The 144,179-nt window shown below is 44.0% G+C and overlaps 4 protein-coding genes and 1 long non-coding RNA gene across 16 annotated transcripts; 1 reads left to right on the top strand and 4 right to left on the bottom strand.

Annotated features, from left to right (window-relative positions):
- Positions 1-43,630: 43,630 nt before the first annotated feature.
- Positions 43,631-47,433, bottom strand: HOXB1 (homeobox B1). Its single transcript, XM_084808279.1, has 2 exons — positions 46,764-47,433; positions 43,631-43,962 (listed from the first exon to the last, which is right to left on the bottom strand). Exons 1-2 carry the CDS (start codon positions 47,431-47,433, stop codon positions 43,631-43,633), a joined length of 1,002 nt encoding a protein of 333 aa, XP_084664405.1.
- A 26,676-nt stretch (positions 47,434-74,109) lies between these two features.
- HOXB2 (homeobox B2) lies at positions 74,110-84,115 on the bottom strand. Its single transcript, XM_084804839.1, has 2 exons — positions 77,223-84,115; positions 74,110-75,689 (listed from the first exon to the last, which is right to left on the bottom strand). The coding sequence occupies exons 1-2, from the start codon at positions 77,599-77,601 to the stop codon at positions 74,995-74,997; spliced, it is 1,074 nt and encodes a 357-aa protein (XP_084660965.1). The 5' UTR covers positions 77,602-84,115; the 3' UTR covers positions 74,110-74,994.
- Positions 77,666-85,983, top strand: LOC146341153 (uncharacterized). The gene is made up of 3 exons (XR_014783845.1): positions 77,666-78,359; positions 85,137-85,201; positions 85,521-85,983. It is a non-coding gene; the product is annotated as an uncharacterized LOC146341153 (long non-coding RNA).
- Positions 84,163-139,512, bottom strand: HOXB3 (homeobox B3). 12 transcript variants are annotated; one of them, XM_084804830.1, is made up of 6 exons: positions 139,156-139,511; positions 117,465-128,319; positions 107,244-107,311; positions 106,926-106,976; positions 95,051-95,656; positions 84,163-90,269 (listed from the first exon to the last, which is right to left on the bottom strand). In XM_084804830.1, the coding sequence occupies exons 5-6, from the start codon at positions 95,526-95,528 to the stop codon at positions 89,494-89,496; spliced, it is 1,254 nt and encodes a 417-aa protein (XP_084660956.1). In that variant the 5' UTR covers positions 95,529-95,656; positions 106,926-106,976; positions 107,244-107,311; positions 117,465-128,319; positions 139,156-139,511; the 3' UTR covers positions 84,163-89,493. The 12 variants fall into 12 exon arrangements, 11 of the variants coding, with proteins under 11 accessions (XP_084660956.1, XP_084660957.1, XP_084660958.1 ...); XM_084804831.1 differs by lacking the exon at positions 107,244-107,311 and having other exon boundaries at positions 117,465-127,441; positions 128,087-128,319; XM_084804832.1 differs by lacking the exon at positions 107,244-107,311 and having other exon boundaries at positions 117,465-118,540; positions 128,087-128,319; positions 139,156-139,509.
- On the bottom strand, positions 128,328-135,653 carry HOXB4 (homeobox B4). Its single transcript, XM_084804841.1, has 2 exons — positions 133,742-135,653; positions 128,328-132,064 (listed from the first exon to the last, which is right to left on the bottom strand). Exons 1-2 carry the CDS (start codon positions 134,160-134,162, stop codon positions 131,733-131,735), a joined length of 753 nt encoding a protein of 250 aa, XP_084660967.1. The 5' UTR covers positions 134,163-135,653; the 3' UTR covers positions 128,328-131,732.
- Positions 139,513-144,179: the final 4,667 nt, after the last annotated feature.

Here is a 144,179-nt window from a genome sequence, read left to right as displayed (position 1 = left end):
TCAGATAACACAACAACCTGTGAGCAAGGGTTGCATTATGGAGCAGGCGCTCATGGGTGCCCAGCACGTGTCGCAAACCATAGTGGCTTATTTAAGCCACCATGGGTGACAATGATCATGCAAACCAGATCACTGAGTGGGGCTGATGGTAAAATCCAAGTAGACACTAATTAAAATGGAGCACAGCCAATGGGGAAGCTCTCATGCATATGCCTCCTTGAAATGTTCTTGCGTAGTTCCTGGTAATTTCAGTGGGGTTTGGGTGGGAGAATTTCCTAATGGCCTGTGTGTCAGATCTGTCTGTCTCCCACTCTGCCACCCAGTTAATGGGGACCCAAATCCCACTGCCTGAGGTGGTGCCTTGCTTGGCTTCCTCGTAACGAGGTCTCTGACGCTCTGCATGTTATAATGTTCGACAGATGGACAGAGACACTGAATTATGGCTACAATGTAAGGGCTGTGTAGAATTCCCCATTAACATTTATTGGAGATTGTCATCACTTTGGGCTGAATGAAGTCCAGATGTGGAAATCCTTACAAGGGAAATTCTAAAAGGGGAAGGTTAGACAACTTGTAATTTCCCCCACTTTCTCTCTGCCCCCGCCCCACCCCGCCCTAGCATTGCAGCAGTTCTCCTGATTTATTGTTATTAAACCTGACAAGATTTGGTAGAGGAGAAAATTGAAGAGAACAACATGTGGTTGAAGTTGCACAATGCTGAGCTGCCGAATTGATCCCTCTATTTTCTTCGAGGGGGGAGGGACTTTACAAAAAGAAAAGAAATTGCTGCTGGAAAACAACTGCTGAGAGTTTTTCTGACAGATTCAACATCTCCTTATCTGCTGGCAGATAAAAGAGGCCTAGAAAGTCATTACAAAACAGAAGTATTGTTCTGAGAAATCATATACAGCAATAAAGGATGTCAAGGTGGGTGTAAAGTTCCTTGCCATTTCTACACTCCCTGAGCAGTGTGAAGTCATCACTGTACATGTGAGTAGCTATGTAAGGGATGCTTTAGGAGAGGGTATGAGACGCGGAGGAGATGGAGGCTGCAATCCTATATTATTGTTACATTTATATCCCACCTTTTTTTCTCTTGCAAGGAACCCTAGGTGGCTTACATGGTCCTGCTCCTCTCCATTTTATCCTCACAACAACCCTGTGAGGTAGGTTGGGCTGAGAGTCAGTGACTGGCCCAGAGTCACCCAGTAAGCATCATGGCCAAGTGGGGACTAGAACCTGGGTCTCCCCAGCCCTACTCCAATGCTCTAATGACTATACTATATGCCAGTTTTCCTCAACCTAGTGCCCTCCAGATCTGTTGGACAGCAACTCCCAACTTTCCCAGCCAACTCCCAGTCCCACCCTCCCACCCCATGTTCCCCATCAACTGGCGTACATAAGCATACTGCCTCTGATACTGGAGGCAGAACATAGCCATCAGGACTAGTAGCCATTGATAGCCTTATCCTCCATGGATCTGTCTAACTCCCTTTTCAAGCCATCAAAATTGGTGGCCATCGGTACGTCTTGTGGTAGCAAATTCCTCTTTAACTATGTGCGCTGTGTGGAGAAGTCCTTCCTTTTATCTGTCCTGAATCTCCTACCAATCAGCTTTATGGGATGACCCCAGGTTCTAGTATTATGAGAGGGAGAAAAATATTTCCCTATCCACTTCCTTCACACCATGCACAATTTTGTACATTTTTATCATGTCTCACCTTACTTTCCTTTTTTCCACACTAAACAATCCCAGCTGTTATAACAATAAGTATTTCCAGGATGGTTCACATACAAAAAGATATAAAACCATCAATACATAATAAGAACAACCCATCAACAATAAAATGGTGGAATTACCCACCTTCAGAGAAGGCCAGCTCCTGTGTTTTTGCTTCTGGGTGAGCCTCCTCTGAGACATTGCTCCAGTCATGCGTAATGCAGATATGAGGCTAGGGATGTCAGAGAATTCCGCCACGGATCTCGGTGAGGCCGAATGCCAGTGCATTCGGCCCCCCGAACTCCGTGGCGGAACGGCCTGTCACCCCCCCGCCCCCCCGCGGATCCCCCCCGGGACGAGACTTACCTGGGGCGGATCTTCTGGGCGGCGGCGGCTCTGGCGGCGGCTGCAGCAGCGGCGGCGGTTGCAGCGGCTGGTCTTCTGACCGGCTGCCGCCACCGCCATTTGCAGTCTTGTAAAAAAAAAAAAACCCCGACGTGATAGGCTACGTAAAGATTTATGTAGCCTATCATGGCTGGGTTTAAAAAAAACAAAAACCGCATACGTAAATGGCGGCAGCTACGGCCGCCGCCATTTGCGTTCCTTATTTTTGGCCATCTAAGTCTTCGTAAATATTTACATAGGCTAAAACGGTGAATCAAAAAGGGACGCAAATAGCGCCCGCTACACTATTTGCGTTCCCCTTTATTTTCGCCATCATAGTCCACGTAAATATTTACGTAGATTAAGACAGCCAAAAATAAGGAATGCAAATGGCGGCGGCCATAGCCGCCATTTGCGTACATGGGTTTTTTTTTTCTTTTTCCCAGAGCCCTCCGTGGCCGGAAATCCTGCTGCGGGCGGCTCTGGCCTGGCCGGCTGCTCAGCGGAGCTGCCGCGGAGCACAGCCGGCCGTGGAGGATTCTGGGGGGTAGGAACGGATCGCCTCCCCGCCCGTCGAGGATTCCGGGGGGAGGGACAGAACGCCTCCCCCACCACCATCAACATAATCTGCGGAAAAGTAAGTGACTTTCGTACATCGCTATATGTAGCACAACAATTCTCCCCCAATGGAGACTGAGCCATGCAGCACATTAAGATATTCCCACTGTTTTAAAAGCCTGTGTAAAGTGGCCACTTCTGTTCTGAAGGAAAAGCAGTCACACACACACACTCCAGACCATGTTCCCCATTTGGACTGGGACCTCATGCCAGCTTCCTGCAGAAATCCTTCCACCACCACCCCACACCCTCAGTTGCTCTTCACACCAAAGGTGCTATTTCCACTAAAGTAAGCAGCAGAATTGTTGGAACTGCTAAGGATGCCAACACTAGACAAGCTAAGTCCAGGTTCAAGTGCCAGCTCAAGGTTCTGGCTTGAGCAAGTTACCCTCGGTGGGCTCTCTCCTTGAGTAAGAATATAAGACATAGACACTGAGTCGAAGCATGGATCCACCTAGCTCAGTACTGTCAACACTGACTGGCAGCAGCTCTCTAGCATTTCAGGCAGGAGTCTTCCCAGCCCTACCTGGAGATGCCGGGGATCGAACCTGGGACCTTCTGAAAGCAAATCTCTGCCACTGACCTACATTCTGGATTCACTTCCTCCTTACTTCAGTCCCTGCTACCCATTTACTTTCCCTCTCCCTCTGGGGCCCAATCTGTACAATCCTCCAGAGGAAGAAAGCAAGGCAAAGATGTTACTCCCTCTTTATTCTTCTCACTGTTTGCATATTCAAAGAGGGCAGATGAACACAAAGTGAAAGCAAGGAGGAGAAACAGCAGGGGCAGGAGACTCCAGGGATTGACAGTGGGGCCTCTTTGGGGGTCACGGCAGATGCCCACCTATGCCTATCTCTGAGGCTACCTCTGCCAAGTTTTTATGGGTCCTGGGCTAATGGAGTCCCCAACCACATCCGCATTTAATATTATAGAATGAATGAATATTCATCACCACCACCCGCACTCAGCCTTTTCACTTGGCCATTGTGACAGAGCTCCCAACAGAGGCAGAAGAAGGAAGATATTTGATACCTGCTCAGTTTGCAAAGAGCTCAGACACATTTAAGGTGGCTGTAACAGAAGAGTGAGTGGAGGAATGATTGACAGCAGAGGTCAGATTGGAATGATGGGTGGAGTTAGTATGGTTTGGAGAAAGTCAATCAGATGTAGGGCAGAGACATAGGTCCAGTTTGCTCAACACAGCTGCAAATTGTGGGTTAATTTACCCATGATTTGCTGGGATGTGCACTGTGCTTCCACTTTGCATAAACAACCTACGAACAAGGTTTGCCCCTGCAAAAGTTTGAGGACTACAGAGGCAAGGTAAAGAGACCTGGCATTTTTCCTGTTGGGAGTGGGGTAACCCTGAGAAGAGTAGTTTCATTTCCCTGGTTAGGTTTCATTTCTCCAGGTTTGAAATAGTACTTTTGGCTTGGGGAAGAAAGGGATAAAAAGGGAGAGATACCAGAGAGAGGAAGACTTCTGCAGGAAGAGAGCAGGAAGAAGCAGCCTGGAGAAGTCTAAGTGCAGCTAGGGTAGAGGAACTTGCATTTTTGCAACCTTTATTTTCTTTTAATGTCTTTTGTTTCACTCAGCTCTATTCTGTAAATACCTTTACTTGTAATTTTCTTGCTTTAGTTTACCAGTAAACTGTTGTGGTTAACACCCAGGTGTTTGAAGTGCCAAACACCCCACATCTACAGCCTAAACCCCATGTTATTGGGAAGGGAAAGTTTAAAAGAAGGAAGGTGGGACTGTTAAGGAGGCAAGAGATCCTTAAGGAGTTGCTCAGGTGGTCCAGGTCATAAGGGGAACCCTGGCAGCCCATTCATAGGTTTTTGCGTGACATGCGAACCTGGGCATTATGGGTTGTTTATGGGTTAAAGAACCCAGAGTTAACCTACAATTTGGTTTTAGGTTAACTCTGGGTTGTTTAACCCATAAACAACCTAGAGTGTCTGGGTTCACACATCATGAAATAACCTATGGGGTGTTCACATGTTGTTTTTCAAACCAGAAACAGCTTGCACATGGCTTACATACTCTGCTCATCCCCAACAAATTGTGGATTAATTAATTAACCCACGATTTGCCACTGTGATGTGTGAACCAGGTCAGTTAATGAGAGGTCAGAGACAATGACTGGAGTTAGGATGGAGAGAGACAGTGAGAGGAAATAGGGGGCAGAGTTAGTTAATGGTGCAATCCTATGCACATTTAGACAGAAAAAAAGTCAGAGAACTCCCAGCATGCTCCCAGAGTTAGTGAGCGAACAGAATCAGAGACAGGGATGGATAAGAAGTTATTGAAAGCAGAGATGTGGTGTTAGGGTTTTAGAACTATTACTAGTTAGACGACTGTTCTGAACGTTGACTTGTTACATAACCAGCCAGGTTATCCAGTTGAGCAACGAAAACTGAGATTTCTTCCAAAAACAATTATCCTCCTGTTTTTACTGGAGTCAAGGGAAGAAGGGAAAAAACCCTCCACAGGAACGATACAGTAGAATACAATTAAAATTTAAAAAAATCTGGAACATTATATAAGTGTGTCAGTCTATTTATTTTCTTTTCCCTTTCCCCAGCCCTTTCCCCCTTCAATTCATGTCTATCAGATTATAAGTCATTATTTTAAATTGTAAACCACTTTGAGTGCATTGGCAGAAAGGCAGTATATAAGTGGAACAAATAAAAATAATACAAAATATGTTGCTTTGATGTTCCTGATGTCTGCTATATTGATATTTAATATGTTTTTAAATTTGTTTTGTCGATTTTTAAACTACATTTTTAATGTATTTCAGTGTAAATCACTTTGAGAGACTACTTGGTCAGAAGAGGAGCATATACAACTGAAAAATAACAAAATAAATGGAAAGAGCCTGAATGTGGTTATATTCAGAATTATTTAAGATGGTGGTTGGTTAGTTGTCAGCTATCAAATGTGTTCATAAATTCATTTATTTTTTCCTGATTTATCTTCTGAAACGATCTACTCTTAACTATGCTTATGTAAAAGTGCATTAAAGGTTTATTAAATAATCATAGAAATATATGCCATAGCTGTGACTTATTTCCTTCAAAAACATACATCCTACTCTTTGTCAATTCAAGTACTCTGGACAGCTTTTAGTCAAGCAGGGATAAAAAGTTAACTTATTAAAATTAAAATAAGTTAAAAGTTATAAGGAGAATCACAATATTCATAAACAATATGAAAATATTAACAAAAACCAGCAGACTGATAATGTTTCAACAGCCCACTTGAAAAATGTGAGAGATTGGACCTAGTGAACCTCTCTTGAGAGGGAGAGCCACAACTGCAGTGCCACCACTAAAAAGGCGCTCTCCATGTAATGATCAATCTGACCTCCATCAAAGAAAGAACACGGAGCTAGCCCTCATTAAATGGAGGTTAATTCCCTAGTTGTGTTTTGCTAGGAGCCGCCAGGCCTAAAACAAGGAGCCCCCAGAAATAGTTGTAACAGGGAGGGCAGATCTTGATCTCAGTTGACTCTGTTGGGATTTAAACACTGACTTTAACAGGAGCACCTTCCATTAAAAGACAAACAAGAAAACTTACTAGGTGGAAAAGAAAACAATCAATTAATGAGAGATGTAATTATAAAGGCATTAAATCATTGTGCAGAATGTTGCCTCAACTATCCTAATGGCAGGCCATGGATTTTTAATTTTAAAAAAATCATTGAGCTTTGTTGATTACATTGATTTACTTTACTTTGCCTCAGTAACATTCATTTTCTTCTGCTGGGATGTCAGGGTTTGGGGTCAGGGAGCAGGACGTTTTCTCCAGTCAGAGTACAACAATTGTGTGGTGAGTGGGAGAGAGAGTCTAGCTGAGACTACATTTCCAAAGGCATGAAAGCACTCTTGTCTACCTCTTGTTGAGCTCACTTTCCATCACCTGCCTACCACTGCACTCTTGTCATTGGCAAACCAGTATTTCTGGGCCTTTGAAGGATCTCAGGAAGTGCCTACAAAAACCTACTTCAAAACTACGGCCATTGCTGCTTTTGTGCAAGTTATTTTTATTTATTTAGAAAGCAATCCTATGCTCCTGGGACAGCATCCCAGGGATCACAAGATTCTTTGGAGTCCCCCTCTGGGGCTGCAGACACTGCTATCACCTCAGAGGGGGGACTCTGGGATTCAGTCCTTCCTCCCACCCCCTCACAGCCACTGCAAAAAGAACTGCCTCGGCTGCTTCCTGAGGTCCCAAATGCAGCATCCAAGGGAAAGAAAAGGGGGCGTACTGCTGGGCAGGGAGGGGAGAGGAAAGGAGAAGAGAATAGAGGCCAGGATATGAGGAATCCCATGACCTCTCCAGCCCCAGGCCCATCTAGAGAAAAAAGCAAACGAACATGGAGGATGGAGAGGTGAAAATCACCTCCATCCTCCTCCTACCCAGCCAGCAGCAGTGCAGCAGGGCACTGGATAAATGGAAGCCTCTGAGTTTCCATCTCACAAGGATACAACCCATTGGATAGCACCCTTATTTTAAAATATGTTTAGCCCGCCTTTTAGGGTACAAAACCTTCTCAAGCCAGCAGACAAGATTTTTTTAAAAATACAACAATATCAGAATGAATAGAAGTCCATGTCAATAATAAAACAGACATCCCATCTCTAAAATACTAAAAAAAAAAATAATATATACATTACAGCCAAAACCATCAGTAGTCTCCTAAGAAACACAACTCAAGACAAGGAGTTTCTCCACACCAGGCTTTTTATCCTGCAACTTTACCGGGGCTTCCACTTCTGGATTCTTTGTGGGATTAAGACAGAGAAGACAATCTGCTGGTTCCCTCCATATGTATTGAAGGGAGCTGAAGTCCAAAATATCTGGAGGGCACCAGGTTGGGGAATTTGGCTGCTCTATGTTACGGATATTTGAGTTCTTTGTTCTTGGGCAGGAGTGGCATTCATTTCTTCAGACCAGGGCTGAGCAATGTGATGTCTCTGAGCACCAATGCACCACCGGACACCTTTCTTGGTGCTTGCCATGGTGCCTTACCATTTTTTTAAAAAAATAATTCATCTCTGTGAAATAGGTTTTTGTGGATGCTCAGAACTGTGGGTTCAAAGGAGTTGTTTAGTGTGTTGGGGCTCAGACCCCACCTCTGCCTTGTACTCAGTCTTCTCAGTATGATACTTGTCTTTTGCTGTGCCTCCCATGGCAGCCATTTTGTGGCAGTGCCCAGGACAGTTTATCAACTTGCTAAGTGTGCCCATGGCCCAGAAAGTTTGCCTTCCCCTGCTCCAGTCTGTGGTCCAGGGCCCAGAAGTGTATTCTGTTTAACCTCTTGAACTCCTCACAAGTGGTCAGGCACTTATGTTGCCACATCCAGCTGTCAGAGAGGGCTTAAGGAGCATTCAAGGTCCAGCAGGGATTGGGCACAAGCAGTCAAGCTTCGTGGCCAGGAGAGGGAAGCCAGGTGGCAGTTCAGTGGGGCCAGAGGTGAGTGACACGATCCAGAGCAGGTGACACTGAAGTTCCACAAACAGCAGCCATGATCCAGAGGGCCAGCGGCAGATAATGGGGTCCCAAACAGGAAGGAGGTCAAGTTCCAAAGGCAGCCATGTGCAAGAAGCAAGCAAGAGATTAGCTGGGTAGCATCCTGTCTAGTGAGTCAGATTAACAGATCACACTCTGAGGCTGGAGTTTGATAAAGTGTGGTGGAGCCAGATTTTTATCAGTGGGGGTCAGCTGAAGGAGTGCTAAGTCAGCTTGCACTGCAGCCCGGGGGTACCCTTGAGGAACACAGTTCTGTCTTCAAGTATTGTAGCAGCTACATTTCTGGTGGCCAGTAAGGAAAGCGCTAGAGCTACGGGGGCCCCATGTCCTACTTTAGAGAGGGCTGTCCTCTATTTGAAGGTGTTCTCTCTTTGAAGGGTTGTCCAGTCCAAGTTTGGCTTAATGTCAAAGAACCTTAAGAAGGAGAGGCACCTTAAGAAGGGAGAGATGACCCTTAAAGTTATCCATCAACAGTGAGCACCTGGACAGCAGACTGAGCCGGGAACTCAGGTCGCCTCTGGTCAGTCTCACCCACTATGGTGAGATGCATTGTATTTCTAGTCAAATTATAGTAATTATTTCTAAATTTGCACCAATACATATAATTAGCATATGTAAATGTGATGCAAATGGATGCCCTCTTTTGTCCTCTTTTTTGGGTATCGTATTCCCTCTTTTTTAGCAATGTGTAAGTGGCTACCCAAGGAACTCCAGGCTCGATTAGGCCTGCAAAACCTCCCCACTTCGCCCACAGATGCCTCTGCTGAGGCCCCTCCCCTTTCCAGAAGCCCCCCCTCCCCAAAGAGGATCCATGCACCCCTCATCTTTCGTTATCAGCAAGGCTGTGGGGCAGACGGAGCTGGATTTCTGCACTTCTCGCCTTTCCCATCAGGGGAGTGTGTGTGAGAGTGGGATGAGCCACTTTGGGCTCTGGCCATGACAGCATGTGGCTCACGGGAAGTTTCCTAGGTAGCAATCTGGTCCTTGAACTGAAAACGGTCCCCCAACTTTGTGCTAGACCATGGATGCTGGGAGCCCTGGTTTGAGACATACTCAGGGCCATACTAGTTGTGACACTAAATGCATCATTAGCAACCATGTCAGGTTTTTTTTAAATTAAACACAAGCACATGAATATCAACTGCAGAAGCTGGTAGGCCTGGACTTTCATCGGGACTGCAGCATGCAGGGAAGCTCAGTTTAATTCTTTCCTCCCCTACTATGGTACTGACCAAAAAAAAAATCCCCTCCCTCCGGCACCTGCTATTAGCTTTAGAAGGGAAGCTCCCATCCACACCATCTTATGGCAGCAAATTCATACGTTCTGTTGACCCTCAGCAGAGCAGCTTCATAAGCATGTTTTAGGACTGCAGCTGGATTCCACCCAAGAGGGACTTTGGGGCATAATCAGGGTTTCTGCCCATGTGGCATGCCTGTATGCAGCAGCTGTAGCACAGCCCATAATGCAATGCAGCTCAGAGGGATGTGTGCATATACATCCAAGGCCTGCTCATTGCTAAAAAGTACAAGTATCATAGCCTGGAGAGAAACAGCTAGAATCCAGATAACCAGACAGATTTTCCATAGAAAATCTGCGACCAAAGTAAGTGAAATTTATGATGGGACACTGGTGAGAGGTAGAGTTTTGCACATCCCTGTTCTGTACATCCAAGGGGATAGAGGGCTGCGGTTTTTATTTTTTTAATTGCTTCTCTGTAGCTGTGCCTATCCTATAGTCATCCTTAATCCCTCACCCGGGGGGCGGGGGGGTGTATGAAAAAGCTACATTTTCTCCAGTATGACAGATCAGAGTCGCTCCTGGCATCGTCTCCTATTTTCCTCCTTTTGTTCTAATCCCCCCTCCTAATCCCCCCTCCCAGCCCTTCACTTAATATTTATTCATGAGTATTTGGTGCTTTCAGAGCCACCAGGAGCAGCTGCGTATGATCTGATGGAATTCACTGAGAAGCGGAGACATCTTTTCATCTGTTCATCCCAGCCAGCTCTGTGGCTGACAAGCATCTGGTGCTTTGGATTGGGCTCCAAACCCAGAGACATTAACATGCAATTTTTGGTCATGTGCAACTGAGCACATGGATGGTATGTGATCAAAAATCTATGGCTTTGTTAACACAAACACCCTTCTTGTCTCAAAGCAACTACAGGAGGAGGGGAAGAGCAAAGCAATATTAAAAATGCAGGGAAAGAAAATAAAACAAAGTGTAGAGGGGTGGAGGGAGGAGGGATGACTGAAAAATAGATCCTAACATTTGTATAGACCAATGTGTCCATATGAACAAATGCTGTGGCTCAATCTCTGAAAATAAGCTGCTTTGGGACTCAGCTGTACCTGGGCAAAAAGCAGCCTGAGAAACCCATGAATCTGAGTTCCCTGGAGGAAGTGTGGGATACAGATAAATAAATCAGACAAGATAGATGTGCAAGCAAAGGTAGACAGAGGCAAGACTGTCAGATGTGTGGTTAAGAATATCGGGAGGTCTGCAGCTCCATGACAAAGCACCTGCTTTGTGTGTAGAAGGTCTCTGGCATCTTCAGGTAGGGCTGAGAAAGATCCCAGTCTGAAACCCTGGAGACCAGCTGCCAATCAGTGTAGAGACAATACAGAGCTAGATGGACCAATGGTCTGAACTGGTGTAAGGCAGCTGTCTATAGTGTAAGGCAGGATCAGACCAAGGGACCATCTAGTCCGGCAGCCTGTTTGTAGCAATGTCCATCAAGATGCCTTCTGGAAGCTCACAAGCAGGAGGTGAAAGTGACATCTCTCCCCCATTGCTATTACATTATCTCTGAAGAAACAACCTTTGTCTGCTCTAGAGAGCTCAACCAGCCTGAAGGCCACTGCTGTTCTCAGGAAGAGCATGGATGCCCCTGTGCTTCTGCGAGGAATTCCCATGTCACCAGTGCCGCCCCTCCCATTACACCTGGGTAGATTAAGAAGGTAGATTAGAAGGAGCACAAGAGAGAAAGGAGATATCTCCTTCAGTAGATATTAGAAGTGTCAGCTCCACGTTTTGGGGGGCCCTTGGGCAAGACACTGTCACTGCCTGCTTGCTCACTGGTTCTATACCCATCAAGCAAGCAAGTGGTAGCAATGGTGAGAAAGAGGATGAGAATCAATAGCAGCTGGTATTAGCAGTGTTAGCTCCAGGTTTTGGGGGGCCTTGTCAATGGGCCCCCTCCCTGAGTGAGACTACCTTCTCACTGCCATTGTCACCAGCTGCTATTTATTTATTTATTTATTATTTAATTTATTAATCGCCCATCTGGCTGGTCACCCAGCCACTCTGGGCGATGTACAACATACAATAAAACAATAAAATTCTACAATAAAAGCATTTTCTAAAATATCCTAACCCACCCCAAATGCTGCCTGAACAGCCACGTTTTTAATGCACGACGGAAGCTCATTAAAGAGGGGGCATGACGGAGTTCCCTAGGGAGGGAGTTCCACAGAGTGGGGGCCACCACAGAAAAGGCCCTCTCCCTCGTCCCCACCAGTCTAGCTGTCCTGGCTGATGGTACAGAGAGAAGGCCATCCGAGGCTGATCTTGTTAAGCGGCCTGTCTGGTGCTGCTGGAGGCGCTCCTTAAGATAGGCTGGGCCAGAACCATATAGTGTTTTAAAGGTCAAAACCAACACCTTGAATTTGGCCCGGAAAACAACTGGTAACCAGTGCAACTCCTTCAGCACTGGAGTGATGTGATCTCGCCGGCGGCTGCCTTTAATCAGGCGAGCCGCCGCATTCTGTACCAGCTGCAGCTTCCGAACCGTCTTCAAGGGTAACCCCACGTAGAGCGCATTACAGTAGTCTAAACGAGAGGAGACCAGGGCATGTACTACCGATGGGAGCAGATGGTCGGGAAGGAAGGGGCGCAGCCGCTGTATCAGATGGAGTTGATACAGCGCTGTCCGGCTCACAGCTGACACCTGAGCCTCCATGGACAGCTGGGAGTCCAAAATGACCCCCAGGCTGCGGACCTGGTCTTTCAAGGGTAGCCGTACCCCATTCAACACCAGGTCAACATCCCCCAGCCTCCTCTTATCTCCCACCAAAAGTACCTCGGTCTTGTCAGGGTTCAGCTTCAGCCTATTCCTCCCCATCCAGCCACTCACCGTCTCCAGACATTTGGACAGGGATTCTACGGCCAACCTTGGTGAAGATTTGAATGAGAGGTAGAGCTGCGTGTCATCCGCATATTGATGACACTGCACCCCAAACCTCCTGATGATAGCCCCCAGCGGCTTCACATAGATGTTAAATAGCATCGGGGAGAGGATGGAACCCTGTGGCACCCCACAAGTGAGTGGCCATGGGTGCGAAACCTCCTCTCCCAGTGCTACCCTCTGGTACCTGCCGGAGAGGAAGGACCGGAACCACCGCAATACGGTGTCTCCAATGCCCAACCCCTCCAGGCGGTCCAGGAGGATACTGTGGTCAACGGTATCAAAAGCCGCTGAGAGGTCGAGGAGAACAAGGAAGGAGCATTCACCCCTATCCAAAGCCCTCCTCATATCATCTACCAAGGCGACCAAGGCCGTTTCTGTCCCATGCCCAAGCCTGAAGCCCGACTGAAATGGGTCTAGATAATCAGTTTCTTCCAAGTGTGCCTTCAACTGCACCGCCACCACCCGCTCAATCACCTTGCCCCAAAATGGCAGATTTGAGACTGGGCGAAAGTTGTTCAGAACTTGAGGATCCAAGGAGGGCTTCTTTAAGAGTGGTCTTGTCACTGCCTCCTTGAGGGCTGATGGCATCACTCCCTCCTCAAGGGAGGCGTTCACCACCCCCCTGATCCCCTCACCTAGTCTCTCTCTGCAGCCCATAATGAGCCAAGATGGGCAAGGATCAAGTAAGCAGGTGGTCGGCCTTACAGATGAAAGCACCTTGTCCACTTCATCAGGAGGAAGAAGCTGAAACCGATCCCACAAAACCGGTTTGCCACAGGCCGCCTCTTGCTCCCTAACTGTATCCACAGCGTGCAGAGTAACACACCTAATCTGATCAATTTTATCTGCAAAGTGCCTTGCCAAGGCCTCACAGGAGGCCTTAGAATGCTCCAGTGGTTCCGGAGCCACAGGACCGACCAGGCTCCGGACCACTTGGAATAGCCTCCTGGGACAGCACTCTGCAGACGCAATGGAGGCAGCATAATATTCCTTTTTTGCTGCCTTCACCGCCACATGATAGGCTGAAGATACAGCTCTAGCCCGTGTCTGATCGTCTTTGGAGCGAGACTTCCGCCACTGGTGCTCTAGCCGTCTCACCTCCTGTTTCAGGGCTCGTAACCGCGGATTGAACCATGGTGCAGTCCGAGCCCTGTTCAGGGGGAGAGGGCGTTTCGGAGCCACCTGATCTAATGCCCCAGTGATTGCAGCATTCCAGCCACCCACCAGGGTCTCGACCGAGTGGCCATTGGCGTGCCCCAGAGAATCCCCAAGCGCGTTCAGGAATCCATTTGGATCCATAAGACGCCTGGGGCGGACCATTTTAATGGGTCCTCCACCCCTGCGGAGGGGTTGTGGAACCGAGAAGTCCAACGTCACCAGATAGTGATCTGGCCATGACAAGGGGGTGGTGGATATACCCCCGACTTCCAGATCACTCCCTGCTTCTCCAGAAACAAACACAAGGTCTAGTGCATGACCGGCTACATGGGTGGGCCCAGTTAGAATATGGTGCAGCTCCCAGGAGACCATGGTCTCCATGAAGTCCCGAGGTGCTCCTGTGAGGATGGCCTCCGAATGTACGTTGAAGTCCCCCAACACCAATAAGTTAGGGGACTGTACACGCACATCAGAGACCACCTCCAGCACCTCGGCCAGGGAGTCAGTCGTGCAGCGGGGTGGACGGTACACGAGCAGAATCCCCAGACTGCCCTTCGGGCCCAACCTCCAGTACATGCACTCAGCAACCTTGGTCTCCCGGAGAGGGGGCCTGGTGAAGACCAAGGACTCTTGGTAGATAACAGCCACTCCCCCTCCCCGATCCCCAGCCCTCGGCTGCTGTGCATACAAAAATCCAGCTGGACACATGGCTGCAAGGGTTGGAGCAGCAGCCTCGGCCAGCCAGGTCTCCGTAATACATGCCAGGTCTGCACCCTCATCCAGAATCATGTCATGGATGAGGGAGGTTTTCTGGGTAACAGGCCTAGCATTGCAGAGCAGCAAACGAAGGCCAGAAGATGGGGTCGCGCCTCCCCCAGCCATCCTTTGGCTCTGGACAGGCCCGGAGCAGGGGACAGATATTACACATCTCTCCCTTGTTCCCCTTACCTGGCATGGCCTGCCCCTAGCGCTCCGCCAGTGCCTGCCGCCCAGCCTCGGTATGTTCTGGCCCCCAACACTCCCCCCACTGCCTCCATCAGGTGGACACATGCCCCCTCGCTCCCACCTATCAGGCAGGCTACCCACCCCTAAAAACGCAACAAAATCCCCCAGAAAAACAAAACAAAACAACAATTAAAAATCCCCTTAAAAATAATGCCAGGCTAGAGTCCACAGGGAAGGCCTGGTGGTGGTGGTGGTGGTGGCGGCAGCAGCAGCGGGCCCGGCAGTAGCAGGCACGCCTCGTCCCCGGTGGTGGCCTCTCCTGCAGGCCCTGGCTCTCCCAGGCCACCTCAGCCAGCCCCTCCAGGGAGGGGCAGGTGGAGCAGCGCAGCTGGCTGGGTACCTGGGGGCCTGGTCCTGCAGGGACTGGCGGTCTGCCAGGCAGAAGTCTACAGGGAAGGCCTGGTGGTGGTGGCGGCGGCAGCGGCGGTGGCAGCAGCAGGCCCAGCAGCAACAGGCACGCCTCTTCCCCGGTGGTGGTGGCCTCTCCTGCAGGCCCTGGCTCTCCCAGGCCACCGCAGCCAGCCAGCTTATGTAGCCCCTCCAGGGAGGGGCAGGGGGAGAAGCTATTGCTTCTCATCCTCTTTCTCACCATTGCTACCACTTGCTTGCTGGATGGATACAGAACCAGTGAGCAAGCAGGCAGTGGCAAGTAGGCACCACCACCATTATCTGGGCCAGAGTGAGAAACAAGTGAACAAGTAAGTTGCAAAGGTGAAGAGGAGGAGCAAGTCCAGGGAGCTTCTTTGAGTGGGCCCCTGCTGGGGTGTGAGCCCTTGGCAGGTGCCCGACCATGCCTACCCTCAACATCAGCCCTGGGTATTAGTTCATGTAATCTCTACAAAGCTGAGATGGGTTTAGCTAGATGACTTCCATTATAAAAGCTATAAATTCTGCAGTGGGAACCTTCAGAAGCAGTAATTGGAGCTGATTATACAAATATGTACATGTGCTATTTTTCCTCTTCAGTCCACCATTGCCAAGAAGCATGATGATGACTTCCAGTTGACAAGATGTGGGTTGTTCAATCTGTTACTTTATAACAGGGCTGGGTAGACCTCAGGCTTGTGGGATCTACTTTGTTGGGGTATTTTTTTAGTGGAACCCACAGGTCTACCATCTGGAGCCAGGTGCAAAATAGTGGCTCAGGCAGGCAGGCTAAGAATGAAGGAACAGGGTGTTTCTGAGCATGTGCTCAGTGCAGGAATTCATGTTCAGTACCTGAACCAAGCTCACAAGTTCTTTCACACAAAAATCCACTCCTGGTTGTTCCCATCCCCACCCCAAAACAAGCATCACTTTTCAGCAACCTAACTGGGGTGGGGTGGGGTGGGGGTTAGTTGTTGCAATTGTTAAACAATTGGGAGTCAGAAATCCTTGCTGATCTACTGCAAATCACCCAGAGATCTACAAGTTGATCCTGATCTATCTTCTGTCACAGGTGGCACATACATTACCAGAAATGTTCCACAGTGCATGCATGTTTTCCTGTTGCTGCATTATCATCATCATCATCATTATTATTATTATTAACATTTTTATACCACCCCAAAGCCGAAGCTCTCTGGGTGGTTTACGAAGGTTAAAAACAACACACACACACACACAGGCTTGCCAAGAACTGAAGTCACCTACAGACTCCCCAGATATAAATTAATTTTATACTCCAAAATTAAGTAGAGTTTCAGATTTTAAGATCATTGGGTTTTAGGAACACCTCATGTAGTTAAGGCTGTGTGTATTCCATGCTTTAAAACAAATGGTTTTGCACCCAGGCAGTCCAGATTCTGTGCCCCAAAGGCCCGCTCCCAACCAACTGCAGACCTCAGATAGCCACTTCTCACACTGGATTCTGAAATTCCATCGGGCAGAGCACATAAACTTTGAAGCAGCCTTCCTCAATCTGGTGCCCTCCAGATGTTTTGGACTACAACTCCCATAAGCCCCAGCCAGCATGGCTGATAGTATAGGAGGTGATGGGAACTGTAGTCAACACAACAAGAGGATGTTGGAGAAAGATGCCATTTAAAGCATATTTTCAAAACCATAAACTTGGGTAGAAACTTATTTTGTCTTCTGCTTCTTTTTTTAAGTAAAAGTTGAAATTCTTAGGAGACCGAATTCTGCACCCAGTACCACATTTATAGTGTTTACTCAGAAGTAATCTCACTCTTTCTGAGGAGGCTTCCTCCCGGGTAAGTGTGCATAGGATTGCAGCCTTGGTACTTCTTCTGCATTCCCATGGTATTGCAACATACAGACAGCCCTGCATATGAGATAAATGCACAATTTGAGAAACGGAGGCGGGTGGGGTGGGGAGAATTCCACATGCATGTTTGAAATGTGAAAATATAAGTCAGAGGTTTGGCCTCACATTAGTTTATAGAATCATAATTGGAAAGGAATGAGATCAAAGAGCCATCTGGTCCAAACTTCTGTTAGGACAATCTATTCACCAGCTGCCCTCTGTTCCAACCCGCACAGAGCAACCAACACAGCAGGCCAATGGGCAGGGAGCAGGTTTGCCACAGAAAGTTGCAGATAGCTCCAGAAGACCTCTGCATTGAGGCCAAGTCACATACTACAGGGTAGGCCCATGCAGTTTATCCTGCTCCCCTGTCTCATTCGTAGCAGAGGAGAACACCTCTTCCCCACAATCTCACAAAACTCAGGAATCAGAATGCTGTGACAGCTACCATCTGGAATTCCACATTCATTCACTCTCAAAGTATGTACAACCTTGGGCCAGAGTTTCTTTCCAACATGTCAACTTGTGCCAGTGTCCTGGAGTTCCTCAGAAATGTAGATATGGTTCTACTTAGTGTTGCCTTCACATACATCTAGAAGCTGGGTGTTTCAAAGGTGCTGTCTTTTTAAGTCGCTTGTTAATAGGCTTTGGGTTGTGTTTCTACTGTAACTATAATTAGTGTGGGGAGGGGAAAGGGGGGTGATCTTTGTTTACTTAGGCAGAAGGCTTTAAGATAAATGACAGCTCTGAAGATGCTTTTCAGCACTTCATAAATCAACTACCAGCTGCCCAGTTTCAGCGGAGAAATGTCTTGTGTGCTTTTCTCCTCCTTCTCTTTCTTCTTCTTCCTCTTCATATATATATGAACTTTGGAGGGGCTGCAAAGAGAGAGGAAAATGTAGATAGGGAGGAGGGAGAGGGGGGAAATGACTTCATTCTTTTGAAAGCCTGGCTGCATTTGAAATGAAAACTGATTGCTTCATTTCAGTTTTGTGAATTAAAAGCTGTTAGAGGCAACCATGGAAAGCAGGGGAGACGCAGACGCCGGGCAGACAGGCTGACGGCTTGGCTCGCCCTCCTGTGTGGTGACAGGGGTATTTTCGGCCTTTAGTTTCATGCTTCTTTCCACTGTCTCACTCAACATGTCTGAAGATTTATGGGCAACTTTATTTTTAAGCAGGATATTTACAGTTTGCTGCCACTCCCTGCCTCTCCTGTGGGTTCCTAGGCCAAAGTCATGGTCTGTCAGGGCAAGCTGGATTCTTGGTCACTGATAGGCCACAGTGAGGTGGCCATTCTGGTTAATTTGTGCCTCCAAAACTTGTGACCTGATCACAGCCCACCAGCGTTGTGCGTTGGCCTATCAAGAGCTTGGTAAAACCCCTGGGGTGAACCTGGCGACCATGGGTTATGTGAGGGTTGTTTACTCCCTGCCAAAAGAGGTAAAGCAGGTGGCTACCAGGAAAAGGGCATTTTCTGCTGTGGCACCCCAGTTGTGCAACCAAGCCCCTAGAGGGGTTCTCCTGGCACCTGCATTGTACTCTTTCTGGTGCCAGGTGAAATCTTTGTATTTATTTTCCCAGGCATTTTTAGCATTTTAGCATTCCAGTTTTTTAGTTCTGCTGTCTTAACTTTGCTATTGCATTTTAAATATCTGCACTGCTGCTGGGTTTTACTCTGGTTGTATTTTTATTCTGTAGTTTTAATGTATTATATTTTATATTGTCTTTTCTGTTGTATTTTTGTGGTTTTAATTTTGTGAACCACCCAGAGAGCTTTGGCTATTGGGCAGTATAAAAATGAAACAAACAAATAAATAAATAAATAACCCGTGCCCGGGGGGTTCACATTACACGACAGCACCCGAGTGAGGGTTGGATATTCAAAATGGCACCCGTGGGCACCACACCTCATCGTGGATTAAATAATCTGGTCACTGAGTCAGGGGACACTGCTGAATCGGGCAAGGTCTAGTGCAGAGGGAACATAAGGTGGCCACTTATGCATTGCTAAAAAAGAAGAAATGCTTCACCAAAAAAGAGGACACTAATTTGCATTAAATTTGCATCCGCTTATGTGAATAGATGCAAATGTAGAAATAATTGCTATAATTTAAATAGAAATACAATACATCACATCAGAGTGGGGAAGATTGACTAAGTGACCTGTGTGGCTGCTCAGTCTGCTGTCCAAGTGCTAAGCGTTGATGGGCAGCTTCAAGGCCCCTCAGTGCTCTCCCTCCTTATGGTCCTTTGGCTTTAAACCAGGCTTGGACTGGACAAGTAGAAAACTGTCCTCTAACAGCTCTTCAAATGGAGGACTGCAAACTAGGACACATGGCCACCTGAAGGGAACCCCCAAATTTAGGTAGAGGACCCTCTGCAAGTGGATCCCTTCCTCTTGTGGAAGGCTGATCTTGGATCCAACCCATTGTTTTTCTGTCTGCATAGGACTGAAAAAACAAAAACAAATCAGAGCAGAATATCAAGTACCTTATTTATTTACTTACTTACTTACTTACTTACGGTATTTATATGCCGCTATTCAGGTGAACCTCAGAAAGCAGATCACATTTTTTAAAGCATTATTAACAATCATATAACACCATGGTAAAGACATGAAACGTCTTCTCCCCTCAGGGCAAGATGGTCCTCCTGTCACTGTGGTGGCAGTTGTGGGAGAGACAGGCTAGCTCAGCTGGAACAGCAGGAGTTAGAAGGTGGGATCTTCTGTCTTTTGTCTCTCCTCCCCTCAGGGCAAGGGGCCACAAAATGGCTGGAGGGCTGTGTTCAGTTTAGTGGATCACAAGTTGTGTCGGCCCGCATTACATGGTAAGAGGGGATGTATGATAAATCTGTTACTAAGCTGAAAACCAGTGTGATGTAGTGGTTAGAATGCTGTGACTAGGACCAGGGAGATTCAGGCTCAAATCCCGTTCGGTGCTGAAGCTCAGTAGGTAAACTTTGGCCAGCCACTCTCTCTCAGTTTAACCTACCTTACAGGTTTGTTATTAGGATATAATGTATATATGGGTAGGGAGAGAAACTTGTACATCACCTTGAGTTCTGTGGAGGAAGGGCAGATGGCAAAATCAAGAGATGTATGGCGCCTTAATCGGCAATTATACATGGTTGGTATACTCTGCTCTTCTTTGAGGGAAATGAGTTACACAGGCCTGTTTTGGTGCAGGTTTACCACAAAAACAGGCTGTAGTGATTTCTGATTGGCCCCAGGTCCCGAAAGTGCATTTTCATGGTGTACATTATAGACTGATATAAAACATATCTAATAGACCACTCCTATGCATGACTACTCAGAAGTAAGTTCCACTGAGTTCAATGGGACTTACTGCCAGGTAAGTGTGTATAGTAGAGGTGGACAATATGCAGCCTCTGCTGCCCCTGTGTTCCCCCTGTTACCTATTCCCCCCCCCCACGCTTTTTTTAAAGGAAGAATATGTCATAGCTATGGAGGCTTGGAATGGGCAGATTCAGCTTGTTTACCCCCTTTGTTTACTTTTTTTTCTTTTTTTGCAATGCAGGAATGGTGGCAGGGAGAGTGTGGCCCATGGTGGATCTGGGGAGAAGGATTGGTCCCTGGACTGCCTGAAGTTGCCCACCCCTAGTGTATAGGATTGCAACCTAAGTGTTCTGAAATTTCTTGAGATAAGACCTCACTCTGGATTATAAATATCTCACAATAATCAGAGCCAGCCTAAGACATTTTGTTTCCTGAGAAAAAGGCGCAAATGGCACACTGGGGTACATAGTATCCAAGGCCTGCCAAGTTATTTTGGCGCCTGAGGTAGAAAATCCCACAAGTGTCTCTCCCCCTTTATATTGATAGTCCTAAAGTGAAGAGATGCCATTTTGGCATGTGTCCTCCAAAACAAACAAACAAACAAACGAACAAACAAACCACTCCTTTAGGAAACAAAAGTGAACTCAAGTTTGCTTCACCACAAAGCAGGAGTGGAGCAACCTCACATCCATGTTTTGTACAAATGTCTGCCCCAATATGAGTGGCTGAACTTGGTGTTAATCTACCATAAGGTAATCAAAAGGCTTAGATAAGGAGAAGGGAATGGTACAAGTGTGTGTAGAACCTTGGGTGGAACATATGCAGAGATAGAAGCTTTCAATGAAGGTTCCACATCCTGGTCTAACATAACATAATAACTTTGCTAAAGCTAAGCAGATCTGGGCCTGGTCAGTGCCTGGATGGGAGACCAATAGGGGTGTTGAAGAAATCCGCAACAGATTCAAATGAATTTGGATTTTTATGAATCCAACCTGTGGGTTCTGCAGTAGACTGGCTTTTTAAAAGTAGTATGGATTCCATGGACTTGTGGACTGTTTTTTTTTTTACTTTGGGGGGGTGCACTAGTGTGCACAGTGTGCATCATTGCTAATATGCATTTGTGCTAATGCACAAGTGTGAATTAGTGCCACTGTGCATTAGCACAAGTAGAATGAAGTTCTCATACATTCCTTAAAAAGATCCGATTCCATCAGTGAGTGGATGACGGAACAAAAGACACCTGACAATCTTTAAAACATAGGTGGAACAGATTTAGCAAAATCTGTACATCTCTAGAGACCACCTAAGAACCATATGCTGCCTTAAGATCCATAAAAGTAAAGTTTGGATGTAAATGAAATAAATAATAAGCTCAAACTGGCAAGCTGGAGGACATGACACAACAGATCATGGGCTGCTCACTTGTCTAAGTTGACAATTTGAGTTTTGAACTTTTGAAATTCAACTTTGAAGGGTACCTTAGAAACATGAGTCCTGCTGACTAATTTTATCCTGAACAAATTCAATACTTTTGTCCCCCGTCCCCCCACTAAAATCCCTAAATCTAACAACATCCAGCAGTGAGAATGTTGAAAAACATTCTGTTCAGAATATTAATTTGAATGTTTGGAATGAACTCCAAATTAGAATCTGAGAATGATTTCACTGCAAAATTATTCCTGCTCTGTTTTTTGTTTTAAGCAAGGCTCATTTTTGGAGAACAAAAATAGTCAATAGTCATAAGGCCAGAAATTTGCATGATCTAACTGATCTGCTTAAAAACACACACATCCAGCCCTCCACCATGATTGTTAATTAATCATAGCATTTAATCGGTTAAAACTTGCAAGTATTGTTCTTGTGAGCTTTGAGAACTTGGAGTGGAACAAGGGGCTAGAGGGGGCCAAACAAAATGCAAGTGGTGACAGTTTATCTAGTGACAACTTAGTGTTCATTATGAGGGCTTCTTGTTTTTTATCTGTGCCTTGTCTGCAGAACAAGGTGTCCCGAAAGCCAATTGTCAGTTTGGAGAAGCTGCATTAGGCACAACCATTTAGTGCTTCCTTATATTTAGCTTCTGGCTGACAAATATAACTCCCTCCTAATCAACTTCCTGCTTTCCCCTGAATTTAGAATCATTTGGTTGGAAGATATCCAAATTCCATCTTAACCAATCCCCTTGCCCAGAATACAGGCACAAGCATCCAAGTCAACTCATGCAATCCAGGCCACAGTATGCTATAAACAAAAGGTGCACTTCAGATAAGACACTACCTGCAGAACAAATTGCTTCTGATGACTCTAACAGCCTAGTCACATGGTGCAGGGAGAGACAAAAAAAAGGAAGCTCTCATAACCAACCCCTTTCCTCCCCGCCCCCCACCACTCCCCAGATCCAAGGGCCAGTAGCCAATATGACCTGAGACACAATTCCTTCTTGGCCATTAATATGTTGGTTACTTAGACCATGTGAACAAAATCTATCATTTTAGTTATCCCAGAGGAAGTAGTATTGCAGCTCCATGGCACACAACATCCTGTTTCCACTGATGGCAGATAAGAGAAAGCTCAGCTGCTCTTTGTGTGCGTGTGCGTGTTGGGGGAGTAGATCTTATGAGAACTAAGAACACATCCTGACCCTGTTCAGCTACAACTGACCCCCCGGAAAAACAACAGGATCTCCTTCATAATGGAATCCCTCTCTTCTTGCTCCCACATTTGTTGTTCTTGAGTCCCGCATTTATTCCCAGGGAAATATTCCAGAATGCGGAAGCTAGGCTGCTAACTGGTGCATGGTACTGTGATCATATCACTAGCAATACTGAAAGATCGGCACTGCTTGTGAACTGTTTTCCAGGCTCCATTCAAGGACTTGGTATTAACCTTTGAAGTTTTAAAGGCACAATCCTATGCATGTTTAGACAGAAAAAAAGCCCTACAGCTCTCAACATTCCCCAGCCAGCATGGGGACTTAGGGCCTGGCTATCTGAGGAACCGCATATCTCCGCATGAACTTGCTCAGTTATTAAGATCAGCAGGAGAGGTTCTTTTGAAAACACATGGGAATAGGCTTTCTCTTATGTTGCTCCAAAACTCTGGAATGCACTCCCTATGTAACTGCGACTGGTCCCCACTCTGTCTGCCTTCAGGAAGGGGGTAAAGACACATCTTTTGAACTTGGCTTTTTAAATAATTGTTACGATTTTTAATGTTGTTTTCCAAGTTTTAGATGTTTTTATTTGGTTATGGATGTAATGTTTTGAACCCTTTGTAAGCCACCTTGGTTGATCCTAGAAAGGCAGTATAGAAATACAATCAATAATACTGATAATGCTACAGTTGCCGTTCAACTTCCTTCTCAAACCTCACTATTTCCACACATAAAGAACAGAAATTCCATGCATCCAAAGCAGGCTCTTCTTGTGAGAGCAGCCAGGAGGCCAAGATAAATGGAGCAGCAGCTTCACCCCTTGTCCAATGTGGTTGCAGACAGAAACCAGGTGGTGGATGAGAATCTTTCATCTTCTGTAAACAATCTCCCATTTTAAGCTGAAAGAGCTCCAGGCTGAGGTGTAGGATTAGGAAAACAATACTTTCTTGCCCAGCCTGCCTGGAGAGCTAAAGGGCAATGGTGATAACACACTGATGGCAAAAAGAAGATACTTTGGGGAATTTAGCCATTACTCAACAGTGGCTCACTGGACCTACTGAAAGAACATCTGATATCTAAACAGTTCCACTCCTCCTAGAGAGCTTGGAAACTTCAGCGGTGAAATATTTGATGCTCTTGTTTGATAATAGATCTTTGGCACTCCCACCAGTGTTCAGCTTGTAGGGCTACCAGAGCAGGAAGGGAGAACAGTGCTTATTTGACACATTGTGAATCATAGATGGGGAAGAGTTTTGGTGTGGAAAATGTATGCAATTTCTGAAATGGGAAAGTGTTGGTGCTCAGACACGTGGGGCACCCATGATATAATCTGTTACCCTGGTCTTAGTTCAACAATCTAAGGTTGTCTTGCTATATATTAGACCAAAGGTCCATCCAGTCCAATGTTCTAATGGCGGCTGGCCAGATGTCTCTGGGAAAATCACCAACATGGCATGAAGGAAATAGGCAGTCTCTGTAATTTGTCTTCAAAGTTTGGTAATGATGCCCATGAATATGGAGGTTCCATTTTCAACTTTGTCTATTAATGACCACTGAATGATCCATCTTCCATGACTGACCCTGTCTAGTGGCACTGAACAATCATCTGTAGCCATTCCACACAATGATTTTGCACTGCATGAAGTATTTCTTTTGTTTGCCCTGAAGCTACTGCTAATCAGGGTCACTGGACGGTGTTCATGTTTTTGAGTGAGACACATTTTGCTCCATTCACTCTTTCTACACCATTCATAATTCTGTAAAACAGATCTTGTCATATCTTTCCATACTTGTCATTTTTCTAAAATTAAATATGCTCTTTTCTTAAGCCAGGGGTGGGGAACCTGTGGCTCTCCACATGTTGGTGAACTACAACTCCCATCATCCCCAGCCATTGGCCATGCCAGTGGACAGTCCAACAACATCTGAAGTGCCACAGGTTCCCCACCCCAGGCTTAAGCCTTAAAAAAAGGAAAATGTTTCATCCCCCACCACAAATAATTGCCTTTTTCTATACCTTCTGCAGCTCTGCTGGGTCATATTTCTATTTCAAATGTAGATGCCCCATAAATTTAGATTATGGCATGCGGCTTGCTTTCTGTGCCATCGTTTGACTTCCAGGAGGCCATACACAAATTAAAATTCACCCTTAGATGTACAGTTATCTCTAACACTGGTTTCAATGCCCTCTTGTACTATGAAAACTTGCAAGCTATCTGATAATTGTGTCCAATACAGAATATCCCCTAAAAAAACAACAACAAAAAAACTATACTGTGGCTCTAATTCTATATGCACTTCCTTGGAAGGAAGCCCCACTGAACTCAATGGGACTTATATAAATATGTTTGCACCACCAGTTTGTTAAGCAATGTTGGCCAGGCTCTTGCCACTTCAATAGTGGTCCTTGTTCTGAAGCAGGCTTTGGCGTTATCAGTTTGACGATTACAATCACACCTTTTACTTGTGAAACTTCAGATGAAAAAGGTGCAGAAGCTGGAGAGGACAGGGCCTATAAATATGTTTAAAATGTTTTCTGGTCTTTCTCAAACATTTCGCCCCAGCAAAGGCATTTACACTTTGATAACCTCTTGGACTCCAAAGAGGTTGTTGAGACTACATTCCTTTTTCTTTTGAATCACCCATCTTATAGCCAGTCCTTTCTTTCTCAGTTATGCAGCATTATTGGGGAGGAAAAAAGGGTCCTGTCCCAGGAGCTCTATATTTCTCTCAATGGCTCAGGGGCAGAATCAGGTTAGGAAGTTGTTTACAAAGGTACTGAATATTCTCAGCCACTGTTACTCAGTATAGTCAAATGTATCATGATACAGCAGTCTTTAATATTAATTTCCTCAGATCTTCACAATTGCTTGTGTGTGTTTGTTCTCTTCCCATCACCATCATTATGTCCTCCTCCATATATCCCTAAATAACTACAAATTCTCTGTTTATCCATCCTGTACCATGTACTATAATATCACACACACACACAAGCTTCCCCTACCCACAAATATTGTTATCTTCTCTTATTTCTGCCATGCATACAATCACACACAAAAATTCAATTCTTTGTCTAAATATTATTTATTTTAAACTAAAAAACAAAGAAATGTCCCTAAATGGGGCCTGGAAGAGAACTGGGTTGGACAAGTATGTGGGCGCTTCAAGACAGAGGGCTCCTACCACTACCAAGCAGAAGGCATTGGGTAACTATTCCATCTTTTGTGCCTTAAGGATGCAATTCTATGCATGTTTAGACAAAAAAAAGTCCTTCAACTCCCAGCATTCCCCAGCCAGCACTGCTGGGGAATACTGGGAATTGTAGGACTTTTTTCTGCCTAAACATGGATAGGATTGCACACTTACTGGATTTTCTGCAGTAAGGAAAAAGATAGAAGAAATGGTGGGAAAACATGGGAGGGTTACAAGTTGAAGGTGATAGTGTAAGGACCCCAATACGATTCCTTGAATGAGGCAGAGTAACTGCAGGATAAAAGCCTCTTCTGGAAGGACCCTGTATGTAAAATATTGATACATTTAATATCTATCTTTAAACACATGCACACACACACGCACACGCACACATACATAACACATATATATGAAGAGGCACAACTATACTAAATTTGTCTGGTTTTAATGGATGGGGTGGGGTGCACACACAGTCATGTTTGAAGTGGGATTTAAAAGAAAACTACAGAGTTCATCCTACCAAATATCAAAGAAAGAAAGATGTTTGTATCTTATTCAGTCAAGCTGCTCTGCTTTTGTGATCTATCTGATCAGCAATGTACCATTAAAAAAAAAAATTAAACCCTCTTCAGCTCCTTGGAGGGCACTTTATCTTTTAAGGCAACCCAAGTCCATAATCAAGTCTTACAACATAGCCGGCTACTTCATAAAATCTCAGTAAATCATAAAAGGGGCACATTAAAATAATTTGTATCAGTTGGGGACTGATTTAAAGCACTGCTCCCTATTTATCAAGGGAAGCCTTACGTTTGCTGGCATAATCTGAGGAAACGCTGACAAGGTTTGCCAAATCCATTAATAAATTTGAAGGAGGAAAAAAAAGAGGAAAGAAAAATGGGAGATGAGTATTTCCATAACAGTAATGGACAAGGGGAAATAAGAGGGGTGTCCCCCCCATAAACTATGCTTCTTTCAAAGCTTCCCACTCTCCCCTGTCTCTGTCTGTCTCTGCCCCTTCCCCATTCAAAGTTGGCCTTGCAAGAGGCAAAGTGGGGCAATTACCTCAGGCAGTGAATTTGGGTGCTATTAAAGATGGCACAGTGGGGGAGACACAGGATCCGACCCAAAGGGGACAATCCCCCATGGAGTTCTCCCTCGCAAACATTACTGAAATAAACAAGAGATGTTCCAGATTATGCCCCATGTTGATTATAGGGAAGGGGAAGGTGCCATTTGGATTTTCTGCCTCAGGCACCAAAATGTCTTGGGCCAGCTCAGATAGTAATCTAGAAAGACAAATCATGCATAGACTAGAAGGTCATCTAATCAACTGCTTGAACTTAGGAACATGATTTTTAAATTGGCCTATATAGGGATGACTGCAAAGTGGTAATTTAGTTCACTCCAAATAAGCATAAATTCAAATACATTTATTTGTTTGTTTGTTTGTTTGTTTTAAACCTTATCCCCCCTCCCCTTTTTTTCAGTGGCTTATGGCATAAAAATGTTGTACAATACATAAAATATGCATGGAAGACATTTTATGTTCTAGTGTGGCTGGGCTAAAAGTACTCACTAATTTTTGAGGTTTGTGTAAATGTTTTCAGCTCCCCTTTGGGATTTTTTTTGGGCGGGGGGTCTACTTCCAAAAATGTTAGCTTATTTTATTCAGTTGCCCTCACTTACTCTTACTTGCCCTTTGAGATATTATCATATAGCCAATCCTGATTGGTTATATAAACCCACATTATTTTATTTATTGATAGCTAGTGACTACATCAGAAGTAGCATCATATCATCATCAGTGGCTACCACAGTCTTTCAACCTCTCCTCAATTAGCAAGCTAGAATGTTAAAACTTACCTGTTTTACAGAGATAAAATAATGTGCAGGAAGTGTGGGATCGTGTATGTAGTCTTTTGAATACCCTAAAGTACTATACAGTCAAGGCCAGAAATATTGGAACAAGGATAACTGTTTTGGCAGTTGGCCTCTGTATACCACCACATTGAAGTTGAAAGGAAACACACCCAGATGGGAGCAAAGTCAGGACTTTCAGCTATAATTCAAGGGGTTTGACAAAAGTGGGGCACTACCCATTCAGAAAGTACAGCCAGTGGCATACACACACACCCATTGTTGGTGGTTCATAAGTAATGGAACAAACCAACATCATTTCAAACTTAAGGATCACCTTTAATACCTGGATGAAAATCCTTTGCAGTCAATGACTGCCTGAAGTCTGGAACCCATGGACATGACCAAATGTTGAGTTTCCTCCCTCGAGATGCTTTGCCAAGCCTTTACTGCAGCTGCCTTCTGCTGTTGCTTGTTTGTAGGTCTTTCTGCCTTCAGTCTTGTCTTCAGTAAGTCAAAAGTATGCTCTGTTGGGTTGAGATCAGGTGACTGACTTGGCCATTGAAGAACATCCCACTTCTTTGCCTTGAGAAACTCTGGGGTAGCTTTTGCTGTATGTTTTGGGTCATTATCCATCTGCAATATGAAGTGGCATCCTATCATTTTGGCAGCATTCCGCTGAATCTGAGGAGAAAGTATAGCCCTATACACTTCAGAATTTGTCCTGCTGCTTTTATCAGCAGTCAGGTCATCAATAAGCACCAGTGACCCGGTTCCATTGGCAGCCATACATGCCCATGCCATAACACTGCCTCCACCATGTTTGACAGATGATGTGGTATGCTTTGGATCATGAGCTGTTCCTTCCCTTCTCCATACTTTTCTCTTCCCATCATTCTGGTACAAGTTAATCTTGGTTTCATTAGTCCAAAGAATCTTATTCCAGAACTGGGCAGGCTTTTTTAGGTGTTTGCTGACAAAGGCTAATCTGGCCTGTCTGTTCTTGAGCGTTACCAGTGGTTTGCACCTTGTTGTGAAGCCTCTGTATTTACATTCATAAAGCCGTCTCTTGACTGTAGATGTTGACAATGACATGCCTACCTCTGCAAGAGCATTCTTGACCTGGCTAGATGTTGTGAAAGAGTTCCTCTTCACCATGGGCAGAATTCTGGGGTCATCCACTTTAGTTGTCTTCTCTGGTCTTCCAGGCCTTTTGCTGTTGCTGAGCTTGCCAGTTAATTCCTTCTTTTTCAGGATGTTCCAGACTGTTGCATTGGCCACTCCCACTGTTTTTGCTATCTCTCTGATGGGTTTATTTTGTTTCCTCAGCCTAATGATGGCCTCCTTCACTCACATGGCCACTCTTTGGCCCTCATGTTGGGAGTTCCAGTGAACAGCTACCAAATGCAAATGTAACACTCAGAACCACCTCCAGGCCTTTTATCTGTTTGATTGGTCATGGGGTACCCAGGAAACAGGCCACACCTGGCCATGCAGCTGCTTGTCAGCCATTCATTCCATTACTTATGGGCCACCAACGATGTGTGTGTGTATGCCACTGGCTGTACTTCCTGAATGGGTAGTGCCCCACTTTTGTCACACCCCTTGAATTACAGCTGAAAGTCCTGACTTCACTCCCATCTGGGTGTGTTTCCTTTCAACTTCAGTGTGGTGGTATACAGAGGCCAACTGCCAAAACAGTTATCCTTGTTCCAATATTTCTGGCCCTGACTGTATATGTCTTGTTGTTTGATTACTGACCCATGTATCACAATCCACTGGGAAGTTCTCCTGTACAATTCCCATTGAAATTGTTGAGTGCTGCACAAAAGTACTTCTTGGAGATTGTGCCCCATGTTAAATTAGGGGGAATCAGGCAAGAATTTTAGTTTGATCATGCTGGTTCCTTGTTCCCTTTTTTTTGGCCTTTCCCTGTAATATGTTTTAGGCTCACTTGCTTGAGCTACCCTTTGCTGATGCCTTTCTGCAGTGCCTCTGCTTTCTGCTTATGGCAGGAGTGGGCAACTTCTGGCCTTCTAGATGTTTTGGCCTAGAACTCCCATTCGCCCTAGCCAGGATAGTCTGTGGTGAGGGATCATGGGAGTTGTAGGCCAAAACATGTGGAGGACCACCAGTTGCACATCCCTGGCTTTAATTGGCACTTCCATATGAAAGCCACATAAGCACAAGGACACAGAACCAAGCAGACTGGGAACTTCAGTAAATTTTTAGCCCTTATGGTTGTGTAGAGAGAGCTGGAGCTGTGTAAGCAATGCTTCATGAGAGATCCCTGCAGTTGGACTCATGGTGGGGATGTTTTGTGGGACCTTTATTAATTGTGTGTGTGTGTGTAAACAAGCTTCAGTGTCTTGCATAACCCTTTGTCCTTCACCACAAGGAGGAGAATAAATAAAACAAATATATACATGAATGCATATGTGTTTGATTATATCTATTCATACAGGCTACAGGGTAGGATTCACACTGACTAACTGAAGTCCTATTGATTTTGTTGGATCTACTCTAAGTATAACTAATTCTGGATCCAACCCACAGGATTCTGTTTTTCTTGGAACAGAATGTAGGTTACTGTGGCACAGAATTTGGGTTTTGATTTTTTTAAACTCAGAGCACTTATTGCATGCTGTAGGGCGCCTAATCAGTGGATGGTATTGGAGTGCTGCAGCTTTAGACAAAACTGTTCACATATGCTGTTCATAGAATTTGGAAGAGAGAATGGGCAGAGTGGTGTGAATTTCGCCTTTGAAACTGGATGCCTCTTTTTATTGTATGAGGATTCCCCTGCTGTTTTTCCAAATGATTTCTCTCTACACCTTCCCTCCATCACCATATAAATATGAAATCTGTCAGCTCTTCAAACAGAGGGGTAAACGTGAGCTACAAATCATACAACATTGTTACCTTCTAGAATTCCACAGCCAAAGAATGAGGGTTTTGTCCTATGGAGGGTAAGCACAGCGTAGAAAAGGGAAAAACTAACAGAGGGCTGGGGGAACACCTCCATGGATTCAAAGCTGGAAGAACAACAGGAGCTCAAAATTATCACAGAAAGAAAGTGATAGAAACAACAATTAAAACTGACCTAATCCTCTTCTGTTGAGTGGTGGTTGGGTAGATTTCAAAAGCAAAACTTGCAGGAAGTTCAAGCTTGCCTGGAAATCATCTCTGACTCTTCTCCCCCAACATTGCCAGACTGGAGAACAAGACTGTGGATATGAAGTGGTGAAAGAAATGCACTTTCCACATCCACAGAGGCACCCTTTGTTGCTACCTCCCCAGGATAGCCCTGGCATTCTAAATTGGTTCAAAACCTGAGCCCAGGTTCATATTATTCCTTGGTGTTTGGCTACTTGGGTGTTGTATGTATGTCTTAATAGGCCTCCGCTTCTACTTTCTGAGGCCACAAGAATCTCAAGGAACAGCAGACCTTCAAAACAGAAGGGATTGGAAATGCAGATGTCAATTAGCCATAATACTAGTGCTAGGCAGAAATTCTCTCTCACGTTTTCTGAAAACACACGCACACGCACGCACACGCGTAAACATGGGGTGCTATATTCTGTTGCTATTGGTGGGAGGAAAGACACTTCCCTGAATTTTTTGGAGGGCAGTTACTCCCAAGGGATTCCATGAAGTGCAGTTGATGGGAAGCAGATGAGAGCACCTCTCAGCCACATTGTAAAGTTAAGGTAAGCAGCAACCCGTCCTTGAGAATTTTGGGGAACTTGATTCACCCTTAACCAACCAGCAAATTGTCAAAAAAGAGCTGGTCAAAATTTAGCATAGTGCTAAATAACAGTAATAGTGTACCTTTGTGCAAGTACTGAGTGCATTTCCATCACTACTGAGTAAATATACCCAGACCCCTGAGTATATAAGATTAGGGAGAAGAGTTTCCAGGACAAAAGTTATGACTTTCAGATAGGCTTGAGCCCTAGCATCTCTGATTTCAGAAAATAACCACTGAGTATAATGGGTATGTGTGGACAGGTGGAACACTACCTTCACATACAGATACACCATCCAAGAACAGCACCTTCTCTTGTCTGGACTGAGCTTCAGTTTATTAGCCTTCATCCACTTCATTACTGAGCATATTTTAGTATTGCATCAAGGCACACAAGATTTGTGCACCCATCTTAAATGCTTGCTGGTGCAACATATTTTAAGATCAGCTTGCACGTTTTAAAAAGACAAACAAAAAACTAACTGTAAATACTCTGGCTTAACTTGTTTGCAGATCAGGATGACTGTCAGAAAAGTATTCCAAAAATGGCTCATAATTTGCGGGGGGGCTGAAATGTTTTGATAGACTCTGGGGATAAACTTAATTTTGGTCTATCAAAACTCTGCATCCAACTCCAGCTTTTAAATGGAGCCTGGTGTGGCCTCTGTATATATGCAGTGAGGGCCCCATGATTTGGGGAGCTTCCCATTAATTACCACTTACCCACCACACCTCACTGATACCACCCACCCTTCTGTCCTTAGCTCTGTCTACGTTTTCCCTCTCAACCAAACTCATCTTCCACCTTGCTTGCAGCAACTGGAATTGCATCAACTGCCAACATTCAGATTGGGAAGCCTGTGCCCCCCCCATAGACAGCCCCAGCCAGCATGGTCAGGGATGATGGGAGCTGTAGTCCAGCATTTGGAGAGCCACAGGTTCCCTACTGGTCAAGAACATCACAGCAGCTCAGATGAGGAAACAGGCAGCCTGGATTGCTTTAGGCTGCAATCCTATGCACATTTAACTGAGAATAAGTCCCATTAAATTCAGTGGGATTTACTCTGAGTAGACATGCATAGGATTGCACTGTTAGACTCTTCTAAAACGACTGGGTCTCACTTCATTAATTAACACCTGCTTGGGGGAGGGGGGAATAGATCTATGCGATATTCTCCATATAAGTTCTAAAACACCCTTACCGTCTACATGCGCTGGCCTAATCATGTGAAATATCTCCATGTTAATGCTGGGAGCCACCAGGAACACAAAGCTCTCAGCATGGGAACTCATCATGCTGCTGGATTGGGGTAATTAAGTATTAAATAATTATGTATTATGCTGCCCTACATGGAGTTTGGCTATGCAGCAATAGTCTGGATGCTGTAATGTCTATTATATCACGGTTAAAGGCCTGTCATTATGGGAGCCCTCCCTCTCCGCCCTGCCCCCCAGTCTGTGTGGAAGGAGAGACTGCAGGATCCATGTCAAAACCCTCACCACAACAGTGTCTCCTAGTGCAGTGTTTTATGGTTCTCTTTAGGAATTAATAGGAACCATTCACATATATGAAATGCACTCTCTTATTTTATTATTATTACATTTATATCCTGCCTTTTTTTCCTCCAAGAAACCCAAGGCAGTTTACATATTCCTCCAGCTCTCCTTTTCTCACAACTACCTTGTGAGGCAGGTTAGGCTGAGAGTCAGTGACTGACCCAAAGTCACCCAGTGAGCTTCAAGTGGGGACTAGAACCCAGATCTCCCAAGTCCCAGTCCAACACTCTAACCACTACACCACACCAGCTCTCTATATAGAGGTGCACTTGAGGGATTGCATCCAGATTTAATCTGTGCTGATGGAAGTGGACCTCCCAGCCTGGTCCTTCCCGTGGCAGCCCTTCCAGCCCCCTGAAAATGTGACACAAGAGAGTCAGGAGACCCTGCTGAGTGGGGTGAACTGTGCTGTGGTGGGGATCCCCCAAAATTGGTCAGAGGGACCTTTTGTGAGCAGAGCCCTTCCTGTCACAGAACATTCCTTTCCCCCGTGGAAGCCAGGTCCTGAATCCAATCCATTGACAATACTGGGGTAAGCCCTAACCCTGCTTCCTGCCCTGATGACTCTAGCTATTAAGATTCGAGCCTGTTGCTATCTGCATAACCTCCTATCTGCATATTATACTGTAGAGTAGAGTAGAGTAGAGTAGAGTAGAGTAGAGTAGAGCAGTATAGTGTAGTACAAATATTCATATGCCGGTGCTTACTTATACAGATGCATCTCTCAGTACAATTCTCAATTTGTGCACAATTACACTTTTCTGGAATCATATGAACCTCAGGGCATTGGTGAACTTTTCTCACCTTCCCTGAAGGCTTGACCTCTGATCCATTTGTTGAAAGCCTACCCCTGAATATGCTTGGCGTTCTCTTGTTACCAGCTTGTGGTTTGTTCCCTCACCCCACCCCTGCAACCCAAAATAATTTTTCAAAGCAAGACCTCTTGCCTGGAGTGCTGATGGAGTGGTGGGCCTTGGAAAGCACTGGTTGTGTGGGAAGACCTACGCGTGACCCCATCTTTGGTCCTCTGGACAGCCCGAGCCCGTCCTTCGGTGAATTCATTTAGGGTTGAACTTTCAGTGAACCGAAGCTCGAGGGGAAGAGGAGCTGGCAGGGCAGCAAGGCAGGCAGAAGAGTGGAGCTCTAGGCAAACCTATCAGCCTGAGTAAATATTGAACAAGCCCACGTGAGAGGGAGGGTTTGAAATGGAGCTGTCAGGCCAGTGTGTAAACTGAGGAAGGGATAGGTGAGAGGAGCAAAGGGGCCATCTAATGCTTTAAAAAAAAGTGGGCCTGGGGCTCAAACCCACATGGGAGTAAGCCCCTCTGAGTGTGCGGGGAGGGCAGCAAGGGGAAGGAACAGCGCTTAATTTCTTCTTGGCCTGAGGATACCTGTGGTAGCATCAACACACAAGAGACTGCTGCTGAGCATGCTGAATTGCTAAAGTTAGAGGTGCCAGGGTTGAGGTCTGCCTAGAGGCCGCACTTGGGACCCAGAAGCCAGGGCCAGCCCTACCAGTAGGAGGCAGAGTGAGGTGGCTGCCTCAGGTGGCAGTTGCCAGGCGGAAGGGAGTGGTGGTGAGATGTCGGGGGACAGAGCTGTGTGCACCACCCATACAGTTTGCCCTGCACCGCTGAAGCCCTCAGGTGTGCTGGAAGATGCTAAGGGTAACCATGCATCTTCGTTTATAGAGGACCATTCTCTGTTGAAAGGCATGCTCTATTTGAAGGGCTGTAATTATGGTTAAAAGAACTGTTGTCCATCCATAGTTAGCACCTGAATAGCAGACTGAACAGGAAGGCAGACAGGTCACCTGGTCACAGTCTTCCGCACCATTGTGGGATATACTGTATTTCTATTTAAATCATAATAATTATTTCTGGATCTGCATATATACATATAAGCACATGCAAATTTTATATACATTTTATGCAAATTGCTATCCTTTTCTGATGGGGCACATGGAATGAGGTGGCTTTGATCCATTAGCTAAGGAGGACATGTGTGAGAATGAGCTGGGGATACTAAGTGGTAAAGAAAATGTAGAGATGGATGAAACGGGCAGTTTCACTTACTCTCACATTCAGATTCTTTATGTCTCAAATTCTTTCCATCCCATTTATGAAGTAATTTGTGAATTTTGGTTAAGTTCTTATCAAAAAACAAACCGAGCAAAATTCTCACCCATCTGCACTGGCCAGATTCAATAGGTACAGCTATTCCCAACATGGAGAACAGTGTTTCATCTGCCTGCCATATAGCTATGAAAGATGAGCAGCCTGTCAAAAAGAAAAGAAAAGAAAAAGAGGTGGCAATCCTAATTCAGCATCGCAGATGTGGTTGAATACACAGGGATTTGAACCAAGACTTTTCAGAGCTAAGCACTCAAAACCCTCTCCTTGGATGTCTGCATCTGTCAATTTCACTTTCTCCCATGTTTGATTTTTCATCCTATTTATGAAGAAATTTTGGTAAGTTCTTATCTGAAAACAAGCAGAACAAAATTCTTACCCATTCCTAAGAAAATGCAATTTGTACATGCACAGAAGCATTCTAAATTACTCCTTCACATCTGCTCCCAGATTGATTAGTGACTTAAGCTAAAGGTCCTGCCTTTGACTAAACCCTGAATGGTTCCACTAGAAAAAGTATTTTCTTTAAAGGGAAAAATAACACAATTTCCCATTATAAACTGTGCCTGTTATTCACCTATGGCATAAAAAGCTGTACAATTAAAGGACCAGGCAGTTCAGAAGGAAAGTTACAAGGACCCCAAAACTCTCCTCTTTCTTTTAAATAGAAAGTGATTTTCTGAGATCAAAGGACCTCACATTGTGAGAACAAATGCTTTAAGGAGAGAAGAGGGCAGGCAGGGTGGGGGGAGGAATCACACCAATGGTTAGGAACAGATGGCACTGACATACTTGCCATGGAGCCAAAGAGACCCCTGGACTTTCCCCCTGCCCTCTTGCCTGTGATCCCAAGCAGAAGACAGGGGTCTGCTCAATGTACCTTCTGAAGATCTTCTCCCTCAGAAGAGAGGATGAGCAGATCCAGCCACATTACTGCCATAAATTATTTAGAAGGTGATTTTTTAAAAATAGGGGAGAAAGCTGAGAATTTCCCTTTCATTTGTGATAATGAAGGAATTCCAGCTGCTTTGAGAAAGACTGAGGTCTTTGCATATGAGACTTGGGAGGGCGGGGTGAGGGTTGACAGTTTGCCTTAAGATCCATACCAGGAATGTTTGACACCTCTGTCTATGTATGTATGTATGTATCTATCTATAGAGAGAGAGATCAGACAGACAGATATCATTGCAGAGATATCTTTTCAATGTTCCACCTTGTTTGGAGAGGAAGGAAAAAGAGGTGGGGAGCAAACAAGCAAGGAAGGAAGCAAGGAAGGAAACCATCAGTGATCACTAAATGGATGGAAATAATAAATAAGGGAGGATGGATGGACCAAGGAGTCCGTTTCCCCCGCCCCCTCTCAACAGTCAGTCAGCACTGGGCCACCACTGAACAGGCTCATTTCTTATGTTTTTGCAGGTTTTATTTTCCCTAAACCATTTTTTGTACCCATGTAAACCTTGGGTTACCCCAAGACTGCTGATGCCTCCCTCTCGTGCATGGCTGGCACTGTTTTGGGTAGATTTGCATGAGGAAGGTGGGAGAGCCAGTACAGTGTAGTGGTTAGTGTGTTGGACTAGGACAGAGGAGACCCAAGTTCAAATCCCTGCTCACCTTAGGCAAGTCACTATTTCTCAACCCAACTAGTGATGGGCAGACTTACACTGAGATAATTTGTTATTTATTTGGAAAGCAACAAACTTGTCCATGTGTGCTCAGATGGACAAATTCTCCTTTAATACAAAACCTCATGCCATGTATGTGAGTTTTTGCGCATGTGCAGTATCAAGGTGCATCTTGGCAGCTACAGTTTGGAACTGCATAGTGTGGCATGACGTCATGAATCACCACGTTATGTGGCCCCTTTCTGATTGGTTGTTTTCACATGGCCTGCTTGCCTGCGTGATGATGTCCTGTGATGTTTACTCGCTGTCACTGATCGCTAGTATGAAGATGGACCTGCAGAGTCCTGAAGCCAGAGCTGCAGTGGTGGCAGCGTCAATGAGGGAAGGAGCTAGTGAGACTGCTTCAAGTAAGATTTGGGGGGGGGGGTGTCTAGATGGTAGGACAGCTGAAAAGTGTGTGGGGGGGGTCTGTGTACTACTTTACTGCACATGCTCTGAAGCTTGCAATCAGTTCTGAACTTAATAGCAAATATGTAATACAGAAATCCAAGCCCACTACAAAAGTGAGCATTAGGAATGGATGAGTTTCAAGCCAACGAGTTGATTAATTATGAAATTTGGTGGCATCACTAGACCTACCCTACCCAACTTCCCACCATCTGAAGAGGGGCTTTGCATTTTGAGGGTTCTATTCTCTCTTACTCCTAGGTAACACTATACTATTTGGTTTCAACTGGCTTTTTTTTTTTTTTTTAATCTAGTGTACCACCTAAACTCTTGTCCAAGCACACATGGAAGAATTTGTTGCTTTCCAAATAAATAACAAATTCACTCCAGGTAAGTTTGCCCATCACTAGTTAAGCTGAGAAATATGACTTGCCCAAGGTGAGCAAGGATTTGAACCTGGGTCTTTTCTGTCCTAGTCCAACACAAGTGGTGATGGCTACCAATTTGGATGGCTTTAAAAGGGGATTAGATAAATTCCTGGAGTAGAAGACTATCAGTGGCTACTAGTCCTTATGATTATGTGCTACCTCCAGTATCAGAGGCAGTCTGCTTATGTGCACCAGTTACTGGGGAACATGGGCGGGAGGGTGCTGTTGCACTTGTGTCCTGCTTATGGTTTCTTGGTCAACAGCTGGTTGGTCACTGTGTGAACAGAATGCTGGACTGGATAGACCCTTCATCTGATCCAGCATGGCTTTTCTTATGTTCTTAATGCTAAGTGTAATCTGATACCTGCAACACCTACCAGTGACTCATCCATTCAGTCTGCAATCTCCATCTTGAGATAGTGTCTAAGCTGCAGACTTTATGGCCACAACCTCAGGCCTAATCTTAGTACTTCTTGTTTGTATCATCCCCCTCCCCCTGGCTTTTTGTACCATCTAGCCTGACAAAGAGTACTGGAAAACACAAGCACTTGCACCCTCTTTTGTGGTATTTTGGTTGGTCAAAATAAAGGTACAGCCTAACTGTGGATTTGGGGAGTTTTTTTCTTCTCCTGGACCAGCATCTTTGGTCTTTAAAAAAAAAATCTATCTCACAAAGGAGTTGCAAATGGGGCGGGGGGCAGGCCTTGAGTGTTGACTTGAGTTCCTTGGTGGAAAGACAAGATACAAATATAATAAATCAATAACACCTGAATTGGAAATATAGGGACAGATAGAAGCATCAAAATCTAAGAGGAGGGAAGGGATGCTGTAGGGACTGGGGTGTGTCCCTGGGAGAGCCTTGAGCAGTGACTCTGAGACCAACTAGAAAAATACAAAGGGGACAAGAAAGGCACAAGGCTGGCTCAGCTATCTAAGGCAGGAACAGGAGAAAGTAGATTGGGATCTACTGGTAGACCTCTGGGTGTCTGCAGTGGATTGGCAGGGATTCCTGATTCCCAATTGTTTAACAACAGCAACAACAAAATGACCCCACCCTGCCCTAAATTATACTGCCAAAATGGAGAAATGTGGGGGTGGGGGTGGGGGTGGGGCAGGTAACATTGTGTTTTTGGAGTGGAAAGGCTGTGAGCTCCATTCAGTTCTGGTGTTCAGAATATATTTCTGGGCTCAGAATTTTAAAATGCAAAGTGTCTGTCATTTGCACCAGGCTCCAGTTGGTGGATCTCAGGGTTCTAGGAAAAAGGAAGTAAATTCCACAAGCCTGATGTCTCCCCACCCCTGATCTAAGGGACAGGGAGCTTTACGCATGCAGAAAGCCTGGAACCATCCACTTCAGAAGCTCTTCAGGGAACTCCTTTTGAATTTTAGAGCCCAGAGGAGGTTTTTGTTTGTTTGTTATCCCAGCAAGCTGACACCACACACCAGCATGAACTTTTCTGGCCACCTGATCTGTGTAAGGAAGAACTTTGCTAGCCCAAACCCTCTCCAGATGTGGGGTTGTTTCCAGGATCTGCCTCCCATCGACAGAAGGGCTCCACTCACAGAAGGCGCCTCTGCCCCAAAAAAAGACCAAAAAAAAAAGTCCTACTACTAAGAGTGCATCTTGTTAATGTTTTGTCTTGCCTTTTGAACAGGTATGTAACCTTATAATAAGCAAATCTGAATCTGTAATTTTAGACTCTGCAGTTAATCAGCTTAGGGGACCCCTTCTTTTGCTGGTAATATGAATTGCTTCACTTTCTTCAAAATGATGACCCTGGACGTCTGCTCCCAAATCCAATTCTGATAGCACTACAGTGAGTGCTCCAGAATGTTGCAGCTGACTAAGGGATTTGGTATTATGGACCATTTTCAGTTACTGGAAGCAGCTTGTAGGCCATAACTCAGTGATATAGAAGCTCCCAGGTTCAGCCCTTGGTATCTCCATTTAAAAGCTAAGTCAGACTGGACCAGGGGTGGGGGACATGTGGCCCTCCAGATGTTGGAGTCCAACTCCCATCAGCCCCAACCAGCATGGCCAATGATGATGGCAGTTGTAGCCAAGCAACAGTACCTAGCTTCCCCACCCCTAGAATAGACATTATTGGGTGAGATGGAACAATGGTCTAATTCAGCATACAGTAGCTTCATATAAGAAACAGGAGGGAATCTTCTCAGTTCCTTGTTACCATTGGAACCCTGTCTTTCCAAAGAAATTGGCATCACACTACAAAGGGGTTGGAATGGGGCAGGAGAAGAAAAGGTGGCCAAACCATGAGTTCTAGAAACTTGAGAAAAAGTAAACTTTATTTAGTCTGAGGTAGTTTTGGTTCAAAATATAAAGCACAAGAAGGAGACAATGTCTCCAGTTCCAGCTTAACATACTAGATGATTTCATTAAAATCTAAGTAATAATAATTAAGAGTAATAACAATGACAACAACAAAGTTTCAGCTTTTTAAAGTTTTGTTCTAGGGCTAGGCTAATGTTTGTGGAACTGGGCAAGCTTGCACTGTCTGTCCCAGGTTGCCCCACATTTATAGGAAGTGGGGGTAATCTATGGGGGAGGAATAATAAATATAGGGGAAATTGTTAGTATAGCTCAGCGTGATTAGATGTCAACCAAGATTCATTCTGTACAACCAAAGTACTGAACATGTCAAAACCAGATCTTCTCAATGCGTTGGATCCAGACTTAGTCATATTTAGAGTAGACCCATGGAAATGGTGGGACTTAAGGTAGTCTAATATAACTATGACTTAGGCTGCAATACTATGCATATTTACTTGGGAGCAAGTCCTATTGAATTTAATGGGACTTACTTCTGAGTAGATATGCATAGGAGTCTGCTATAGGTCTTTTAAAGTAAATGTTACTGACATACAAGTAACTGTAGATTTTGGTGGAACGGTCTTCCAAGGTAGTATGCTGAGGATGGCAACTTTGCCCCAGTGCTGAATTTCTGAAAGCAGAGAGGTTGCAAGGTGCCTGCCTGCATGGAGACCACTTCCTTTGCAGTAGACATTTGCCTGTCTAATCCCTGATGTGTGTGCTTTCCAAGAGCATTGAGTTGTAACACATTGCCAGAGTCAAAAGGTGTTATCTAAGGTTCGTATGTACTATCCCATTAACCATCAGCCCAAAGGGGGTGGGGGGCATTAAAGCTAAGATAACAAGGAATCTTTTGGCACCTTAAAGACTAACAAATTTACAGTGCAATCCTACACATGTCTACAAAGTAAGTCCCACTGAGTTCATTGGGGCTTACACCTAGGTAAGTGGACATAGGGCTGTAGCCTAAGGATGGCAAAAGCTTTCGTGGACTCCAATCCATCATCCCAAACTCACTTACTAGGGTGTAAATCCTATTAAATCCTGTAGGACTTACTTCCATAGGACCTACTATGTTCAATGGGCCTTACTCACAGGTAAGTGTGCATGCATAGAATTGCAGTTTTACATACAATCTTACACACATTGACCCTGAAGTAAGTCCCACTGAACCAAATGAGATTGACTGAGCAGGGCTTACTTCAGAGCCGAAATGAAAAGGATTGGGCTGCCTATTGGGGGAGGAAGGAAGAGGTGATTCAGTTCTCTCCCCCACCTTTTCTCAGTCTTTTGCAGGAATCCTTGTTTCTTGCAGGGATACTCCTTTCAAATGGTCAAATTTGAACCTCTTTGCATTTGCAATAGACATGTGGGCAGGAGAATGCTTGGCCAGATGTGTGCTTCTAGCTGATGCAGGATAGGCTAGCTATCTCTACACTGCTTGGCTACCTGGAGCCAGTTGATAGCAGGAGATATGATGACACAGCCTCTTAAATACCCTCTGTGAAATCAGAGTTTAGATGTGGTTAAGCAGCCTATGCAGTAGAGGCCCTAGGGGAGGGGTGTTGAACCTCTTTCAGCCTGAGGGCAGAATTGTGGTGGGTGGGGCCAGTGGTGGGTGGGGCCAAAGGCAAAGAGGCGGGGCCAAAATGCCAGCATGTTGTACCTTAAAGCTCTTCCTGTCAGTAAGTAAGCCTTAGGAGAGGCATTTCAACCTTTTAGAATGGAGATGAAATGGCACAAAACCAGGAAACCACCATCAGTGGTCAGGGGAAGGGGGCATGGCGGTCTGGAGAGCCCCAGAGGGCCAGATCTGGCCTGGAGGCCTGAGGTTCTACACTCTATGGGTTTGGGGATCTTGCTTTCCTGCTGCCTAGCCTGGCTCATAGGACCGAGGAAGGCCTTAATGCAGAAGCAAACCTCTGCTTTATCCAAACTTCTATGGGGCTCGTAGGCTTCCCTATTACCACCTATACCAGCCTGTCAGTTCAATCCCAGTCTCTCCTCCTCCTCTCTTTGCCTCTTAACTTGCTTTGTTTTATCCTAAAACAGAACTTCAAAGAAAAGGACGGGCCATTCATCATGCTCCTGAATGGATATGATGCCCACATTCCCACAAACATATGATTATTGTTATTATTATGGACATAAAAACGTTGGCCTTGACATCAAAGACAGATCAGAAAGGACCCATTAATAAGTAGCTATCAGCTGTCTTGTTTCCCTTTTAGGAGATGCTGCATTCCCACAGTCAGAAAGCATATTCATGTGAAGTAGAGCTGATCCGTGAACACAGTTCCATGTAGCCAAACTGTTTCAGGCTAGCAGCGATTAGCACACAGAGGCACTGTTCTTTTGTAGTGCAAAACTGAAGATGGATGGGAGGAAAATTGGTTCTCCAAGGCATCTGGCGTAATAAGAAGGATGTCTGTCTTTCATTCAGAACTATACATTTCAACAAACTTTTTTACAGTCAGCTGTAAAAAAACTAATGAGAGAGTATAAGAAGCAAATAGCAAAAAAACAAAACGAACAAACAAAAGCACTTTGTTGTATTAAGGAAAATCCACACATAATATTTTGCATCCAAAGTCACTTTAAGAACAGAAGCACTAAAAAGAAAAGAAAAGAAAAACAATTCTCTACTGTTGAAAGTGCGCCTCCTAATTTGGAGGGTGGGGAGGAAGACTGGAGAAAAAACATTTGTTGTCCCTGAGATAAATTAGTATTGCTAAATTGGGCATTAAAAGCAAGAGGCACTCTTTGGGCAGTTCCTGGTCCTAAAAAAAGCGATATTACAAAAATAACAGGATAAGGTTAAGGGCTACCTAGAGGGGTTGTTCCTCCACTCTTGAGTTCTTTAAATCTCAGTCGTTGTTGCCAAATAAAACAAAATAGTTTTTTCTTCTTCTGTATCCATTGCTGGGTGTTGTCTACATTGCCAAGCAAGGTTGGATGCGAGGATTGTACTCCTGTGCCCTGGAAGTTTAAATCAGTAAAGAAGTACAGTGTACCTATATGCAGGATTGCAACAGTATAGAAACACGAGGCTGGGGGTGGGGGGTGGGAGGGGCTGAAAATCTGCATCTCTGAACGAGCTAGGGCGGAAGGAATTTGCATTCGCAAACGCACCATATATATCCAGAGAGAGAGAGAGAGAGAGAGAGAGAGAAAGAAAGAGATGCTTTGCGCATGTCAGTTGGAATGTAGCTGCCGCTCTGTGTTTGCGAACGGGCGTTTCTTGCTCGTGTGCACGCACACTCGAGTTGCGCGGGCGCGCAGAAGTCCGCGCGTCTGTTGACACACGCGCAAGCACGCAGATTTTCTCGGCGGGCATGTCCTGTGCCCGCGCATCGCTGTCTTCGGGTCAGGAGAGTGTGCGCATCGCCCCTGCGCTCCTGTTCCACGGAGGAGCTGCTCCCTCACAGGGGGTGCGGAGTGGGGGGAGAGGGAGGGTATTTCAGTGGGGTGGCGTGGGGGAAGGACGTGCCCCCTTCCTCTCCCCTTCAAGAGGACACGGAGCTGGGCGACGCGTCGGGAGTGGAGGAGCCGCTCGATCTGTCCGAGGCGGCCTCCACCTTGGCGGAGGTGCTGAGCACGGCGGCGGGTGCGGCCAGCCCCTCTTTCTCCCGCTTCTTCTGTTTCATCCTCCTGTTCTGGAACCAGATCTTCACCTGGGTCTCGTTGAGCTCCAAGGTGGCCGCGATCTCCACCCGCCGGGCTCGGGTGAGGTACTTGCTGAAGTGGAATTCCTTCTCCAGCTCCGTCAGCTGCTTGGTGCTGAAGTTGGTCCGGATGGCGCTGGCGTGGACGGCCAAGCCGTAGTCGGACGCTTTCGCTGCTCGGACGAGCCCAAACGCGCAACCGGGGAAAGGAAGCAACGGAGCCGCGGGTTAGAAGGGCAATCGCTCATTTCCAAAAGACGAAGCAGCGTCCCACCCGGATCTGGAAGCTCTGAGTGATCTGTCCCTCCGCCCCCGGCACATATAACATGTGTTTATTTCTGCATTTAAACCCTGTAAACCGCCTTGAGTGCCTTGGCAGAAAGGCGGGATATAAATGTATTCAATAACAACAGCAGTAACAATAATAATGGCTTGGGAATAAGTCTGTGGCTAGCAAGTAGTGAGAGATACACACTCTGCAGATGTTCGAAGGCACTCTATCAGCCTTCCACAACCCTGCGCCCTCCGGGTGTGTTGGACATCCCATCATTCCCAGCGGGCATGATCATTGGCCATGATGATGGGATTTGTAGTCCAAGACTTCTGGAGGGCACCAAGTTGGGGAAGGTTGCTTCCCAGGTTCATCCCTGAGTGAAAATCCCCACTCCCTAACCCCAGATGTATGGAAGAGTTTGCTGTGGTTATTACATTTTACATTCCCTTGGTCGTCAGGCTTTTAAACAAATTTACTGAAGTGTTTTTTCAGCCAGTGTGGTGTAGTGCTTAGAGTGTTAGACTGGGACTCAGGAGATCTGGGTTCTAGTCCCCACTCGGCCATGAAGCTCATTGGGTGTCTATGGGCCAGTCACTGATCCTTAGTCTAACCTACCTCACAGGGTTGTTGTCAGGATAAAATGGAGAGGAGGAGGAGGACAGTGTAAACCACCTTAGGTTCCTTGCAAGTGGAAAAATGGTGGGATATAAATGTATAATAATAAAAATAAATAACTCCTGTCTGTTTGTTTACTATAGTTATGCACTGCCATTCATCCATAACAGCTCCCAAGGTGGTTTACAACTGAAGCATATGGTTTTATGACTGTAAATTGCCCAGGGGCAGTATACAAATCTAACAATTAAATACAATTGTAACAATTCACAATTATTGTTTTGACACTGTTATTTTATCATTTTTGTAGTTTTGTATTACAAGTTTGTGCATAGTCTTGGGTGCCTTGTTGCAGACAGGCCATTCATCCATTTGATGATGTAATAATTAACTAAATAAACAAGTTCACATGGTCTGGAAACAGGATCTGGGCTAAACTTTGGTAAACTCTGCTTACACTTCGACACTTCCTGACCAGAAGACCTTCCCTCTCTAGAAACACTCCAGACAATGCTTAATTTCTAGAAGAAGACATGCCTGTCTGGAAACACCAGCTTCATTTGGGGAAGCCCAGCTTTATCCTAATTCCTGGCCTGGGGATAATCTCTCTAGTTTGAGATGAGTGAAATGTACTTTACACCTGATCAGGGGCACTTCCCATCATTCTTATTATACATGTTCTAGGTCTTAGATCAGGCATTAGATGCTGGAGCTGAACTTGGTTATCAGTGCAGCCCTGCACCCAATGTCTGTTTCAGCACTCTACCTCTGCATCACCTCCACTCTTGGCCTGCTTCTCAGTAGACCAACAGGACCAGTACTCTCCTTACATGCATTCCCAATTCCTTAATTCAGGGCATGTTTCTATGTCTAAACCTAATGTCAAGTCCTTCTCCTTTCTTCCTGCTAGAAATGGTGTGGTTTTGTTACTGTCGGTGATGTTTTGTGAAAAGATTCAAAAAATAATTCTAAAAAGAATCAGAAACAGGTAAGTTGAGACGTGACACAATGTAAGAAATGTTTTGTGCAACTTTTTGCGAAGTTATTCTGCGTAAGCCCCATTTGTTTCGAATGCGAGCTGCTCGAGAAGTGTGTAGGAGGACTTTCTGGTGGATTGTAGGCATGGGACAAAATTTGGAAGTACCACAGAATGATAGAAAAGCTAGTGGTCTGTGTGTGAGGAAATCTCACATTTTCCTGTATGCCAACCTGTGTCTCTGTTTATTTGATTGATGTGACAATGAGCCACTTTGGGAGGCATTTCTTTTTCCCCCCTTCTTTTTTCTTTTGATCTGAAAAGTGGGATCAACATACCATAGAATAAATAAAATAAACCTAACTGCCCCAGAACTGCATGAACGTTTTTGAAACCAACAAAGAAGGGGATACCACCTGGTTCTATTGCTCAACTGCAAGTCCCATGGGGAGGAAGTATCCCCTGGCACGTTTCACCTCCATTTCTCTTTCTGCAATTTGAGCTCATTGATGCTATCCTTAGGACATAAAGTGAACAATGGTGGCCTTCTCCCTTTCCACTGGCATCTTTGGAGACAGACTGAGGAGTATGGTCACTTCCTACCTACTACACGCATCTTCTGTTCCACTCACTGCCTTACTTTGTCCCAGCCTCTCATGGTTTGCCTTCTAGATGGGGTGGAGAGAGGCTGGCGTTGGTATGGATTATTATTATTATTATTATTATTAATAATAATAATAATAATATCCAGCCTTTCCCCGACCCCCTAGCAAGGAGCCCAAGGCAGCTTACATAGTCCTCCCCCCCCCCTCTCCATTTTAACCCCACAACAACCCTGTGAGGTAGGTTAGAACCTCGTTCTCCTGAGTCACCGGCCAACACTCCAACCACTACATCACACGGTTGGGTTCTTTGATCAGATCCTGCCTGTCTCCAACAGCTAGAACGAAGCTCCTGGGATGCTTTGGAGGAGGACATGATGGAGCCAATCCTGATGCAGGGGAGGAGAAGACATGAACGCCAGGTCAACCTCGCCTCCCCTCCTCTCGCCCTCTTTGAAAGGATCCTGGCCAGGAAGCCGTGCGTGCCTGCGTGCACTTGCGATTTACCTGTCTTAGGAGGGTTCCTTTTCACTTTCATCCAGTCAAAGGTTTGGGTGGCGGCGGCAGCAGCCACGGGGCAGGGCTGGGAGGATGAGCAAGCCCTCGGGTCTTTGTTCGCGTGCGAGGGCGGCGAAAGGTTGCCAAAGGCCCCTTGCAAGTAGCCACCCTGCTCGGGCCCGTAGAGATGTTGTGGCTGGAAGTGGCCCGTGGCGGCGCAGAAGCCGTCTGGTAAACCTCCCAGGCTGGAAGAAGAAGGGGATGAAGCCGCCGCCGCCGCCGCAGCGGCCGCCGCGCTGGCGGGGTAGGCCGAGGGCTGGAAGTAGCCTCCATCCGTCTCCTGGGGGCCGAGGTAGAACTGCTGGTTGGCGAAGCTGGGGTTGCAGCTGGGGGCTGAATACCCGCCACCTCCTCCCGGCTGAGATGACCCCGCGAAGGGGACGCCGAGGCCAGCAGGGCTGGGAGGAAGAGGAGGAGAGGGGGGGTAGCTCGGGCTCTGTTCTCCCACCCCCGTCGCCCCGAAGCGTCCATCTGAGCGATAGCTGTCGCAGGGAGGAGCGGTGGTACCCGAGCTAGCGGGGAAAGAAGCGGTTCCTTGGTCGAGACGCGGCTGGTACTCCTTCGGCGCGTAGGCGCTGGGCCCACGGTGACAAACTGCATAGTCTAAGAAGAAGTTCATTCTAGGTATTGTTGCTTGGCCAATGATGGAAGAGGGTCGCCCTGTTTTACGGGGATCCCTCCTGCCCTACAACCCTTAGATAGTATGTCAAAGTTAACCGGGGGAGGGGTGGGGGAGAGAGAGGGAGAGAGAAAGCCACCCTTCCCCTCTGTGGATCTCCAGCCTTGGAGGCCCCGCACCCCCACCCCTCTTTCCAAGAGCCTTCGGAATGGGGGTGGGGGTGGAAAGTGCGGGTGGGGTGGAAGAGGGGTCCGGACCACGTGGTTGCCTTCAAGCCCAATGAGCAAGTGCCTCCTGAAGTTTGTCAGATATCTACCATCATCCATCAAGCCTTTGACATTTGCATGACAAAGGAACTTCAATCAAACTTTTCCCCATCGATCTGATTAACAACACGGATACGTCAAAAGGTTTTCCCCCTCAAAGACTTCGGAAGAAAAAAAGAAGAAAAAGGAAGTGATAGAAAGGGGTTGGGGAAAGGAAGGGGGAGGAAGAGAAGGGGGGGGGAATTTAGGACTATTCAAGGTCCCTTCTATGTGTTTAAAAGACCCCCCCCCCCCAATTCATAAGATGGTGGCAAAAATCACCAGAACTTTTCTCCCTAGCTGAAAAAAAAAGGAGGACTTTAGCCCCATTCCGACTACAGGAGGCTCACGTAACACGTTAACCCAGAGGGGAGCAAGAGAGAGAAAGTGAGAGGTAGGGAAGACTTTTTTTTATGAAAGAAAACGTTCTTTTTTTCCTCATTAAAAAAAATTAATCACCGAAAGATACTTAAACGTTTATGGAGTTTGCTTAAAGTGCTTCTTGCTTTCCCTTGAAAAAAAAATCCAAATAGCTTTGCTTTGCACATCGCCTTTGTGTCTAGAAGCACTGTGCTTAAGAGCAATTTAATTCAATCAACATTCTAATGAGTTGTGAAATAAAGTTAGAAACACAATTGTCTTTTGTTGGAGGGGGAAAAAACGCAAATGAAATTGAAATTCGATCTACCCTATCCATCTATTCGTTATTTATTTTATCTGGCTATCCATCCATTTCCACCCCTGCTTTCTAATCCGATCTTTCCTTTTCTTATTTCCTTTTTTTTTTTTTGGTTTGTTTTTAAAGAAAAACCGACTAGGATACCTCCTTGGCTCGTAGTCACTGGACTTTGATTGGCCTGTCGTTAGCGGTGGGATGTTGAAATTGCTGCAAATCATTCCAAAAATTGAAATAAAGACAACCAACCAAGCAAGCGACTTCGTGAGCCATCCCTTAGCAATAGCAGCAAGTACTAGAAGAGCCTAGCCTGTAGAAGGGAGGCTATTTCTATAGGCCCCCTTATGATTGCAAGAAGCCAAAATATGTTTTGATTCGTGGATGTTTAGGGTCAGAAGGGTGATGAGTAGTTTTCGTTTCATTTCGTTTGGAGGGTGTGTGAGTGTGTGTATGTGTGTCACATTCCTCTTTTGCCTTCTAAACAAATGTTCCTCAGAGCGAAACAACTGGCTCAGACTCAGCTCAAAAGCCAGCGCTCACTCTCTGTAAGTGAACTTTTGGCCTGTTTTAAACCCTCTGGTGTTCTCCTCGTGGGCTGAACGACCAGTAAATATTCTGACAAGTAACAAATGACTGTGGGCGTCCGATTGGAAGTTACTCTTGTCTTCCGTCTGCTAACAAGTAAATAAATGTTGCTTGCCCGGCTTCCCATTATATTGGGCATGAAGTGGTTTAGTCTCTCTTCGCCTTTGTCAAGACACATTGGGCGAGAGGAGGCGATCCCTCGGCAAAAAGAAAGTCCGTAATCATCAATTTATGGACTCTCCAAGTGATCGGTTAATGACGCCTCGAGGAGAACCCCCGAAGAGGGAAGAGGGAAGGTGTGTGTGTGTGTGGGGGGAGGCGACTGAAAAGCGGTGGGGGTCCAGGAGGAGAGCCACACGGTTATGGAACTTATAATAGCAGTGACTGAAAGGGGCTGGGGCGATGGGGTGAACCGCGGAACTCCCTCCCGCGACTGACTTCTGGCGCTTCTGCCGGGATTCGGTCGGAGGACGCCAGCCTCGGCGACAGATTCGCTGTTTTGATGGCGCTGAATGGGTCCCATACATACTAAGGGGAAGCAGGATGGGGAAGGAGAGAATGGCTGGCAGTTTGCAAGAGAGAGATGTCCACGATTTGGAGCAGGTAGAAAAGGGAACTTTTGTAGGGAGAAAAGATCCAAGGGGTGCACAACAAGCAAGCGGGGAAAGAACAAGTTGAGAGAGAGAGAGAGAGAGAGAGAGAAGGAAAAGGAAAAAAAGAAAAAACGAATTAAGCGGAAGGAAGAAAAAGTTGTGTCATTTTTGCATTTTTTGGAACTGTACTTCATTACATAATCCTTCCATGAGATTAGCAAACAGTTTCTTTTGGCCCCTTCACACATGACCCAACTGTAACCTTCGTTTTGCCGCGGGGCACATCCAGCTGTAAGCCACGGCCCACTTCGTTTTCACTTCCTGGTGGCTCTGGCTCTTTGGCACACACGTCAGGAAACACGAGTTGCCCTGCTTTATATGTTTAGGTGTACACGTAAGACGCTTTACACAGATACCATAAACAACCACACTCTGAAACCACGATGTGTGAAGCGGACCTTTGATGCAGCAGTAGTTCCCTCTCATATCAAATGTTTCAGTACCTCTGGGTGCCTGTAATCCTGACCTGTGGGTTAGGCAGAGATCCCTGACATATAAAGGGGGGACCCTTAGTTTAGGGTTATGGCGGAGTGTCGTCAGAATGGTGTCGTCGGGTGTTCTCACCGGGTTTGTACTTTCTCTACCAAGGAAATCGCTATGGCGGTCCTGCGATTGGACGACGGAGGGAGACATTTTTTTTTTTTTTTTATTTAATCAGTTTTTATGCTGCTTACCATATCTAAAATTGGTAAATACATCTCTAAGCAGTTCACAGAATCTTTAAAACTTTTTTTTTTAATTAAAAACTGTCCCTCGATGGAAAGTAAGGCTAAACTCAGGACTCAGCTTGTTTTTCTTGTTGAGCTTGTCTTGTTAAATGCGGGATTAATTTGCCTTGTTAAGAAGAGCCATCAAATTGTGGCCATGGAAGGACTAATAAATAACTCTTCTGGCTTAGAGCCCAAATAAAATAATATAAAAACAAACAAACACCAGAGAAACTATTTATTACGCCCAATCAATGCTTCCGAATTTGAGGGGGGTGGGTGGTGGAGAAAGGAGGCCCTGAAAGCGTTATGCGTGTCCGTCCTCAGAAATATTTTGAGGGGGTTATTTATGTATTTATTTATTTATTTTAAGGTGGGAAAGACAGTTTCAGATGGCTAATCCTTATCAGGAAAAACTACCGGAGTTTTGGGTCTGAACATTCAGGGGGAAAAAGGGATGGGATGGCAATGAAGGTACAGCTGGAAAGGGAAATTGAAGAACTGGAATGAAAATGCATGTGACCTAAACATGCATCCCATGTGTTAAACAAGTGTTATGGGCATGTCTGTCAGACTGAAACATCGAATGTTGTTTCCCATTTGTCACAGCAACATGCATTGATCTGCCATCATATTTCCTACTCCTCCAGAATGCACCGCCTCCCTCACACTTCCGCTGTGTTTTAGGTCTCAACTTGTTGGCTTGCTTTGGTTTTTCTGTGACTCAACAGGGTGGCCTCCAGATGTGTTAGACTACAACTCCCATCATCCACAGGCAGCATGGCCATTTCCCACCATGGTTTCAGTCCACTTCATCCCTAGGACAGAACAGGTTGTTGCCTATGGAAAACTCACACCACAATAAACTAGTTACTTTTAAACCAGTTACTTTTAAGTAACTAGTAATAAATAATTTACTTTTAAACCAGTTACTTTTAAGTAGCTAGTAATAAATTAGTTCCCTTTAAACCAGTTTAAAAGTGGCTAGATTTAAAACTAGACTTTTTTGTTTATTTTAAAACCCACATTTGTTTTGAGACAGAACTCATCCCAGAAACCTAGCTTGATAAAACCCACAATGTATTTCAAGAAAGACTTTCCTTATATGTGGTTGTGGGCCTCTGCAGGAGAAGTGGGGTTAGGGCTACTGGTTCTTCTTCTCTGCATTCCCCTTGGAACTCAATGGCCGCTTACCATCTGCTCCCAAATGGTGATGACTTACAGGAGGATGCATTAGATTCCTCCCCTCACCCCAGTCCCACCCACCCCCATCCCCTTGTGCCTTGCAAAAGATCCTATGTCTCCAGAAGCATGGGGTAGATGCTACCCCATCACACATGTGTGTGAGTGAAGGGGAGAGATCTGGTTGCTGCTCTTGGGAAGATTACAAAACAAGAAAGTAGTTCTCCTCCAAGAGCATAGATGTTGTGGGGAAGAGTGAAATTAACAAGCCCATTCTGCGCAGACATCCAGTTGTCAAGAACATTTCAGAAGGAGAAGTGGGAACGATTACCTATTATATAGAAGGCAGGGCCATGATGTTATAAAACACCATTTAAATTCAAGTGTGTGTGTGTGTGGGGGGGGGTTCCCTCCACATTTTCAGATCTCACTTTTGAGGGGAACTTTTCAAAAACTAAATTAAAAGTGGTGTTAAAACTAATTTATAGGCCATAATGTTAAATATTAATGTGCTACTTCATTACCCCTGTCTTCAAACGCCAGTAAAATAAGTGCATCCAGAACTGGGAATGTTGAAAAATCAAATTAAGGCTGCAGCCCTATATGCACTTACCTGGGAGGTTAATAGCACAATCCTATGCACATCTACTCAGAAGTAAGTCCCATTCAGTTCAATGAAGTTTACTCCCAGGTATAGAATTGCACATTTAATGTTAAAATCTATGTGAGATTTGCTGGTTTATAGGAGCAGCTCATGAACTAACCTGCCTGGAAAGATTGTTTTTTTCAGTTGGCTTTTTGCCATCACACAGGGAACTTCAGTCACATCTTTATACATATTAGCCTTCTCCTGCCTGATGCACTCCAGATGTTTTGTGCCACAATGCCCATAATCCCTGACTATTGACCATGCTGACTTGTGCTCATGGAGTTTTAGACCAAAATATCTGGAGGGCACCAGGCAGTGGAGTCTGGTGGCTCCAATGTGAGTGAGGCAGTGGTTCTGTTCCAGGTTTCAGTCAGAACCAGTCAGAAGCTTAACTGCTTCACACCTTGGATAGCTCCTTTAGAGTTCTGACTGAAACCCAGAGTGGATCCACAGTCCCATGACATCAGAGCCACCAGCCTAGGCTATATACATTGCCTGGCTACTTGCAAGGGGTAACCCTCACCCAACCCTTAAAGATGAGGAAAGATTGAAGTAACTGGCTATGTATGTTTAGCCTTGAGAAGAGAAGCGGTGTGGATATGATTGCACTTTTCAAGTACCTGAAAGGTTGTCACACAGAAGAGGGCAGCAACCTGTTTTCAATCATCCAAGACTTCAGGAAGCGAAATAACCAGCTTCAGTTACAGGAAGGCAGATTTTGGTTGAACATCAGGAAGAACTTCCTAACAGAGCGGTCAGACAATGGAACTAACTGCTTAGGGAGGTGGTGGGCTCTCCATTACTGGAGGCATTCAAGCAGAGTCTGGTCAGCCATCTGTAAGGGGTGCTTTAAAATGAATTCCTGCACTGACCTAATGGCAACTTCCAACTCTATGATTCTATGATTCCATGATTACATTGGGGGAGGCTGGATTATATATATACTCCTTGGCTACTTGCAAGGGATAACCTTTCCCAACCCTTAAATGAGAAGGCAGGAAAAAATGTGTGGGTTTACTCAGGCCTTCTAAAATGAGATGTGTTGGTGGAGCTCAACATGCATGAAAGGCACACTGTAGGTTGGATCCAGGATTTGCCTTCCGTAATAGGAAGGGCTCTGCTTGTGGGAGGTCCCTCAGCCAGATTTTTGGGGATCCCCCTTGCCCCCACACACTGCAGCTCACCCCATTCAGCAAGGCCTCCTGATTCTCTGTGTAGCACTTTCAGAGGTCTGGAGGGGCTGCCATGGGAAGGAGGGGACGGAGGATCAATTTCTCCACCAGTGCAGTTGATCTAGCATAAATCTGTATCCAACCCCCTCTGTGTGATGAATTTCTTGCCTATGAAAGCTCATGCCATGATAGATTTGTTAGTCTTTAAAGAGTTCACAGGATTCTGTGGCTTTGCCTGGCTCTTTTTTATCCTGCAAGTTTGCATTCCAGATGGTTAAGGGGAGCAGACTGTAATTCCATAGTGGTGACAGAAAGCATTCTGCATCTTTTTGGAAGCACTTACTGCTTTCAGTATGGCCTTAGTTCAGTGGAACAGCCCATGCTTTGCCTTCAGAAGGTCCCAAGTTCAAACCCCAGCTTCTTTAGGTAGGGCTAGGGAGACATCCAGTATGAAACCCCTCTCTCCTACCCAGCAAGCTGCTACCAGTCAGACAATACTGAGTTAGATGGCTCCTTGGTCTGATTTGAGGTAAGGCGGCTTTTGATGTGCCTCAGAGCTTCCCATGTTCCTGGCATGATTCCAGGCATTCCAGATGTGTTCTAGAGTTGAGGCTGGCTCAGACTTAGCACTCGTGCCTTTGTCTGTAACTGAACCTATTGGTTGCCTGGAGGTAATTGGGGTTACCTGCCTCTTAAGGATGAAAGAGACCACTTTGTGACTGGATGAGCTGCTTTCCCCTCCGGATGCATGGATTCATCATAGGAGCAGCCACCCAAAACAGTAATTGAAGCAGCTCATTCAAGACAGTAGGAGATACTCACAATTGGGGCCTCACTTCCTTATAGGGGAACTGGCCACTTATTCAATACATCTTGTCCCTAGTTCTCCAGCAGGCTCTGTACACCTGCAGACAACTACAGTGATTGGATTCTTTCTCTGAAGTGATAGGTCATGGGTGGGGAACCTTAGGGCTTCTTCACACAAAGCTTTTATTCTTCTATTGAAATTGCTCACTCACGGAAGTTTGTGGGTCCTTTTCATGATGTCGTCAACCTCCAGGGCACATCCAGAGGTATTTCTTGGTTATTCCATCTCAAAAAGATCTGGAAATGATGAACCCTCTATTTACGTCGGATTGTTGTGCTATTAAAACAGCCACTAGATGGCAATGTTTCATTTATTTCTATGGAACCTTGAAAATTTAAAACTTCCCCTCTCAGCAATCATGTGCTTGCGGTCTGAGAGCCCACTGTAAATGTGGAAAGGCTCCACAAGGGAGGACTGTGGGTTTTTTCTTTAGTGTAAAGGCAGCCCTACCCTTGGCCAAATCCATTCCTCCTGGGGTCCCAATCCAGCCCTCCAGGGTTCCTCAGATGGCCACACCCCTTCCCCTGTCCACAGCCCTTCCCCCTAACCACCAGTCATTTGCTAGTTTCCCAACTATTGTGCCATTTTTTCCACCATTCTACAAGGTTGGAATGCCTCTCCTAAGGCTTCATTAATGGCAGCAAATGCTTTGAGCTATAGTATGCTGGGGTTTTTGTTGTTGTATTTTTGGCCCTACCCCTTTTACTGTTGGCCCCACCCACAACTAGAATGTGGCCTTGGGAACTTCTCTGAAATTGTATTTGGTGCTTGAGATGAAAGAGGTTCTCTATCCCTGTGCTCTGTAGTTAGCAAGGCTACCATCTTTAATCTCTGCATTGCTGCTATGTTTTATTGTGGTTATACTTTCATATTGTAGTTTCAAAGTTTTATATTTGATATTGTTTTCCGCTCTACCTTGGGGTTTTAATTTTTGTGAACTGCCCAGAGACCTTCGGCTATGAGATGGTATACAAAATGTAATAAATAAATAATCAGTTTAATAATTTGTTAATCAACTTGAGTTAATTATTGTGGGGCCCTATTTCAATCAGGGAGAGCAAATTGTAAGTGGCTGGCATGAGAGTTAAAGGCACATTTTTCTTTTAGGCTCTCAGTTATGTTGTGTAATTGTAATGGCGAATGAAAAAGAAAATACTGAAGGATATTGAATATCCTGCTAACAAGGAATTATAACTTTTGTTTATTAAATTGTTAAGTATCTTACACTTCCTTTAAGCTGCACTCCTATGCACACTTACTTGGGAATAACCTCCACTGAATGTAGGGGAGTTTACTTATAAACATGCATAGAATTGCACTATTAATGTCTTTAAAAGGCATGCATATTGAGGTTTGAATAATATGCAAATATATTTAAATTTAATTGATTAATAAATCCATCAGCTTAAGGCTAGATGATTAATCAACTAAATTTTTTTTAATAGAGTGATGATTCTTAAGACTATAAAATGTACCCATATTCAGAACATCTGTAGAACAGAGGTCCCTAATACCATAAAGCCTTAGGAAGAGCAAACCTATCTCCTGTGATCCACCCCCAGGCAAACCTCCCAGATCAAATGAAAACCTGCAACTCTCTTTTAAGTGTCATGGCAATTCATTAATAACAAGATTTACCTGCCTTGTTGTGTCTTGGATTTCAAGTTGCATTTTCCTGCTTCAGCTTTTCTATGACTTATGTCAGTGTCATGGATGGGAAACCACCAAACAATTGGTGGTTAGGAGGAAGGAGGTGGAGCCAAGTGAAGGGGGTGTGGCCACCTGGGAAACTTTGGAGGGCCAGATTTGCCCCCCAGCCCTGAGGTTCCTCACCCCACTCTGTTGGTGGGATAACAGTGCATTATAGAATGATGATTCATAGCATGTGTTATCACTACTATTATTTGGACAGTTGTTATTAGCAAAGTGCCCATTAATATGATTAATTGCATAGAGAAACTGGGTTACACTGTTGGAGAAAGAGCCCATCTTTACTCTAGTGCAGCTTTGGCAATGGTGGCTGCAGTGTCACTGCTGACAGGGACACTGGAGGAACAGAGGTAATTGCCTCTCCTTCCTCCAGGGTCCTTGTCAGCAGCACTGCTTCAATTGCAATAAGTCAAGCAAGGGCAGAGCAGGGATTTTTCACCCTTTTGCTCACTCTCTGCCAGCATCAAAGCCTGAAGTAGGGGGAAGCAATGCATCCCTGTAGACCACACAGAGACGCATTGCCTCCACTGTCAATTGGCCATGCCTTGCTCTTCCAATGCATTTTATTTCTTTATTTCTATACCACCCAATAGCCGAAGCTCTCTGGGCAGTTCATAAAAATTAAACCCACAAAGCACACAATAAAAAAATATAAAATATAAAAACGTTAAAACCACAATATAACAATACAACCAGAATAAAACCAGAATAAAACCTGGTAGCAATGCAGAGATTTAAAAAATACAGATTTGAAACAGCAAAGCTAAAAGTCTAGAAAGCTAAAATGCCTGGGAAAATAAAAAGGTCTTCACCTGGCACTGGAAGGAATACAAGGTAGGTGCCAGGCGAACCTCACTAGGGAGCTCATTCCACACCTGGGGTGCCACAGCAGAAAAGTATGGTCTGTGATGGCCCCATGACGAAGGGCCAGGAGTCAGAAACTGGGTTTTATATGTTTTTATATAACTTATTATTTTCACGTCCCTTTTTGCACCTACTAGGCATTCCCAGAGCACCACCATGCGTTTCAATACAGCTCTTTAGCAAGAAGGCCCAGGGTAGCTGCAACACAGTTGGTGTCTCCCTCGTTTTATATTTCCTTCAGTCTTTCAAATTAGCAATTTTCTTTTTGGCTAGTGTACACAGGAAAATCTTGAAGGTTCCAAACAACAACATAATAATGCGATCCCATCAGGGCACTGCAATTAAAAGAGATGGTGTATTCCATCAAGTATCAGGGGTTATTTTTTTCGTGCTTCCTAAAAATATTTAATTAGACATTAGCCTTTAATTATATTTACTGCTTCATTTTCACTTGTGTGTTTAGAGAGGCGAGAGTGTCACTAATTATTCTTATCCCCTAAAGCACAACCAATAAAAGCCTCTCTCTTAATACTCACTTTGACTTGATGAGGCTTCTTCCCCCTTCCCCCTCCCCAATTTTGTTGTGAAGAAAAGCAATCAGAGGGACTTCTTTATTATTAGTGGTGTAAAATTCTGGAACAGTCTCTCCCTGGAAAAAACTGAGGGAGCAAAGACTCTCACTGGGTTCAAGACATATAGGAAGAGTATCTCTCAATGGCTCTTGTTAGTGCTTTAGTTGTGTCCCACTGAGATCAGGAAGGAATTTTCCCACATATAATCTCAAGTTGTTCCTTCTCCTTACATCTCTCTGCTGAGCAACGAAGACCACCATTACTAAAGACAGTATAGCGCCGAGGTCCCTCAGTTGGCCTGGGATAGCTGGGCTGCCCAGTCCGGTGTGGAGAGCCGTCCGTTTCAGACCCGCCTCTAGCCCATAGCACACCACATGTTTGTGGGGAACCTGGTGCTAAATCATTCACAGACAACTTGATTCTGGGTCAGGGTTTCGTATGTAGCAGATCAGATCCCTTGCTGCGATCTATTGAAAGTCAGCCCTCAACTAAAGACAGGATGGTGTGCGGCATGAACCCAATAAGCCTTTGGGTCTTGTTCATGTTGGACACAATCTGTCTCACAGGAAGTGAGAACTAGTAACCAGCCTTGTGTGCCTATCTCAAAGATGGGGTACTGGCAGCCTTGGGGCAGCATTCCCTCACTCTGCCAGAACCAACCTGTGGTTTCAGGCTCTTCTCTGTGTCAGCTGCTTGATCATTGTAATAGGACATCCTTTATTGCAGGGGTGAGGAACCTCTTTCCTCCCAAGAACCAAGTTTCTGAGAAACTATCTGGGGCCGCATTCCAGTGGTGGGCAGAGCTGAAGGCAGAAGGGGCATTGCCAAAAAATACCAGCATATTGTAGCTTAAAGCTCTTACTACCGGTAAGTAAGACTTAGGAGAGGCATTTCAACCTTTTAGAAGGGGGGCGCAAAAGCCAGAAAACCACCAAACTTTCAGTGGTTGGGGAAAAGGGGGTTTGGCCACGGGTAGGGGGCTTGGCCATCTGGGGAACCCTGGAGGGCTGTATTGGAACACCAAGTGGGCCATATTTGGCCCATGGGCCTGGGATTTCCCACCCCTGCTTTATGGGAAATATATCCTGCTGCTGCTGCAACAACCTGACTGAGCCCAGGAACCAATCCTTCCTGCCCATGTCCTACTCTCTTAAAGCTAATCGATCATAGCACCATACTTTGCAGTTTGTATGAATGAACCAGCCTCTGAGCAGTTGTTAAAACATAGGGCTTATGCATCTGGCCATCTCTGCCATAACTGATTACAGTATCTATCATCTGGAAGGAAATGTCCCCCACACCAAGCTGGCTAGGGCAGCAGTTACTCCTCATCCATTTCCTCTGTTCTAGCCATGCTTGGCTCTGCATTAGTTCACATGTTCCAGGAATCTCATCCTGTGCCTCAAATGTATGTGTGCGTCACCTATTCACTGGCTGTCCTGTTGTGTACAATGACTGCTTTCTTTTGAAAGTTTACTTTTTTTGATGATTCACCAGTGGTAATGCCAGAGAGAAGATACTGTAGTAGACACAGAAGAAAATGAAATAAATACTGCTTCTCCTCAAAGATAGTCCAAAAATCACACCAAGAGCTCCTTTGGTTTATCTTTGTATGATGGATAAAGGAATCCTGGGAAGGTATGGAATGGGGTTCAGATCTGTTAACATCCACATGGATAAGAATATAAGAAGAGCCCTACTGGATCAGACCAAAGGCCCATCAACTCCAGTATCCTGTTTCTGCCAGTGGCCAATGAGATGCCTCTGAGAAGCCTACAAGCTGAACTCAAGGTCCATAATACACTTCCACTGTTGTTTCCCAGCAAGTGGTATTCAGAGGTATGCAGTCCTGGAGGTAGCATATAGCTATCAGAATTGGTAGTCATTGATAACCTTATCCTCCATGAATTTGTCTAACCTCCCTCTAGAGCTTTTCAAGATGGTGGCCATCATCACATCTGTAGCAAATCCCATAGTTTAACTATGCACTGTATGAGTCCATGTGCTTCTTTCTGCTGCTTCTTCCTCACTCTAACTTCTCCCCCTCTGGCTAAATAGAAAAGACCATTTACCAAGTGATAACTTACATAGCCACTTGGTAAGGAGATAATAGTCATTGGTATCATCCTGCTGAGTAGTGAGGAGAATTTTACCACATGTCTGCATCCCGCTATAAATCTGGGGAAGCAGATGAGTAGAAGAATTCTCCTCATAGTTGGTCAAAACTATAGGGATGAATGAAATTTAAGTGGTTTCTAACATACCATGGTGTGTTATCACTTGGTAAATTGTCACCTGTATTCACTCAGAGGGAGAGGGGTTAAGATGAGAAAACAGCAGTAGCAGCAACTTTAAGAAGCGATTGTAGCTCCTTAACTGATAATTCATGTGAATATTATCAGAGTCAAGCTCCATTCTATACCTTCCCAGGGTTCTTTTACCCAACATACAGAGAAGGATTCCTGTCCAGATGTAGGATAACTCTGGGATATTCTCCTATGACTTCATTAATAATGAATCTTGTGGGGAATGGGAATTTTGTCATGAGGGTTGCTCAAAATCAGTGATCTTTATTGGAGAGAATTATCCTTGTTCTTGAAGGGACCAGTGCCCCAGTTATGGACAGGGGGGATGGCCCAATACATTTTGCTGCCTGAGGTGAAGAAGAAGATGGCACCCCTCCTCCCATTTTCAAAGACAGAAGCTAACTGGACTAGTAGTTGAATTTTACTTCAATACTGGGAACAAGACAGCATCTTCCACTGCTTGTGAAGGCAGTTGGCGACCCATATGGCACACACATCCATTCTCCAGTACCTTGTTGCTTCTCCCTGCCCTCTAACAACTGCTGCCCAAGGCAACTCCCTCACCCTGCCTAATGATTGGGCTGGCCCTGGTTATGGAGATATATGATATGGAGTAGGCCAAAGCTTATTTGGAGGTGTGGGGGCAATGCTATTCCAGGGTGGCAACCAGGTTGATAAGTGAACACTTGGTATGGGCTCGCTGACATTGTGGGTCCTTGAAGGAAGCATCAGGGGTTGTTATTGAGGTTCAATGGGGTCCTCTTTTTGCAGTGAATTAAGTTTGCCATTGACAGGGAGTGCAAAGCCTTCTGGAGCAGGATGTCCCATGGAGGATTATGAAGCTTAAGCGTCTCACAATCACCTCTGGAGGTGGAGCATGATGCAAGGTTGTGGATCATCTTGGGTGGGTGTGGGTGGGGGGTTCATGACAAGAATGTGCTTCTTTGCATTAAAAAAAAATATGTTAACAATATAGGAGTAAAAACACACCCTTCTGAATAATCCTTATCAGAGTCCCTAATAGCACTCTTTGCCTTTCCTCATGTGGAAATAGTTGCTTCAGTTACCATGCTAGGTGTAGACCATCCTAGCCTTACCATGGGCTGGAGCCAGATTTAGCCAAACTTAGAGTAGTCTCACTGAACTCGAACAGACTAACTTAAATCCCATTGATTTCAATGGGTCTATTCTACGTATCACTAAATTTATGTCTTGCCCATCTGATATAGACTTTGAGTTCCCCAGGCAGGTGTAATTTCTCTGCATAGCCCCAACTCTCTTTATTGAACACTAGGAATTGTGGAAGTGGTAAGAATATTTTGTATTCACATTGCATTTTTAATGCTTCACATGCAGTAGATTAATAATCTTGCCAACAGCCTTATATAATAGAACTGCCTAGTATAGCAGCTAAGCTGTGAACCAGGAAGTCCCCTGCTGAAATCTCATTTCCACCATGAGTTCAATAGGTGGTCTTAGGCAACCAATTCTCTCTCAGCTTCAACCCACCCATCTGCAGGGTAGAGATGATGATGGTGATGATGAATGATGATAATGATAACGAAAAGGATGACAATGAGAACAAGAGCAACAGCATTAGCCTACCATACAGGTATGTTGCAAGAGTTCCTGGGATTAGGTCTTATATCCAACATTATGCTAGTAGAAAAATGATAAGAGTTGGCTTTGATCTGCTAGCAGTTCACAACAATGAGCAGAACAAGCACAGATAGTGCAAGCAACAGAGCCTTCAGAGCAACAGAGCCCAGCCTTCCCCAGCCTGGTGCCCTCCAGAGATTTTGGACTATGGCACCCAGTATTCCTGACCATTGGCCATGCTGGCTGGGTCTGATGGGAGCTGAAGTCCAAAATATCTGGAGGGCACCAGGTTGGGGAAGGCTGACCTAGCCTAATAAAGTCATCATGAGTTGCGCAATGGCTGTTGCAATGGCTTGTGCAAGTGGAATTGAAGTATTGGATTTAACAGTTGCACAAGGATGAAAATGGGATTTCTGCAAACAATAGATTTTCTTTAGTGGAATGACACCACTGGACACAACCCAATGTGTGGGTGAAGTGCTTTGAACACCCAGCAAAATGCGAAGTATTATTATTCGTATGTTACAGATGGGGTAGGGGTGGGACTGAGAGATATTGATTGATTGATTGATTGCATTTCTATACTGCCCCATAGCTGAAGCTCTCTGGGTGGTTTACAGAAGTTAAAACATTAAATACAATATAAAAAGTTTAAAAGCCATTTACAAAAAAGCACATAAAAGCACACAGACAATATACACAAACAACATATAACTAAAACAACATTGAACTATCAGTTAAGATTTGAAACAGGAAACCTTTATTCCCTGGCTCATAGGCCATACTCTATTCCAGCTCTCTGCGAGAAGGCAAGAGCACACATCTGTTGACTTCACCTAGAGCAGCTGCACCACCATTTGAAACAAGGCAGGTACATTTCAGAAAGACAGCCATATAATACTCATTTCCAGGGGATTCAAAGCTCAGAAGAGTTGAGTTTCTGTGTCTCAGGCTGGTGTTAGAGAAACAGGAGTAGGACCAAGGGAAAAAATGGTGACAATAGTACCATGAACACAGAGCCTGACTGCCATGTGTAGACATTCCCAAACCAGATTTCAGTATCATGATTTTGAGCTGATCCCCCCTGCCCCATTTCAGACAAGACACTCAATTTTGCCCATGTGGCTGTAATTGTAAGTACAATACAATTTGATAATTCAAGTGGCACTATGGCCAATATATCCCCAGTCTCGATCTTGGCAAGGTAAATATTGCTTTGGTGTCATTATAGCACATTAGCTTGACTTGTTTGCATATTTGCCACTTAATAATCTCTAGTCTCGTGCAAGAGGCAACTCTCAGATGCTTAATGTATGCCCTCCAGTTGCTGAGAACATCAGGCCATGGCTTTTGAAAATATACGTGTTTCCTCTGGCACTTGATGTTCTGAAGGAGGTAAAAAATGGGCTGAACAAATGGGTGAAATCTTTCAGTCATTCAATAATTTAGATTTTATTGAATATGTTCCCTTCTTTCCTCTGACACGTTAGTCTTGCTAATTAGAACAAATAAGAAGGGTTTGCTGTGAGCAAGGATAATAACTGGCAAAGCCCCCCATTTATTAAGTCACTTTCCATGGGTGGAGAATTGATTGGTGGCTGTGAGTGGCATGCTGCCTAGACCTGCAGCGACTTGAAGAAGTCATTATGATCCACAGAAGGGCCCTAGCTAGAGATTTGTATTGATAAGGTGTCAGTTGTTTTGCATTGGCCTTCTTGGAGAATTAACCCCTCTTGCTTTCTCCCTCTCCCTCTCCAGTGCAGAGTTATCACGACTTCCTTGATATGTTCCAAATTCAGGTGTGAATCAACACTTGGGGATTCACACACTCCCAGACAAAGGTCTGCAGTCCCAGTGCAGTCTGATTGGCACTATCAGGATCGAACTGAACACAGTCATTTTAAGTGGTCTAACCAATGCCAGGCGTAGAAGGTTTCTATTATAGAGATATGAGGGTAGAGCATTATTTTCACATTTTATTTATTTTTACAATTATTTCCCACCTTTTTTCCTTCTTGCAAGGAACCCAAGGCAGCTTACATGGCCTTCTCCTCTCCATTGTATCCTCACAACAACCTGTGAGGTAGGTCAGGCTGAAAGACTGGCCCAAAGTCACCCAGCGAGCTTCATGACCGAGTGGAGACTAGAACCCAGATCTTCTGAGTATAAGTCCAACACCCTAACCACTGCACCACAATGCCCCTCCTATTCCAATGGTGCATGTCAATTCAGCTTCAAAAGCTGAGTGGTTAGTTTTAAACTCTAGTCTAGTTTCAGTCCTAGCTCCACAGAACCATGATGGAGCTTCAAAGAATGGTTCCATTTCCTGTCAGGTGACCTGCAGAGAAAGGAAGCTAGTGTGCCCCCTATCAGAACGTGGACCTTCATATTATAGGCACAACAAAAGATGAAGTAGAGTGGAGTGAGATGAGCAAGGAGATGGGGTGGCCAACATAAGGATGCAGCCAACTAGACATAGACCACAGGGCTGCTCATTTAGCAATAACTTGGGGACGAAGAGAGAATGCTCCAAAGCCACAGTAGAGCAAATTCTAATTCAGGGGTGGGCAACTTTGGTGTGTTGGGAGGCCACACTGGCCCCTCTGGAACCCACCATGGGCTGCACCCCCCCCCCCGGAAATGGTTGTGTGGCCAGATTCCCAGCAATTCTACTGGGAAACAAGGGCTTGCATGCACCTTGTTTCCCAGGAGAATTGCTCTCCTCCCGGGCTGCTAAACAGCTGTTCGGCAGGCTGGAGGAAGTATGATTTTGCTGGGAAACAAGGTGTGTGCTCCTGGTATGTTCTGCTGGGAAACAAGGTGTGTGTTCCTAGTGTGCTTTGTTTCCCAGCAAAATCACTGGGAATCTGGCAGCATGGTGACTGCCACAGCGATGGTGGCAGGGGGCCCAGTGGAGGTTGCAAAGAACTCCAGGAGGTGGGCAGCGGCTTGTGGTCCATGGCCTGTGTGTGCCCACCCCTGTTCTAATTGTTAAAATGTCATCTCTCTCTGTTACCATGAGGTCTAGAAACTCTGTGTGTGTGTATATATATTATTACATTCCCTCAATATTGGCATGCAGTATGAACATGTGTTTATGAGATGAGAGGGACAATATTGAGGTCTTGGGAATGGAGAAGCAGCAGTGTGGGCTTATGTCTCTGTGTTGCTTCCTCCTGGAAGAAGAAGCTATGTAAAATGGAAGCTCTGTATCTTGTGGCTCTGGATCCCATGAAGAATTTCAAATACATCTCTTTGATCTAGTAAACTGGACTATTTTACCTAAGCTGTAGAAAAGAGTACATGTCTAGCTGTAGAGCAGAGTACACGACTGTTTTTATCATATGTTTTTATCATATGATGGGGGACAGCCATCCCATTCTGAGCTACAGATAAATGTTGATTGCTAGGAACCCTCGGATCGCTTGGTGCTCTCACAGAATTCTATAACAGTATTGCTTTCAGTATGGCTGTCACTGTAGTCAGGTTGTTATTTATTCAGCTCAGTTTTACCAGGGCTGTGTTCCAGAATTCTCATTATTGGATAAAAGCAATAATGTCCTGCATATCCGGGACTGAAGGGACAGGTCCCAGTTCATGGCACCCAGAGGGACTTGAGCTGTGCCCTGTCTCTCCTTTAAGAAATCACCACTTACTCTGCTCTACAGCTTAGGTAAAATACATATAAATGCCTGTAATGAAGCCCTGATATTTCTTGTAATGAAAAGCAGCTTTGGGAGGCTGTGATTATAATCAGAAGAGTAGTGTGGGGAGGGAGTGCTTAATCCTTTCCCGGTTGGCCATTTTCCCATTCCAAATCATCCCCTGCAGCTGTCTGCAGTCCTCATGGGGGTAACAGATGGGTGTTTACACTTGCATCTTAACAATGTTACTTAGCTTAACGATGAATCTGGCATGGACCTAACAGAAATGCTCTTCCTTGGCATCCTGCCTACATTTTTTTTGTTTGTTTTGCATTTCTTTCAGTGCAATAAATGTATTTCTAGTTTGAGTACCACTCATCTCTTCCCAGGAAATTCCCTCTTGGGGTCAGCCATGTCCAAAGTACCAAGGAAAGCTATTCATTATCCACATTTTTATTTAATATCACTGGCTTCTGGAATATGCTCAAGTATGGCATGAGAAATGCCAGATGCTGTCCAGAAAGGAGCCATTTATTCCTGTGAGTCTGTGGCTTCACAAAGGGAAATTAGGAAAAGAGAGGTCTATATACATATTCCAGCTCTTGGTTCTCCATTTGCAGAAACCTGGCATTCCACGCCTGCCGAACACTACCCTAAATATACTGTCAGAAATTCATCTGTGCCTGCTGGACTGAAGAATATTCTGGCTTTAGGACTGAACAGAACCTAAACTAACCAAACCTTCAACAAAGATTGTGGGTTCGAGAGCTTCATATCTAAAAATGGAGATGCTGACCCTCAAGGCTGCCGGGGAAGTCAGTACATCTGGTCTGGACATCCTTACTTTTAATTCTGCATGTATGTGTGCCAGTTAGAAATGCATGTTGGCAAAGACACTCTTCGCATGCTCGAAGGGCTCAGCTTACACACAGAAAGGGGGCTTCAAGGCTCAGGCCTCTGGGTTTACATTAATTTGTTTTCAGGACCAAGAAGAAAACCTCAGTCTAATTGGCTAGTAAGATTTGGGGTGGGGGTGGCTTGGTGACTAGCTTTCTACTGGGGAGACAGGATAGTCTGGAGTGTGTATATGGGTCTGTGGCAGACAGAAGGATGGCTAGCAGTGGAGGCTGGTGGCTCCAATTTTGCTGGAGCTGTAAACCCATTCTGGGTTTCAATCAGAACCATCCAGAACTCTAAAGGAGCTATACAAGGTTCTGAACCTTATCCTCAAAACAGGCTCAGCACTTTGGATAGCTCCTTTAGAGTTCTGGCTGGTTCTGACTGAAACCCAGAATGGATTTACAGCCCCACTGAAATCGGAGCCATCAGCCTCCACTGATTGCTAGATCCAGACAAAGGAACTTGGGAAGCTCCCTTAAAGCAGGTCAGACTTTCTTGCTCAGTATTGCCTACCCTGACAGGCAGCAGCTCTCCGGGGTCTCAGGAAGTGTTGGACTACAGTGTTGGACTACAATTCCTGTTATCCCCAACAGCTGTAGTCCAATGCGACTGGAGGCCACCAGGTTGGGGAAGGCTGATCTAGAGTCTTGGTGAAGTGGGCCAGTGAAGCTCCCAACCTCACATTCAACTTTTCTGTGAATTCAGGAAATGGAGAGAGTGTGGCATATGGATCAGAGGGGCATAGCACCAAGGACTCTAATTAGGGTTACCAGTTGACCAGGAGGAAAAACGGCTGTGGTCTCTTGTTGTACCTTTAAAAGCAGTTTGAGGGGCAGAAATCAGTGTGTGACATTTTTCACAATACTATCTATGCTGACAGATTATGTGGCTGTTAGTGGCACAGCTGCAGTGGCCAGTTGAAAAGTTGACAACCCTGTCCCCAACACTGAACACTGTTAGGCTGCATCAATAATAGATTTCTAAAACGAGTGGCACTGGGGCTCAGAAGCCATGCCCTCTGACTTGGATGCCTCCATGTGTGTGTGTGTGCATGTGCGTGTGCACTCGTGCACCCGCACGTAACTATCCTGCCTGGATACAGATACAGCTGAGACCCCCTGCCCCCTACCTATCAACTGCCATTGCTGAGGCCATCTCAGGGAGTGGAAGGGTAGCCTTCCATTGTCCTTAGAACTAGCTCCATGACCGGAACTTTTTGACTAAGAATCTAATGCCTTAGTTTGCTTTTTTTCCTCCTCCCTCCAAGTCCCTTTTCATTTTGTATCATGTATTTTAGACTGTATGCTTGCAGGCAGGGGTTGTCATTACTGCTCATTGTAAGATGCTCTGGAAGCCTTTTTTTTTTAGCTGAAGAGCAGTGTAAAGATGCTTTAAAGAGATAATACATAAAATAGGTCATTATGATTATCTGTACTGCCCAAGCCATTTTGGTGCTTAAGGTGAAAAATCCAAATGACGTGCACATGCACACACACACACACACACACACACAGAGAGAGAGAGAGAGAGAGGGAGAGAGTCCTTCTCCTTAACATGGTCAAAATCCACCAGGGCATTTTTCTGTCAAGTCTCATTGATGTGAACTACCATGCTCTTGCATAGCTTCCCATTCATTTCAATAAGGTTTTCACAGGAGCCCTTCCAGGAAGGTTGTTCCATGCCTGTTTGGTCTCTCTGTCCCCCACTCTGTCCCCTTTAATGTCACTTTTCTAGCTCCAAATTGCACCCAATTGCACCCTATGTTTCCTCTCATGGAGAGGTTCTTTGGAGTGCTTTAATGGGAGACATAGTTTGGAAATGAATGAAAGAGGCAGGAGTGCCATTTATGCTTGGAAGCTCCTTTCTGAACATGTGCATGGTGTCATTGCTTCTCTCTCTCTCTCTCTCTCTCTCTCTCTCTCTCTCTCTCTCTCTCCCCCTTCAGGTTCCCAGTCAGAGCCAAACTTTTCCATGACGCCTTTTGCTTAATCTCTTACTCCTCGTCCCCAGCTGTAACCAACATAATAGCCATGCTAGCTCAGACCAAAGGCGTATCTAGTCAGGTCCCACAGCGGCCAACCCGATAACTACGGGAAGCCCACAATCAAGATGTGAGGGCAAGAGCACCCTCCTAGCAACTGGCATACAGGGGCATCCTGACTCTGATCCTGGAGGTAATATATAGGCATCATGACTAGTAGCCTTATCCTCCATCACCGATAGCCTTCTCATCCCCAAATTTGTCTAACCCCCTTTTAAAGCCATCCAAATTGGTGGCCATCACTACATCTTGTGTGAGTGAATTCCACAGTGTGACTATATGCTGTGTGAAGAAGTACTTCCTTGTGTCAGTCCTGAATCTCCCACCACCACTCAGCTTCATTGGATCATCCTGGGTTCTAGCATCATGAGAAAGGGAGAAAAAATTATCCCAAACCACTCTCTCCATATTATGCATAAAGCAAGCTTAAGGACATGTAACTGCATTTGCTATCCCTTGCTACTGTTTTCTCCTCCACTCCTTCCTTGGTTGGCTCCCCCACTGTCCTGTTTGGGTTGTATGAACTTGGGGAACACACAGCTGCCATTTTGCTTATGAAACTCTGTATATCCTTATATACATTATTAGTGCTGTATGTTGTTGTTGTTCAGTCATTCAGTCGTGTCCGACTCTTCGTGACCCCATGGACCATAGCACACCAGGCCTTCCTGTCCTGCGCTCTCTCCCGGAGCGTGCTCAAGTCCATATTCATTGCATCAGTGATGCTATCTAAGTGCTGTACGTATCTATGTATAAATAAGTAAATTGAAATGTCTTCTGCACATGCTCAGAGGCATATGCTTCCTTAGGATTATCTTGAAAGTTCTGGGGCTGAACCCTCGCATTCAAAACAGGTTCTGAGGCTAAATCTCATACGAATGACTTGATGTAGTTATCTTCCTAATTGCAACAGACTGATATAGACAAATAAGAGTCATTAATGATTAGTTATCTATATTGTCAGGGATCAGTTTGAGCCAAGCTAACCAGGCCTGCCCAGAGGGGGGTGGGGGCAAACGGGGCAGTTTGCCTGGGCTTCCGCACAGTGTGTGGGGGGGACCAAGCATTTTTAAAAAATAAAATGCAAACCATTTACATGAGCCAAAGCAAGGAGAGTATTTCTTTTTTAAAATGATCTTTAAAAATAAATAAATAATTATAATTTTGATACAGGTAAAAGAATTTCTGCTTTAGTGTGTGATCATGTCCCTTCATTTCATCAATTTTCCTAGAACTCAAATAAGTCTCTGGGTTTTTGATTTTTAGAATCCCCCTAATTCCACCCATCTGTGTACGCAGTTCAGGCTCTAATTTTCACAGTATACAACGATCTATTGTGCATTCAGTTTCATTTAACATTAATCTTTTTTAAAAAGTGTTTGTGGATTGAGCCTATTGAGGATAAAACAATAACAAGTAAGTACAATGTTGTAGCATTAAAAAAATAAATAATAACATTAAGAAAATGTATGCTTCCCTACTCATTATTAGTGGTGAATTAGTATAGCAGTATGAGGGGGAATGTCCTATGATTTTATTTTAGGAAATTTTGACGTTAAATATTATTTAAAAGGCTTAAATATTATTTAAAAGGCCTTATTTAATTTTTTTGTTTTCACTTCCATTTAATGTTAGCACCACATCTGAATCTGATCCAACACTGATAATGAAAAAGTACCTACGGCTGACTGAGAGTCTTGGGGCCTGGGCAGCTCCAGACTGGTAGGGGTCCCTTCTCCACTTCAAGCTTTAGGAGCATTGGCCATTCCCAGTAATTTTTAATCATTTTTACTTAACCCAATACTTAAAGGCCCCACCTTTTATTTCTGGTTTTCAACTTAAAAAAGAAAATGTTAAAGGAAAAAAAAAGTGTGAAGGGCCCTGAAAACAATGACAGTGTTTGAAAGTAGGGTTGGAGTGCCACCATTGTCAATTTTTGTAGTCACCCTCCACCTGTTGTTGTTATTATTGTGCATTAATATCCTCCCAACCCCAAGGAATCAGGACAGCATATATGGTTCTCCCTGCTCCATTCTATCCTCACAACAACCCTGTGAGGTAACTTATGCTGAGGGTGAGGGAGAATGGCTGGTCCAAGTTCACCTAGTGAGTTTCATGGCTGAGGAGGGATTTGAACCTGGGTCTCCCCAGTCTTCGTCCAACACTCCAACCGCTACACTATACAACCCAGGGTCTCTCACCTGTGCAGTCATGGGGCATGTGAAGCACTCGTAGCTGAATATTTGCAAAGCACCTTTCCTTCACCACAGAAAAACCTCAGTTAGTGCACATATGTCTGGGATTAGGAGAAAGGCTTCTAAATTAGAGTGTGGCTGTCTCAAGACATTTTGCTGGCTGAGGTGAACAAGACAGTCACTCCTCCCTGTTCCATGTACTGAAGGTAACTGGACTGACAATGGAATAGCATCCTCCACCACACCTGAGGCTGCAGGTTAGTTTAGGGGCCCCAGAAGAGGCTGTCCTGCTCTGCTCTCTGGGGGAACAGCCAGAGGCTCCAGAAGATCAGCCAGAGAGGCTGCTGTCACAGCCCCATCCCCCTGCCACATCTATTGCTGAGGTGGTCATCTCACTCTGCCTAATGGTAGGGCCAGCCTTGGGTCAGAGGCTACCAGGCAAGCATGAGGCCCCCCTTCTACTGTCCCCCCAAGAATCACTCATTCAAATTTTGTGCTGCCTGGCCCTAAAACAGAGATAATTTTTGGGATGGATCCAGATTTAGTCATACTTGGAGTCAACCCACTGAAATCAATGGGACTTAAGTTAGACATGACTATGTTAAATCTCATTGATTTCAATGGGTCTACTCTACGTATGATTAAATCTGGATCCAACCCATTCAGTTTAAGCATCTACACAGCTATGAAGCTTTTTACATGGACTTTGGCTAGTCATTATATCTCTCACTTAACCAACCTCACAGGGTTGTTGTGAAGATAAAATGGGGGAGAAACTAAGGTCTGTTGCCCTGGACTCCCTGCACCTCGGGGTCTTCAGCATGGTAACCATAGGCACCAATGCAGACAACTCTCTTGGTGCCTGTCAGGCTCCCTGCCACTCCTGATGTTTATTTTATTTCTTAAGATATGTAAAATATGGGGGGTGGGTGGGAGAGAAGCAGGTATGCTACCTTGAGCTCAGTGGAGGAAAGATGGGATATAAATGCCCCACTGGAGGCTGGTGGCTCCAATTTAGATGGGGCTGTGAATCCAGTCAGAACCAGCCAGAACTCTAAAGGAGCTCTCCAAGCTGCAGAACCCTAGCCCCCAAAGTAGGTTCTGCACTTTGGATAGCTCCTTTAGAATTCTGGCTGTTTCTGACTGAATCCGAGAATGAATTCACAGCCCCAATGAAATCGAAGCCACCAGCCTTCACTGAAATGCCCTAAAAATAAATAAGCAGCCCACACAGTTGCATGGGGTGCCTATATTTCTAGGTGTGTTAATGAAGCACAATGGGGCCTGGAAAACACATTGCAGCTTTGCAGAGCAGGATGGTGCAGACTGCTTAGAACCTGTCGTGGAGCTGCATGTTACAGTAAAATGTTTTTTTGGTCAGGTTTTTTTGGTCTCCTGCAGAAAGGCAGGAGCTGTTCCCTCTATTGGGTCAGAATCCTGCTTGCAACCTTAACTGCTAAGGGGGGGGGGTGGTTTCTCATTGTAGCCTCTTCTTTGCAGTGGTGGGAGAAACCTGGAAACCTGTTTCCAAAGAGATCACCGTGTACTGGATCAGGAGAAATGTGCAAAGATATTATCAATAAATCCATACACTCTCAGAGGAAAATAAAATAATAGGAATATTTACATGTGATACTTGTTCCCACACATTGCCAAAAGGTTTGTTTTCAACAACATACAGGAACCCTGGATAGAGTGGAATATGTTAGGAATTACTAAATAACAGTGCAATCCTTATTCAGAAGTAAGTCCCATTCAGCGGGATTTACTCCCCTGTAAGTGTACATAGTAGAGCAGTCTGTGTAATCTTGCGCACATTTACTCAGAAGTAAGTCCCACTGTGTTCATTTGCAGCCCCAGAGTGCAAGCCTTTACATGTCTACTCAAAAGTTAAGTTCCCTTAATTTAAATGGGGCTTACTCCCAGGTAAGTGTTGTGGCATAAAATACATTATAAAAACTTTTACTTTTTTTATAATGCATTTTATACTGTATTTTGTGGTTTTGATTGTTATGAACTGCCCAGGGAACTATGGCTATTTGGAAGTATAGAAATGTAATAAAAATAATTTTAAAAAAAAGTGTCTACAGGATTGCAGCCTAGATGGCTAAATAGATGCCTGTCTGCCTACTTATTTCAATTTGTTTTGGGGTGGGATGCATTGGGATTTCTGTTCGTTTGTATACTTCACTTCCATATAGTGGATTCCAAAGGCAGAATTTCCTGATCTTATGGAGGCGAGGGGCACGGAGGAGAGGGGAAATGTGTATTTGAAGATATATTTTGAAAGGTTACCGAAGAGCAAGACGAGGGCTTCAATACACCTTGTAGTTCTCCTTCCATAAATATGGTTCCTATGAAGCTAAGATCTATCCTTCTAGTATGGGATTAAAATGAGAACATGCATGAAAAGGAATGAAATACAGTTTACTTAGAGAGAAGGGGGAACGCTTGTATCAGCCAATCTTAAAATGTCATTAATAAAATGCATCCTTAGCTATAGAGCTCATCACGATAATGGTCTGTTCTGGAGGAATAAAAATTTACGAATGGAGGATTTGGAATCTCAAAAGCCCCATCTGCCTATTCAGAATCATAGCCAGCATTCCATCCGCCCACGCTCTTCCCCCTCCCCTCCCCTCCCCTCCCCTCCCCTCCCCGAAATAATAGAACAGCTTCTTCCATCTATAATGGCTGCCTGGACCGCGCCGCGCCCCCCGTCCCCCCTCGACTTGTGCAGTCTTAGCACCCTGCGCCATTTTGAGCTCTTACTCCACCCTCCCCTAGCAGTTCTCAGTGTGTTACTTTGGCCCACAAATGCGACTTGAATGCCTCCCAAAATTCTGCCATGTTAGGGGAAACACCAGTGACTTAGCAAAGACGTAACATGATTTATTTGTGTGTGTGTGTGTACATTGTGTATGTCACACCGCCAGTGATTCCTCTTCTGACCGTTTTCCATTCACAACCCAGCAACCTCTTCCCCGGCCCGCCCCCGCCCCAAACCACCCCTTAGAAAAAAATCGCTCGATCGGTTTTTAAATTTAATTTTTTTTTAAAAAAAATTAGGTGCTGAAAATAAAGGGTCTCTAAAAGAAGGCGCTGCTTGAGGAAGAAGAGGCATAAACATCATTGAATTGTTAATTCTGGATTGGTGATTTATCCTACCTTCAAAATTTCAAAAGAAAGAAGGAAGGAAAGAAGGAAGGAAGGAAAGACACCCCCCCCCCCCAGCGCCTTTCCTCTGGGTCTTTTATTTAGGCTATTTCGTAGCTAGAAGTGATAGTTGAATATTCTGCTCTACACGGAAAATGTCTTCTCGGTTCTTTATTTTTCTCTCCACCTCCTTTCCTTGTGCGGGTCCATAATTTGGAACACCCCTTTCTTCCAGGTCTTTACATTTTTAGATGGCTGACTCTTGTTTCCTCTCTCAAATTGACCTGTAATACCCTTTAGCCGCTGGAAACAGATTCTAAAGTCTGTAGTAGACCTTCGTAGGAAAAAATTTACATGTGAACAATCTTTTTCTTTCTTTCTTTCCTTCCTCTTATTCATATTGATAATTATTCTGAACCATTATGGATATTCTAGATAAGTTGATTTTTTTTTCTTTTACAACAAAGATGTGGACACACAAATAATTAAGCAAAAAGGTGGGGAAATCCTAGGATGTCTAAACTTTACAACAACAACAACAACAACAACAACAACAACAATAATAGTTTAGGTTATAAAGAACCCTTTACACACTGCCGTTTTTACTCTATTCTCTTCCTAGTTTACACTACATTACTGTCTGTGTAATTAAGATACCCAAGTTGTCTGGTTCAGATTTTTTCCGCTCCCAAAAATAAAACGGTGATTTTAAAACAAATCAGCTGAAATCTTTCCACCCTGAGTTTTTGGTTGCTTCTTTTTTAAAGCTATTACAAATATTCTAAAGTGTCCCTCTCTATTGCATTGTAGATTCAGAGAGTTCACTAGTAATAATGTACTACCTTCTTATGACAAAGAGAGAGAAAGAGAGAGAGAGAGAGAAAGAAAATAAAATGATTTTTAAAGTCTAGTCCAGTTTTGTACATCTTTAAAAATATTTATTTATACTCCTCAGTGACAACTGTCCCTTCTTCTTACTATTTAAGAAGTCTAATAGGAATAAAACCTGAAACGAATGTTAAAGGGAAGAAAACCTATTTAGATTTAAAAAAAGAAAAGATGCATATAAAACAGGGATACAACATTTTAAGACTATAAAGCCATTTATTTAATCTATGAAAATAATGTACAATAAATAATTTGCATTTTACTATTAAAGCATTTGAATAAATAATCTACCTCTAAAACATTAAAGGAAGGGGCAAAACCTCTGGTGTTTATTTTTAAAAAATCTTCATTCTATTTCATTTTTAAATTAAGAAATCTAAATGTTTTGTTTGGCTTCCTGAGAAATTCAGTATTTAAAAATTGACAGACTTTTTTTTTTCTTTCATTGAGGATTTCGGATGTATGTTCGGTGAGGATGGGCAGGGGAGGGCTGGAGAAATACTCTTGGCTCTAAAGATATTAAAAAGTCCCGCTGTATTTATTACACAATGTTTTGTATCTTTAATACCTGGGCAGCAGCCTGCCTCCCCCACCCTTTTGAATAAAAATACATGGAGATAAAAGTACCTGAATTTAATCAAAGCATAGATTCCTTTTTAAAAAGTGACAGAAATATTTTTAAGGGATTGGTCCACTAAACAGACTCCCACACCCCTTTCGAAGGAAATGTGTTTTCAATGGGGCGAAGGGGGCGGTGTTTGGGGGGGGGGTAATTCTTGGCCTAAATGGCTGGAGTGGGGCTAGGGGGTGCTAGCTGTTGGTGTGGATGCTTGTGCGTTGCTTATAGGGGCACATCACCCAAGGCAGACAAGAAAAGGTCGTTGCGTGTTTACTGAAAATTCAACTGCGGTAGATCGAGAGTACCAAGCGTGCTTGTAAAAAAGTCCAAGTCTTCCACGGAGAAGCTGACCGGGCTGTCTAAGAACCGCTGGAGGCTGGGAGAAAGCCCTCCCGAGGTGTGTGGGCAGGAATCCAGCGAGAAGATGTTCAGATCTGGGGGCAACAAAGGAGGCTTCTGGCTTTCCGGGAAGGCATTGTCCAAGGAGGAGGGGGAAGAGGAAGAGGAGGAAGAGCGAGCGCCAGCTGTCCCATCTGGCTCGGCGTCGAGGGCTCCCTCCTCTGTGGGTGTCAGGAAACCCGCGGGGGCCCTCGACGGCTCTCTGCTGCCGGCCGGGTAAAGACAAGCGATCTCCAGGGCGTCCCCAAACGGAGAGCCGCCGCCGTCGTCGTCGTCGTCGTCCCCCCCTTCCACCACCTCTTCGCTGCCCTGGTCCATGCGGGCCCCCCCCTCAGGGATTTCCTTGTGCTGCGTCTGCCGCTTGTGCTTCATCCGTCGGTTCTGGAACCAGACCTTCACTTGCCTCTCGGTCAGGTCCAGCGAAGCGGCGATTTCCACCCGGCGGGGTCTGCAGAGGTACTTGTTGAAATGGAACTCCTTCTCCAACTCGAGGAGTTGCGTGTTGGTGTAAGCCGTCCGCAGCCGTCGAGAGCCGCTTCCGTTGTTGTCTAAGAAGCCCCGGGCATCTGGACGGAGGAAATCGAAGAAATGAAACCCAAAACCAAACAAAACGTTGGCTAACCAAAGATCCCGTCTGCCCCTGTTTGGGTTGGGTGGGGGAAAATGAACCACTATACATCGTTTGGAAATATTGCAGGTTTGTGCCTTATTGTGCATCTCAGACAAGAGTCTCTCAGGAACGCACAGGCGCGCAAGGCGCGCGCACACACAATTCTCTCTCTCTGTGTGTCGCGCGCGCGCGCACGCACGCACACATCCCGGTGAAAGGCAAAGTCGCTGCAGATTTCTTAAGTTCCTGCACGAAATCGAATGTGGGACCAGGACAAAAAAAAAAAAAGAGAGGCTAATCCCAGTTGTCCATAGTGTGTGTGTGTGTGTGTGTGTGGGGGGGGTGCACTTTCGGAGGGGGCCTCAATGGAAGGAAGATCTCCCGCTCCCCCGGTATGGAGAAATCGACGTTCAAGCCACATTTAAGGAAGAGGCTTTACAAATCCCAGACTTTCCCCATCGATTTCAAGACAGGACGTCAGTTTGCTTGTTTGTACCATCCTTTACCTTATCCTACCGAGTGCGTGTAGGTGTGTGTGAATAAAATTTTCATAATGAAATGGCAAACCCACGCTGACGAAAAAAAGAGAATGGAGGAAAGAAAGAAAAAAAATGGGAAACAGAGACAGAAAAATACACAGCTGGGATATCTATCTATCTATCTCTCTACGCACCGCTTAGGAAAAAGGAGATCCCGAGTGCCACACCATTCCCCTGCCCCGCCCGATCCCGTCCTTCTTGGTTCTCCTCCTAGAGTTTTGGACTCCACCAGAATCCCAGGTCCCTATAAGGGTTTCCATCAGTGGGCATTACAGACCCAGCAACCTTGGTGGCGTGTGAAAAAGAAAAGAAATGAGCCCCTTTCTTCCCCAACTTGGTGACCAGGGCGATCCCAGGGAGCTTAATTGGGTTGATAGGACTGAGAGGAATGAAATCTGAAATGGGAGACCCCTGCACCCCAGGGATGGATGGGCGGGGTGCCGTGCGCATGGTTATTTTGAGAACTGGGGACGAACTTAAAAGAGCTATTTCCCCTCCTTGCTCACCTTTTCTCTGCTACCTTCTTTTCACCCATCTTTCTCCTAACTTTGAAATAAACGCATCCTATACAAAACACCCGCTCCAAAGCATGTCGTCCGAATTATCTTCTGTTACTGCTTTGTTCCCCAGTTTCCTCTTAGAATAAACAGCCAAGCCAACCGGGGAAGGTGGCGAATAGGGCCAGCAATTACTACAATGGAGTGGGGTGGGGGATGGGGCGGATTTATTTTTGTTCTGAGGATTGATTAAAGGAGAGCCAGAAGGAAGGAAAGAAAAAGATTCATCCCGTCCTTTTGGCTTTGAGCTGGATTCGAATTGAGAGACCTTAAGTGTGTCGTCCCCCCCGGCCCGCTTTCCCAGGAGTGAGTGGATTTTCAATAGCGCGATTTTTGTTCCATCCACCCCTGCCACCCAAATTCTCACCCTTCACCCCTTTCTTGTATACGGACCTGCAGGAGAACCGGCGGCAGATCCTGGCAAGGAGGAGGAGGAGGAGGGCGAAGATGAGGCAGGGACCTGGCCGCCTTTCTTGAAGGATTTCTTCTCCTTCATCCAGGGGAAATCTCCAGCCAGAGAAGCAGGCTGGAGCGCGGGTTTCTGGGCCTGCCCATGTCTTGATCTCCTTTGGCTCCTTGGCGTGGGCTGGCTGCTGGAACAAGGATCCAAGCCGAGGAGGGTTGGTTCCAAAGGAGGAGGAATTAACGTCGTTGGTTCCTTGATTGATGAAGTTTGAAATGTCTCCAGGACAGCGGGAAGGGACGTCAGACACTCCGCTAGCGATGGCTGGCTGTTTATGAAGCCTATCTCCCTCTCAAATTCAAAATTCATGGCTTTTTCCAGGGGCCCAGTGCAAAAGGGAGGGGGATGAGGGGGGGGGGATACGGGTCGGTGGGAGGGGAAGGAACGATTGATCTTTTAAGGCCCTTCCAATATTTTATATCGCTTTAGCATTAATATTATTTGCAGTCTCCTCCCCCTCCCTCCCCCCTTAAAAAAAATCTTATATTGCTGATAATACAAGCGTATGGGGACCTTGCTCTATTAAACTGACGAGCAGGGATAAATTGCGGCCAATTCCTGGTCACGTGTCCTGACTTGTCCAATGGCAGGGCCAGCCTGGTTGAAAACAGGAGGCTTTCCCCCCCATTTAATGGCTAATAATAATAATAATAATAATAATAATCTCAATCCTCGCTTTTGGAGAATGCTAGTCAGTGATGATGTTCTGTTGGTTACAAATGGAGTCTAAAGGAAGATGCTATGGAAGGTTTGGGTAGAGAGAGAACTGGGGGGTGAGGGTGGCATGGTTACAGTTTGCCTTTTTCACTCTTCTAACACTGGGATTGAGTGGTTGAGATTAGCTCAATCCAGGAGGGAGGAATTAGGGAAGAAGGGAACCCAACTCTTGTCCCAAAGGACAAGAGACAGACATCAGGGATGGAGAAGAAATCTCCCAGGTAGAACGAGGACACTTCTAATTTGCATCCAACCACACTGAAACCTAACGAAAGAAAACCAAGTGGAAGAGCTTGAATCAGTTTGGATTTGCAGTTTTAAAAAGTTATAAACTCAGCTGGCGAATTCAGGTCAGTATGAAAGGTCATTCAAAAAAGTTCTTGCTAGCAGCTGTCCTATTCTAGACTTTCTTGACATCTGTTGGAATGTTAGAAGTCATGGGGTGGAATGAGAATACTGTTATTGAGTTTACTAACCAAAGATTAGTGAAAGGTTTTCTTTAAAGGTATGTGTTGTTGTTGTTTTTTTTAAGTACAGCCATGTATCTCCATCCCATCCAGCCAGTATATACATCCTCGGATGTCAACTCAATTTTAAGAGTTTATTTTATAACACAATTTCATAACATGTATTCAATAATATTTCTAGGCCTCTTTGTTTTTAAGTTCCATACAAACTGAGAGAGTAGAGTATAGAGAGTGAGGGGGAGAGGGAGAAAGAAGTGATCAATCTTTTCTCAGCAAAGACTTCTGACAGCCCGGGCTTTACTAACATCCTAAAGAATTTGGGCGTTCATCAGAATTCCTAAGAGAAGACACCCCCCACACACAGAGAGAGAGAGAGAGAGATTTGGACCTGCTTGGTAAAACGTACAAAATAAGAAAGTTTGGAGGCTCGAGAGGAAAAATTGAGAAAGAGACGGGGGGAGATAAAAAGGAATGAAGAGGCAATTTTGAAAATCTAGGAGGTTCTTTGGCGTTGTTTATTCAAGCTCCATGTATCCCCATCGACTGACTTATTAAGTAGTAGAAAGTGGAGCTGCGGTGCTTCAGTGAATGGAGCACAGCTTAGTAACTTTTGTCAGTTCAAACATTAGTGTGGATGGCATTAAATAGAAACCCTAAATCTGGAGGAAATTCACGTGAAAACGTTCCCAAAGTCTATGCACGCATATCTGAGATGGGCTCTGAAAGTTACTACCATGCCAGTACTCCTCTTCCTCCCCTATTACTACTGTACTTGTAATTAGTATTATTAATAACCTGCTGCCATCAAGAAAGTGATATTGAGATGTGTCACGAAATTAGTTATTAAAGGGTCATGTTTTGATGCTACTATTTGAGAATGCTACTATTGGTGTTGGGACTACTTACTAGTTGCACCCAAAGTAGTAGCAGTGTATGGGCCATGATTCAGCTCACGTTCAGTGCTTTTGCATGCCACTGATTTTAATGGGAAAACTCAGCACTAATTCCTTCTGTTGAAATGGGTGGGACTTGAAAAGCAATGGATGAAGCTTGCTTTTTTTATCCTTCTTTCCCATCCTCCCCATTCATTGCCAGCTTTGGGAATCTACATTGTTTAAAAGGTATACAGAACCAAACTCATCCTACCACTACTGCCACTAGAACTAAAATAATTATGTTTAGTTTTGGAGCAAGTGCAGCTTCTGGGGGTACAAATAGGAGGTTTTAAACCTTTTTTCCAGAGCTCCTAAGAATACTGTGAGGATAAGAATATAACATAGGTTTCCCCAACCTAGTTCCTTCCGGATGTGTTGGCCTGCAACTCCCATCATCCCAAGCCAGCATGGCCATTGGCTGGAGATGATGGGAGTTATACCCCCCAACACATCTGAAAGGTACCAGGCTGGGGAAGGACGGTAAATTACTTTTATAGTATGCCAGAGTTTCCTGTAGTTGTGGTGATGGTGGTATTTGGTCTACATCTGTGAAACTTTTAAAATATTATGTTCTGACCATAGATTCTATTACAGTCATAGAATGAGGAGAGTGAAGAAACAATGTAAAGGAGAGGCAATGAAGGAAAATAAATGTTCCTACCTATATTAGCTTACAAAGGGGGTGGGCCACCTGTGCCCCCCCCCCGTGGCCTTGAGTGCAGCCACTGCTTCCCCTGCTGCCACCCCCACACTGATGAAATTTGATGGTGAAGTGGCAAAAAATCAGCAGTTTGCCACTGAACTTCAGCGGCAAACTGCTACAGAGACTCAAAAGTGCCAAATAAAGCTTGTTGTCCAGCCAAATGTGGCCCTTTTGAATCTCTGTAGCAGATTGCCGCCAAATTTTGGCAGCAAACCACCCATTTTTTGTTGCTGCAGGTGGTGTGGCAGTAAGAGCATGGGGGTGTAGGGGGGCTGGAAATTGGCCCCTGGACTGCTCAAAGTTACCACTCCTGGCTTACAAGAAGATCGGTGCTTACAAGAAGATACTGAGAGAATATGGGAGAAATGAAGACAGGTTGTTTGAAAGCCAATTACTTTGGAATGCTTGAGTTAGGCCTGCACAGATCCCACCAGTAGAATTCCATTTTCAGTTCCATTTTGAGGCCATGAGTATCAGATTTCCACAGGAAATCCATCTGCCTATTCAGATTTCAGCTGGCTGCATTTGCACTGCCAGTCCTTCAATGCTGTTAATTGCGTACCTCAGTTGAAGGCCTCGGATGTTTTGTCCATAGGTGGTTCATCCACAGTGACACTGCATGATGGGTTTGTGGTATTAAGGCTGTATAAGTGGATGTAAAACTACATGCATGCATGTTTCAGACATGGCCATAAAGATGGCTATAAACACTTGGCCCTTGAATATGCCAGTTTTGTGAATGAGGATGAAAATGGTTTTTGATGAAAGGATTTATTGTGAAAGTTTGCTTGGTGGTTTGTTTTTAAATAGAAACATTGCAAGTTAATGACAGCTTGGCTGAAAAAGTCTGAAATATGAGATGGAAGTTACTGGCTACAAAAATACATAATGCAGATTTGCAAGGCAGATTCACAGAAAGTACCGTTTTTGGATGAGGATGGAAGAGGGAATGAACTAAAGTATTTAAGCTAAATTCTACCCTGCCCCCACAAACCCCACACATTTCAGTGATGTCTAGTTTAAGAAACACAAACCCCATTGAATACTGAAGTGGATCCTCATGTGTTCTTTTTCAGTGGAACCCAGGGTACATCTGCAGAACTTGTCGGAAAGAATGTGCCAAGTGTGTGGATGGTTGGGTGGGGGATCTTTCAATCTATAGATATATTGCTGGAAGATTATCTTTCCTATGCATTCTCAGAAGCAGAGGACTGTTAGAACCTGGCGACAAATTAATTCTCACTTAAACTGGATTTATTGCAAATTTAGGCTGGGAATAAACCCCATTTAACTGAATGGGACTTACATCTTTGTATAGGATTGCACTGTTAGATTGCAATTTGCAAGCATTAAAAAATAAACAATAAAAGAGGCTTCCTTTTTTGATAAACTGCATAGTCTAATGTGTCCTGAGAGCACAAGAGCCTCCCAAACAAAAGACACAAAGGTTTTTTTATATACATAATCCTTAGACTTACATCAGTTTCTAAACTCATGGTCTTGAAAGCCAAATCAACTGAATTTAGAGAATTTTCTTTATTTGGTGATGGTAACAGTAGCACTACTACAAGCTAAGGATGTCTACTATTACTCCATAAGGTTTCTTTATGGCAACGGTGTGCAAGGAACTGGACCTTTTGGCTGGTATTACATTAACTTATTTGAGGAAACCTTCTCACAAAAGGTCTGAAGAACATGGTGGCCAATATTTTAGTTTGGTTATATCATCCATAAAATCACATTCTGGGAAATGGTAGGGGGAGGAGGCATTATATTCTTGACTATTGTTGTTTGATCAGATCCCAATCAAAGTTTCCACGCTCTTATGCTTTTAAATTATAGCATCACAGAATATTAAATTACTTCTTGCATGGATGAGCATAACCCAGCTACAGTCATGGACACAAGGGAAAGGGCGCTTCAGCCCCCACCCCCGCTTAATTGTTATTTATGATCGTATGAAGGCTATAATTATCAGTGGAACATAATATACCAAACCAAACACAATCAAATATAAAACAAAATTAAAATAATATTTCTTGCAAAACCCTCTGGCTTGAAGTTCATGCCTATCTGGATGCAATCTATTTTCTCCCTTATACATTAATTAAAGATAGGGCTACAGTCCAACAGAAGTTGCATGGCCAAGTCTTTAAAGGAAGGAGAATATTCATTGCATATGTGTTGCAGTCCTCAATCTCCTTTCCTTTAGGCTGCAATCCTATACACAACTCCCTGGGAGTAAGCCCCAGTGAACTCAATGAGAATTACTTCTGAGTAAACATGTATAGGATTGCACTTAGTCCTATTAAAGCCAACGAAGCTGCTTGGGAGTTAGCCGATTACAGATTGTGATCACAATACAATCCACTTATCTTATATACCATACTACAGCAGCAACTTACAACAGACAACTGTGGAGATAGAACAATACCCCAGTAGCCATTCACAGAGGCTTCAGTTTAGGAACAATTATTTCAGTGTAGTCCTACAGACCTCAGTAAGTAGTAACTGTAGTAGAAGTAAGTAACTGCAGCCAGAAATCTCTATGAGAACAACCTGATTCATGAATTATTTTTGTGGTGTGGGACTAGTCCCACATGGCATCTGTAACACGTGCAATGAAAAACAGACTTGATAGCAGCTGCAGGAGAAGTGCTTGCCCGCAGAGGTGTTCTATGTATGGCCCATCACATATGCACACAGTTCCCATGTGAGTTGCCCCATTCACATGTCAAGTGAATGTGTCAGCAATTGGTACTAAGAGATGAAATGGCTGACTCACATAGCAGGTGCATTTATATGCGATGGGACAGGTCTGCTTACAAGGGCAGGTATTGTACCAATGACCACCATAGCATCTATTTTGGCTCTGTGTAAAGATGAAGCACATGGTCTGGGTGAATGACTTGGTTCCTTCCCACAGTGTCACTTGCTCCCAGGAATTGATGATGCTAGTGCAAAAAGGAACCACGGCATTCATCCAACGCAGGCAGTTCTACCTTAGAGACATTATTTCTGTGAACGTAAGAAAATGATACATGGAAGCAGCCCAAGACTGCTGTGGTAACATTTGGCTCAGGCCTTTGGCTAGGGCTTCAGAAGGGCCATAACTCAGTGGCAGAGAATATAAGAACCATTCCATATTTAATCCTTGGCACTGTGAGCTACAGGATTTCAGATAGCAGGGTTGGGAAAAAGGCCTTTCTCTGATTTGGAGAAGTGCTATCACCAGTCAGGTATGTAAAAACACAAGAAGAGCTCTGCTGGATCAGACCAAAGGCCCATCTAGTCCAGCATTCTCTTTCCCACAGTGGCCAACCAGATGCCCATGGGAAGCCCACAAGTGGGCCATGAAGGCAATAGGCCTCGACTGCTCTTGTTTCCCAGCAAGTGGTATTTAGAGACATGCTGCCTCCAATCCTGGAGGCAGCATACAGCCATCATGGTAGACAGTACTGGTCTTTATGATCTGTGAGTATAAGATATATTGTCCATCTCTTGTACTAGACAAATCCAGTATCAAGTGGCTAAAAACAGTACTAGGACATGAAGAATCTACAATATTCTACTTATGCCTTAGGGGTTTGTTATATGTAGTTGTTTAGACTGACCAAAGAGCAGTGAAAGTGTGCCACAGAAGGACCGCATCAGTGGCCAATACAATCACTTGCACCAGCTACCTATTGTAAGAGAAAAGGTGATTTGTGGTTGTGTTTCTGAGATAAGAGGTACAACAATAGAGATTCTTGTGACACCTTAAAGACTAATATGTTTATTCTGGCATACGTTTTTGTGGACTATAGTCCAGTTCATCCGATGCATGGGGTATTATGGAGAGTTTGAGGTTTATATACACCTGAAACTCCCCATAATACTCCATGCATCTGATGAAGTGGGCTATAGTCCACAAAAGCTTATGCCAGAATTAATGTGTTAGGGCACAATCCCATGCATGTTTAGATGGGAAAAGGTCCTTCAATTCCCACCATTCCCCAGCCAGCACGGCTGGCTGGGAAATGCTGGGAATTGAAGGACTTTTCCCCATCTAAACATGCATAGGACTGTGCCCTTCGTCTTTAAGGTGCCACAAGATTCTTGGTTGTTTTTGCTGCAATAGACAAACATGGCTACCCTCTGGCAAATGACAGACAGACAGACAGACAGATAGTTGGATCACCGCAATCAATCCTGAATAATGAGTGTCACAGAGGCTGCACAAAGCCCCCTGATAATTTCTGCATTCTGGAGGCCCCACATTGTCTATATTTAGGAAAGAAAGACATTTTGGTCTTAAGTTGCCACAACACAAACCCCACTCCAGGTAAGAAATAAATGTTACTCCAGAAAAGGAAACATAGAAAGAAATGCTTCTTCCTCTCTACAAGAGGAGACTTTCATAAGGGCAAAATGACATTAAATCTGGGAGAAGGAGAAAGAGGGTGAGAGAAGCAGGGACATACACACACAGACACACACTACATCACGACTTCTGTACCACACCGAGCACATTGTTTGCACGGAATAAGATGGTGTGGTTGTGTTCCTGGTGGTGCATTGGTGGTAGCAGCAGGAGACTACCACACACATCTCCCCACTCAGAATGGCAGAGTTAACCTCGCACCTCCCAAGATGTCTCTTCAAATAAAGCTCACATTTCGACCTGAATCATTCTACATATACACGTGATGCTCTAATTTGACAGCCCATTTACATTTGGTTCCAACATCATAAAAGTTTTATGGAAACGTGCTGCTTGTAAAAATAAGTTTTCTTAAGGGTTGGGAGCATAAAATACAAATTAGCTGAGCCTTTATCTTATCCTCTCTGTCTTTTCTGTCTTAGCACATCCCCCTCCCCCTAACTTTCGAGGGCTGCAACAGCATCTGCCTTCAACTCCTTTCTTGTTTTATTTAGTGATTTAATTTCACCATAGGTTCTCCCCCCACTCTCTTAATTTCAGCAAGAAAGCCCCGTGTGCCTTTTGTTATGATTAATCATTTTCCTTTGTTTTCATTTTAGGCCCAATGGCTGTTTAGTCTGGATGGCACGTGATCGACCTTCTTTGTATCCACAAAAGATGAGGGGTAATTTTAATTGGCGTGAGACTATTTAGAACAAGATTTTCAAAGTGGAAGGGAAGCGGGGGGGGGGGAGACGGAGGTCGGTGTAGTAGAAGAAATGAACCCCCTAGCGATTAACTTTTTAAGTAAACACAATCAGCCAGGAAAAGTGTTCCAATTTTATACGCTGTAAAATAAAGCAACTACAGTCATAACCTAAGGGATAAGCGGGAGAGGAGAAAAGAGATAAATGCCTTTCTCGTTAATGTCTGAAAAATTTAGAAACGTCGTTTTGTTTTTTGAAAAACGTTTTTTCTTCTTTTATTTGACTGCTCTTTCACAGCTTCTCTTTTCTGCCTGATTTTTTCCCCCAAATCCGACCAATGGGACAAGAGCAAATTAAGAACAGAAAGTTTATTCAAGAATTGTTCAACAGACAACCCTTAAGCAAAGAAAGTTATCTACTGTAAAGAACAAAGAAAGATGCTTCAAAAAAAGAGGAGGAGGAAGTGGCGGTGGAGGAAGAAGAGAAAGGGGTGGGGTGGGGGTAGCTAGTTCTTCTAACTGAGGACTATACAATTACACCCTGGCTCTGATTTCATGCCTCCAGTAGAACTAAACACATTATTTTAAGTACAAAGGTAACTACTGGCTTTTTCCCTAAATTACAATAACTAAAAAAGAAAAGAAAAAGAAAAGAAAAACTGGTTTTACAGTGACAAGGAAAAAACACCATATTCCTTTATAACAAGTAAATACTAAAAAAAAGTACATTTTTTCCTTATAAATACATAAATGTTGGGGATAAATAATACAAAACCAACAAAAGAAAAAATAGTTTAAAACTGGCTATAACCAATAAATATATAATATATATATATATATATATATTTATATATATGAATGTTCACCAGAACACAGCACACCCCCATGGAAAGACGTCTCCAAAGGGTGTCCTTCAAAAGTTGGTATATATACCCATTAAAATGTAAACTCTAAGTGCAAGAAGGATGCCAGACCAAAGAAGAGGCATCAGTAAATATGCCCCCTCCTCAAAGGGCTTTACTTCCGCTTCCATTTGGAGGACATGCCAGTTTCTGTTCAAATATACCCTGTTTTCACGTTCAAGAGAAGAAGAGAATCAAACAAACGCAGGACGCCTTAGACATGAGACTCCCCCGACCCTTAACGAACCCTAAAAAAAGAGGGGGAAGCAGTCACTTCACAAGGAAGGAGGGGGGTGTCTCAAATTTTCCTTCCTAATGTTGGACCCTTGTTCATTTAAAAAAAAAAAAAAGCAAGTCCAGTTTTGATGTAGAAATTAGTTTACAAAAGGGCACCTCAATTTTCTCCCTTTTCCCAATTTTTGAAAAATTCTAATGGGTAGTGGAATTAAAGGGGGGGTGTAGTTGTCAATTGTTTGCAGGGGTGATTTCTTTTTCTTTCAGATAATAGAGTTGTAGTGTTGGTAGAAAAAATGGGTGAAGGGGGCGGGGAGGCTGTTTAGGAGGGAAAATTCAACAGCTTGTATGTGGAAGAGACGGTGGGAGTGGAAGACTTCATGAAGACAGTTTTCCATTTAACATCTTAGATTTTTCTCTTTTTCAAACAAACCCTTTTGCAGTTTGATAGATTCGTTATTTAAATTTGGAGGAGAAGCGACAGTTTTAGGAATGCCGGGTGTATTCACGATCCACATCCTCAAATTTGTGTGCATATTGTATACTCTTTTTTCCTTTTAAAAAAGAAATTAAATTGTCTATTTCGTTGGATTCTTCCATTATTATTATTATTTTAAACTCAGCACCCTTTTCTGCATTCAAAACATTTGTGTCGAAACCTCAGGCCAAAGATGAGATGTAAATATGAAATCAAATGGTTAATTTCTTTCTCAGATGATCAAAAGGGCTTTTAGGAGGGGTTGAAATTCATTTATGAGCCCCCCTCCCCTTCCCCTTCCCCTTCCCTCCCATTCATTTGTTCTAAGTGGTCTTGAGTGAGACAAAGCCATTAGGCTGCCATCCTATGGTTGTTTACCAGGGAGTAAGTCTCATTGAACATAATGGGCCTTACTTCTGAGTAAACATGCATAGGCTTGCACTATGATGAGTGTGTGTGTGTGTGTGTGTGTACGTGTACCTGATTGTCTCCAAACATTTGTATAGTTTTCTACAATTGTAAACAAATGCATTTTTAGCCCCTCTATTGAAAAACAAAATATATTTATGCTTGGGGCAGTGTACCATGGAGGTAAGATCTACTGGACAAAAATTGGTGGGAAATTCTCTTGCATTTCTCTTGCTGAAATGAATGGCAACTGCATTTCCCTCTATATTGTGTCCCTCGGCATTAATGGTTTCAGTAGGTCATGTTACCAAGTAAGCATGCTGAGGCTTAGCAGTTCTTGGCCAATCTATTTGATATTGCATCTGTGCATGTCTATGTAGAAGTAAGTCACATTGTTTTCAATGGGGCTCACTCCCAGGTAAGTGTGTATTGGATTGCACTGATTAGTTTGGTAATAATCAACAGGTATTTAGGAGCAGGGGCTATCATATATCAATAAACTGGTTTGCTCTTTTGTGACACATACACAAGACCATCTCCTTTTATCTCGGACTAACCGACACTAACAACGTTCAGAATCTTCACCCCATCGTGATTATGAAAGTGACCAACGAAAAGTCTTTTGCCACTCAAATGGTAGACACACAAAAAAGGATGGTTTCAAGAGATCCGCTTAGAACCCTGGCGTCCTGTACTCTTCTTAAGGTTTCTGGGGTGGGTGTTGGAAAACTTGTAATTGTTGATTGGGTACAATCTTTGGGTTGATCCAGATTTTAGTCACACTTTCAGTTTGGGTGCAATCCTATCCATGTTTAGACAGAAAAAAAGTCCTACAACTCCCAGCATTGCATGCTGGGAATTACTGGACTTTTTTCTGTCTAAGTATCCATAGGGTTGCGCCTTTTTAATTTTTTTAAGTTAGATTTTTAAGGATAGTCATGACTAACTAGACCCATTCATTTCAATGGATCTACTCTAGGTATGACTAAATCTGGACCCAACCCCTTAAAAAGAAAGCAAACCCACAATTCCCCCCCCCCCCAAATAATATAGCTTGGACTGATCTCGGTCTGAATAATTTCAGTGAAAGTTCTTTCCAACTGAGGTTGCTAAAAATGTAGATTTATGTGGGACTAATATGAGTAATTCATTCTACAGGTTACATAGAGCGAGGTGGTAGAGTGATTTGGAAGAGTTCTTAAGCTCTGCGCTTCAGACTGAACATGGAGAATTCCATTTTTGAATGTTCTCTCATTTATGATATACATACTCCCTGAACGCAGAAAACTAGCACATCAGGGTGATATGCTAGCTTACTGCACTCATGATTCTGTTTTGATAGATGTTTTACAGAGGGGAAGCATTTAAAAATGTGCCCCCCACCCAGTCTGAAATTGCACAGACCAGAATTTTACCTACCGCCTCGGTCTGCAGTCTTGTTCTACATGGAACTGTAGAACCTGTGTAAGATCGAATGAAGCCCACAGAATTTGCTTGGGGTGGAGCATGTTTAGGACTGCATCTCAAGACAATAAGTTCACACCCTTAAGAAAATAGAAGATGGTTCCTACAGGGAGGCCAAGTCAAGAAACCTTAATGACTTGCTTTGGTTTTTACTGATGGCCTGGCCATCAACCAAACTTAATTTAAACAAGGCTCCTCTCTAGGGCCCAGCCATGGCACCTGTTTGTTTGTTTTGTTTTTTTTAATGTGCGGGCTCATATTTGAAACATGCTAAGGGCATTGTGCTGTGAGGATGTGCAGAGTGCATTTTGTTCCCTAGGGAGGAAAAACAAAGCTGCCCTCACAGTTCTGAGGATCCAATGAGTGGAAAGGCTTGCAGGTAGGTGAAATCCCCCTCCACACACTTGCAATGACAGGTAGGTGAAATCCCCCTCCACACAGTTCGTTTTACCCCTGGACAGCCAACCTGCTAAATCAACCTCGATTCCCATCTGCTGGTGAGGGGAGGAGAGATGGACTGGGGTGGCAACCGGTAATAGCCACAGTCCAAGGTGGGGTAACTGGTTTTCAATTTTCAGGATACCGTCTGAAGGCTTTTTAAAGGGTTTCAACACAAATGTTTTGTTTTTCAAAGAAGAACAGCCCACCAACACTCCAACACACAGCCAACAAGCCAATCAAGCGACTGACACCCCTTCAACCAGCCACCCCCACCCCACCCCACCCACCCACCCCAAATCCCAGTTCTCCATTCACTTCCCCCCACCGAGTCTGTCCTGCCCTCATCACAGATGGGTCAGCTTGGGTGCCTCTTGGATTCTACCCTGAGCAGAAGCGTGGTGGCTGGAAAGGTCTGTGTACGTCGGGTGGGACTCACAAGGTCCGTGGTGCTGGTTGGAGCCCATCGGGGGGGGCCCGTTGTACTCCATGCTGGGCGGCTGGTGATGTTGCAGGGGGTTCAGCCCGTAAAGTGAGGGGGCGGAGCTGGCCATAGAATCCACGTAGTTGCCGCCCACGTACACCGGGCTGCCTTGCATATTGGCAGGGCCATAGCCGCCGCCGCTGCCGCCGTTGCCCTGTAAGACGTGCGGGTCGTACTCAGGCGCCGTGTTGGCATACTTCTGTTGGGCGGGGCAGCCTTTGATGGGGTTCTGGTAGGCCGTGGGCATGGCGTAGGCATTCTGGTGGGGCTTGTTGAAGGAGGGCGGAGACGGGGCGTCGTAGTTCGAAGTCATGGGGTGCAGGGCGTTCAGGAAGCCCGCCGAGGACTGCATGGCTTGGGGCGGGCTCCCTGTCGGGGAGGGCCCCCCGGAGGAAGAGCCCAGGCCTTTCGACTTCTGATCCTTTTTGTATTTCATCCTCCGGTTCTGGAACCAGATCTTGATCTGCCTCTCGCTGAGGTTCAACAGGTTGGCCATCTCCACCCGACGAGGCCGGCACAGGTAGCGGTTGAAATGGAACTCCTTCTCCAGCTCGACCAGCTGGGCGCTGGTGTATGCCGTGCGGGCCCTCTTGGAAGCTGAGGAGGAGCCTGGGGGGCTTTTCTCGCCGCTGCAGCTTTCTGGAGAGGAGGTCGGGAAATGAAATCAAAGATAATTACTTACATGCAGAAAATTGAATGCACAGGCCTCTTAATAAATCCTCCAACGGGCAAGAAGACTTCAGCCTCGCCTCCCCTTCTCCTCCAGTCCCCACTCCATAATCATGTCATTTATTAAGAGTTCTGTTCTCCAAAGCTGCCCCCTCGCTTTATGAAAATTTGATCATGTCATGCAGAAAAGGAATCCAGGGCTATTTATTTGGGAGTCGATTATTTTGAAGCAGACCCTTTCAAAGGAAATTACGTCTGGCAAGTGGGCAGTGTTTGGAAAGCGAAATTAATCAGGTGCTCGTGTACACAGGCCTGTGATGGCAGTAGCCTTGAGAGTCGGCAGGATTTCACCAGCCTACAGAAGCACACACGTACTTCTACAGAGAACACAAGTTAACGTGCCAGTGTTATACTTGCCAATGAGTGACTGTCACATACAAGAGCACACACAGACACAAACATAAGCACTTATTAAGGGTACAGCCCACTGGGAAGCTCTCCTGTGCAAGCTTCTGTTCAGTGGAGGCCTGCACAGGAGAATTTCCAGCTGGATTGTGCCCCACGTATTTGTATGATCAAAAGCAAATTCAACTACAATGAATCTGTTTGTCTGTCTATCTGTCTATCTATCTAAATAGGGACCACTTTCCCATGCCAAGTAGTGGAAGAAGTAATAGGGTGCCTCTGAGCATATGCAGAGGGCCTTTCCTTCATTACTAACTAAGGGTGCAATCCTATGCAGGTTTAGAGAGAAAAAAGTCCTACAATTCCCAGCATCCCACAGCCATCTCCATGCTGGCTGGTGAATGCTGGGAGTTATAGGACTTTTTTCTGCCTAAACCTGCATAGGATTGTGCCCTAAAACTTCTACGGATCTGATGGGGTATAGGCCTCCAGGGGAGGAAGCCATGCTTTACATACAGAACCTTGGGCTCTCTCCTTTTTGAAATTAAACACTAATGACATAATCCTGTGCCTTAAAATAAGTGGGAGTTTTGCATTTGGGTTCAATGAGGAGCAGACTATACTCTGAGGTGATGAGCTTTACATGGAAGTAAGATCAACTGGGAATCAATGGGGTTTAGGCCTGGTCTATGCATGCAACAGAATGAAGTGATAAGAGTCTTGAGGTATCTCAGTGAGGCTTTGCAACATCGTATTGTAATTGGGGAAACCATCTGTGAACTGCTGCCCCAGCTCCCTGGCAGAAGAAAACGAACACATCAGGGACAAAGGCTCTAGGCCATTCCACTCTTTGCTATGCTAGTTTTCTACACATAGGAAGATTGTGTGTGTGTGTGTGTGTGGTGGTTGTGTGTGCATTTAATAATTTAAGCCTGTGGTCACTATTTACTATATAAAACTTGGGATATTCACAGGGATGATGTGAGGATAAAGCAATACAAAACACTTTTTGTACAGTGAGAAGAAATACAGAAAATGAAACATTTGAAAGGAAATACTTGATAACTGGCATAAGGATTCTCAGCACATTTACTTGGGAGAATTTATGTTGGTTTCAGTGGAAGATGGGGTGAATTTACAATGCCTTCACTCAATGACTGTAACATGAAGTGGTATATGAAACAGCCTTCACAGAGCAGAGACAGATTTCATACCATCCCCCAAACCATATTCACATTCAGTTGCAAGTCATGGAGTGTTCATCAAGCGATGTACATGTATGTATGAACCAGTGAAACTTCCAATGCACTAAAGGTGGAATAATAATTCTAATATACACAATTATTGTAGGCTCTGGGTTGGATCCAGGATCTGCCTTCCATTGATGGGAAGGGCTCCACTTGCACCTAAATCTGGATCCAATCCTCTAATTCTAAGGATATTCAATAGGAATTCTTGTTCACTAGTTTACTTCCAGGTAAGCAGGGGTGGGCAACTTGTGGCCCACCAGATGTTTGGGCTTATAACTCCCATCGTTCCTCACCATTGGCTATGCTGGCTAGGGCTCCAGGAATTGCAGCCCAAAACATTTGGAGGGCCACAAGTTGCCCATATGGAATCATAGCCAATAACAGCACCCACATGCTTTGGAGTGATTATATTTATCACTGACAACTTGTATAAGGCAGAACGATTTCAGAATGCTTTATATCTGCCTGACTCTTTAACACTCCCCTCCCCTGAGATGCACAGATTGTTATATACAAAGTTTAATCTTCATCCCAGAGCAATTCATGCAAGATTTACTCAGGAATAAAATAATCTGTGAATTTGCAAGGGGAGCTGCTATGTCAAAAACCACAGCACAGTCTAGATGACATGTCCATCAGACCCAAATCATGATTCAAACATTTTAGTTGGCAGGAGCCTCGATTCATACATTAATCCAGCTCTGTGCATTTTATGCAATAATACACTCGGGCTGTGTGTGACAAAGTGCACATGCAACTTGCATAGTATGGGATGTGTAGCTTTCATTATTTATTTATTTATTGCAGCTGTTGCAAAATCACCTTGTATAGAAAACTGGTTATGGTAGGCGTACCCCAGGAATCAAACCCTTTTCACTTAGAAAGAAGCCCAGCTGACATCAAAGGAACTTATTCCCAAGTAAGAGCTATATCCTAAGCATACTTAGAAGTAAGTTCCAAAGAAACAGTTGCTTCCAAGTGAATCTGCTTAGAATTCTGACACAGATGTGTTAAGAATAGCATCCCGAGTCATTGACATCTGTGGCTGTTACAGTCTTTTGTCCAATATATAACCTGTTATCCTTAATAATTCTTCAGTCTAAATATCAAGCACACATCTCTTCTTTTTATACCGGGAAGGACTTGTGCTAGATTACTAGATTATATATGGACAAAAGCCATTTTGCCTGGGATAATAGGTGGAAATTGTGCAACAGTAGCCTTCATCCCTGCAACAAATTAGTCTATCTCTCTCTGGCATTAGTGAGCATCCATGCTAAACCAATGGCATATAAAATGGAGTACAGCACATATCTGGGGGCTTTGATGAAAACACATTTTGTCAGGTGTGAAAAACAGACATTATAAACTGGGGACATTGTGATGAGCCAGCTATACCCAGGTTGTCTGGCTTGAGTAAGGCCTGTTCTACATACAGCTTACTGAAGTAGGAATGAGGTAGCAGAGTCCAGTGGTGGTAGAATGGACAGCAGCACTTCAGAATATCACATTTCTGAATGCTCCCTTAGGTAGACAACAACAAACGTCCCTGCAAGGGGGCAGAGAGGGGTAAACCCTTTCTACTTCAGCTGCTTTTTAGTCTTAGTTGTATCATCATCGTCATCATCATCAATTATTCACATGGGGAGCATTCCAAAGCAGCAGTCCCACCTATAGCCTGAGGTGGTACAGCCTACCCTCTCATCTCATTCTGCTGCACATGCAGACTAACCCTGTGCCCACTGGCTGATACCCTTGCAAGGTAACCTATTCTGGCATAAAAGCCAAGTGCCTTGAGCCACGGTCTCAAAGATATTCCACTGGGGACAAAATCTGGTGGTGGGAGGGCTAGTGCAGTATAAGTGGCTGATTTTACTATTCATCTGATTCATCACCCCCAAATCCATAGCCTCCTTTGAGAGAATGTAGGTCAGATGGTATTTCTATGCATCTATTTCTGATATATAGATGCATAGAAAAGAAACATATGACAGGGTAAAGTCTCTCTCTACCCTTCCTTACCATCCTTTGGCCCTCTGCCTTCCTGCACACCTCCCAGCCCCATCTAGTATACCACCACCACCACCACCATGTTCCTCTCTGGCTCCCAGTGTTGTCTGCAATCCTAATTGCCTAGCCCTGGGACAACCTTCCTCTGTCTTGGTCAGCATTTCTACATCAAGCTCCTCCCGCAGACTCAAGTTCTTGAGCAGGGCCTTTTCTGGAGCCACCACTTCCAAGCCTCGGGTTGTCTCCAGTGTTAGTTCAGCTTAGAGCAGATGTATTGAAATGAATGGGACTTGAGCTGGTCATGACTAGCTGAAGTCCCATTCATTTCAATGGTGCTGCTGTAAGTAGGACTAATGTTGGAGACAGCCCTTGCTTCTAACCCAGCCTTCCTCAACCTGGTGCCCTCCAGATGTGTTGGACTAGTGGCTGGGGGATTATGGGAGTTGTAGTTTAATATATCTGCAGGGCACATGGTTGGGGAGGACTGTTCTAACACAATCTCTTCCTATGTCAAACCTGGACCTCTCCTTCATCTCACATGGAAAACCAAAAACCATTTGGGTAGTGAGTGCATCAGCCATGGTTGTTCCTTGTACAACTGCAGTTGGCAGATGCAGACACAGAACCCACATATGTACCCTCTTGTCCAGTGGAGGCTGGTGGCTCCGATTTCAGTGGGGCTGTGAATCCATTCTGGGTTTCAGCTAGAACCAGCCAGAACTCTAAGGGAGCTATCCAAAGTGCTGGACTGTATCCCCCCCAAATAGGATCAGCACTTTGAATAGCTCCTCCAGGGTTCTGGCTGGTTCTGACTGAGCCCAGAATGGATTCACAGCCCCACCGAAATCGGAGCCACCAGCTTCCACTGTTCTCATCTCAATGGGACTTGCGCAGGAGAATATCCCGCGCTCGTGCCTGTCAATATCTCCTTTCAGCACCCCCCCCCTTCTTCCTGCAGATAGGGAGGTTGAGACACCTGGCTCATTCTCCATCTCTGCCTTGCCGAATGGTGCCTGAGTGAGGTGGGGAACCTGGATGTGTGTGTGTGCGTGTGCGCGCGTGTGTGTATTCCAAAAGCAGCTATACCTGCGCTGGGGGAGCTGTTTTTCTGCTTGGAGTTTTGCCGCGACTCTTTCATCCAGGGGAAAATCTGCTTGGTGAGAGCGGCGTTACTAGCGCCCAGGCTGGGTTTGCTGGGGCCACTTTTGAGCCCCGCAGGCTGGCTATGGTTGTTGCTGCCGTTGCTGCTGCTGCTGCTGCTGCTGCTGGCGGCGGCGGCGGCGGCGGCGATGGGGTTGGAGGGCGGCGAGACGGGCGGGGGCGGGTGGTGCTCCTGAGGCAAACTGGGGCGCATGCAGCTGCCGTTCAGGTCCTTCGTCTTGGCCAGGGGGGCCGCGTTGCCCAGGGACTGGAGGGTGCAGGCGGGCCTCTGGTAGTCGCTCTCCACGTGGGCCGCAGGCTGGAAGGGCTGCGGCGGGGGGCCTTCGTAGCCGAAGCCGTTGGAGCCCTGGTAGGAGTAGCCCCCGAAGAGCGTGGAGGTGTCGTAGTAGGTCGTCTTCTGCATGGCTGGGGCTCCCCGAGTTTCGCGCTCGCTGCTACCAGGCGTTGGCTGACCCCCTCATGGAAGGACATTGGCACCCCCCCAAGGTCACGTGGCGAGGAGGCCTTCCCTGGTGTCTTTTGGAAGCTGACCTGAAAGGTTAGAAGGCACACACAATGATACCGAGCCGGCCTATGAATCCATCTTGGCCCTTGAAAAGCCTCGTGACATGAATAGCTCTGGTTACCGCGGAGGGTGGGGAGCAGCTGCCGCGAACAGATTTCCGCCTGGCGCTTTGGGGCGCGCCCCGGCTCTCTCCACTGGAGAGAGGGCCTCGTCCAATATTTCAGGCCCCGAAAGGGCTGCTTAAGCGCGCCTGCTGTGCCAAATCAGTTCGTCGCTCTTTCCGATAGCGTGGCCAGAGAGTTCAGTTTAAGAACCCTCATCGACATATTGTTCCTAGACATATCTACGGAGATCCTGCAGCAGCCGAATTTCTTGTAGGCCAGTTTACCGAACCCTCCAGGGTTTGCCTGCGTGTGGATATGCCCACCTCTCTACATAACATATCCACACACGCACACGCAGACACACACGTGTGCAACAACAAGGACAACATTTTTCCACGCCCACATGAAAGGGCTAAACGCAATGAAATCCTTCCCTTCCACGTGAATCTCAAACCCGTCATCTTCCATTAAAGGGATTCCATTAGAAAGGAAACCCAGCTTGGAAGTAAAAGTTCCATTGAAATCTGCGGACTGACTTCCAGCTAAACAAAGTGTAAGTTTGAGGTGTGAAGTCACCTAGTAGCCCTATCCCGAATACATTCTTTTGCCCCGGTACTAGTAGCATTTCCATAACTTTCTACACACACGCACATGCACACGCAGGCAGAATTGTCAGGTTAAGTTCTTCCAGCAGTCCAAAGTTAGAACATAACATTCTTTTAATCTGATTCCCCATCCCCACCCTCACGAATCAGGAGCCTCAGAAAAACAAAACAAAGTGTACAGGTATAGATGGGGTAATTTGCTATGTAACATTGTTGTCTTAACATTCAGCAAGATTTAAGTTTTTAAAGTCAAGTTTTGAATGAAATTTTAACATCTTCAAAAAAATAAAATAAAACATGAATACAGTTTCTGAAATGTGCATGGTTCACTTAGTCTGCTGCTTCCAGATGAGAAAGTGATAGCTGGGAACACTGTCAGATTTGGAGGCATGAACTGAATGCTTTGATGTTGGCCCTTTTGATGCTGTTTTTGGTGTTGTTTTTTCAACTCTGGTTGCATTTTGGCAATAGACTCGGGAAACCCCTCTTCCCTACAGTCATTAAAATCCTGGCTCAGCTGCCACTCAAGGTGTGAGTCTAGCCTCTTTCCTAAAGCACAGTTTCATTCTATTTCTTCTCATCTTTTCTTTTAAACAAAACAAAACCCAGTTTTGTCACCAAGCCATTTGGTTCCCTTGATTTTCTTCCCCTTTAACTTTTGTGTTGGTTTGTCAACCCTTTTCTTATGGGTGGAGAAAGATGACTCCCCCCCCTTCAAAAAAAGGGAAATAAAAGAAAAGACTGTATTTCCCTTCCAAGGAACCATTAACTTTCTCCATGTTGTAAAGGAGGAAGCAGACTAGAATTCTTTAATGGACCAGAAAATGAATCAGTTGAGAAACTGTATGGTGTGTGCATGTATGTGTGTGTATGGCCTATGGCATATACAGAGGGAATCCTATTTCACTGTGTTCAGCCACTCTGTAATTTCATTTTAAATGCCCCTTTCCAGTGAGCTACATGCTATTCTTTCCTCCTTCCAGAATAGAGAATAGCATTGTAGCCCAACATTGACCAGTTCTGACCATTGGGGGGTGGCCATAGGGGAGAGGTGGGGATACATAACAACAGTTCCCTCCTGACTTTCCTACATCTCTGCAATTCAAAACCCAAATATAATTCGAACATCATATCACCCCATTACCCTGCCTCCTCCTCCTCCTCCTCCATGAATGCCTGTATAAATTCTGTAGTTTGCATAAGAGCTCTCAAATGCTATGCTTTGATCTGCCAGTATCTTCCATGGCTTAGATATAACTACTGATTTCTAGAAGTAGGCAGTTAAAATATTTCCTGGCTGTTGCTAGAAAGAATTGTCATGTCCCTGGCTTATTTCAACTTTTAGAGAAATATTTCTTAGACCTAAATAGTCTTGTGCTCTCATCGCAATAAAGTGGTTAAAAACAGAAAAGAAATAATCATTCATTTGATTATGAAAGAATGGGTTCGTTGAAAATCACTAAGGAGTTCAGCCATAATGATAGTTTTACTAGGCCTCACTGGTTTGTTTTGGATTTTCTGGGATCTTTGGAAGGCCTATGAAAAGTAGGAGGCAAATTAATATTTTCTGTGCGTGTTTAAATTAAGTAGTGCATTAAAAATTAATCCCGTTTCTGCCCCTCTCAGAAAGGAATTCAAAGTGCTCTGTACGTTCAGTAGCCAAGATTTTGGTCCCCTTTTGTATCTCATCTTTCAACATGTCCCAAATGTCGGTCATTTATCTTAGTCGAAGACGGGTGGAATTGTAAATGATTTACTCCAAGGAATTGTTGTTCTTTTTTTAAAAAAGCACCCAAAATCTCCATCGGAATAATAAATAAGAAATTATAGCATGCATTTCCAATTCATCCTCAAAATGGTAACCCCAGCCCAGAAGTTGTTTCTTGCCAGCATGGGAGTTTGATTTTTTTATATTCCTGAAGTAGAACCTGACTTTAAAATAAATGGCTCTGTTCTCTGGAACTTTTCAAGAGAGGTGATTGTTTTTTAAAAATAAAATAAAAATGAATTGATGAGTTAAGAAGACGCTTAAAGAGATTGTGACAAGCTCAAACTGAAGGCCATGGGGTGGGGGGGAAACAGAAATAAAAGCTCTTTCTTTCCCTTTAACCTCCATGTTGGAAAAAGAATTCTAAAATTGGCAGTCATACTTTAGGTACAGGAAAAATCAGAGAGCCTTTTCCCCTGAAGGCGTATTAGGCCAAAGAAGATTATGATGGTGACGATGGTGATAATGCAACAACAACAACAACAACAACAAAAGATTGGGGTTCAGGACAAAACCCCAATTCAAAGCAAATTGTCGCTGCATTCAGAGCTTTCCCCTTGGTAAGTTAAATAAAATAAAATCCTCCACCACGTCAGAGAGAGAGAGAGAGAGAGAAGGAAAGAAAGAAAGCGTTCTAGTTGAAAAGGCGAAGAGGAAAGGGGGAGGAAAATAGAGGGGTGAGTATAGGAAAAAGAGAAAAAAGGGGTAGAAGGAAGGGGAGGGAAGGGAAGGAGGGGGGAAGAAGAAGAAGAAGAAGAGAGAGAGGGAGAGAGAGAGTCGCTGCGTAGAAGGAAGCTTAAAGCTTGTGAACTCTTCATGAACCGCGATGCGAGTCATACAGCTATAAATCATGGAGACACGGTCTCCGCCATTCACAAACTGATAGCCTATTTCGGTCCACCTTACCTTAGCCTCTGACGAGAGCAGCGCGGCGAGCAGACATAATATATTTTCGCAGCCAGCAAGCAACGCAATCAATAAGCGAGGAGAGCTCCCCCCATTCCTCTCGGGTTTTTTTTTTTTTTAATGTTCAAGGAATATCTAGAGAGAGAAATCCGGTCATAACGCCAAAAGGAGGGGGGGACATCTCTATAGGAGCTTACGGTGAGGGATGCTTGGGTCCTCTCTCCCTCTCCCTCTCTCTCTCCACCCGTTTGGGGAGGAGTGGGGGGAAGGTGAGAAGAGGTAGAAATCACAAGATTCTAGACAGCCTTCCAAAGATGTATAGGGAATCCTTTGATTCTCACTGCCCTATAGTCTTGGTACGCCCTGTTCACGGTTAACAATGGACCCTGGCTTTACAGCAGAAGGCAAGAGAGGGAGAGAAAGAGAAAGAGAGAGAGAGGGAGAGAGAGAGAGACAGACAGACAGACAGGGTAGAGAGGAGGGGAAAACAGAAAGAATAGCTGACATAAAATCCTCAACTACGCAATGAGGTTTAAATGAGGGGATAAAAAGAATAAGAATAAAACACCCGGCGATTTAAAGAGGAAAGCGGTGGGGGAGCGGGGGGAACAAGGCGAAAGATATGTAGAGATTTCGTTTCTGGGGGCGGGAAGGCGAAGGGTTTTTTTCGGCTTTGGAGGGCTTGGGCAAACGCCAAGGTTGCTTCCTGACGGCGTCAGTACGGGGAAGGAAATATGCAAATCTAGACGTGGTGGACAGAGGCCTAGCAGGGCAGCAAAAGCTATATTGATTCACGTGCTTCGCAATTAGGTGTCAAGTTATGCTAATAAATCTTTGGAAGAGAGGCAGGTTTTCCCTCGTCTTCTTCTCCCCCCCACCTTCTTTCAGTAAATCTACAGAGGACACCCCACTATCCCACCCAAGCCAGATTGGTGCCCACTGAATTTGCATGATTATAACAAGTATATGAGAGGGACATGACACAGCAAAGCAGCTTTTTAAGTATTATTTTTAAATCAACTATTGATAGCAATGAGGGTTTTTAGAAGTTTTTTTTTTAAAAAAAACACACATAATGGATGACATGAAATGGGAAGAACAGTCAAAGTTTTAGAAAGTTTATATAAACCTCGCTTTGTGTAATTGGTTCTCTGTATGCCCTCTGTGTATGTATGCGTGTGTGTGTGCATATGATATTTATATGTAAATATAATACATGGATACATAGATAGGAAGGGAGGAAGGATGGGAGGAGAGAAGAATAGAAGGAAGAGATTTCACACTTCTGGCATCTCCATCACATTATTTTGAACATAGGGGAACTAAGTTCAACTCAGTTTATTGGGACTTATCTGGATTTCTAAGCACTATGATTGGAAGTGGGATTTGAGAAGCATAAGGAAAGTAAAGGGAAGTTATTTAGCATTAGATAGATAGATGACGTCTCTTTAAGTCACTCAAGATTTATGACCCCCTGTCCCTGTTCACGAGCAGCTTTACTTGCAAAGACAAAACGTTTTCGTCAGCTTCTGCTGCTGACTGGAAAGGCAGCTGCCGCTACAAACTGAGTGTGGGAGGAAGAAGTTGAGGTGTCTGCACATTTTTGGGTGTGTGTGGGGGGGTCAGAATATCTATTGTTATCTTCCCACTTCTCTTTGCCAATTCTACCTGGGGGTGGGGGTGGGGACTGGCATTCAAATAGGAAGGGAACTCTAGAATTGGTTCGCTTCTTTCCAGGGAGGTTCTTTGCTGTCTCAGTACTTTGGCTCTATCACATCTTCGAGGATACTTTTGAATGGGAAAACATTTTTTAACGTCCTTTACCAGACTCAACTTCGCCTTTCATACCCACAAATGGCTCCACAAATCACAGGTGATTTGCCTCTGTTTTCCACCTGGATAATATCACCTTTCCCTGGCCACATTACTCTGAGTGAATCCCAAAAAGAAAACACAGATCTTCATGCAATGGCGGGCTAGTTTCTGCTTTGGAACACCATGCAAGGATTGGACGCCAAGCTGAATAAAGCCCACCGGAGGGCTTTCAGAAGAACTTAATTATTCCCCGTGTGAACTTCAGTGTCTGCTGGGCTTGGGCTACATTTAGCAGTACCATGGATGGTAAATGTAACTTTCACCAAGGACAAACGCTGCACTAAAACAAAAAAAATAACAGGGGTGGAGGACAGTTTATAAGTTTGCATAAAAGTGAAAAAGTTCGAATTTGTAACCTTGTATTTATTATTGTCTGTGTTTTGGCTTTCCAGATCAAATGTGCTTTCAGTCTTCACAAGACTAACAGTGCACTCCTATACATGTTTACTCAAAAGTAAGTCTTATTGAATTCAATGGGGCTTACTTCCAGGTGAGTGTATATAGGTTTGCAGCATTACTAAGTTCCATTGAACTCAGTGGGACGTAATTCTGAGTAGAAATGCATAGGATTAAAATGCAAGGATCAAAAACTCAAAACAAGACAAAGGCAGAAAGTAAATGCTTAATTTGCAAAATTAAAGGTAACAAGCTTTGTGTGTTTTTTTTTTTAAAAGAGTAACTGAAGAAACCCTTGAGGTCTCTCTGAAACTGGTGTAGTGGGGGGGGGTGCTGATGCACTTTGGGGTGGGCGAAATAGGTCAGTAATGTTTTATTAAAACCCACCAGTACTCAGGTGACTGACCCAGAAGATATAATGGAGACCTGTTTAAAAGAGGGGGTGGGGGGAGACACAAAGAGGCAAACCTTGGAGGTATAATGGTGGTGTAAAAGTCGAACTTAAAAACAGACATATTTGGGACCAGAGTGGCGGGAATCACTTCGAATGGCCCCCTCTGTCCCTCAGGATTCCCACCCAAAGACAACAAAACATTTTAACGCCATGGTTCGGTATTTTCAAAAGTTGCCAACTGAACTAACTTTACCTATTTATTCTGGGGACCAGCCCAAGTGAAAGATGATGCAAGAACCCTATTTAATCGCCACAAACATGCCTTTATGAGACATTTCGTTCTAACTGCTTCCATACATCGTGTACTTCGAAAGGAGTCTCTTATATAAATGTGTGTGTGGTGTTGTTAGCAAACTTTTAAGTTTTGTTAAAATATTGCAATGGCTATCCAGATCCCTTTTTGCTGTTGGGGGTGGGGGTGGAGTTAACGGATTTGTTCTCCTGATGCTGAAAATAGGACTTCCAGTTAAAAGAAGAACCTAACAAGGGTGGTGGGGTATTAACAGATTTATCCATTTGCTTCTTATATTCTAAACGGTTGCAAGTGTCTTCACACACACCCCGCCGCTCCCCACTGGGGGACGGCTGAGAGAAAGGAAAGAACATATCCCTTCTTTAAAAGGAAACAAACAAGAATTACGTATATTAATCAACTCTAAATTAATTTACCTACACATAACATTCCCTTCTTTCCAAAGCGTAAATGACCGAGATAGACATATTCTGAGCTTTCTTGAGCCTTTGTGATAGGCAGACACTGATGGAATAGATATAAACTGAAGCCGTAGTCACTCTCAAGTTAAAGGCTTCCTGAGAGCTCACCTATAATCCTAACGAGGTATATTAAGATACAGAAGCACATTCCTTTGGCCCTTGACAATCACATGTGGACTTCAGCAGAATTCATAGAAAGAAAAAGCGGTTTTGCCAGATAATTTACCAAGAACTTGTGGAAGACGAACTATTTGGAGATGATTTATCGCTCAAACTAGGGTAAGGTTTGGTTTAGAAAATGGAGAGAGAGACAGACAGACTGAGAGAGATCATTTAAAAATATTTTCGTTTGGGGAAACATTCCTTGGCTCTAATAACCCGGTTTTCCGTTCTGAATACTAATATTATTAATCTGTAATGAAAACGTCCGCTAACCAACACACCATCCTACGCTTCCCGCATGCTACCCCTGCGCGCGTCACAGAACCTCAGGAATATAAATCAGGCCCGGGAGGCCTTGGCTTCCTCCTTCTCAATTCCATGGCTTCTGGCAATAATTTGATCTTCATTCCGTGTGGCGGTGGTTGTTGCTAGAGGGGCCCGCCCATTTGAACTGCCACCGAGTTGGCACCGATCCATTTACACCAGATCCTTGTGGGTTTACCCTTTCGGGCTTCCAGTTTAAATTATTCGTTCTGCACATCTTAAATAACGATTTTCCCTGTTTATTTTGAAGTACTTCTAAACTGTGTTAGAAATCTATACAGAATACATCTATCTTAATAATAATAATTATTATTATTATAATTATAATAATAATTATAATCCCACACTTCTAGTTCTCAGTGAAGAAACTGAGTGGCAATAAAATGAAGCCAACTGATTACTAAATTCATTCTGATTAGTAATCAGAAATCTAGGCTACTATTACCTCTACTACTGATGCAGTTCATAACTACAGTTTAACTTTACACGTTCAACTGTGGAATCGTCCGGTAATGCATAAATCTTGTGATAAGACATTGAGCAGTATACATTCATGTGTGGATTAGCTCTGGGCATCATTAGGAAGTAGCTATTCCATTTAATTAATAATAATCTTGACAGCTGGGCTGCTGGTTTTCACCAAGCAGAGACAAGAGGTGGAGCTGTTTACAGCTTCCCCAACCTGGTGCCTTCCAGTTGTATTAGATTACAATACCCATCATCCCCAGCCAGCATGATAGGAGTTATAGCCCAACACAACTGGAGGGTGCCAGGTTGGGGAAAGCTGAGCTTGAGCTGTAATTTAGGGTGAGACAGTTCACAGATATAACAAATTCACAGCACTAGTTTAGTGGACATATTGCAGAAGAGACAAGGTACAAATCCAGAAGACTTCCAATCCTAGAGGAAAGTGCGGGGTGGGTGTGGGGTGAGAGAGTCTTTACAGAGGAGCCAGCTTTCCCCTCACACACTCAGCACACCAAAAGCCCTTGTGCTCTTGCATAGCTTCCATTTATTTCAATGGGATTTGTGCCCATTATCCACCTATATGTTGCTTATAGGAAAAGCAGAAGAAATATCATCATTCAAGATCTGTTGCTGTTTCCCCTTCCTCCTCTTCCTTAACCTGAAGAATAGCTTTGTGTCTTCTCTTCTTCAACCTAAGGTTTTCTATATGGCTCATAAGTGAGCCAATTTATGGCTTTAACGTTATTGGAGATGATAGTTGCAATAATATTCCTTGGGTGTCAAGGCTGCCATTAGAAGCAGCGCATTGCAGAACAAGAGGTCTTTATATGGCTCCCTTTGTGTGAAAATTGTCTTACAAACCTTGTTTCATTTATCTGATGTAGGTTGTGCCTCAGTTTCACTATTATTATAGGGTTGGAGGCAGATGTAGTCATGCATAGAGAAGACCCATTGAAATCAATGGGACAAATGAGTCATAACTAACAAGTACCATTGATTTCAATGGATCTACACTTAAATATGATTATGCCTGGATCCAGCCCATAGTGTTTAACGTTCTATCTATCTATCTATATCTATCTATCCATGGAATGCTCACATGTGCCTATGGCTCTAATCTTAAATTTTGTATAAGTTGTATTGAAATAGAGCTTCGAAATGGTGGGTTTAGCAATGTGGAGGTAATGCTTGTAAGATGACAGGTTATCATCCCTCTGCAGGGAAGCATGTCTTGCTCAAGCCAATCGCAGCTAATCCAAAATAATAATTAAAAATATTTAGGATCGTAGCCTAAGACCTCCTTCAATTGCTTAGAGATGGGTTTAGGAGAACTTCAGTACTAACCCCCCCCCCCAAAAAAAAAACTTGGTTGAGGAACAAGGTTTAATGGTGGTTTAATGACGCTTACATCCAGGTTAGTGTGCCCTCAACAACCCCGGCCCCTTCTTTACCCTTTCATAGCCACACTGCACACAAACTCTGTCCAGAAGCCAACTCGCGATAAAACAGCGTCTCCATCCAATTGTTTCCTTTGATGGATTGCAACTTTTTCTCCCCCACGACCTTTGGTTTAGAAGCCTAATAACTCACCGGATTAATGGTCAATCAACGGAAGTAGTTCTGAATTGCCTCCAAAGTATAAAACATAAACAACAACACCAGCTGAAAGGGGGGAGGGGGAGGGGACGGGGGAGGGGGAGGGGGAGGGGACATTCCCACAATTCCTGTCTGGCTGATGCCCCACCCCCACCCTCTGGGAAAGCCAGTTTGTCTGGTAGACGTCTATGCCTTGGGCCTGTGAATGTTGTTCTTTAACCCGGTGGCGCGTGTGTGACATTCCCTGACAGTCCCACCGATATTTTAAAAACAGGAAGGTCGGAGAAATGGAGTAAATTCCCCTCGCATAAATATAGCATTTGGATTTCCACGGAGACTACATTTCAAGGGCGCTCACTTCCACATACGTTGTTTAGTATCGGGATGTGGGACTGCCCACCCCCCCAGCACAGGTACAGTCTGTTTACCCCGAAGTAAATCCCACTTTCCTTCGTTACTTTGCGTAGGACTTTGAGGTACAAGACCAGTGGTCTCCCTTACATTTCCATCCTTCCACATGCCAAAATAAAGCGCTTTGCGTGACCCCAGGGGAAGAACTTTCTGCCTCTTTTATCCAGAAATAAAGAAATCCAGAAGAAACCACGGTCTTTCCCCAACAACACCCCCCCCCCCGGCCCATCATTCGGTATTTTCTTATAATACTTAGATTTCTTCACAAGACGTTTCACTGCTGTTTCACCCACCTCCGGTTTTATCTCACATTGGCTGACAGAGTGAAGGCTGATGGCTCCGATTTCGGTGGGGCTGTGAATCCATTTTGAGTTTCAGTCAGAACCAGCCAGAACCCTAAAGGAGCTATCTAAGGTGCTGAACCCTACACCCCAAATAGGTTCATCACTTTGGATAGCTCCTTTAGAGTTCTGGCTGCTTCTGACTGAATTACAGAATGGATTCACAGTCCACCAAAATCGGAGCCACCAGCCTCCACAGACACAGACACAGACACACACACACTCTGTGTGTGTGTGTGTGAGTGACGAAAAGTGAGAGAAGGGGAAAGTGGGGAAGAGGATTTTTTTTTCAACAGACACGCACAATGCCCTGTGTTCCCCTTGTCAACAAGGCTATAACAAGAAAAAGGGTGAAATTGACGAAGAAATTGGGACTTCTCCATTGGTTCCCTGACCTGTCTATCCTTTCTGGCCTCCCCCCGCCTTCCTCCTCCCCTTGTGTTCAAAATGTCAGCGTTATCTTGTCCCGATTGGAGCAGAACATGGTAGCATGCAGAGGCATTTCCGACTTTACTAGACCGTCACTGTGAGCTGGCATGGAGACCCAATTCAACACCCACGCTCGATCTCTTAACAGCATGTACAATAAAAGCTTTAATTGGAAGAAAGTAGCGTTGTCTAGGTGGTAGTGTTTTGAGAGCCTTCCTTCCTTGCAGTTATAATTTCTACAGAAAGTCATTCAAGGCAAATAAAACTTTTTGAACATCTGACTTACCAAGAACAAAATACTACTGAATTCATTGTGATTTACTTCCAAGTAAACATACTTAGGGACTTCTTTAAAAAAGCAGGTCTGTTGTAGTACCTATCAGCTAAAATGATTTGTGGGCTTACAGTGGAATCCTATGCATGTTTACTAGGAAGTACGTCCTATTGAATTAATGGGGCCAATTTCCAGCTAAGTGTGTGTAGGATTGCAGCCTCAGAAAGGAACTTCACTTTTGTTTCCGCCAGCTAGACCAATGTAAAGAGGAGAGTTTGTGCGGGTGGGATGAATAGGAGCTCGATAAATCTCAGGTAGGCTTATTTCTTGGCATGAAAAAAATACTTTACAGAGTCACATGCAAAGGAGAAGGAACTGGAGGATATTAAATATTTCTGTCGATGTGTATAATCTATGGTCTTCAACTAATTCTCTCAACACACAACTTCAAATTTAAAATCCACTTACTTCTGCCTGGGAAGGAAGACGGTGATTTGATACCACAGGGTGAATTTGCGCCTACAGAATAAGAGAGGAAAACATTTTCAGGCAAGGTGAGAGCTTTACGTTTGTTGTTGTTCCCGTTATGGAATAAAAGTGCCAGTTGGCAAAAAATAGGCAGGAGCAAACAGGAACGAAGTTCCCACAAAACATTATGGAGCTGGAGCCAGCCACTTCTGCCACTGAACTTTGAGTTCCATAATAAGATCATAGAGTTTCCAGTTTTTATACACATACGCGCACATAGCAAAACAAGCCATATAATCCACCATCACTGCACCTTACCAACATTGTTTTTTGTCTTGAGCTGAAGGAGAGAACGAGAGGAACCCAATTCTCATTGCTTCGTTGCTCTATACACACAGGAAAGAGTATATGAAGTAAACTGGCAGGCAGTACAGAGTAGGTTACTGTGTACAGCATATAATAACAAATATTGGGTTGGATCTGGATTTAGTAATACTTAGAGGAGACCCATTGAAAGGAAATGGATATAGCTAGCCATGACCTATTTAAGTCCCACTGATTTCAATAGGCTTGCCCTAACTATGACTAAGTCTGGATCCAACCCATTGTCAGAATCTGTTGTCATGAACCCTGAAGGTTTAGGTGTTGTATGAACCACTCCACAAGCGATTAGGTGCTGTAATGGCACAGTAGCAGCAGTAGCATAAGGTTCCACGACTGGTAATAAACAAGTTTACATAATAAATAGACAGGGAAAGGATGAAAGTATAGTGTGGAATATGAGAGAGAGAGAGAGAGAGCGTGCATAGGTATGCACACCTATTGTACATATTAATAACTACTTGGCCTCCAGCCACTAACTCTGAAGCAATAATATTTCCAGTTCTGCAGTTCTATTTATTCTAAAACAAGCCCTTTCCATCAAAGAGGCCATATTAAGCTAGTTTTAAGATATTACAGGACATTCATTCATCTTTAAGGTGCTACAGGACTCATTTCTTGTTGTTTTTATCCCAAGTTAGGTCTCTCTTGCCTGCAATTTTCATCTCTGTCTCTGGCCACTTACTTGGAAGTAAGTTGCACTGAAATTAATAGGATTTTATTTCAAGTAGATGTGTTTAGGCTTGGGATGTAATTCTTTGTGTTTTCTACATCCACCTAGATATATTAGGTTTCCCATTAACCCAGAAGCTTTCTAGCCCATTTTCTTGCTTTACTGAAATTCTGCAAGGGTCTTTGATCTGTGGAATTTATCAGCATACCTAAAGGCTAATTGGGACCTAGGCATCCATAACAGACTGGTATAAAGCTGAAGTCAAGAGTTAATTTTTAATTGCAAGATGAAGAATTGCAGAATAGCCAATGTTTAACAGGCCTTCAATAGCAGTATTGTGAGGCATGACTTGGGGCCTTGGGTTTAAGTCATACTTCGGAGCTTGCTTCCACTCAGGTCTGCTTGTAAACTCAAGAACACTGCATATTCAAAATGCACTTTGAATCTCCCACCATTATTATATAATCAACTTTAGGCCAAAAAAGCCTGCAATTTGAAAATATGGCTCTTTTCTCTCCCCCCTCCAGGGCTCCTCCCGGCCCCTAATAGGAGATACTAAGTATGTAACATGATAGATAACTGATATTGGACCAGCTGCTTTATTCACTCTGAAGACAGACATTTCAGATCTGGTGGGCTATCCGAGGCTAGAGATCTGATCTTTGGTGCTGCATATATTAAAAGCTAGATCCTCAAATGGTACACTAGACCCTCAAAGGCACAATGAAGCCCAACAAGAGCTGCAGTCTAGTCCAACAAGAGGGTTCTTCTGGTTCTTTGACATGTTGCTACCTAAACAATCCTAATTACCTTTTTTTTTTGCAAAACATAATTCCCCCCAAAGTTGCCCAAATAATGTCAGCAGCTTTTGTCTTCAAAATGGTTGAAAACAACGTCTGAATTAAAGAAGCAGCCACTCCATTCATATCAATTTCCTTCAATGAAAAAACTTTGGTTCTTCATCAAGTTGATGATTTATGATAAAATCAATTAAATTAGGGTCACTTAAGGGCCTTGTGGTTTCCTCTTGGATTTCATCTGTCAACGCATCCAGCAGCTTTTTTTTAATCAAGCTTAGCTGGAGGCTAGTAAGGAAGATGATTCTGGAGCTGATGAAATTTAATGCAAAGCAATTTTCAAGGAAGGGAGGCATTCAGAGAGTAGTGTCCTTGCTCACTTCCAATATGGCTTTACTTTGCCGCAGGAAATATTAAACACGGGGTGGTGTTTTGTGTATTTTTTTTTTAAAAAACTTAAAAATAAAATAAAATAAAAAGTTGCACTTTTATAAGTCTATGGCCCTAAGATCTGAATTATTAACAGCACAATCCTGAGTTCAGAATGCATGTGTACTGTCACTGTATCTTTATCCATTTCACAATTCCAGGTTTTTATTGTTGTTGTTGGAGCGGGTTGGCACATAATTTTGACTGCAACCTCTGGTTCCCAAAGACCCAGCGATTATGCAGAAAGAAAGAAAGAAAGAAAGAAAGAAGCCCTTGCTTCTTAACACAGAAGAACTCTTATGTCAGGAACAATTTTAAGGAACAAGGAAAGAAGAGAGGAAGGAACCCTTTCCAACTGCAAAGGAGATTTGCCGGCTGACATCTATAGAATGTGGACTGAGTACATCCTTCATGATGGAACTCTAGAAAGAATCTAACAGTCCAACTCTTTTCACGTTTATTTGGAAGTAAGTGCACTTGGTTCAATTGGACTGATTCCTGTATAAGCATGCATGCAGAATAACAGCCTGGCAGTCGGATTCCATGCCTTGTTCTTCTGAAACAGGTTGCAACCTGGGACCTGGGAGTATGTCCCATTGAATTCCATGGGACATGCTTCTCAGTAGACCTACGTTGGATTGTGTTGTCACTGTGTTAGATCCAGATTTAGTCATGAAATCAATGTAACTTAAATTAGTCACAACTTACTGGTCCCGTTGAGTTCTACTCTAAGCATGACTACATCTGGATCCAACCAGCTGTGTATTCAGTGGACCTTGGGGGCCAAGTCAGCACGTATAGGATTGTAATCCCAAATCTTCCATGGGCTCAAAATGAATGTGCACTACTTTATGGGGGCGGGAGCAAACTAGCTGGTAAGGTGTCTCAGTATCTGAAAGTCTAAATAGGTGCTTTACAGGGTATCGCTGCCAACTTCCCCTTACTTTTCTTGTTTTGTAGAGACCAGGACTGTTGACTTCAGACTCCGGTAAGCTGTTTGTTAACCACAACGCGCAAACATAAAAGAGAGCAGTGTATGTGGGGGTGGGGATGGGGAGAAGGAAGGGATACAGATTTGGTCTTCTAGGAAAAGACTGGTCGTGACAGCAGCCACCTCAAATAAACACAACTTTCTCAACACCATAAATCACATCCCTCTGTTTAACACCCGGCTTCCCCCGTTCCTTAAAGAAGCGTTTGTAGTTTTCCCTTTCAAACAGCCCAGAGGCGTTAAACCTTTAACAAATGTGGTCCGGGAGGGGCGGAGTGGGCTGGGGGAAGAGATCTTTGGTCCAAACATCCACTTTCGAAGAAGCAACCTGCCTCCCCAGTATTGCATTTGTATTGGACGCCCCCTATTCAACCATTATCAGGAGATCATTAATATTACTTGTTTAATAAATCACCAGTTCCTGCTTCTTCTAATCAGGCTACAGGATTAGGACTGGGTTTTTTTTTTCTGGGGGTGGGGGGCGGGTGTTGCGGGGGGAGAAAGAGAAAGGCTGTGCTTAAAAGCTAGAATTCAGGCCGACCAATAGACGTCTTTCCAAGCTGTGTCATGGCTATTAATTAAATCTCAACGGCCCTGGAATTCCTATGCTAGGATCAGATGAAGTTGTATAGTGGTTTGGGGTTGGGGCTGGGGTTGTTGTTTTTTTAAAAGTATTTTTTATTAAACCCGCTTACCTGTACTAATTCTCAACGAACGGACCTCAGCAGAAGGAGCGAAGACGGCGCGAGAGCTTCAGAAGAACTCGAAGCGAGCGAATTTAGGAGAGTGAAAGACTGTAGCTCGGTAGATTTTGCTGCTAAGGTCTGTCTTGTGGCTTTGGGGGTTTGGGTTTCCACTGCAAGGATGATTTGATTTTTTGATGGGGGGGCGGCGCGCTTTGATTCCAACTTGACTGAAGGAAAAATACAGTAATTTCCGGGACAAAGGGGAAAGCAGAATTTCTGTCTGTATCAAGTCGAGGATACCGAGGACTTTTTAAAGGGACCCCCCCCGCCCCCGAAAAGGAGGGGGAAATCTCAATCGTTCTAGGCAAGACTGTTTCCCTTTATAAAGACTTTAAAATGTTGCAAGAAGGGGATCCTACTGACTGACAAGAGGTGGCAGATAGAGGGGGACCAAATGGATTCTGGTTTTAAGAGGCCAACAGGAATTGGCTGGTTCTCAACGTCAGGATACGAAATTGATTCCATATGTCTTTTCTTTCTTCTCTTTCTTTTTTTAAAACAGCCTCTCACGCGTAAAAAAAAAAAATTGTATCAAAGAAAAGCAAAGACTAATCCAGCTATCTTTTTTTTGTAAAAACAAAATAAAATCTAGAGACAGTCAAATAAAATGTTGTTACTTCTGCCATGTTTAAATAACAGAACTTTGGGTTTATGTTTAAACACGGAAAGGTAAGGCATTGAGAAAAGGTAATTGCGAATGGAAACGACCTTGCATGACATTTTAACGCGGTCTTGAACAAAATCTGTATACATCCATCCATCCTTTTCTCTGCCTTTATACCTTGCGAAAAGTATAGTGTCTTTCTCCCTGCTTTAATTTCATCCATCCATCCATCCACCCATCCATCCATCCATTATATTTCCCTTAATATCTTCCCGTTCTTATTCTAGGGGGTTCCCTGCCACCCACTTTTCAGGGGTGCACCAAGATACATCTCTTTGTAACCACTAACTCAGCTCCACCCTCCCCCAAATCCTTATCTGTGTTCCCCCTTTTAGTCTTTTCCGTCAGCCCTTGTTTATATTCTCTTTATTCTACATGTATTTTATCCAATTATCTTAAAGTTCTTCCTTTCTTGCAGCCCCCGCCCCGCCCCGCAGCGCCCCGCCCCGCCCCGAATCGAATCTGAACCAGGTTTACTTGGAATTATTGGTTTTACATGGAAGTGGTTTAGAATTGTAGCCTTTGGGTGGTAGCGAGACAGAAACAAAGGAATAAATTCACGTGGAATCTGGCTGCCGACCTCTCTCTCCCCCCCACCCTCAACCCACGCTATCTACAGCTGCCTGCAGCTGGCGCTGGACCCTGTCTGGAAATCAAGAGCTGACGGACACCGGCCTTTTAACAAAGAACCACCCTTTTGGGGTGGGTGAGGGTAAGACTAGGTTGCTTGAGCCTTCGATTTTCCAATAAAAACGACCCCCACATTGCGTCCATATTTGGAACCCATCCTGTGTTAATACGGGTTGAGTCCTTTTGATTACTGAGTGGCTGATCCGTTGTTTAAAAGAAAAAAAAATCTTCTTGAGTTGTTGCCTCTGATGTCAAGAAATGAGACGCTAATAGAAGAGGTCTGGTTTTTGTTTTTGTTTTGAGAAAACGAATTTCTCTTAAATAAAACACGAAAGAAAATTCTTCTTTGCTAAAGGCCAGTTTCTATGCTTAAGAACACACACACGCCTTACATACCTAGATTTGCATGATATAGCAGCCTGGTCCTAGAAAGGTTTACTCAGAAGTAAGTCTCATCTTGTTCCATGGGCTTTTCTTCCTAGTACAGTATGCTTAGGATTTCAGCTTTAGCAAGTATCTAAATCTGATAATACTAGTCAGACCTTAACATTCTGCTAGTATTATTTGCTATTCTTAAACTAAACAAAACAACCCACAGGGTAATGAGAATAAAACATTGATTCTAGTTGCTTAGTTGATTCGAAGAAGAAGAAGAAGAAGAAGAAACAACTCAGCAATGGGTTCCTCTCCTTCCTTCCTTCCTTCCCTGTTTTATTTTTTAAGTATACCTTATTCAAAGTGGACATATTGCAAAAAGCTATTCCACGTCTGTGATATTTTTATCTCCAGTGTTTTGGAAAGTAAGATTTACTTCTGCACCTTTTATCCAATTAGTTGTGTGTTTGTGTGTGTGTGTGTGCATGTGTGTGTTTTAAAACAACAAATTAATCAACGATTCCCCAATTTTCAAAATATTATCTGAAAGTAAGTTTCATTAATTTCTCTGTGTTTTATTTCGAAAAGACACCCCAGTACTGATGGTGTGTGTGTAAGAGAGAGGGGGGATGCACAGGGAAGGTCTCCTGAACAAACTCCAGCCATTCATCTCATTGAGGCTTGTGGAAGAGATCTTCCCACTGGATTGTGCACAGCATATCTTGAATTTGCTACTGCATTCACTCTTTCCTGATATCACAGCACCCCTAAATACTTATGTAGATCTGGAGCACACTAAACTCGTCCTCATGTAAATATAACAGTAAATATGATTATAATTGAATAATTATATTTATCATGAGAACATTATATAAAGCAAAGCCATTTTGTTTCTCCTGCCTACCACTATCTCCCATGCTCTCAGCACTTCTAAAATGTAAACTAAGGCTGCAGTACTAAATACACTTACCTGAGTGTAGGTCCTATTGAACTCAGTGGAGCTTAATTCTGAGTAGACATGTATAGGGTCGCACTGTTAATGTCTGATCTTAGGCATATTACTTGGAAATATGTCCCACAAAAGGAACGGAATTTATTTTCAACTTTTTTTCTCATTCATTTCAATGGGATTTGCACAGGAGAACTTCTTCCTGGGCCATGCCTGATGGATTTAGGATCATTACATAGTGATGTACTGCTGTTCTGTGTTACGCTAATATGAAATTCACTTCATGGCAGCAAGCTTCTTTGAAATGAATGGGTCTCACAACAAGAAGTGTCTAGGTTCCATGTGCCAAATCTACTACTTAGCCTAACTTTAGTAATTAAGGATGCAATCCTATACATGTTTAAACAGAAAAAAAAATTTCTACAACTGTCAGCATTCCTCAGCCAATATAGCTGGAAGTTGTAGGACTTCTTTCTGTCTAAACATGCATAGGATTGTGCCCTAAATTGTGTAGCCCTACTTGGATGTAAAGTCCTTTATCAACATGAAATCCCCCCTTGAACTAAATGCCACTGCACTCGAAGCTAATCAACCTGGCAGCCCAATCGGAAACAGGTGAAGGCTGCAATCATATACATACTTACCTGGGAGCAAACCCCACGGAACTCATTGGCATTTATTTCTGAACAGACGTATCTAGGATTGTGCTGTTACTTGGAAAGAAATCCTCTTGAAGTCAGTGAGGATTATTACTTCCAAAAATAAGTGGAAGTATTGAGGGAGCATCTAAAATCAGAGTGCCAAGGTTGTTCCCTTGAGTTTAGATTTTAATTTTTCGTTCTGTTTGTTTTCCTTAGCCTTTAGGGAAACTCATTTCCACAACGGTATCTTTCTTAGGCCACAGTCCTATGCATGTTCAGACAGAAAAGAAGTCCTACAACTCCCAGCATTCAGTATAGGATGGCACCCTTGGTGCATTTTCCCGAGCTGGTGTGGCTCTTCCCTTTTCTATCTGCCATCAACAACATTCACTCGTGGACACAAATAGCGTGAGAGTTTCGTAGTAGGAGAACTTTAGGCCTCCTGCGTGAACTCTCCCCTCCACCCGTTCCTGCTTGGGCCTTTGGCATTGGAGAACTTGGTCTCTGCTTTCCCCACGCTCTAGGCTTCCTTCTTCTGTTATGTGGGCACCTCTGTTAGGGATATGGAACAGGGCTATTGCATTGTGAGTCTCAAGCTCTTGTGTTTTAAATCTGTGTTTTAGATCTCTGCATTGCTGCTAGGTTTTATTCTGGTTGTACTGTTATTTTGTGGTTTTAAGCTTTCATATTTTATATTGTTTTATGCTGCACTTTGTGGTTTTAATTTTCTGTGAACCTCCCAGAGAGCTTCTGCTACTGGGTGGTATATAATAAATAAATAAATATTTAAGGTTGGAATAGATGACCTTACAGTACCCAGGTACTTTTGATTTTATTCAAACCGCCAAGACTGAAATGTACTAGAATAAGAACTTTTCACCTTAAAATGTTAAAAGCCTTTTAAATAATCACCTGGAATAAATCAATTGGTGGCACACACTGCCAGAATCTTTGGAAATGGACCTCAAAGGAACCTTTCCTATTGTCTTGCTTAGGATGGGGACTGCAAACTTTAAAACAACAAAGCAGTTCCCACTGTCATAATGGCCCCACCACAGGTCTCAAACTTGATTTAGGCCATCCTTCCTTTATCTTCCCTAAGCCCTCCAGAAGTATTGGACTACAACTCCCATTATCCCCAGCCAGCTGGGTAGTCCAACACATCTTGCCGTCACCAGGTTGGGGAAGACTTATTTAGGCAGTGAATTACAGAATGTCTTTTATTATTCCCCTTAGGTTGTTGGGCAATTAGACAAGCTGTTGTTGGATTACCTACACTTGACCTTAATGTTTTTAAAACTTTTTTTTCACAGAGCTCATTGAGCTAAGGCGAAGTCACCTACTGAAATTAATAGGGGAAGAATGGGAAGTTCGCCAGAGTCCGAACCTGAGAATTCTGCAGAAGCTTATTTGTTTTACTTATAGTCAGTGGAGGCTGGTGGCTCCGATTTCGGGGGGCTTTAAATCCAGACTGGGTTTCAGTCAGAACCAGCCAGAACTCTAAAGAAGTTATCCAAGGTGCTGGACCCTATCCTCCAAACAGGTTCAGCACCTCGGATAGCTCCTTTAGTGTTCTGGTTGGTTATGACCAAAACCCAGAATGGGTTTGTCACAGCCCCACCGAAATCAGAGCCACCAGCCTCCACTGCTTATAGTTTATACCACGCTTTCTTCAAGTAGCTCAGGGAGGCTTACATGGTTTCCCAAGCCATCACCCATTTTATCCTCAGAACACCCCTGTGTTCTGTTCTGTGTTAGGCTGAGAGAAACTGACTGGCCCAAGGTCACCCAGACCCAGTGGGCTTCAAGGCTGAGTGGGGATCTCCATGGCCATCAGCCCACACACTAACTACTGCACCACACTGGCTTTCTGGAAACATCAGTTTCTTTGGTCTGTATAGGAGAAAAGTGGACTGGGAGGAGAAGGTGGTTACTTAAATTGGGCAGGATCCAGACTTAATCGTACTTCAAATAGATGGTTGAAATAAGTCATGACTAACTTGATCCATTGATTTCAATGGGTCCGCTCTTAAGTATTACTATGTCTGGATCCAGCCCATTGAATTTTGGTGTTGTCAGGTTTACAAGGTGTGATTGCCCTGTTGTTTCAAAGTTGAAAGAATTAGGGGGGAGGCAGGTGTGATATTAGGGGGGAGGCAGGTGTGACTTTCTCAGACTTAGTCATACTTAGAGTAGACCCACTGAAATCGGTGGGACTTTAATTAGTTGTGGCTAATTAAACCCTTTGCTTGCAATGGGTCTGCTCTATGTATGACTAAGTCTGGATTCAGCCCTCTGTATTTAGGGAAACAAATGCATACAAGAAAGAAAGAAAAAGCAAGCAAGCAAGCAAGCAAGCAAAGATTTCTGAATGAATCTCCAGTTGCTTTAATATGATGGAGACTGCGCACAATGCTGAGATCACAAGTACACTTTAAGTGCAAACCTATGTAGGTCTATTCAGAAGTAAGCCCCGTTGAGTTCAATGAGGCTTGCTTCTGAGTAGGTATGTATGGGATTGCAGCCTCACTTGGACAAAACTGTTAGTTCCAAATAAAACAGTTTTAGAATTGGGAAGCCAAGTCTTTGATTGGCAGAATCCAGCAGGAAGTTCACCTCCATAGGACCAATTAGAATGAAAATGGAATATGGAGTCCGAAATCACACAAAGCAAACTATAATTTCTCTTGAATCCCCCCAAATCCTCCCCTCTATTGGCACAGTCCCAACGTGGTTATTTCAAAGCAAAATCCATAGGGAAGTTGTCCTGCAAAAAAAAGCTTCATTCAGCTGAAGGTCCCATTCGTTTCAATGGCACTTGCACAGCCCCCAGGATCAGCTTTCACTTTGAAAAAAAGCAATTCCTATCATCCGAGGGATGGTTTTCTTCCTAACTCCTTGTAACTAACTCTGAAAGGAACAAGGAGTTTGGAAACGTGTGTGCATGTAGAGTGATCAATAGAGTGTTTGAAATGTTATTTATCTCATTTCTCCGTTTATCATCTGTAACAGCATTGCTCATTTTCCAAGGTATTGGAGATCTACCGAGTTAATAAAGAAATATGCACACAACACAAACGAAACTGTAACGATTTTACACATTCTGTTATACCTTGGGGGGGGGGGATAGTTCTGCAACAAAGTTATTATATTACTCCAATCGATGAATAAACCGATAATGAACACAAATGGGAAAATGTGTTATGATTTAATGAAGTTGGGTGACCAGCAAATACAAAGATATAGGTAAGGGGGATACTGACCTGGTGTGGTCTTCTATGGGGGCCCGGAATAATGGAGATGGTGTGAGGTCCATTCACAAGGAAAATAATATCCAGAGGAAAGAATGATACAAAGGAAGGAAGGAGAGGAAGAGATAGAAAGAAACCAAGTGGGAGATTGACCACTGGGAACCACGATAAATACTACTGCTATTGCTACTGTTCTTGTCTACATTGTTCTCTTACATTGTGCTAGGCACTGTACATTTTCTGCCCATTAAGTAATAGCAAACACAGCTGTTTGGGTTTTCCATCCCTAACATTTCATCTTGAACACTGTACATTTTCTGCCCATTAAGTAATAGCAAACACAGCTGTTTGGGTTTTCCATCCCTAACATTTCATCTTGAACACTGTACATTTTCTGCCCATTAAGTAATAGCAAACACAGCTGTTTGGGTTTTCCATCCCTAACATTTCATCTTGAACACCCAGGGCACAATCCAACAAGGTGTTCTTCTGTGCCAGTCCCACTGAAATTAACAGGACCTACGGGAGAGCTCAAGAGGACTTGCCACTGGATTGTGCCTCTTCACCTGGAAGTACATTCCATTGAGTTGGATCCAGGTTTAGTCATACTGAGAGGAGACCCATTGAAATCAAGGGGACTTCAGTTACCCATTGATTTTAATGGGCTTTACTCCAACTATGACTACGCCCGGATGCAGCTCATTGGAAATTAAAAGGAATTCCTTATAAGCAAATGTATTTAGGGATCCGGATGTATTAAAGTCCTTCCAATTTCCCTCTCCTAAAGAAGCCCTCTTCTGGTCCTCCCGCCCTCCAATCAACGCTGATATTCCTCACAGATCCAGAAAGCATTTCCCGCAAGGACCTGGGAGGAAGAGAGCACCACGGTTTAACCCGCATTGTTTCCCCGCAGCCTTCTCTCTCTGATCAGCACCCAGGCTCTTCCGAGCATATCCTAATCCTTTGACCGCGGCTCTGATCTCACGCAAAGTTCATCGGTGGAATCCGGCTCTTTGGCGCTCTTTTGACATAATGCAAGAGCCCTTGATCTGAAGCAAGGTGGAGACGGGACTCGGACTGCTCTCCCCCTACGGAATCCATAAAGAGCAAGAAGTTAACAGAAGAGGTTATTAATCCCTGGCATTCCACATTTTCTTTTATTAGGCGTCTTTTGTAAATAGATTGGCAGCACGATCCTACACAAGTCTACCCAAAAGTAAATATTGATTTAATTGGGGCTTACTTCCAGGTAAGTGGATACAGAATTGCAGGGTAAATATCTGTTCTCTCCCCTGGTCCAGTCTTCCCCCTTTTCTTTCATCCCCCACTTTCTTCTCCTTTTTTCTCCTGCTTTCCTTTTCCTCTTCCTTTCTCCCCCTTGCTTTCCCCTCTCAGATTCCTTCCTTCCTATCACATTTTCTTGGATGGATGGATGGAAAGGATCTCTTGGTTAAAATCTCATGAAAGGAAGGAAGCATGGAAGGAAGGAAAGAGAAAGAGAGAGAGAGAGAGAGAGAGAGAGAAAAGAAAGAAAGAAAGAAAGAAAGAAAGAAAGATCAGTGGCAAAATAAAGCGGGATGCTCTTGGCTCTTTGATCCTCCTTGTCGCCATTCATATTTAATGAAAGTCACCGTGTCGGTCTAATTGCACTACATAAAGGTTTACACTAGCAGACAGAGTAAAATAGCACCACTCGGGGCGGTGTTAAAACTCTGCTGGCGAATGAACGAGACAACGGCTCGGTGGATCTTCAGCTAAGCATCCTGTGCGAGCCTTTTCATCTTCCCCTCCAGTCGCCTGTCAGCTCTGTTCGCTTCCTGCGTCTTCCAAGCTGTTGTGATATTATTTGTAATTGAAGAATTCCGCCCAGTCTGACTTTCTCCTTAGCGTTTATCTGTTTTTGGGGCTGGTCACTTTCTCAATTCAACTGGCAACCCGAGAAAGGTAATTGACCGGGACTGCCATTTTTTAGCCTGAGCCGGACATTTCGTACTCCAGTGCCCTTTTGCATTTTAAAGAGGGCAGCCTTAGCCGCCCGGAGCCCGGAGCCTCTTTCTTTACAGGGCATCTCTAACCTCCGACGCCTTCCCATTCTAAATCAGCTGCCAAAGACTGTTCCATCCGGTTATTCTAAGGACTGCACTATCCGTACTACTGGCAACTTTTGCAATCCCTGGTTCCTCCCAACTCCCCCACTCCCGCCCTTCACAACTGAGCTTTAAATTGCCCCAAAGCAAACTGAACAAAAAACAGGATCAAATAAAGCATCCACACAATCCTCAAGCGGAAGCCTCAGTGAATCAGGCCGACGAAAAGGAAGTATATTTAACAATGCAATCCTGTGCACATCTTCATGGGAGTATGTCCTATTCAGTTCAGCAGGTCTTCTTCCCAGGTAAGTTTGTAGTAGCCTCCGTCGACTTCAGAACTATAAGTGCCGTTGATTTCGCTTAAACACTGAATCAGACCTTGGGAACTTCGAGGAAACGTCCTTTGATATACAAAATTACCAAATGTTTCTCAAAGGAAATCTGTTTGCCTACCCATCCATCCAAACATCCATCCAAGTTCTCCTTTCCTAAGCCAAACTATAGAATCTCCATCCCAGACATAACATCTATGATTACAGAAACCCATCCATGTAATGCAATCCACCACACGAGTTTTACTATCCATAATATCGCCCCATCTCCAGAGCAAAAAACGAACCAAATGTACACGCCAATATTCTTAGTATATATTTAAAAAGCATTCCTGTTTCAGGCAAATAGATTACTTGTAGATCGGCGGAAAGGGTGCAAGGGAGGCCTCTAAATACAAAGTTCCTGCTGGGTGTTCTATTGTTCTGTCTTCACTGGATATCTACCACAGGTTTGGAAAGTGACGTCTATTGTTCTCCTGTAGCCTCAAACGAGGAATTTAAACAAAACACACACAGGCACATACACACAGCTCCTTTCAGTCAACCCAAACCAGTCTCTTCAAACCATCTGTATTAGGTGCAATTCTTAGTACACGTCTGACAGAGGCAAAGTTAGCATCTTAGCCAGTTCGCTACTGCCCTTCGATGAAGAGGTGGTCATTTTGGCTCTATAAGCCAATCTGGATTTTCTACAGGAGTTTCTGAAATTGCGTTGGGCACAATCCATAGGGAAGTTAACCGGCGTTGAAATGAATGGGAGCTGCGCAAGAGCACAGGCAGGAAAATCTCCCGGCGGATTGTGCCCCTAATCTTTGCACAGACAGAAGAATTTCAGCGCACGAGCCAGACACCTAGGCAAGAGATGCCCACATTTCTTGCTGCTGCTGCGTTTTAAAGAGAATTTCCGGGTCTCCCGGATTTTTAGCCACTACTTTGGTGCTAGGTTTTCACGGTTGCTGGACTGCTCAAAATTTATACAAATGTCTCCTTAATTGGTAATCACAGATGCTTTAATTTAAGACCCCCAGCTATACAGTTTTCACATTAAGTTTTGATCTATTACAGTAAATCGTCTGAAATAATCAACTCTAGGGAGAGAGAGAGAGAGAGAGGGAGAGAGAGAAAAGGAGAGAGAGCGAGGGAGAGAGTTCTGAAAGATCACACATCATTTTCGTTTGAGAAATGATTTATCTCGGACGGTGCCATAAACAACACAACTCTCTCTCCCAAAGACACACACACATACAATGGGAAAAGGTCTGTTGCTGCTGCTGCTGCTGCTGACATGTTTATTGTAATAAATCAAGGGAGAGAGAGAAAGGAGGGAGAGAAAAGGTTCGAGTGTCTGTGTGTGTATGTATGTATGTATATATATATATATATATATATATATTCACACACACACATACACGCATACTATATATATATATATATATATATATGATGGGTATAAATATACACACCACCACGAGGTGAAGAGAAATGGGAGAAATGAAGATGGCTATTTGTCACATTTTACGACAATAACATTAATAACAAACAATAAATTTACATGGACATACAGACTGGGAGGCAAGACGGGATCTCCCGCTACTTACAATAAGTCCAGCCCTCGGCGTGGTTTCTTGCTTCCTGAGAAATGTTTTATTGCAGCTCTCTCTCTCTCTCTCTCTCTCTCTCTCTCTCACACACACATACTCTCTCTCACACACTCCTCTCTCTCTCTTCCCCCCCTACCTTGGAATAGGCTTATGAGTGTGCGTGTGCGTGTGTGTGCATGAGAGAGAGAGAGAGTTTTTTTTTAAAGGACAGTTGAATTTCACGTCAGACACAAGGAGACCATGTCTGCGATTTTCCTGACGAATACATATCTATTCTGCAACCTCTGCATTAATTATTTAATGAATCACGTGACTTGGGAAGGGGGGTAGGGGGTTCTCTTTCTCTCTTTCCTCTCCACAGAGAGGGCCGTTGTGACCTTCCACTGGAACGTTGGAACTGCATGTGTCTATACACACAGACACGCACACGTGTAACACACGCACACTTGTAACACATAAACACACACACACAGGTACATTAATCTTACACAAATATTTTGGGGGAATGTAACATGATGTAGCCACTATGAGTGCTTCCTTAGCAAGACACGTGTTACAAAGCAATATATCCATACGTTTAAACAGAAGGGGAAATGTACATCCTGTTTTTTCTTAAATACCCACTGGAGGCTGGTGGCCGCTATGTCAGTGGGGCAGTGAATCCGGTGTGAGTTTCAGTCAGAACCCATCAGAACTCTAAAACACCTATCCAAGGTCCTGAACCCATTTTGGAGATAGGGCTAAGCACCTTGGATAGCTCCTTTAGAGTTCTGACTGAAACCCAGACCGGATTCACTGCCCCACTGACATAGCGGCCACCAGCCTCCACTGTAAATACTATCGGGGTGGCTGACTTTTGTTAGTTCAGAGTACTTACAGAGATTACCAACATTTTCTAAAAGCTTCTTGGATAGTGTCTTATTCCCACGTGATCCTCAGTTTCCCTCTCCATGTCTCCTCTTGTTTATCTTCTATATGATCTTTATTTTCGACGTCTTTCTTCTCCTCCACCATTTCCCTCTCCTTACCCTTCAAGTCTACCACGTTCTCCCCTATTCTCTCAATCTTCTATGGAACGAACAGTAACAGCCGCGATCCTAGACAGGTCTACTCAGAAGTATATCCCATTGCATTCAATGGGGCTTACTCCCAGGTAAGTGGGTATAGGATTGTAGTCTAAGTATGCTAAGAGGTTTTGGGATTTGAAAAACTATTGGTTAGATTTAGTGCAAAGTCTATTAAATGGAATAATAATAGCGGTCGCCCTCACAGTAGTAGCAAATGTGAATCAGATTTAGGGTCTGGGATGAGCTGCCACGGTGCTGGGATCCATAATGGAAACGTGTAAACTAATGTTTAAACAGAGGAACCTCTTTTACTTCGGAAAAAGCTATGTAAGGAGCGATCTGTAAGCAACAAGACAATGAAAAACATACTCACATGTGCTTGTGCAAACATACCGAAACAATCCTGTTATATCTTATATGTAACAGTGGAGAATAAAAGGAAGGACAGTTTAGTTGTGAGCCTCAGTGTATGATTACGATTATTGTTGAAAACAGTGCCCCATGTTCTTATTTTTCAGGTGATAAAGGAACTCTGGCAACCCTTCTTCAAACAACAGAACTGATAAAGGGCCTGGGAGGCAGCGGCTTGCATAGACAGTAAAATCAAATCAGACAATGGCATGGTGGGATGGATAAAGGAGGTTGCGCTTGGAACTGAAGAAGAAGAAAGTGTGTATGCCTAATACACACGCTGATAATACTTTGATCACTGGGTTCTTTTTCTCTCCCTCCTGTTTATAAACGCCTTTGACAAATGTAAACCTCACAATACTTCTCTGCAGGAGAAAAGCATTTTAAACAGGAATTAATAAGAAATGAACAAACGTAATTCCAGGTTCCTGAGGGCTGTGGAACAAAAGGATAGGGACGGTTGGTAGGTAGGTAGGTAGGTTGGTTGGTTGGTTGGGTCAGTCCCTGAGAATAGATACCTACATCAAACCAGTTATATTGAAGAGACTATTTTATTTAAACAAAGAAACTAAGATTTGTGTTTGTTTGGTTTTGGTTTTAAAATATCATATTCCTGATGTAGAATTCTCAGCAAAGTTAATTTTTTTCACCATAATCGCTGTATTTTGGGATGGAAGTATAACCGAAACTGTGGCTCTAAGTAAGGTTGCGATTCAATGCTCGCTTATTTGGAAGCAAGTTCCAGGAAAATCTACCAGGACAAGTTTGCTAAGCAAAATAAAAAATAAAATAAAAATGTGTTTATTCGATCAGGATGCAAGTTGCACAAACCTTTGTTGGAAACATACCTCCAAGAAAGTTTCACTGGTTTTAATCAAACACAATTCCCAAGCAAGTCCCATTGATTTTCCCGTTTCATCCCATCCTAAATACTTTGCTCTGTGAAAGAAAATTTCATTGCAATCAATGGGACTTGCTTTCAGAGAAGCTGCTTGGGACCGATGCAACAAGGAGATAACAAAGAACAAAAGGGAAACTTCGCTGCAAGTGTTCAGTAGAGGTAAGAAAATGTGGTGGGATTTTTTGTCCCTTCGAACTCAACTGACTGATTAAAAAATACAGCGAGCGGAAACGAAATCCCCCCCCCATAAGATTTCAGTTTTTCAAGCTTCCTGGATTGCTTAAAGGCATTTGATAGATAGATAGATAGATAGATAGATAGACAGACAGACAGACAGACAGACAAACAGATAGGCAGGCAGACCTATAAAAATATGTCTGCCTTGGAGAGAAAAAAGATCAGGAGAAAAGGAAGAATGAAAAAGAAAACATGTCTATAATCCTTGGGTTGCAAAGGAAACAAAAATCCGTCTGCTTCTCCCCCCTCCTCGCTCTCCCGCTCTCTCTTTAAAAAAGAGTAACTTTGATTTAAAAAGATGTTTCTGTCTAGTATAGTTCAAAGGAAAGGAAGCGCCTCGCCTTGCCCTGGTAGGTGCGAGAAACCGAGAGGGTTTTTCTCTCTCAAGATAAAATGAACGTTTATATAGTGGGAAAGGCAGATTGATTTACGAATTTAAACACGCCGGTTTTATTGGGGATCATAAATCTGTCAGGGGGCTACCGATCAAACTGAGAACGCTCCTAAACTGCGCTCCTCGGCCAGCCAAACCTCCCCGCCTCTTTCTCTGTCGCTGAAAGGGACGTTTGCAAAGGAAAAGCCAGCGGGACTGAAACATAGATGGGGGAATGTGTGTGCATGGTTTGTGGGGGTACGTTTGGGGCAAATATTTCCAACCATATAGACACAAGGAGAGGAGAGAGAGAGAGAGAGAGAGAGAGAGATTACATACACTAATCACAGAAGTAATAATAAGTAGAAATGCACAGGCTTCCTCAATCGGGTTTCCTCCAGATGTATTTGACTACAACAACCATCATTCCCAGCCAGCATGGATGATGGGAGTTATAGTCCAACACATTTGGGCTGGGCACTGGGTTGGGGAAGGCTGAACTACCAATAAGTAGATTGAGGAAGAAGAGTGTGTCTTTGAGCATGTACAGACTGCCTTGTCCTGGCCACTATCTCAACAGCCTCATCCAGGCAGGCCTCAAATGACTCTGACCAGAGGAGCCCAGAGATGCAGGGCACAGACCAGGCCCAGGTGCTTGCACCCCACATAGCTGCAGATGGTGTTTTCACACATCCACTGCTGTGTGCCTTTCTTTGTATGAAAGGCAAACGTATAGTATATTGCGCTTGGACAAAGAACGTGATCCTCAGGAGAGAGAAAGAGGGAGGGAGAGGAAAACAAAAATACCAAGTGCATATACAATGGTCTATCTTTTATTGTTCATCTTTCCCTTCCATGCCTTTCCTCATGCATTCAGCTGTCCAACATCCATGGTTGTTCTTTTACCTTCAACCATTAAAAAGAAGAAGAAAATGTGGGTGGCAGAGGCAGAAATCTCTTTAAACCCAACTTTGTTATGATCCCCCTTAATTTGGAAACTAACCTTCCTTGTGGAGACATGTGTGTGTCTGTGTGTGGGGGTGTCCCTTGGCTGCTGATATTTAAAAAATGCTTTAAATGTACAAGCAAACATTTCAAAGGTGGGGACAAAAGATGTCCCTTTTGGTCAGCTGACACAGACCATCCACGAACCAGTTAAGCAGACCATGTGCATTGAAACTAATAGTACCACTGCCTTCACTTTAAATCTTTCTAAATGCCAGTACTCAGTACTCAGCTGAACTGATTTGGAGATGCCAATGAAATGTTCACATCATTCCTCAAGGATTAAATTTATGGCCTATTTTGTGGTTCACATCAACCCCCGCATTGATCTGAATGGTTGTGGGTCTCACTCAACCTTGTATGAGTCAGTATGCAGGTGGAAAGCGTATAAATACACCTATCGACATATTTATAATAGAATATATTAAGAAAAAGCCCTTCCTTAGCGTTGAGTTTCCTTTGCTTGGAAAGCCAGGTTCGTTCCTAAGTGCTGTGAGAAAGCTCATCAAAAGACTGCCTTTCCCTTGTGAAGAAGTTTGAGGGCCCTGAACGGTCCACAGTGTATTATATATATATATATATATATATATATATAATCTCTTTAAAAAATCATTACCTTTGATTTGCTAAAAAAAAGTCTTGAAATTTTACATCAAGAGAGAGAGAGAGAGCGAGAGAAGAAGAAGAAGAAAAAGAAAGAAACAAAGAAAGAAAGAAACAAAGAAACCTAATAACCAAAGAAAGACAAAAGACAGGCAAGGCAGCCATTTTAACGGGATAAAGATGCTGTCCTCCAGCCCATGCTTCCCAGCTAAGCAATAAACTTGTCTATCAAGAAACCCACCATCAGTGCCTTTTTCAACTAGGCTTGCTTATCCTTGGAGTTTTTGAACCTATCACAGTGCCGGGGTTGCTAACTGCAGTAGGACATTCGGGGGTATCCAATAAAAGGTCGGGGAGAATCTGAGGAAGAAGGTGTAGATAAATAAGACGCAGGAAGGAGAATATATTTCATGCCACGGTGTCCTCCCCCCCCCCCATACCACCACTTTCTTCTCAAGCACATCTAGGTGTCCTCTGAGTGAGTCAACCAACTTGGCAGCAATTCCCCAAAGTCAACCTGAACCCAACACACATCAAACACTGTCCATTGTTCTTCCAGGGAAAAGGAAAAGGGGAAAGGGATGGCCAAGCCATCATCGCGACCACGACCAGCACCGCCATCGCGGCTGGCTGCTACTACTACCATCACTACCGCCACCACCACTGCCGCTACTAATGCTGATTATAAAATAATACCCATGGTACTCTGTGACACAGGAATCGTACCTATTACAAATGAAATCCGAGTAGGCCAAAGTAGAATGTTTGCACATTAAATCGATCAACTGGCCAACCTCTTACACACCTCCTATTCATTTCAATGGGGGTTGCGCAAGAGCACTTCCCACTGGATTGCGCTCTTAATAAACTAGGTAACGAACAAAGACACAGCCATACCAAAAGAAGCCTCAGACAAGATAATTAGACTGGAGGAGACATATGCAAGAGGAGTTCAGTCAAACCCGCGCTCGCGCGCGCGCTCGCAAAGCTGTCGACTTTGGGGTTAGGAGGGCGTTTGGTTTTCATGTTTTGCCCAGGTTTTCACGTTGCCTGCAGAGTTTGCTTTAGCCCGCCCCTGTTTCTATGTGAGCAATGTTAGAAAGCACAATGTCCAGTCTTGAAAAGGTCAAGGGGTTTTGAGGGGTCATTCTGTAGCTGCAATACTAGGCTAATCGCTTAGAAAACGTGTCCCTTGGATGAACTCGATACTCACTCCGCACTTCGGCAGGGTCAAATTTTAACTCCCTTTTCGTTTAATATAACCCTTCCTCACCCTGAAATGCAGATAGATAGTTAGATAGATAGATAGATAGATAGATAGATAGATAGAATAGATGATAATCCGTCACGGACACCTCTGTTGGCGAACCTTCAGAAATCCACACAGCATCAAGAGATACACGAATGTTAACAGAAATTCTCTAATCACCTCTTTTTTAAATCTGCAGTTATCACATTCATCACACTGACTTCATATTATTCCCTGGGATAAGGAGTTCTAGAACAACAGTGTGGGGACGTCCCGCTTTTTCGAACTCATGCAGAAATAAAGACAGGAACGTCCTTTTAGAACAACCACCCATTTAATTCCAGCACCCCATCCTTTATTCCAGCCCATCCACATTATCTTACGATAACAGAAATCTTGCTTAGACAACTCAGCTATACAAACCACATTTAAAATAACAAACTAAATTCTGATTGCTTTAAAACACCCTTCTCTTATTAGCAATCTTAGCAATCTTTCTTTCTTTCCCCGCCTCTATAACTCTGGTGAAGTGAAGATAACAACACTGCCTCGACGAAAACCCATCTAAGGCTACAATTCTACGAACACCTACTTGGGAGTAAGAGCATTAAATAATTGGGTTTTAACTTCCAGTAAACATGCTGCATAGAATCGGGCTTCACAGGACATGATTTACATTTGAAGTTGTCCCCGCCCCCTCCATTCTTAAAAGCAAAGCAATATACAATTTCAAAAGAACAAGCCAAGCCTTTAGAAACGTTTTACCTTTTTAGCTTCCCACGATTTTTCTCCAGACGCTTAAAGGTGATGTTCATGTTTGGAGCAGATTCTTCCATTTTTTAAAAAAAGAAAAAATGTTCAACTTTTGTGTACGTGTGTGTGTATACTATTCTCTCTCTCTCTCTCTCTCTCTCTCTCTCTCTCTCCTTGAAGGTATCTTGAAAGATTCAAGGCTCCCGGTATTCTTTTTTTCCCAACAGAAGGTCCGCGGAGGTTTGCTGTTGAATAACAATAGGAAAAGGATAAGTATTTGAAGAAAAGAAATGATTAATGATTTTTTCAGTATAATTCTCACATTTTTCTCAGCTTCTGTCTGCTTTCAATGCTTGTGAACTTTTAGGGTCTATAGAAATCTCTGCCCTAAAATCTATTCACACTCTTCAGCTTTTATTTGGGTCTATAAAAGCTACAGTCCTACCAGCATAATCTTTTAAAGTTTTGTTTGGCATATGTAAGACCGGGAATGCCTTGGTGTAAACCTGAAAAGCCTGAAGATCTCTCCTTTAACACCACTGAAATCAATGAAGATTTAGCCAGTGTGGTCAGGATACTGCCCAGCCTTTGCAAAATTCAAACTTTCCCTATAAAAACATTTCTTCTCCCTCCAACCCTGCTCTTAATGGGGATATAAACACTGCTACACCCTCCTCCGTTTACTCATGCCTTCCTCCAGCTCTCACTGTCAAGTATTTTTTGTATACTACTATTATATTAAATAGTTTAATGCATTGGTTTCCTCGAGTATTGACCCACTAAAGGTTGTATAGGAAATATGGAGGAGAAATCAAAGATAGGTATTGCAAATTAATGTCACAAACATTTTATGTGCTGTGCTGTGTATGTGTGCAAGGCCTTCACATTTTACTTAAAAGTAAATTCCATTCATATCCATTTACTTCCAAGAAAGTATTCATGGGACTATAGTGCCATGGCTGCCTTTGATTTGTTCTGTGGTAGTCCTGTGAAAAGGCCACCAATTAAGTGAGGATTGGATTGTGTTCAGTGTTTGCTATCCACAAGCCACTTGCTTGTGGTTAGCCATTCTCCTGGTCTTAAGATATCTATCTGTCTGTCTGTCTGTCTATCTATCTATCTATCATCTGTCTATCATCTTATGTGGAAGGGGGGACTATACACACACTTGGACTGGATCCAGGCTTAGTTATGCTTAGAGTAGACCCAATGAAATCAATGAGACCTCCCAAATAACTTAAGTTCAACTGATTTCAAAGGATCTACTTTAGGCATGACTAAGTCTGGATCTAACCCATTAGGTTTGAAAATGGTGGATTGGGCCCTGCGTATTAACCCTATAGAGTTATATGATTTGATATTACAACAAAGCAGTACAATAACAGTGTTTGAATAATAGATAGAAACTGGTCTAAAGGAAGGTTACTGGAATATTTAACCCCTATGTGGAAATTACTTTCTCTGGGGCAATTCTAAGTGCAGAACTCAGAGGGATTTTCCCCCTACACAAGGTCAATTAAACTGAATGTGACCTCCATTTCTATGGAGCTTGTACAGGAGAACGTCCCCCTGGATTATACCCTAAGCCAGCGACCAAGTTAGGACCATGTTAGGGAGAGGAGATTTTTTAAAGGAGAAAATTATTATTTTGTTTGTATGGTTCCCCCACCCCATCCCACCACCCCACATATATAATTTGTAACTTAGAACTGGAATGCTATTTCATCCTAAACAATATTTTCGATACTTTGTATGAGAAAGAAAATGAAAATTAATACAAGAGCTATGGAGCACAAAAGAAGTCATTTGTCTTCTTGATTATCTATTTGCTTGTCAGAGTTTGAGCTATTGCAGCGGCTGGCTCTTTGTAATATAAAAATACACAGAAACCTGCAAACACCGAGAAACATCTGTGCAAAAATTATGGTCATTAAATGCATTAAATACCTTGAAGAAGGTAGCATTTGGGGGGGGGGGAAGAAAGAAAGAAAGAAAAAGAAAGGAAGACACATCTCTTGGTGAACGTATTGGTGCTTTATACTCTCAATATCAGGTAGAAATTTAACGACCCTACTACTATCTTTTGCACCAGTTTGGAAAGGAAAATGTAACCACATTAATGCATGCTTAGAGGAAATAAATCATCCCTTATAAGGCTTAGCTGTAGTTAAGGAGGATATACCCTATGGTCAAACATCTTTTGTTTCCATTAGGGGAGTGCAGGCTTGGATATTGACAACAATAAAAATCTGGTCGAATCTAAAAGGGGGCTGCAAACTATCAGAACAAAGGAACAGTGTCGCTGCTATTGCTGCTAACAGATATTCTGAAAAACACAGACAGCCGTATTCACAATAAATGTTTTATTTCGGATTTCTCTCCCCCACCCCAAACCCTCATCATAGTTTACTATATACATGTTCGTATGGATATCACACAAAACAAGAGGTAATTATACAGAACTATAAGAGGAGGGTATTGTCTCCCCCTCCCCAAAGTTCTCTGGAATCACACCATTTCGGAATGTCATATACAGGAGAAAGAGAGCGAGAGAGGGGGCGGGAGGAAGAGAGCATAGAAGGGGCATATTTCTTCCTCACCCTCACTTCCCAGGGGAATTCCCTGAAAATCCATCTTTATGCTCACATTCAGTTCAAAACTGGGAGTGAAGACAGTGGAGGAGCACCCTTATTTACAAAGGACCCCTCCCTTTTAATGGCCACGGGAACCCAGATGGCCTTAAGTTATAATCAACTTTATAGACTGAAATGTACAGCCCTTCCGTGCTTTCTAGATCTTCCAGGTTAGGTAATTAACCAGAAGTATTTTCCTTTTTTAAAAAATAATAAAATAAATTGCGTTGGTTGCTCATCTTTTTCTTTGTTATCTCTCCTCGATTTTGCCCCCTCATTAGCGCCCCTCCTTACTTGGAATATTACAATATTCACCATCCAACGAGGTCCTTAGAGGGCTTGGAGAATTTTATTTCCCCTTTCCAATCACTCTGCCACCTATAGCTGTATTAAACAGATGCCAGCCCTGTTCTGTAGCCTTGGGGAAGCGTCTGGCTTCAAACTGGGTTTTGTGTTTGGTGGAGAGTGGAAGAACTGGGCGTTGAAAAGAGGGATGCGAGAGAGAGTGAGAGAGAGAGAGAGAGGGAGGGAGGGAGAGGAGAGGAGAGGAGTCCAGTTCTCCTTAGGTGAAACCGGGCCTCATTTATTAAAGACGACTCTGGCTGTCGAGCTAATGGCTGGCATAAGGTCCTTCGTTTGTACGCGAGAGTAAACATGACAAATGGGCCCGAGTTTGGCTTGATTAAGGATGAAAAACGGATCCATCTTAGCCAAATCTGAAACCCCCTATCTCCTATAGAACAGAGAAGCTACCCCCAAACACAACCCTGCTTTCCGGCCAACAACGGAATAATCCCCCCTCCCCACTCATTCTCCTTTGTTTCCTCTCCCCTCATATAAATAGTGTCCCCACCCACCCCTCCTCCCTCCCCCCAACGCCCCTGTGTTTCTTCCTCAGGAACAGTAAAGCCACGACGCCTTCTTCCCTTCTATACATCAGTTCTTAGCACACACATTCACATTCACACGCGCGCGCACACGCACACACACAGCCTACACACAGAGAGACCACACTCAAAGGACGGTTATAGATTGGCGGTGGGGTTAGGGGTTGGTCCATTGGTTCGGTCCTGCTGGGGACCTCCTCCTCCCCCGCCTTGCACCGGCAGGTTTGCAGCAGAATTAGACCGGATCTTGGTATTGGGCAACTTGTGGTCTTTTTTCCATTTCATCCTCCTGTTTTGAAACCATATCTTGATCTGGCGCTCCGACAGGCAAAGGGAGTGGGCAATTTCCACCCTTCGCCTCCGGGTGAGGTAGCGATTGTAGTGAAATTCTTTCTCCAGCTCCAGCACTTGCTGCCGGGTATAGGCTGTTCTGGAACGCTTCGGCTCCCCTCCCGTGTAGTTGGGGTTGACTGAAGAAGTAAACACAAAAGAAGGAGGGGGAGATGAGAGCAAGGCATAGGGCGGGGGAAGAGAGTTGGAAACGTTGCTCTTCTGGCCCCCTTTAAGAAACCAGAACACTTGAAGAAACCCAAGGAAACTGTGACAGTCAATTGCAAAACAAAACCAATCCCAAACCGCAACTCACGCCACCCCCACCCCCCACACTCTACCAGTCAGTCCCGCTGAGTTTAACGGTACCTGATCCGATGTAAATATGCAGCCTAAAGCTCCAATATCTATTCACAGATTAGGGAGTAATTCCTATTGCACTAAGTGGGGCTTACGTACGAGTAAACATCCATAGGACTGGACTGCCCAAATGCAACCATTCCTGGGGGTGGATCCAGACCAAGGATCAGGACATTTTTAGAACTTTAAGAGTTATACATGTTCATTCTGACCCCTTTCACTTGCATATCTGCCTGACTCTTTCCTCTTTTCTCACCGTGGACACTTTTGCCAGGGTTTCCCATCGCCTCACATATCGTTTAACCTTCCTGTCTACCTTCTTGCTTCTCCCTCGGGCCTTGCAGAGCCCTAAAACATAAAGTCCATTCAAAGCTCAACGATATATTCCTGGCCCAAAAGGTCGCTGAAGTCCCGAAGCACTTAAACAGCTGTGCTTAAAAGTCAGCCTAGAGTAATTCCACTGATGCAATTGCAGTTACTTCAGAGGTTAGTGGGGCTGGGGAATCACAATGTTAGCTGAGAAAGGAAGAAAGCGACAGTGAGCAAGAGGGGGATGTATTAATTAAGCTATGGACCCCAACATCACAAAACAGCCCCGCACTCCAGCTTTTAAAACACCTAAATGTTACTTATGGGTAAATATAAGGAGAAGGGAGGGAAGGTGGGCTCTGTACATGCATGTGTCTCAAATCCCTAATAATACCACAGAATCTTACGTGTGAAATAGACCTACAACCCGATCTACACTACAGTTAAACCGAAGTGCTTGTTAAGCCAGCCCAAATAGGTCGAAATCGCTGGCGCTAAATAGGCAGAGATTCAAACACTCCGACTTAAGTGCCTTGTGGATCGAGCTGGTGAGTTAGCCAATGTTCGCCCACATGTACTGAAGACTTGACTGTACACCCCAAAGTTCTATAAAGTTTTACCCACATGTAAGGGGTACCCCTCGATCCTGAACACCCTTTTCTTGGAAGGCATTTCCACTGAAACCCATAAGACATCCTTCTAGGCAACGTGCTCTGAAGGGACGACCTGAAAAAACCTCGAAGAAAGACGAAGGAGAAGTTTCCTTGAACTCTACTTCGACGTAAATTAAGCCAAAATTAACAAGGAAAAGAAAAGAAAAAGATCCCATACCTCCTTAAAACTCTTCTTGATGAACGTTCTCAAGTGGAAGGAAGAAAAAGGAAGAAAGGAAGGAGGGAAGAAAGGAAGGAAGAAAAAGAAAGAAACTAGAGGAGGATGTTAACAGGGACTTCAAAGGCAGTTGGCCAAGAAGAGCAATAAAAATTTATGGAGGATGTAATTATAGCGCTCTGCAAACAGGGAGACCATAAATCTCCGAAGGGAATGGTTCTTTTACAACGGGGGCAATAAGCTTTTTTTTTTCTCTCCCAACAAGACTTTGAGGTGCAGGTTAGTATAAAGAGAACGGCACTTTAAGGTTCACTTACCCGTGCTAACATGAACCTTCTTCATCCAAGGATAAACTACCGGTTCTTTGCAAGAGGTCGGGCTTTGGTTGAGAGAGTTTTGGCTACAGGAGGGCGGTGGGCTTGGCGTGATGGATTCGCAAGTGTGGTTTGGTTCGGAGAGATGGTTTTGAAGTCCAGCTGGAGCATGGACATGCCGGCTCCTGGGAGATAGGACCGATGGTTGGTGCCCAGAGCTCTGACATGGAGCATAGGATGGTTGGTTACAGGCGGACCGCGCTGGGTACAACGGCTCGTGCTGGAAAGAGTTCTCCTCTCGCCTCTGGCCGCTGAAATATTCCGGAGAATGACTGGGAAGGTAATCGTGCTGGGAATATTCTTCGCATGGTGGGAATTTGGGGTCCACATAGTTGGAGTTGATCAAGAAAGAACTCATGGCCATTAATTTTGGAATTGCAAACGGCGCGCGCGCGCGCCGGCACGCACACTCTCTTTCACTCACACGCACACCCCAAAAATATACTAAAATTTATTCCTATTTTTTTCGCCCCCCCTCCCCTTCCCCCTTCTCCCTTCCTTCCCCTCCCCTTCTCACTCGTTTTCCTGTTTCACAGAGCCCTCCTACTTTGGCCGTCAACTGAACAAAGTTAGATGTCCATGTGACTCCAGGAACCAATGGAGAGATTGACTGGGATTCCCGGATAAGGAAATAATCAAGAAGGGGAAAGGAGGATTGCGGGAGGGGGGCGGGTAGTCTTTCCGTTGCCAGCACACATTCAACTTAGAAGCAAGTTGCATTGAAGTAAATTGGATTTCTTTAACATATAAATGAGTATAGAAGCTAAGTGGGATTCCACCGGACAGCCAAGGCTCTATTTTTCTCTCCCCCCACCCTTCATATATCAGTATTTACATAATTTCATACCCCCAAAATATTTGGTACACCGTAATGTCTCCATGATCAAGAAACCATACAATCCAAGTTCTCGTACTGAGTCCATCCACTGTGAAAATCATTGTCAATACTAAACACGTACAATTCCCCTTTCTGAGAGAAACGCTGCAAAGTCAACAAAGGAAAATAACAATACATTTAATCTCAACGAGCAGGAGAGTGAGAGGAAAAGAAACATCATCCCAGGTTTGATGTATTAATCTTTTAGCTGTGCTTAAATTTTGGCGATAGAGTTGAGTCAGCGGCACAGATAGATAGAGCTCGTTTGAGATCGATAGAAACATCATTAACTAATTCGGGTTACCATCCCTTTAAACGACCGTTAGCTTCTGGTTTAGACTGGTTCTTTTCCCCCTGGCCAGGAGTGGAAAATATGTAAGAACACTGAGACGGACGAGTGGTCAGTCCTAGAGTTAAACCTACCCGATGAATAATTAAAAAATGAATTAATTGGAGAAATCAATTAAAAAAACTACTGAAAAAAGGAAATACACAACGTATATTTATATCTTTCTTAACTATCTGAATGTCCATTTTCATTAGGATATAGGATACCATCCCCTTTTGTAAGCCTGCGGGGCAGGGACCTGCTTCTCCCATGTTCTGAGAAGCACCTTGCTGATGGTTGACAGTAAATAAATAATCTCAGAGTATTTTCTCCAAGCCCAGTATACAGAAAAGTGTAATTTCTATAAGTATACAAACATAGCGGAAAGAGTACGTTCTTTTTTCTCCCTGTGAATTTTCTTCGCAATGGAAGATAGCTGAGAATGCAGAATGCCTTCACTGGATGCTCACAGGGGTGTCTCCCCTGCCCCCCCCAAATAACATATGACATTAAAAAAAATTCAACACACGACATAACGGAATACTCTTCTTCAGAAAAGTCTTTAACGATTTAATTTCTCATTTTTCTCCCCTTCTTTTTCTCCTTCTTCTTCCTTTAAGGCTGCACTCCGTAGCGTTTGTGTCAACTACATATTCCCCTAGATGCGAATTTGTGACGCAGCTTCTTTTACACAAATTCGGATCTACAGGGTACATACAGAAGACAGAGAGACATTCTCCTTTGGCTAGAAAATCTTCTGGTTTGCTTACTGTGAAAATAAAAAGTGGCTGGCTGTGGGGGAAAATAAATCCATCTTTTCAGGATAAAGCACGTCTGGGAAGCTTTGCTTTCAACACTCCTTGGGAAATTGCATGGGATTGTTAGCCTGAATCTGTAGTACAATCCACTGTTGCATCTTCCTTCGCAAAAAAAAAAAGGGAAACACGGACAGAGGAATATAGTCCAAGAAACTTGGTAGGAAATGAACGAAGAGAGGGAGATAATTAGGTAACTAGGTGGACCAAAGAGTACATTAAGCAGGAAGAAATTCACTCCCAATCCAGTTCAGCAAGATTTATCATTTAATTAGAACTAAAATTCCTTTTCTTTTCTTTTTTGCACAATTTTGTTGCAATAAGGAAAAAATTTCAGATATCGGAAAAGTGTTTAGGCTTCTTTGGGTAACTTAAGATGGATAACATAGAAAGGAAAGTTGGGAGGGGGAAGATCTGAGAACAAATACAAAGGTAGATAGGAAAACAGGGTGTGGCTTTTTTCAACCGCAATTCGTTTACACCCCAGGGAACAGAATGGGGAGAAAAGGATCAAAGGAATTTCATTTCCAAAAAGGAGGATATAAAGCAATAAAATATGCATATTGTGTAAGAAATGGACCTTCTGTGGGAAGGAAAGGCAAGAACAGCACAGTTTTCTGTAGGCAGCTCTTAAGTGTGATGGTCTCAAAAAATAAGAGTGCTAGAATTCCTATTGTGATAAATCGATAGATAGATGATACATAGACAGACAAACACATAGTGACCCCAGTATTGTTTTAGGTTGCAATTCTATCCACACTTACCTGGGAGTAAGTCCTATTGAAGTCAATGGGCCTTACTGCCAAGTAGACATGCATAGGATTGCACTCACAATGTACGAATGAGGAAGCCTGACAGTTACACAGAATTCGTCATTATTTAGAATCATGTATTACTTTCTCACAGCAACAGGAACTGGGCTACCAGCGATGTCCCTCCCGGGATGAAATTGTTTCAGATTATGGCGATACTTATGGCCCTGTTTGTCAGGACTGTTTGTTTCTCCTTTAAATCAAATTTTCTCTATATACAAAGAAAAGTTTTAAAAATATTTACAGCACAATTCTATATATGTCTACTCAGAAGTAAGTTCCCCTGAGTTCAATGGGGCTTACTTCCCTGTAAGTGAGTATAGGATGACAGCTGAAGTTTGGGAGAGAAGGAGAGGAAACTGCTCATTGGAAACACACCTGCTTTGATACCTGGATCCCAAACAAGGCAAAAATACTTTGGAAGGCAGCTTGGCAATAAATGTTCACATTTACATTACCACTGCTTTTGTTTTTCATCCATCTTCTCAACAAACAAACAAATGAAATCCCAAAACAGGCACTTAAACATTTTTATTATCCCCTTCTTTCCCTTCCCCCAGCATTCAAATCCTTAGTATGACTGTGGTATTAATGAATGCCCCTACACTCATTTATCCACCAACAGATGTTGGTTAGATAAAAGACATGGCATTTGTGACTTAATTAAAATTGCCACATTAAGCCTGGGATTAAATGCCACTGACATCCAAAGATCTAACTTCCAGGTAAATCTGTTTAGGATCGGGTGGTCACATCCTTGAGGACCAAAGGCATTAATCCTGCCATACCCAACTCGTATCCTGAACCTAAATGTACTGTAGGTAGGAACTACTGATTTCAATGGGACTTACTTCCAAGTAAGTATATCCAAGTTTGCTGGCTTGAGTCATGTCCCAAAGGTTTGATCCAGCTAATAGTTATCTCAACTGAACCTAAGATGTCACTTTCTTTTTATAAAGTATGCTACACTCTTGTCTAAAACGTATTCGTCCCAATGATTATATATTGCCGGGAGGACAATAAAAGGAAATCTGAATCACAGCTAGAGATTTCCTGCCAAGAATAGAAAGAAGTTTGAGTCAAACCATACACTCTGAGGAATTGATTTCAATGGGGTTTACTTCCAAGTAAACATTCTTGGGCTACTTTCAGCCATGTTTGTAGAGAGTTATGCACCAACTCTGGGGGCCAGAAGAGGAAAGGAACGAAGCCCACCAAATACGAAGGTACACTAGTCACACCTTTGAAAAACCCGCTCTCTTATTTCTCCTGACCTGGTTCTCTTCCATATTTCATTTTTTCCTGTTCCATCTGTACTCTATGGAGGCCTGTCCCAAGACATAGGTTTTCCAGAAAATGAATAGCTAGGCCTATTCTGTCTTTTTTTGCTGATTTTAGAGTCACCGCCACTTTAAAAAATCCCTTGTACAAATAGACAAAGGGGGGAGGGGGTTCATCCCAGTATCACCAGCACCCCTAGCGTCTAGCAGAAATTTTCAGGTTTTTTCACTCTCTCAAAAAGTCTTCACCCCCCCCCCCCACACACACACAGGCGAGCCCGTGGCCCTGAAATCAAAAGACAAACTATGCCCCCCACTACCGAAACATACACCTCTCCCCACTCCTCCAAACCATCCGTGTTTTTTGTCACTTTCGATTACTCTAATAAAAATGCCTCAACTTTTCGGAAGTTTGGAAAGACAAATTTAGCCCAGGCGTCCCTCTGCATTTCAAAGAGACAAGTTAATGATGCTTTAGAACGATAGGGTTTCGTGGCAGATGGGACCACCATAGGACCCTGTTTGCATAGTACAATAAAGTTAAGTCAGATAGAAGAGGGACGGTTGGACAGTGTCTGCTGCCAAGGGGCAGCATTTTCAGAGTTCTGGGGGTCCCACAGAAGTTCCCCCACCATATATACACACACTAAGACAAAGCACCTGCCAGTACGTTATTATTCTCGCGTTTAAAGACCTAGACACAGAACTGTCAAATTCTTTTCTAATAGCCTTGGAGACCATCATGGAGCTAATACCGTTCATTTTAACGAGGGCTTGCGCAGGAGAACTTCCCCGTGGACTGTGTATTCCTCCCCCGATTCTAATTTAAGGAGCTCATCTGTACCACCGCCACCCTTGCAGCCATGAAAATGCCACGATGTTCAAGGCTGCCATTCTGCAGCAGTTTGACCTCTCAATGAGCTCCAAGAGACATCAATTAAGCTTACTCCCGAGGAAATGCGTTGAGGGAAAGAGTCGTTCTGCAGTCCCAGCACCCTTCTCCAGACAGCATGAGAGCCATGAGCCCGGAGGTCGTCTAGGACCCTAGGACCACCCCCACCCTCCTTTTTCGCAGTCCCCAAGGTACAAAATCTGAAATGTTAGTAATCCCTCTCCTCCCCCTCCCCCCCCCGTGCACGCAGTTAACAAAAACCATCCTCTCCAAAACAGGATACAAAATGCAGCCTGCTTTCCCAGCCAGTCTGCCCGCAACCACAATTTAAAAAAGCAACCCGCAATACCAACCGGATAATTGGAGCCTTCTGTCGTATCTTCCACTCCTCCATGCCAAAGATTATTTTTCCCCCGATAGGAAATCTCTCTCTCCCCCCGCTTTACTTTCTCCCCTCCCCTCCAGTATTTTAAGCCTACGGAATAACTGGCTACCAGCTTGCAGGAAGCCGTAGGCCTAACTGAGCGTTTTCGGTTCGGATACCCGCAAGTTTTCGTATTAGTCTCCATACTTTGTCAGTCTTTGTTAAACAGCTAGGCGTGTCCCAACCGTCTCCAACATTTTAATATTTGTTAGACGCGCTGACCTGAGTTTCACCCCACTCCGAGGCTCTCCCCCTTGCATTTTCTATAATACGCTTGCATAGTTCTCTCGGTCATATTGAATTTTACCCAGGTCATTACTTTGGGTGGGGAGGGGGGCACGACAAGGAATTTTAATGCAGACTTTCCTCTTATAGTGCCAGCGCCTTTTTCATTCCCTTTCTACATTTCTCCTTTGCGTATACACACTTATGCAAAAGAGAAGTGTACAAAGACTTTTAAGTACATATGTCTGCGTGCACGGGCACAGACACATTTTATACACACACACAAGAAAAATTTACGAATATGTGTATGTCAATGTGTGTGGATATGTGCATATATGTATGTCACACACAGTAATTATTCAACCGATATGTCATGCCTTTGGCTTTGCAAGCAAAACTTTTTTCGAAATTACAACTTAAAAGACACTCTGAGAACTAGGGGTGGGGATCGGGGTGGGGGACTAAAAGAACTGTACAGAAAGAAAAAACAGGAGGAAGGAAAGAAGGAAACTTTTCTAAATCCCCTTCCTTTTTACTCCATGAGGAAATTTGCAATATAGAAGCTTCAGTCAAAGGTTAGCTATGTTTATGTCATATATATTCTCTCCCCCTGCCCCCAAGATTAAACTAGCTCCAGAAGGAAGTTTACCGGAAGGAAAAGCTACCTTTGGAGACAGACACCAGAGGTGTAAACATAATTCATGGTAGGTGTAGCTTCAAGAATGTTATGGCTCGTGAATATTTGAGATTGCCAGCCCTGTATCGACTAGTATATTTTCTGAATTTAGCGCCTGTTCTACAGGTATACATAAAGGTATCTAGTTTGATGCCAGACCTGACACAGGTATAGTACGACAAGTCACTCCGAAGGCCGATTGGCATTAAATTATTGCGATGAGGGGCTAATTACCCTGATGGCCTTGTAAAAATAACTTGTAGAAATAACTGTTCCCTTTCATTTTCTCTATACACGGGATCTAAACGTTGTCCAATAGCAATGGAGACCCACTGGCTTCTCCCCTTGGGGCTGGGCTATAGTAGCAAATTGAATCTTAACCGGTAGGATACATGGGGTGTGTATTCTTAGCAAAGGAAGCGTATGCCTGAGCGTCATGAAACCATACCTGGATGGGTTTAACCTGCCGAAACAAACGGAGTAGTTATCTGTTTACACACACACACACACACACCTCCTTTTTATTGTACAAACCTCGAGTGGTGATGACTGTGCTTCAGAGATAAGTGAAGTAATTAAAGAAGCCTAGAGATGGATGTCCAAGTTACGCCCAAACGGTAGCCCATTTATAGTGATATTTTATAAATACCAAACAAAGCGTCCGCAATTCGTTGGGGTTAGCTTTAATCTCTTTCTGCACATGGACCCCTGCATATTTTCTTGCATTTCAACATATTTGGGAATGCAACTCAGTCCAAGTGGCATAAGAACGTATCACCCCTAATTCTAAATATTTATTCTTTAGGACTGGAGTCTTTCTGCCCTTTTAACAGGACTTTTTATCTCGAATCGTGAACAGACTTCCTTGTAAGCAAACCTCATCCTTTTCAATAGGTTTTGCTTCCAAGTAAATGTGTTTAGGATCTGTGGACAATAAATTGGCTCCTACTTAACCAAGGTGTTTTGGTTTATCTGGGATCAAGGAGTGATCTATTCCTTCTACTACATATTGCAAAAGGGGTGGCAGGATGACTTTCATATGAGGGTGGGGAGTTCGAGTGAAATTGCATTAAATCAGCTAAAATCCAACCTAGGTGCTGAACAGTTTTTAGAAAGCTAGAACAGAAGCTAAGATTTTTTGTATTGGTTCACTTCTTTTTTTTTTTAAGCTGGATTCACCAATTTTCCTTCCAACTATTCCATTCTCCTATCTTCAGAATCCTGAGACCAGCCCTTTCATTTGTATAATTTCAGAAGGTATTTTCTCATTGACTTTAATCCGACCTAGTTAATTCCTCATTTTCCCGAGTATATTCTGCAGCCATAACTCGATGAGGAAGGATTCTCTTCCCTCCATAAATCTAGAAGATGTACATGCCAAAGAGAAATAAGTGAGTTACTTACTCCTAAAACGTTTAACAGAACCCACTCCATCACTCATACATCAAACGTTTCAAAAGTAAATCTCTTAAACAATCGAATATTCGATTCCTCTGCCATTTAACTGAATAATGTTTTAATTAGTCGATTACCTTGAAGTACCAGTACTTCGCAAAACCACTATGGAGATAACATTAAGAGATTCCTAAAAGAAGTGGATAATTCCTCCTAAGTTGCAAGTGAATAAACAAAAGTTATCACAGAATTAGAAGGAAAGGCAAACATATTAATTTTCTTCATCCAACATGGGAATATGGAATATTCTTTGAGGACAGTGGGAGCTTGGTGAAAGGTGGGGTATAATTCCATAAAACCAGCCAATAAAATAAAATGAAACACACAACTGATCCAAAAACCTTTTAAAAAGAAACAAGCTCAAGACCCATCAGTATTGTGGAAGATCCAAGTTGAATAAACCATCCGACAATTGAGTAATACACTATAGGTTTCTTTTTCTGGTGTTTCTCTCTACTTTGTTACTGTGTGTCTCATAGTAATTTCTTCTCTAAAAGCCAAAGTCATCATTATTAATGTATTAATGTGTAAAAGTTAACCTGATCTTTAGGAAACAGTTCACCTGAAAGTTGCATAGGAGAACTTCCGGGTGGGTTTCTCTTTCGTGTATTAATCTATATTTCTCCTCTATACACTCTATTGAAATGAATGGCAGGTGTGGAACATTGGTAGTTTTACTGAATTTCGATGGGTTTTTAAACTCTTGAAACACTACTTTTATATTACCCTGTTTTTACTTCTTTTGTATATTCTTCTTTTGATGGTGATGGTGGTGGCCACGAAGATGTTACACCATTAAAAATAGTTTTTTTCCCACTTTAATCTTTGAATATGTATTTTTGAAGTTGATTCCTAAAGCATATATCCCACCATAGGGCACACACTCTAACTTAGGCTCAATAATATTTCCCCCTCTAACAATTATTTTAATTACAATATTGTGTGATAAATATTCACTGTATGGCAAGAATTTATTTTGCTGCATAATAATAATACCTCGTTATTAAATCCATATCTCCTACTCCAATTTATAGCTTTCTTAATATAGAATATACCTAGATGATCGCATCAGACAACTAACTTATAAAGAGATGTGTATAAAATCTTTCAAATATATAAACGTGTGTGGCACAATAAATTCTAGTCTAGGTATGTACTTAACCATTAGGGCTTACAACCCAGCAGTAAGCTTTCATGCGCAAACGCCACTGCAATGAATGAATGGAACTTCCACTACCACGATCTTAAGCAGCTCCCATTCATTTCAATGGTGCCGGATTGAGTCAAAAGTGTTGGAGAGTTCTACACGCCTAAACACTTTAGGAGAGGGAGGGGGAGAGGGAGGGGGGGATCCACCTCACCACCAGCATCAGTCGCAGGATGGCACCATCTTACCCCCGCTAACGTGCCCCAGGTTATTCCCCCCACCCATCCGTTGCCCCTTTGTAAGTCAGAAGCTTATAATGTTGTGAGTCGTCTTTACGCTCCCTAACTCTTACCTCACGATCATATTCTCTCAGCTCTGGCCAGTAGACAAGGAAGGTCTCTTCCTTCACTCCCCCTCCCTCTCCCCCGCCACGCCACACCATTACACCCGCCTCCCGCCCCCTCCCTCTTCTCTTTAGCACTGACATCCAGTCTATCAGCCTCAAACACAAGACCGGGTCTCGCACCGCCTAAACTTTTGACCCTCGCCTTTTTGACCCTTGGAACTATAATGGCGTGCTATCCAATCCACCAAAGACCATATTCACCTCCCGAGACTTCAGAACCTGTACAGATCTTTCTTTCTTTCTTTCTTTCTTTCTTTCTCTTTCTTTCTCTTCCCCAGATTTGCAATCCACCCCAATTCCTATACTCACCCACCCTCAATCTATTAGAACGGGGAGGGGTGCAGAAAGAAAAGGACAGCTGGAATTACCTTGAAAATTATTTCTCTTTTATTTGTTAGTTAGGTTACCGTCTCCCATAATTAGCCCTTCTTTCCTCCCTCTATTCCCATTTTTTAATGCTGGGGAGCTGCACGATTGCAGAAGATAGGCTACCCCCCCCCCCCCACACACACACACTAAGGGTTTGTCGTTTATTAGGGCGAAGCTTCACCGGGATAAGGGGAACTTCTTCAGAGACCTCGCCAGAACGACTCGGGAAGTAGCACTCAATGGCTGCAGTGAATTGGTCTGAAGCGGGCTCTGCTGGTTATACCGAGTTGTTACAAGCTTTGAGATCCCCCCCCCCCCAATCCCCATCTCCCCACTCCTCCCCCACACAAGCCAGTATTAAGTACGTTTTACGGGAAGTTTTCAATTTGTGCGTCCCGTGTAAAACGACAACAAAACCTTTTTTTTTTTTTTTTTTACCTCTTTTAAATCGATTCCAGAAGCTTAGGCCGTCTCCGCTTGTAGCAACAACACAACATTAAATGAACTTAAATTAATGCTCAGACTCTAGTTTAGACTTTAACCGGCTTAGATTGCAATCCTATGGTCACTTTACTTGGGAGACGTTCTCATTGAACTCAGTGGGGTTTAGGATTTGGCTGCAACCACGGAACGAGGAAAAGCCCACATCATCAGAGGCAACCTTGTGTTGATTTC

The sequence above is a fragment of the Heloderma suspectum genome, chromosome 6, assembly GCF_057233095.1.
Source record: "Heloderma suspectum isolate Gila_16-S chromosome 6, 16-S_ref, whole genome shotgun sequence".
In the NCBI taxonomy this organism is placed as follows: domain Eukaryota; kingdom Metazoa; phylum Chordata; class Lepidosauria; order Squamata; family Helodermatidae; genus Heloderma; species Heloderma suspectum.
The sequence above is the reverse complement of the archived record's forward strand: the minus strand, read 5'-3'. Positions and strand labels throughout refer to the sequence as shown.

Coding starts and splice junctions, on each gene's coding strand:
- HOXB3 (XM_084804830.1), bottom strand. CDS start 95,528: ATGCAGAAGACGACCTACTACGACACCTCCACGCTCTTCGGGGGCTAC. Junction 90,270..95,050: donor AAACAGCTCCCCCAGCGCAG/GTATAGCTGCTT, acceptor CCTCCTCTCCAG/AAAGCTGCAGCGGCGAGAAA.
- HOXB4 (XM_084804841.1), bottom strand. CDS start 134,162: ATGGCCATGAGTTCTTTCTTGATCAACTCCAACTATGTGGACCCCAAA. Junction 132,065..133,741: donor GAAGGTTCATGTTAGCACGG/GTAAGTGAACCT, acceptor TTACTTCTTCAG/TCAACCCCAACTACACGGGA.
- HOXB1 (XM_084808279.1), bottom strand. CDS start 47,433: ATGAACTTCTTCTTAGACTATGCAGTTTGTCACCGTGGGCCCAGCGCC. Junction 43,963..46,763: donor AAGGAACCCTCCTAAGACAG/GTAAATCGCAAG, acceptor TCGTCCGAGCAG/CGAAAGCGTCCGACTACGGC.
- HOXB2 (XM_084804839.1), bottom strand. CDS start 77,601: ATGAATTTTGAATTTGAGAGGGAGATAGGCTTCATAAACAGCCAGCCA. Junction 75,690..77,222: donor TGCCGCCGGTTCTCCTGCAG/GTCCGTATACAA, acceptor TCCTCCGTCCAG/ATGCCCGGGGCTTCTTAGAC.